General features: G+C 53.9%; 7 protein-coding genes across 21 annotated transcripts in view; 3 read left to right on the forward strand and 4 right to left on the reverse strand.

Moving 5' to 3' along the window:
- The window catches only part of HEXIM2 (HEXIM P-TEFb complex subunit 2), an 8,688-nt gene extending 8,196 nt beyond the window's left edge, over positions 1 to 492 (reverse strand). The window contains 1 exon segment of the mRNA XM_059997758.1: positions 1 to 492. This exon segment is cut by the window's left edge and continues 3,095 nt beyond it. The gene's annotated coding sequence lies outside the window, so the exon portion shown is untranslated.
- A 2,319-nt stretch (positions 493 to 2,811) lies between these two features.
- On the reverse strand, positions 2,812 to 5,516 carry HEXIM1 (HEXIM P-TEFb complex subunit 1). The gene has a single exon (XM_059998409.1). It carries the CDS (start codon positions 4,882 to 4,884, stop codon positions 3,841 to 3,843), a length of 1,044 nt encoding a protein of 347 aa, XP_059854392.1. The 5' UTR covers positions 4,885 to 5,516; the 3' UTR covers positions 2,812 to 3,840.
- A 3,043-nt stretch (positions 5,517 to 8,559) lies between these two features.
- On the reverse strand, positions 8,560 to 16,093 carry ACBD4 (acyl-CoA binding domain containing 4). 5 transcript variants are annotated; one of them, XM_059997762.1, is made up of 10 exons: positions 15,855 to 16,093; positions 15,331 to 15,460; positions 14,953 to 15,073; positions 14,797 to 14,881; positions 14,396 to 14,516; positions 14,087 to 14,173; positions 13,695 to 13,765; positions 13,526 to 13,604; positions 12,667 to 12,806; positions 8,560 to 8,640 (listed from the first exon to the last, which is right to left on the reverse strand). In XM_059997762.1, exons 2-10 carry the CDS (start codon positions 15,416 to 15,418, stop codon positions 8,602 to 8,604), a joined length of 831 nt encoding a protein of 276 aa, XP_059853745.1. In that variant the 5' UTR covers positions 15,419 to 15,460; positions 15,855 to 16,093; the 3' UTR covers positions 8,560 to 8,601. The 5 variants fall into 5 exon arrangements, with proteins under 5 accessions (XP_059853745.1, XP_069396207.1, XP_059853742.1 ...); XM_069540106.1 differs by lacking the exon at positions 8,560 to 8,640 and adding an exon at positions 9,585 to 10,270 and having other exon boundaries at positions 13,526 to 13,601; positions 15,855 to 16,092; XM_059997761.1 differs by lacking the exon at positions 8,560 to 8,640 and adding an exon at positions 12,003 to 12,241 and having other exon boundaries at positions 13,526 to 13,601.
- Positions 16,094 to 17,030: 937 nt separating this feature from the next.
- On the forward strand, positions 17,031 to 36,440 carry PLCD3 (phospholipase C delta 3). Of its 5 annotated transcripts, none has more exons than XR_009517061.1 (16): positions 17,031 to 17,782; positions 27,651 to 27,812; positions 27,911 to 28,139; positions 28,475 to 28,604; positions 29,535 to 29,763; positions 30,231 to 30,432; positions 30,604 to 30,748; positions 31,578 to 31,730; positions 32,888 to 33,031; positions 33,174 to 33,324; positions 34,168 to 34,284; positions 34,917 to 35,083; positions 35,256 to 35,391; positions 35,482 to 35,631; positions 35,774 to 36,168; positions 36,286 to 36,440. XR_009517061.1 is itself a non-coding variant. In XM_059997913.1 (16 exons), the coding sequence occupies exons 2-16, from the start codon at positions 21,780 to 21,782 to the stop codon at positions 35,860 to 35,862; spliced, it is 2,232 nt and encodes a 743-aa protein (XP_059853896.1). In that variant the 5' UTR covers positions 17,704 to 17,782; positions 21,623 to 21,779; the 3' UTR covers positions 35,863 to 36,440. The 5 variants fall into 5 exon arrangements, 3 of the variants coding, with proteins under 3 accessions (XP_059853894.1, XP_059853895.1, XP_059853896.1); XM_059997913.1 differs by adding an exon at positions 21,623 to 21,807 and having other exon boundaries at positions 17,704 to 17,782; positions 35,774 to 36,440; XM_059997911.1 differs by having other exon boundaries at positions 35,774 to 36,440.
- A 2,052-nt stretch (positions 36,441 to 38,492) lies between these two features.
- NMT1 (N-myristoyltransferase 1) lies at positions 38,493 to 72,278 on the reverse strand. Its single transcript, XM_059997967.1, has 12 exons — positions 72,135 to 72,278; positions 60,390 to 60,498; positions 57,779 to 57,923; positions 51,756 to 51,874; positions 51,103 to 51,194; positions 50,084 to 50,200; positions 49,113 to 49,283; positions 47,983 to 48,091; positions 44,530 to 44,700; positions 43,765 to 43,932; positions 42,620 to 42,757; positions 38,493 to 41,874 (listed from the first exon to the last, which is right to left on the reverse strand). Exons 1-12 carry the CDS (start codon positions 72,263 to 72,265, stop codon positions 41,854 to 41,856), a joined length of 1,491 nt encoding a protein of 496 aa, XP_059853950.1. The 5' UTR covers positions 72,266 to 72,278; the 3' UTR covers positions 38,493 to 41,853.
- A 1,775-nt stretch (positions 72,279 to 74,053) lies between these two features.
- On the forward strand, positions 74,054 to 94,136 carry DCAKD (dephospho-CoA kinase domain containing). Of its 7 annotated transcripts, XM_059998771.1 has the most exons (7): positions 76,761 to 76,872; positions 79,758 to 79,931; positions 84,903 to 85,037; positions 85,858 to 86,046; positions 86,411 to 86,614; positions 89,855 to 89,942; positions 92,891 to 94,136. In XM_059998771.1, the coding sequence occupies exons 4-7, from the start codon at positions 85,935 to 85,937 to the stop codon at positions 93,180 to 93,182; spliced, it is 696 nt and encodes a 231-aa protein (XP_059854754.1). In that variant the 5' UTR covers positions 76,761 to 76,872; positions 79,758 to 79,931; positions 84,903 to 85,037; positions 85,858 to 85,934; the 3' UTR covers positions 93,183 to 94,136. The 7 variants fall into 7 exon arrangements, with proteins under 7 accessions (XP_059854760.1, XP_059854757.1, XP_059854754.1 ...); XM_059998772.1 differs by lacking the exon at positions 84,903 to 85,037 and having other exon boundaries at positions 85,931 to 86,046; XM_059998773.1 differs by lacking the exon at positions 84,903 to 85,037 and having other exon boundaries at positions 85,935 to 86,046.
- A 42,666-nt stretch (positions 94,137 to 136,802) lies between these two features.
- The window catches only part of C1QL1 (complement C1q like 1), a 7,702-nt gene continuing 6,465 nt past the window's right edge, over positions 136,803 to 138,039 (forward strand). The window contains exon 1 of the mRNA XM_059998693.1: positions 136,803 to 137,712. Within this exon, the coding sequence (XP_059854676.1) occupies positions 137,116 to 137,712 (597 nt within the window). The 5' untranslated portion in view covers positions 136,803 to 137,115. The remainder of the gene's footprint in view (positions 137,713 to 138,039) is intronic.

Raw genomic sequence — 138,039 nt, forward strand, 5'->3', positions numbered from 1 at the left:
ACCAGCTCAACCATTTGAAAGAATTTTGTTGGTGTGCAGAAGTTTGTTAGTAAACTACTAGGATTATTCCTGCTGTTACCCATGTTACATCATTTGTCATAATTGGACTGCCTCTAAGTAAAGCCCAAGAAAAACTTCATTCAGGAGGATTTGTGAGAGCTGTGTTATTGATCTGTCTGAAACCAGCCTTTGTTTTTTCAACAAGAAATGAAATGAGGTTGTATGCTTTCCAGCATTCAAGGACAACTGGCAGAAATTGGCCAAATCGTGAATCTTTGCCACCTAGACCATATATTTTGTCTTACTTACAGAGTATGACTATTACCCTTTGGTAAGCAGATCCCACTCTTCAGGGCCTGAATTTGACATTTTCTTTTAAAAATTAGTTTTTATTTCTAGCAACAACCATTTACACTTTACACGAGAAAGGATAGTGGAATTTTATTCCAATAATCTTGCTTGAGAAATGTGAAAAATCATTTAAAAGAACTCACAAACTCAGGTGTGCTTAGGTACAAGTACAGTGCTATTTAACTCTAGCCAGCTTTTCTGTCACACTGTTGTGAATACTTGTTTCCTTTCTGGTGGTGTAAGTGGACAGGGGGACACCTGTAGTACATTACCTAATATTTGACTAAACATTGGTTTTCTGAAGGTAGACTATTTAGTTGTGGATTTTGTTTATTTCTGTAGAGTCCCTCTTTGATTTCTCTCACTTTTGAAGTCACTGGGTTAAAGTATATTTATTTATATTTCCCCAAGCAAAGGATTTTTATTTTATTCTGAACAAAGTGAAAATTAAAATACTGATCAAATGGGCAACTGCTCTGGTCTTAAAAAGAACCAATAATGATACCAATGGTACCTTACTTTTGGATAGCCTATTTTCATGCTGTCTCCTTTAATCCTTAACAGCAGTTATGTGAAGTAGGCACGGCCCCATTTTGCTGATGAAGAATTAGGCTTAGAGAGTTTAATAAGAGATGCGTCCAGGGTTGTACCGCTAGTATTTGTCAAAGGTATTAACTAGGAACCTGGTTTTTGACTCCTAGTCTGGTCTAATTTTATAATGTTTCCTCTCTTTAGATACCTAGTCCATTTTTCAGAACTAAACCAATCTGGAGCTCCTTGGCTTGTTCCCCTGCAAACTGAAATCTAAAGGGCTCTGTCTCTTGAGGGTCACTTTAGGTTATAGGCTGGCCCAAGAAAAGTTTTCCTTACTCAGAGGAGGATTAAGCAGTCCAGCCAGCTGTCTCCAAAATTTGGGAAGTGCTTTGCCCTGGCTGGATATCCAGGCCCCAGTATAAGAAAGAGAACTGAAATTGCTAATGTGTAAGCATGATCTTTGGAGCAGCTCATTTACAATGTTTAGCAGAAAAGCCTTTAGTGAAAGGCTAGAGTGGACTTGAGGATCAGTTGTCATGATCCTGTTAGTATAGGTAGTTCAGAGTCTTTTCTCTCTGCCCTTAGAGCAATATGTTAGGTGTTTCAATGTAGAAAGTGGTGATAGAAAACTGAAATTTTGCACAAATCTCATCATTCTAAGAGCATAAATGCAATAAATGCAGTAAAATGTCGGTGCCTTTGAAAGCAAACTTCAGACAAAGTTGCATATCTCAAGGTAAATCAAAGTAATTTATGACAGTTACTTAAAGCTAAATATTTATATATATTTTTAAGACTGGATTGAATGTCTCCTAAAACTTACACTTTTTTCCTGATGATAAATGCACTAAGAGTCTTTCTAAGACTAATAGTCGGGGAAACAAGATGGTTATATTTAAATCCATCTTGTTAAGTAAGAAGAGTTTCTGAAATCAGAGGTCATCACTGCTGCATCCTATATAGTTCAGTCAAAATGAGGCTTCTGCTGTGCACTGTAAAGGCAGAGGGCAGTGTTGCTGCTTCTGGGACTGCTGCATGACGTCATGGCAGAAGGAAAATTAAAAACACAAAAACTATTTCAAAATAGACTTTTAATGTAATTTTTAGGCCAAAGGAAAAGCTGATCATACATCGTCTCCAGTGGACCATCTGCCAGAATAGGGCCAGCTCAGTCCAGCTTTGAAGGCCCTGAGTCAGGCTTAACTGCCATAATTTCCCTTGATTCATGGATTTGTGTTGCTTCTCATGCATCATAAGGTGCATTTCACTCTTGACATACCCACCACCTCCACTACTTCATTTAGCTGCAAAAGCAAGCTTCCCAATGGGAGGTTTTTTCCCAAGGGTTCTTAACCTTCAGGGAGTTTGATAACTTCATGTTCTCTCGAACCCTCGCCCCAGAAAAATGTACACATAATACAAGTCTACATAAAATTGCATGGGGTTCATGGAGCCCAAGGCCCCCTATGGTTTCTAAGGCCCCATGTGAAGGAACCCCTGTGCTAGTGATTTGAACAATGCAGTTGCTCTAGGGAAACACTGACACAGGGCAGGTAAAGATGGGCTGGGTTAATCATGGTGACAGGAGGGAACAATCTTACAATTTCTTACTATTTTGATTTGGGGGCAGAAATTAATTCTCAGGGCCTCCCTGCATTTTCAAGAGCAGAACTACTCAAGGACTAAGCAGCTATCAGTAGTTTAGGAGATTGAGGAGAATAGCGGCTGTATAGGGAAGGTGCATGGTTCCCACTTGGCCCCTAAGGACTTAATTTAGCTCCTTAACCAGAAGCTTTACATTTGGTTTGCAGTGAGGGGGCATTTCTAATTTTAGTTTGACTCTCATGGAAAGGTGGACAGCTTCTATTCCTTTTTTTTTTTTTTTTTTTTGGTATAGGGAGCACCTAAGTATTGGACAATTAGGGTTAAGTCCTTGGAATGCCCCAAATGGCCATTTCCTCTATAAATATAATATTCTCTACCTCTGAATATTTTAACATAAAGAGCTGCCTCACAAGTCTATCCAACCATTGCTTGCACTAAGAAAGCAAGAGGTTTACGAAGAGCCTTTTCCAGGCATCCAAGAACAACTTCCAGCCTTATTGGGAGGAGAGGGGAATGACTAAAACCACACTTGTAGGAATGAAATGAGGCTGTCAGTTGTCGAACCTGACAAACTGCCAAATTAGGCTCACGTTTTTGTTAATAGACTTTTGAACGGCTATTGAGAAGCAGAATTAAAATTTTAAGCTGCTGATTGTAGTTACTTTCTACTCCCCAAACACCCAACACTGGTTTATTTCTCCAGCATCAAGAAAGAAAACCAAGGCACTAGAAAACAAGCACACTTAAGTACTGAAGATAATTAAATCTTTATATTTTGCCGGAACTGTATATTGTAGCACACTAAAACCCATTCAAGGGAAAACTGGGCAAATTGAAAATTCTCCCATTAAAGATTGTTTTTTGAAAATGGACAAATTAGATGATTCCTTTACCCCCCCCCAAAAACGCAATCACATAAATCAGTACTATTCTGAATTAGCTCTAGAAATCACACTGAAACTACATTACATTTACAAATATTAAATTTATTATAACTAGAATGAATTGAATGGTTGTCAGATTTGGCCACCTTATAGCTCCATTTAAGGAGGGGATTTTTAACAGAAAAATGCTTTATAACTTGGTCAAATTACACATTAAAAAAGAAAAAACCTCCTAAAAAGGAAAACAAGAAAAGCAACCCTTCAGTTTCACATAATTAAAGAACAGGAGAAAGCACACAAGCTACATCATAGCTAAATTTACCAAACCAACCAAAGCCAGGGGGGATTTCTTTTCCGATTATGTGTCATAAAAAGGTCCACTGTCTTATATACACATGTATATAATGTTACATTCCGTCACTGTAAAAAGTCCCCTTTGCCCCCCTCCCCCCCCAAAAGTTTCAGTCTAGTCTCCAAACTTGGACAGCGGTGCTCGCTCCTGCTGCCGGTGCAGTTCGTTCTCCGTCAGCAGCTGGAGGTTCTCGGCGCGCAGCCGGTCTAGCTCCAGCTCCAGCTCCCGGACCCGCGCGTCGTCGCCGCCCAGCCGCTTGCTTTCCAGCCGCAGCCGGTTATTCTCGTCCTCCATACGCGAGAGGCACTTCTCCAGCTCCAGGTACTCTTTGATGAGCTCCTGCTTGCTCATGTTCTGCAGGCTCTCCGCGTGGTACCGCTCGTAGGTCTCCGAGAAGTCCCGCTGCAGAAACTCGCTGCCGTCTCCTCCCATCCCGTCGCTGCCCCCATCCTCCTCGCCCGCTTCTTCCATAAAGTCCTCATCGCTGGTGTCGTCAGATTTGGCAGCGGCCCGTTTGGGATAGAGGCCGGTTTTAAGATCCGGCTCCTCCTGGTCGTGATCATCCATGAGGAACTGCGTGGTGTTATAGGGAGCCACTGGCTGGCCCTTGGCGAACATCTCGGCTCGAATCCTCGAAGCTCGCAGGCTCTGTTTCTCATCGAACTTTTTCTTCTCCTCCCAGGTCAGCGTGTAGTACGGTTTCCAATGCCGCTTCTTCTTCGAGGGGCGTCTCCTATGTTTTTTCTTGCCCAGCTGTCTCTGCTGCTGTCCCCACGCCTCCTCGCCCCCTGCGGTAGAAGCTCCCAACTTGTTGGCCTTCGGCCTCTGTTCCCCTCCCGCCGCCGGCTGGGGGGAACCGCCAGCGGACAAGTCGTCCCCATTCTGGCCCTTCTCACCCGCTTCCGGACAGCTGGATTCTGGGCAGACCTGGGTCTGCACGGGAGGCGGCTGGAGCTCCAGGCTCCCTTCCCCGCCCAGCCCCGGAGAGCCACCCGACTGGGGGGACGCTCTCGATTGCCACCTACTGTCCTCCTCGGGCACCCGCTCCTCCGCGCCTGGGGGGCGATCAGAGTTCGGCTCTTCATGGACAGCAGCAGCACCTGTACAGTTGCTAGTTTGAGGCTGGTGCTGATACTCTGACAAGAGTGGCTCGGCCATTGCTAATAGAATCCTCTTCTCGGAGTTTGAAGAATTTTGGCTGTAAGTCCTTAAGGAAAAAAGGGTTTTCTTTTCTTTCAAAAATGTGCAGCACAGTCCTCTTCGGTCTGTAATTCCTGCAGTGATGCCTTCAGCCAGTCCTTCTGTCAGCAAACTCCAGTTGCAATTTGGGGGCGCTCAAGTCAGTAAAGGGTTAAGGGCCCACAGCGCGGCCGGCTAGCGGGTCCAAGGGGGTGCAGCAGCAGGAACAGTAGGTGTTGTGCAGGGGGGGTGGGCCTCAAGCCTCCCCGCAGAGCGCCCCCGCGATCAAGGAGTTGGTGGGCAAGGAGATTAGGTTAAATCCAACGGGCTAAACCCAGCCCCGAAGGGGTTAAAACTACCCGATGACGCTGACTCCGAGGGGCCGGATCCACAAAGGGTTAAATCCCCTGCCGCAGAGCCCACAAGGGGTTAAAGTCCCAGAGCCTCCTCCTCCCACTTCCACGGGTGTCGCTCCAACCCGTGCTCCCACTTCCCTAGGCCCGGCCGGAGCCTCAGCCGAGGACAGACAAACTCATCTCCCCTTTGGCTCGATGCTCTGCTCAGCTCAGTTCTCCTCCGCCTCCTCCTCTTTTTCCTCCCTCCCTCCTCCCCCCTCCGACAGCTCCTCTTCCGCCTCCTCCCCCAACTTCCCCTCCCAACCTGCCTCTCCACCTGCCAACTTCCAACTGCTGCCTCCCAGCCCTCTGCGCCCCTTTTATATAGAAGACGGTCCGCCCCGCCCATGCGCATGCGTAACGGGGTCCCCATCGCAGGAAGCTGGGAGTCGTAGTTCCCATCTTTCAGGCCCGCCGTCCTCTCGCGCCGTGCGACGTAGCCAATCCCAGGGCGCGTCGGGGGCGTCTTCCAGGCCACCTCCTTCCATCGTTTAGCCCTCGCTAGAGAAACGTGAGCGCCCATTGGTCAAGAGGCACATGTCTCGCCGAGGAAGGAAGGCCGATCGCAGAGAAGATGGGGCGGGTTCTGGACCATACCATTCTGCTTCAGGAATACGAGAAGATTCGATGGCCTATGAGGGCCCGCACAGAATATTTTTATGAAAAGGTGCGTCCTAAAGGCTACTATTGTATTCTGTCCTCAGCGGAAAGGTTCTGAAGGTCATAAACACTTGTTAGCTAAAGCAAGAATGGTTTACTCCTAAAAAGTAGTCCCTAAAGTGTAAACGAGGATTTAATTCTGTAAAGAGAGATATTGGCCCATGGCTGATAATTCTCGATTCTTAAAATTATAGGAATGTCTTTAAGGTGTGTGGTTAGTGACTGGGATTGACGTTTGCGGAAGGATATTGTGAACACATTTTTGTTTAAAAAGGCGCATGAAGAAGTAAACAAATGAAGAATAAAAAGTGCCGCCTTAAAGGGACAGTGTGACTGCGTTAGGGCAGCAACCTCGGACTAGGCCTCGGAAAATGAGAAAGCAGGTTCGAGTCCCGGTTGATGTCCGCCTTCGGACTGGTCTCGGGACCCTTGGCCGAAAGTGGCCGAGTCCCAGCCCCAGCGTAGTCCTTCTGGGCCACCGCCGCCCCAGGGGCCAGTGCAAAATGGTGGGCCGTGACCGAGGCTCTCGCCTGGGCCGGGAAGCACCGGGTGTGCGCCCTGGGCTCCCCCGAGACCCGGCCTGTAAGGCCTCGCCCCCTCCTCCCCCTCCCCGGGCCTCAGCTTCTATCGAAGAAAATGGTCTTCTGGGGCCGTCTTGGTCTCTTCAGTTGGGAACCGACCAGGACATTTTCCTGAGCCCGGACAGGAGAGTCCAGGGCTGCTGCTGAGCCTCTTTGTTGGGGGAGGGGTTCGAAGTTAATGCTGAGTTGAAATAATCGAGCCTGGCTAGTCGAGAGAGAAGGGGGAATCAGCCACAGAGGCTCTTCCTTGTCAGTGGGCGCTGGGCAATACCGGGAGGGAAGCAGAGCCAGAGGCTTCCGCAAGGAGGAAGCCTTGCCCAGAAATGGAGGCAGGGGGATTCTGGCCCAGAACTGTGGGACAGATTCATGGCGGAGTGGAGGGGGGCGGCGACATAGTCTCCTTGTGAAAATTCTCCAGATTCCAAGCTCCCGCCCAAAGGACAGGGGCCGGGAGTAGCCCAAACCCTCCGCCCAATTCACTTAGGCCTAAAATCACCCCGAAATCTCAGTTTCTCCCACTTGCCATACGCACAGTGACCCGTTCTATTCTTACTGTTCTTACTATTTCTTCCTCAGCTGCCGTGTATTACATTGCAACGGCTTTCCACCGCACAACGTTCTTTTACACACAGAACCATTTGCCCCACCACAACAGCCCAGTGAGTTAGGCAAGGTAGGGATTATTGTCTCCATTTTAGAGATAAGAAATCTCAGAAATTGACTTGTCCAAGGTCACATGACAATTGAGTGGCAATTTCAGCTAAAGCGAAGGTCTTTGTGTGTGACCCCGTGCCATTTTTTTCTGTCACAAACACAGAATTCCTTTTTTTTCGTAAGAACGCTAGATTCGGTTCCTTTTCATCTCCAACAACTTCAGCCTAATTCAGGTCCTTATTTCTTTTTTCTCTCTCTCCTTTTTTACCCTCTCCCCCAACCTTTTTTTTTTTTTTTTTTTTTTCTGGCTGCACCACACAGCATAAGGGATCTCAGTTCCCCAACCAGGGAACGAACCTGGCCCCCTGCAGTGGAAGCGGGGAGTCTTAACCACTGGACCACCAGGGAAGTACCCCAGGCCCTTCTTCACTTAGCAAACATCGGATAGAAGGGCACAATGGTGAATAAAATGTCATCCTTGCTACTCAGGTAATGTGTAGCGAGGCCATCAAACCACAGTAAGCAAGTGAAGAAACTCCTGGTAGGAGCTTGTGAGCCAAGTTGCTTAGGAGTTGAGAATTGTGGACAGGTTTCATGCAGGAGGTGACTTCTTGGCTGTCTCTGAAAGACGAAGCATTTTCAGGCAGAGTAGCATGAAGTAGGGCATTCTATGAAGAGCAAGCATCTCATCCCAAGACAGGTCTTGTCTGGGGACTCAGGAGTGGTTCTGTGGGGAAGTGGTGATGGGTATGCCCAGAGGGAGAGGCAAGCAAGAGTGACCCTGAGGCACATCCAGGTGTTTTGAGGTTGAACATCCTAGCCTGTTTTCCCTGGGCTTCCAAGAACTCAGGTCTATCTGAAAAGCCTGCCCCTCCTCTGTGCTGCTTCATCAGTCACACAGGAGGCTTCCCGGGAGCAAGAGCTGCCCCTCACACTGGGAGCTCCCCGAGGAAAAGAGTCTTTGCAGAGAACTCGACCGAGAGTCAGAGACTTCCAAATTGTTCCATTTTCAGACGCCTGAGGACTCCTGGGTACCCTCAATCAGGGGATTTGGAAGGTAAACTGAGCCCAACCTCAGTCTACTGGACAGGGCTCAGCTATATGGACTCATTTGCCCTATTAGGGGAGGGGTGGCCAGACTGATAGTTCGTAACTCTAGAATTCTATGAAAGGAGGCCACGCACCTTGATATTAGCTGAGGTTTAACTCTTTGCTAGGCATTTACAGGTCCTGGTCATTTATTTTTAATTTTTTAAATTTTTTTATTTTTGGCTGCGTTGGATCTTTGTTGGATGTGCGCGGGCTTTCTCTGGTTGTGGCAAGCAGGGGCTACTCTTCGTTGCGGTGCGCGGGCTTATTGCAGTGTCTTCTGTTATTGCAGAGCATGGGCTCTAGGCGCGCGGGCTTCAGTAGTTGTGGCGCGCCAGGGCTCGAACCTCTGTCCCCTGCATTGGCAGGCGGATTCTTAACCACTGTGCCACCAGGGAAGCCCCTGTCCTGGTCACTTAAACCCCTGGAGTGCCTTATGATGAAGAGATCTTCATCGTTATCTCACAAAGATCTTCATCGTTATCTCACAACGGCTCAGAGCAGTTAAGAATCTTGCCCAGGTCACACAGCTAGTATGTGCAACTGGTGGAGCTGGCTTCCGCCCGACTCCTGCATCCCCAGCATCAATTTGGTCCCTCTTCCACTGCCCTCCAGTTGTCCATCCTTAACACACGGGTTAACTCAAAATTTCGGAGCCCCAGCAGTCTGCAGCAGCCAGCGACCCCCGGAGGTCTCTGCACGCTCCGGCACTGGGCCCACCCCGACCGGGGCTCCCGCGCAGGGCCCCGCCCCCACTCCTCTGGGAGGGGCGGGAACGAAGCTCCCGCCGGCCTTGGCCTTCCAGAAAGTTCCCTGGGAAAGCCCGAGCGCAGAGGTCACCGGGAGGGGGAACGGGGAGCGAGCAGCTGAGGAGGGGACAGGGGGCAGGGAGCACCTCTGGGGCCGGGATGTCGGCCCCGACCCTACGCCTGGCGCGCTGAGCAGGGAGTAGCCGCCCTCCCCTTCGGGCGTGGACGGAGCCTGTGCCCGGGCCCCGCCGCACTCCTCTCCTCCCGCCACCCCTAGCTCGCCGGTTCCCTCCCCCCGGCCACGACGGGGCGGGGGGCGGGGGGCGGGGCCGCGGCCTTGGCCCCGCCCCCACCACGGCGCATCTCCTCCGCCTCCGTTCCAGACCCTGGGCTGGTGCCTCCACTAGCCCGGGTAGCTGGGAAATGCTTCTGGGACGCCGCCCGCTGGCCTCTCGGGGCCGTCCACGGGCAGCGGGGGAGGGGGCAGGGAAGGGACTTGAGGCTCGCGCGCCCCGGACCCGCTTCCCGCCTCAATCCGTGGCAGCCCAGACGGCAGAAGATGAAGGTTTTATTTTATTTAGTGAAACACTCTTTTGTAAGTTAATGTTTAGTGAAGACGTCCTGAGTATATGTGGGGGTAGGGCGGCCAGGAAAACGGAGCAGACTCCCCTCCCCCGGGGTTAGCTCTCTCCGCCTTTCCCCAGCTCGGTCAGGCCTCCCAGGCAATCATTCTTCCAGGCCCCGGCCCAAGTCCCAACTTGCCCACGAGCTGAGCCTCCTCGGGGAGAGGCTAGGGTGGGAAAGGAGTCAGGTGACCCAGAGGCTGGGGAGGGCAGAGGCTGAGACCCGCAGCTCCGCCCCAGAATCAGCCGCCAACCCTGAACTGGGGACGTGCACCACACGTGCAGCCTCCCCAGGGAGCCTGAGGTGGTTGGGGGTGAGAGGAGGGGAGTTCTGTGGAGCTGCAGGAAGAGTGGAGTCCTATCCGGCTCCCCATTAGGGGAGAGGTGCCAAGGCAAACACTAATTGGGGCAGGAAGGGGGTGGGAGCGGGGTTTAACGCCGTTCTCCTAAACTCTAGGAAGGCTCAAAGTCTCCTCCGTTGGCTGCAGAGACTCCTCCATTGAGAGTCACCTCTTCTGGGTCCGAAACTGTCGGAAGAGCCACTGGACGATGAAGGGCCACAGGAGGAAGAAGAGCAGCGTGGGAACAGAGAGCCCAGTGCCGGGCCTTGGCCTCTGCCGCCAAGGGGAGAGAGTCAGGAGCCAGCCCGGGCCTCAGCACAGGCTGGGCCCTCCTTCGCAACCTGCTTGCAGAGCTCAGGTGGGAGCTTCTGCCTCCCTCTCCCCAGTCTGAGGACTGGGGCTCCCAGTTTGTCCCTGACACGTTGAGCCCTAACTCCCTCCCATATCCTCCTCCAAGGTGCCGAGAAGGCTGAAGGCTGGAGAGGCTGCTGAGTGGAGAGACTGGCTTCGAGGCGTCTCCTCTGGGCCACAAAGCAGTGACCCTGTTGGTGTGGCCCGAAGACCCCATATTGTAAAGGACATGCCACATATTTCAAATGAGGACCCTGGGTGCTCAGATTTTAGTTTCTAAATACCATTCTCTGCTGAATGGAGAAGTGGCAGATTTTAGGTCTGGAGCAGGGAAGGTAGAATTGAATGTGAGACGTCTTGTACCAGGAAGCAAGGAAGCTTTTAAAGATTAATGAGGTCAAATTACCAGAACATAGGACCCAGCTTGAAAGGGTCCCACCAAAGTTGTGACAGCCTGGGCATCAAAAAGAATGATGATTGCAGTTGACTGAAATACTGAGTCTTTAAAATCCATGAGTTCATGATGATACTCAAAGAGAAAGGGGAAATTTATCACCACTGAGGTGGCTGTTAAATCAACTCCTTACTCTAAAAATAGATAATTAAAGAGAAAGAATTAAGCACTTATTCTGCCTTCCATAAGGCACTGTATTTCAGGGAAATCCTAGATGATCAGGGAAACTCTACAGAAAAATGACAGCTAATAAATGTTAAAGGAATAATAGAATTTAAAAGTCAACATTGTTTTTTGTAACCAGTAAATAAATTATTGATCCAGGCAAGGAGTATCTATCAGTTGTCAAAAGCTGTATGTCAAATGGGCTTGATGGGGAACTGGACATTCCCTGGCTGCAAGTGGTGGGAACAGACTGTCACCCCTTCATCCCTGCTAGTGGTCCACGCTAAAATCATTCACGGTAGGACATCCAAATATGTGTCCCTTGATGTAAAGAAAGAACATCACTTCTGATGTAATCTGGTCATGTAAACTAGCCAGGAGGCTGTCATCAGACAGACCACAAGAGTGGAACATTCTACAGGACCACTATCCAGTCTCATCCGCAAGTCAGTAGCAGGGAAGAGGGACTAGTCTAGACTAACAGAGTCTTAAGAACAGAGGCTCCTGGCCTGGACAGACAGGGAAGGTGGAAAAGGGGATTTGAATGTGGATTGTGTATTTGATGATATGAAGGAATTACTGTGTGTGATAAAATTTTGTTTTTGCTAGGTAGTAGAATGTCCTATTTTTAGAGATGCAAATCCAAGTATCTCAGGGTGGAAACCTTTAAAATCTTCAGCATATAAAATTAGTAAAAGGTAAACAATAAATGAAACCCTGGGGGGTGAGTGTTGAAAGGTTAGCCACTGTGGATCTGAGGGAATTCCTGCCAACCTGGCTGACACCCACTGTGCCAAGGGGGTGAAGAGTCACGTGAGTGATTCCCCCGCATCCAGGAACTCAGCCGTCCCCTGCCCCCACCACTCCAGGCTTCGCAAGAACAGACTCACTCATAGTGAGTGGTGGATGCCAGCTTTGGTGGGAGACAGACCTAGGGCCACTCCCAGCTCCATTACTTAACGTTAATACTAACAATGAACCCCCTTTGAGAAGTCCCCCCCCCCCCCCGGGCACTGCGGAAGCACCTACATGCATTATGTCATCTAATCCTCAAAGCAGCTCTCAGGCTGTGTACCCTCAGGTAAGTTACTCAACATCTCAGAGCTGTAGTTTCCTCATCAGTAAAAGGGAAATGAAAAGAAAACCTATTTCACTGGTTTGTTTTGAGGATAAAATGAGATAGTGCAGGTAATGTGTTTGGCACACAGCTGGGGTTCCAGAAATGGCCGCTGTGATTTATTTTGCAGAAGCAGAGGTGTAAAGGGTAAGCAGACCTAGAAGTTGAGAGAAGGGAGTGAGGGATGCAAGGGCTGAATCTGGGTAGGGCGAGACAATAAATCTGGGAACAGAAGTCCTGACTGAGGGGCAATAGGGACACACCCCCCCAGCCCCAGTGCAAAGAGCAGACACATTCTGGCCCCTCCAACTGCTGGAATTCCATCTGTCCTCAGTTACTCTTCAGGCAGAGGGAGATAAGAGCAGGAAAGGAGGGCCTCTCCCAGTTCCAGGCTGGAAGCATTACTACAGACCCCCTGACTTCCTTGCCTGCGCCACGAGCCACAACATTCTCTGGAGAAGGCAGAGGTGTGAGCAGGCAGAGACGTGGGGACAAAGACGGAAGTGGCTGGATGAGGAGTCCAGAAAAGAGACCCTCAAAGTGCTGCCCCAGCCTTGCCCTGGGCCTTCGGACAGGGCTCACCTGCTTGCGGGGGACAGGCATGCTCTCCAGGCTCTGCAGTCTCCCCTGGACGTCCCGCATGCTCTCCTGCAGCGCCCGAACCGTCCCCACCAGCCATGTGTCCAATTCCTGGGGCCCCAGCAGGGTGCTTTCCAATCTCCCTGCAGTGCACAGACACACAGGGAAGGGGACTCAGGAGGCAGCTCAGCTAGGGGCAGGGTGGTGGCAGGCTGGGGCAGGTCCAGGGAGAATAAGAGTAGAGTGCGATCCCTTGTACCAAGTGTGAGTCTTGTGAAGCCCATCCATGTGGCTGAGTAATGGGCTGCCAGGGGTTTGAATCCCAGCAGGACTACCGCTTAGCTGTGTGACTTTGGGCAAGTCAGTAACTTCTCTAAGCCTCGTTGGTCAACTGAAAATTATGTCATCTCCCTCACAGGGCTGCTCGCTCTGAGGAATAAAGGAGATAATATTTATGAAAGTGCCCTTATGGGACGTGGCACACTGGAAGTTCTAGAAAGGGACAGGGCAGAACTCATTGTCCTAAGAGAGTCCCAAATGGGAGACCCAGAGAGAGAGGATGACTCTCAAGACCACGTAGGTATAGGTGAGAGAGCTGGTCTAGGAATTCTACCCCAGCTGCCCTTCCTCAGTGCCAGCCAAGAGTACAGACTCCTGGCGGCCCTCGGAGAGGAGGCCGGGCAGTGAGTTTGCCCATCCAGGCCAGTGTCTGGCTTTAACCCTTCCTGGGCAGAGGCTAGGCACTCTCTCCAGTGCCTAGCGTTGGATTTCACCTCTTCCCACGAGGGCAGCCAGGGGAAGGCCCAGGGCACCAGAACCATGGGAACGGCCAAAGGGGGTGAAGGGTCAGTCAGGGGCTCACCTTTCTTTGCAGGAGACTCGGTGCTGTTTCTGGTGTTGAGCTCTCCTCCCAGGGCGCCCCTCTGCTCTGCCCCAACCTGCTGAGAAGAGTCACAAAGTCCAAGGGGGGTGGTGGGAGCAGCTAAGGCCCAGTGGGGTAGGGAAGGGGAGGCAATGGGAGTGGGTCTCACCAGCTCAGGCTCCAGCTGCTCCATGGAATCACAGAAAACCTCAGAGTCCTGGTCCCTGGGTGGCTGGGACTCTGAGAAGGGGATGAGTAGGGTTAGTGACAAGAGGCAGGCCACGGAGGGAGGGGAGGGGGGTGCATCTAGGCAGAGGCATCTGTCCAGGGCACACTAGAGATACTGCCACAAGAGGCACAGATGGCTCCCTGAGTGGGGCTCTGGATCAGGAATCCCAGAACCTGCCCCTGGCCTCTGGGAACGCAGGCGGTCTCAGTGTCTGGGCACGAGGCGTGATAGGCACAGCGTGGCACCTAACCTGCTACCCTCCACCCTGCCTGGAGGTCCCCCCCACCTCCGGCCTGGGTTTTGCCCTCTGCCCCTCCTGCCCAGGCACTAACCTGGGCTTGGGGGTGCGGGTTCCTTGGGAAGGCAGGGAGGCTCTGGGGCAGGCTCAGCATCTCCATTCAGCACCTGCTCTTTCCAACCTGCGGAGACACAACACCCAGAGGTGGGGCTGGGAAGACATCAGGCCCCTGCTCCCCAATTAGCCATGGACTCTGCCTGAGACCCACCCCATCAGGGGCACTGGTTGCGGTCCTTACAGGGACATCACCTAGAGCCCTCTGCCCCCAGGCTCCCCTCCAACTGAGCAGCCCCCCGAGACAGTTCAGTCAGCACTAGTGGAGCTCCCAGCCTGGGGGCCTGACCTGTGACCCTTTTCAGGAAGGTCTCCGGGGGCCTCGGCATGTCAGGGATCACCTGGTACAGGGGCTCGAAGTAACCAAACATGTCCTCTGCCACCTCGCCCAGGGGCACCGTGTCGATCACCTGTGCAGGAGGGGGTCTAATGGAGAAGGGCTGGCCCCTCCCACCACTGCCCCCTTGAGCTGGGCCGCCTCCACCCTGCTTCTGCCCTGTCATACCTCTCCCCCTTGTGCCCAGTCAGGAACCAGAGACAGGCAGGGGTGGGGGAACAGCATGAAGGTGGTTAATTCCCATAGGGGTATCAACGTGCAGGAAACATAATGGGGGTCAGACTGGAAGGGTGGGGGGCAGGCCACCTGGCTGAGAGCTTGGTCACAGAGAGGAGTCTGCAGCCTCTCCCTACCCTCTGGGCCACCAGCTTCATCTCAGTGACGTAGGCGGACATGGCCTGCTCCCTGCTCATCTTGCCCAGGCTGTTCCAGGCATCCCTGGGGGACAGAAGGCTGTGAAATGCTGGTTGACAGCTGAGGCTTGTTTGCCCAGCCGATGGGGAGCTCACCATTTATAACGTCCAATAGGGTCCCAGAACCCAGGCTGGGGGACCAGGCAGGGCCCCATGGTAGCCTGCTTGTAGTAGCTGTAGAATCGCAGCATCTCTTTATAGGAGGGGCGGTAAGAGCCTGGGCAGGGGTTGGGAAGTGGGGGAGAAAGCATCACTCCCAGCTCCAAGAGGATGGAGGTGGGGGGAGAACCACCCTTGGGGAGGGCAGAGATGGCGAGGGGTCCCACCAGGGCAGCTGGACAGGGGCAGGTGGCAGAGGGGACCCCCAGGACAACTCAGGCAGGGACTTGTCTGTAAAAACTGCCAGGATCAAAGCCTCCTGGGAGGCGGACCCCAGTCGTCTTGACCCCCAAATGCGGGTCCCCATGCCCTCACCGTTCTTAGGCAGGTTCTGAATGACGCTTACTGCGGCCTGGAACTGTTTCTGGCAGTCCGGCTCTGGATTTTCATTTTCGGTACCCATACCCAGCTGCTCTGAGCCTTGGGGCCCTACTTTTGAGCGACTCTGCAAGAACAAACCTGTGTGTGAGCAGGCTCCAGCCCGCCCCACCTGCCCCCCGCCCCAACTCCTCCCTGGCACACGCCTCTGTAAGTCACTGGTCCATTTTCCAGGAGCAAACTAAGCTCTTTAGAGGCCTGAGTGAGACACCCTGGGAGGTCAGAAGCTGCGACTGAGGAGACACCTTTTCCTACCCCAAGGCAGCGTGGGTGGGGCCAGGATGGGTGGAGAGGACCTCGGTGTGTGGGTGGAGAGACAGGTGGCAAGTGCCTCTCTAGATGCACATCTCCAACTCCTAGACAGGAGAACCCGCAAGCCGAGAGGAGACAGGGCGGGGCAAACATCCTCCCACCCCGGCCCCCCATACCCCGGCTCAGCTGCCCAGCCGCCCGACACTCACCCTCAGCGCCCACTGCCCGGACACCTGGGTTCCCGCTCGCCACTAGCCGGAAGCTTCCGATTGACCTCCTGGCCGGGTCTGGCCCGGATGGGGTCGCGGAGCAAGGGGGAAAATTTAAGCCAATGAGAGAGCCCGTTTCAGATTTCTTCTCCACCTCGACCACTCAACGCGGCCCTTTCGAGATTATGCAAATAGTTTAGCCGTGCCTCTCCCAATCAGGCGGGGCAAATCCGCGGGTTGGTTCCTCAACCCTGGATCGCCAGAGGCAGGCGGAAGCGCCTCCTGGTGGACACCGTGAAATGACGCTGTCTCTTGCGCCCCCTCTGGTGGAAACCCGCTAGTCAGCTGAACCCAGGTCCCCCAGATTCGAGCCACGCAACTCAGCTCTCCAGACACTTAACAGGCGCTGGGGATAAAAGGGGGAATCATGTTCTGAGGTCAGGGGTTCTAAAGGAGGGACACCGGAGCTGAGTTTTGGAAGCCTTAAGAGTAAGCCACGAGAAGAATGAGGAAGGTCATTTCTGGAGGAAGGAATTGCAGGATCAAAAGTACAGAGGAGAAGACTAAATATTTAGAAAGAATATCCAGAGAGGTGTGGAGACGCCAGCCAGCACGGACGGAATCTCTGAGTCCGGGATATCTGAAAATGGAGTAGAGCAGTAGGTGGCAAATCTAGGTCCTGAGAAACTAAGCTTTATCTTTGGGATGACACACTCCCGGCCGCCGCCGAGTGGCGGTGTGCACCCAGCCCTCCACCCCCGACCCAGGGCACTTGCTGCAGAAGACGCACATATCCCACCCCTCGCGCACAAATACGCAGGTGGTTTCTTATGTAGTAAGTGTACGCATGACACGGTCACCGGAACCCGCACTCGACGCTCATCCACAAGTTGATGCCAAGGACATCTACGCAGCGTGCGGTGGCCGTCCGAGGACGATCAAAGGCCCGGCGGGGGTGCCAACCTGTCCAAGCCTCCAACCACAGATTCTGCCGGGGTCTCCAGGCTTCGCGCCACCCCATCCTCTCCAGACCAGTCAGCTTGGAGTCTTCTACCCCTTTGGGGACGGCAACTAGCCGGGCGAGGAGAGGGTTAATCCTATGACGTCATGGCCAGAGCCTTCCTCCCTCCCCACCTCCAGTCAGTTCCCACTCCCCCCCACCCCCCACTCCTCCGGTTCGGGCTGCCCTGCCGCCCGGCTAAGCTCCCGGGGCTTTCCGGGCCCGCGGACCCTAGGCCCAGGACGATCCGGCTCGCGGACCCTATCCCCTGTCTGGCTTCCTTCTGAGCCCTCAGGCGGGACGGGGAGGAGGAGGGTGGAGAGGGGTCCTGAGTCCACACTGAGTCAGGGTCCGGGGAAAGGAGAGGGTGTCTGTGCCAGAGGGCGGCCGTCGCTCCCTCCGATGCCTCCCCCCAGCACCATGGGGGCTCAGGACTCCGATAGGGCCGGGATCCCAGGAACGCTCGGAGAATGGGGAGGCGGACTCAGGAGCAGGGGCCTAACGCGGAGACTCGGGGTCGCGGGTCAGGCCCCCTCCCCACACTTCCTCTAGGGCACGGTTCCCCGCCTGGGTCACCGCCCCCTTCGCCGCCCCCTCGCGCCTCCCCACGCCATCCTTGGCCCCGCCCTCTCCCTCCGGGTCCCTCCTTCCCTAACCCTCGTCCCTCCCTCTTTCCCTCCTCCCGACACCTCCTCCTCCCGACTCCCTCACGGCGCCGGTAAGTTTCTTCGCTCGACACCGCGCACAGACCCCGGGCCCGGCCCCGGCCCCGCGACCATGCTGTGCGGCCGCTGGAGGAGCCGCCATCGGCGGCGCGAGGAGCCCCCGGTGCCGGCCCAGGTCGCAGCGCCCGTCGCGCTCCCGTCCCCGCCCGCACCCCAGGACGGCGGCAACAAGAGGCCCGGGCTGCGGGCGCTGAAGAAGATGGGTCAGTGAGCGGCTGGGGCGGCTCGGGGTGGGTGCGGACGGGCCCCGGGGGCGCAGCCTGGGAGGGTTGGGGTGTTCCGGCGAGCCGTTGGTGGGCTTCCCAATGGGGCTGTGGGGAGTCCGGCGAGGGATGGAAGACCAGCACCGTTCCAGCGGGGGAGGGGAGGTCGCACCTGGGGTCACCCGAGGTCCTGGGGTCCGAGCGAGGCTCCCAGGATGGCTTTTGTTTTCCACCAGGAGGCGCCCTACCTTCGGGTCAGAAAGCCAGAGTTGCCTTCTCAGATTTGAGGGAAGTCAGTGGGGGAAAGGAAAGTAACTATGGTTTATCAAGCATCTCCCAGACACTGGCCAGCACTGGGTGGTTACAGATGTGGTGCCCTTCAATCTTCTTCACCTTCCTGAGAGGCAGGTGGTATAATCCCCATTTCACAGATGAGGAAACTGACTCAGAGAAAGTCAGGAATTTGTCTATGGCCACACAGCTAATAGAGGGCAAAAGTTGGTATGTACCCCACACTGCCCCTGGCCCCGTCTCAGAACCAGGGCAAAGTGGGACTGACTGGGGGGTTGAGGGCTTGAACGAGGGGGTTTATGTGTGAGAGTTTTACATTTTATACAATGTAAAATACTGTAAAAGTGAAGTGGTGTAGTAGAACTGTGGTCGGTAGAATAGTTAATGAAGTGGGGCTGAGGGAACAGAGGGCAGGGCTGCCCGAAGACCTGTGTGAATCTTGGAGCAAAAATCAGAGGTCCCGATAGCCGGTCTTACCTTCTCTTTACCACTGTCCTCCACCCCTTGTTCTTTTTTTTAAGATTTTTAAATTTTAAAATTTATTTTATTTATTTATTTTTGGCTGCATTGGGTCTTCGTTGCTGTGCACAGGCTTCCTCTAGCTGCGGCGAGGGGAGCTTCTCTTTGTTGAGGTGCACGGGCTTCTCATTGCAGTGGCTCCTCTTGTTGCAGAGCATGGGCTTTAGGCGCAGAGGCTTCAGTAGTTGTGGCTCGTGGGCTCTAGAGCGCAGGCTCAGTAGTTGTAGTGCACGGATCCACGGCACGTGGGATTTTCCCAGACCAGGGCTCGAACCCGTGTCCCCAGCATCAGCAGGCGGATGCTCAACCACCGCGCCACCAGGGAAGCCCCACCCCCCTATTCTTACTTCTGCCTCCTCTCATTCATTTGACCTGAATTTATTGAGTGCTGTGTTCTGAGCGCCGTGCCTGGCACTCTCCTTATGGAGACAGAAGACGAGGTCTCTGCCCTACCTTTCATCAATCACACATGCATTCCACAAACATTTATTGAGTGCCTATATTATGCTCTGCCCTGGGGATTCAGCAACGAACAAGGCAGACACAGTCCTGGCCCTCAGAGAGCTGAAGTACCAGCAAGGATGTCAGACAATGAAGCAAAGAAATAAGGCTGTGAAGGAAGGACCAAGATGCTGGCGAGCCCTGGCTGCACCCTGGAGCTGGAGGGAGACTAGAGTGAGGCAGAAGGGGAGAGGCAGGTGGAGGCTGGGTCCTCAAGGCCCCTGCTTATAAGGTTATGGACTTTCTCTGGAGGGTGACAGGAGCCCGGGAAAGGTCTCAGGCCGGAGGAGAGAGGCAGGAATTGTGTAGAGTAGGGGTGGGTTGGACGAAGGCAGGGGTGAAACAAGGAGACCCACAGGAGGGAGGTTGAGGAGTCAGCTGGGCAGGCTGTGTGTGTGCGGGGGGGACGGGGAGCTCAGAAGTGGGCCGGTACAGCCGAGATGGATTCCAGAACTACAGGGAGATGCACCGGGCTGGACTTGGCAGTTGGTGGGATCTGGAAGGTGTCTCTAATGGGTGGCAGCGTCATCATCCTGTGGTCTAAGGGGCAGTGGTGGTTTGGGGAGAGGTCGATGGCCATGGGGAGTTGAGGTGCTGCTGAGATAGTCAAGGGCTGGTGTTGGGCCAGAGAAGCAGCCCCAGGAGTCAGCTGCCTGCGGGGGTTATGGGTACCCTGGGAGGGCTGAGGTGATGCTCCCGCACACCTGCCTGCCTCCTCATTCCATACATTTTTGCTAAGCCCCGTCCGCATGCCAGAGCGCAGTGTCAGGGCTGGGGCTACAGAGATGGAGGACACAGCACCTTGCCCTGGGGGAATGAACAGTCTAGTGCCAGGAGCCACTTGTAGACAAATAATTACAGCTGAGCCCAAGACTCATTCCCCTTTGGCTGAGTAATGTTGAACGGGAGCTCCGGGCACCCCGTGACAGTGACACTCTTGGGAACTATGTGGGTGTCAGAATGCCATCTGCGCCACCCTCCCTCCCCGCTGACTGCGGCACCGTCCTGTTGAGTGACTGCCTTCAGAGAGAGGAATGTCAAGTCTGTGGGGAATGTCCCTTCCCCAGGCCTCACTGAGTCCAGGTGGAGGTGGAGGTGAAACCCAGCTGTCCTGGGGCCCAACTGCCCTGGCCATAAAGGCCCAGTCCTAGGTCTACCAGCCAGGTAGCTTCCACGATGACCCCTGCAGCTGCTGCCTCTCCTGAAATGACCCTGAGGGCTGTGTCCTGTCACCGCCTTTGCCACACCCCTTAGTCTAACAGAGGACAGATTTTCTTTCCGATCAGGTCAAGAGACTAGAGCAGGGAGTGGCTCAGGGTCAAAGGTGAAGAGGAGCCCAAGGAAAAGAAAGGGGGGCCATACTGGGGGAAACCGAGATGAGGGGGGACGGACAGCAGCCCCCGCATTGAGTGGGAGTCATTTGTGGAGCCTAGGGTCCACTCTGCTCCCATCTCCCGCCCCCAGGCTGGGCTGCTGGCCTGGCCTGCGCCAGGGAAGCCAGGGAACAGTTGAAGAGCTAGAAGAGGAGCCCAGTGAGCACCAGGGCAGGGCTGAGCTCGCAGTAGCCCAGATCCTACTTAATCCTCGGCCACCCCAGGGGAAGGTGCTGTCACTGTCCTCACAGATAAGAAACTTGAGGTGGAGGGGGTGAAGTCACCGGCCCAAGGCCATGCGGTTAAGAGGCAGCGTCTGTCTGCCATCAAAGCCATCGTTTTCAATGAGGGCTCTTTTTAATAAGAAACAGCGTTTCTTTTCTTTTTTTTCTTTTTAATTAATTAATTTATTTATTTATTTTTGGCTGTGTTGGGTCTTCATTTCTGTGCGAGGGCTTTCTCCAGTTGCGGCGAGGGGGGGGCCACTCTTCATCGCGGTGCGCGGGCCTCTCACTATCGCGGCCTCTCTTGTTGGGAGCACAGGCTCCAGACGCGCAGGCTCAGTAGTTGTGGCTCACGGGCCTAGTTGCTCCGCGGCATGTGGGATCTTCCCAGACCAGGGCTCAAACCCATGTCCCCTGCATTGGCAGGCAGATTCTTAACCACTGCGCCACCAGGGAAGCCCTCAATGAGAGCTCATTATTGCTGGAATTAATGAATACTAATTACCACCTTTATAACACTGTGCGAGCGCTTTTCTTGTATTAGCTCGTTTAATGTCACAACCTTATGAGGTAGGTGGGACCATTAGCCTCATTTTACAAGTGAGGAAACTGAGGTTCAGAGAGGTTCAGTAACTTGCCCCGTATTCCAAGCTGGGAAGTAGCTAAGAGAGGATTTGAACCCAGGAAGTCTGGCCCAGTGTCCAAGCTCCTAACACAATGAATGAATGAGTGATTTAAGCCTGGTGGGGAGGGGCCTGCTACACCCCTCTCCCATAGTGGTTTTGCCAGCTGCCAGGGGTGTCCTCATAGGGCTGCCAAAAAATATATATCAGTATGTCCCAAATTATGTAAATATTTGATACTAAAATATTATTATTTTTTGTTCATCTGAAATTCACATTTAACTGGGCATCCTGAATTTTGTCTGGCAGCCCTATCTCCCCAGAGCCTGGAACTGTCCCTGTGCCCCGATGCTCCACCCTGCCGCTAATCCTCCTGTGAGCAGAGCACTAAGTGGGCAGAATCTGTTGCCTTCCCGCCCCCGTCGGCACACACCGCCAAGTGCCGCAGGGAAAGCGGGCTCTCCCGATGGCCTGCCCAGGGCATCTCCTGCAGGGTGAGTGGGGCTGCCAGGGGCGAGGTTGGCAGGTGGGGCGGTCTTCAGAGCAGCCCCCGGTCTGGGGAGGTGCCTGGCCTGGGTGGTGGGAGGGGTGGGCAGCCCTCCTGGTCGCGCCGGCGTGTGCCAGGCAGGTCTGGGGGGCTGGCTCTGCCCTGCATCCTGGCCCCCCTCACCTCTCCTCCTTCCTCAGCTCTGAGGAGCCCCGCTCCACGATCTCAGCCCCCAAACAGGCTTCACGCCTGGTCTGGCCCTGCGGAGAAGAGTGTTGCCACCTTTATCGCACTACGTCCACCCAGAGCAGGGGAAGCACCGCCTGCCTTTCTTGACTTTGTTGATGCTTCAAGGAATGTTATGGATTCTGGCACTGAGCTCCGCTAGGCTCTAGCCTTGGGTGTGGCAGCCAGTCAGGGCGAGGGGGACGCGTTTGGTACCCGAGGTGCTGAGGCTACCTGCTGGCTTGAGGATTCCGGTGGGAAGGAGTTTGAGACCCCTTGCCGTTGCCTGTCCCCTCCCAGAGCCTCATGGCCTCAGTCACCGGGAAAAGCTGCTCTTCCTCCCCTCCCCCCGTTGGCATGAAGCTGTCGGCTGTCGCTGTTCCCTGCATGTCTCACATTCCTACTGGAGTCCCGCGGGCCCTTCCTGAGTGTGCACTGGCGCACACACACACACACACACACACCTTAGTTTCCATGCCAAGCTGACCACCTCCCACCCACCAACCCCATACACACACACACACACACACACACACACACACACCCCTTAGTTTCCATGCCAAGCTGACCACCTCCCACCCACCAACCCCATACACACACACACACCTGATGTGCACACACCACCCTACACACACCTTCACTCCTTACACACCCTGCTCTGCATACACGCCCCGTGACCACACAGCACTCCCACCCCTGCCACCAGCCCACTCTGGCCTCTGCCCACCCCCTACATGGCCCCTGCATCCACCCCTGCCTTGGGCCACCCACACTGTTTTTAGCATACACAGCGAGTCCTCTCTAATCATCAGTGGCCCACCTGTGAGAAAGGTGGGATTGAAGGGCCAGGGATAAACTTGGCCTCCCCACAGCCCCTTGCAGCTCTGCCAGTGAGGCAGATTCCTGCCCGCAGCCTTGGCCCCAGACCACACGCAGCCCAACCCGCCCAGGCTGCAGGTCGTTACTGGGAAACTGTGGGGCTGCCCGTTCCTCACCACCTCCTGGCCCCTCTCTGGGGGCTGAGATAAGCGGCTCAGGGAAGGTGTCTGGGCCCCAGCTGATGACACTGGGCGGGAGAGGGGCCCAGCTGCAAGCCATGGGACTGAGGAGCAGGGATGGAGCAGAATACCCGGGTCCTTGCCCACCCCCCACCCCCGGCACTGCCTTGGTTTCCTTCTTTGTTATCATTTACTGTGCGCCTCCTGTGGGCGGGCCCCAGACAGAGAGCCCTGTGTGCTCCTTCAATCACACAGAGCCCTTTGGGTGAGGCCCCCCAACTCTGAACGCACCCCAGCTGCCCTGTGACCCTGGACAAGTTCGTTAGCTGCTCTGTGCCTCTTCAACAGCTTTATTGAGAATTAATTCACATCCCATACCATTCGGCCATGTAAAGTGTACAGCAGTTTCTGGCATATTACATTATCATTATTCTTATTCTTTGGCTGTGCTGTGTGGCATGCAGGATCTTAGTTCCTCCACCAGGGATCGAACCTGTGCCCCCTGCATTGAAAGCACGGAGTCTTAACCACTGCACCGCCAGCAAAGCCCCTTAATTTTTAAAAATTGTGGTAAAATATATATAACATAAAATTGGCCATGTGCACCATTCTGAAGTGGGTAATTCAGTGGCATTAATTATATTCACAATATTGTGCTATTTCTAAAACTTTTCCATCACCCTAAACAGAAACTCTGTAACCATTAGGACATAAGTCACCATTCTTCCCTTTCCCCAGCCCCCGGTAACCTCTAATTTACTTTCTGTCTCTGAGTTTTTTTAAATTGAGGTATAAGTGATATAAAATCTGTTTCTGTGAATTTGACTGTTCTAGTATCTCATGTAAATGGAATCGTACATCCTTTGTCCTTCTGGGTCTGGCTTATTTCCCTTAAAATAATGTTTTCATCTTTTTTTTTTTTTTTTTTTTTTTTTGCGGTACGCGGGCCTCTCACTGTTGTGGCCTCTCCCGTTCCGGACGCGCAGGCTCAGCGGCCATGGCTCACGGGCCCAGCCGCTCCGCGGCATGTGGGATCCTCCCAGACCGGGGCACGAACCCACGTCCCCTGCATCGGCAGGCGGACTCGCAACCACTGCGCCACCAGGGAAGCCCGCATAATGTTTTCACGGTTCATCCGTGTTGTAACAGAGATCAGATTTCACTCCTCTTTATGGCTGAATAATAACCCACTGTATGCATAGACCACATTTTGCTTATTCATTCATTTGTTGATGGACGCTTGGGTTGTTTCCACCTTTTGGTACTGTTTGTCCTCATTTTTACTACTGTTATTTCGTGATTGTTCCCCCACCTGCTCGGTTGAGGTGGCCATGGTGCTGGCCCAGCCCAGCTCCAGGTTCAAGGCAGAGATGGATAGATAGAGAATCCACGGAAACCACGGGAGGCAGGCAGCTTGCACTCCTGCTCCAAGCAGGTAGGAATGAGGTCGAGGAAACATCTGTGGGTTTGGATCTGGTGGGACCGATAAATGTTTACTGGGTGGCTAGGCAGAGGGCCAGGCCCCTCTCAGTATCACTGCCCAGGGCCTGGGCCTGCTTCCTGACCTCACGCCCTTACCTCCCTTGGTCCTGCCCCTCCCATCTGACAGCTCAGCCCCCTCACTACCCTAGGGTTCAGAAGCTCAAGCAGTGGAGAAATAGAGGCACCCACCCAGGGACTCGGCACCTGGCCCAGCCGGGCACTTCACCCTCGTTCTGTGTGGCTTTTCCTCTGGCAGTGTGGTTGGAGGACAGTGTGGTCCAAGGGGCAGTGTGATCCGGGGGGCCTGTGCTGGTTGGGTGGGCAGAATGGAATGTCACCCCTTCCCCCAGCAGGCTCCTGGGGAGCTGGGGGTGAGAGCCAGGAGTAGGGGCCTCCTCAGCGTGGGAACCTGTCCCGGTGGGGTGCTGGTCGGGAGCTCAGGCTGCCTTTCTCCATGTCCTGTTTGCAGCAGGCTCTGGACAAAAGAGGCCTTCAGTGACTCACCTCCATTTCCAGCCTTAGTCATGCACCAGCCCCCCTCCTCCACCTCCCCCCCCAGCCTCTGGCCTTGGCATCACAGGGCTGGCCCAGTCAGGGGAGGTGGGTGCAGCTGCAGGGCCTGGCTGTCATGGGGATGAGGAGTCCCCTTTCCCATAGCTGAGGGGGTGGTGGAGGGGCGGGCTCAGCCCTGATGGCGCTGCAGGTGCCCCTGAATGCCCTGCCCCCCACTCTGTTGTTCCTCAGGATGAGAGAATGTAGAGGTTGCCTGGGTGTGGGGAACCTGTGGGGATAGGGGCCTGAGGGTCTGGTGAGTCTCTTGGCCTGGCCCATGCCAAGTTCCAGCTCTTTACCTGGAAGAAGGAGGGTTCCACCTCCCCTTCCTGGCTAGGTGGCACTGAGTGGGCATTGACCCTTCCAGAAGGCCACAGTCTAAACCCTGAGAGACCCCTTGGAGCCATTAGGGTCACAAATTGGCCCCAAGGGGGACCATAGCCTCTTAAGGATGGCAGGTTTCTCCTCCTGCCCCTGAGTCCATGATTCTCCATTATAGTCACTCTCAAAGTCATAACGTAGCTTTTTTTTTTTTTCATAAGGTAGCTTTTTAAACATACAGATGTCCAACCCCCAACCTGTACCTGCTGGATGAGAATCTCTGGGTCATGGGTTTTGCAACCTCCACCAGGTGATTCTGATGCACAGCCGGAGTTGAGAAACCCTGACCCACAAGGCTGCTGCCCTGACATCTGGACAGATGGCTCGGGGCTGGGGCTAGAATACACTTAGTCCCCAGCTGTCTGTCCATCTGCCTCCCCTTTCAGAAAACACTGGCTGCAAGCCTGGCTCTGGGACAAGCACTGAGGTGTGGATATCCCAGCGCTTGGGCTTATTAAGGTCCACTGAAATTACAGTTTAGGTGGGGTGATTTAATTAAAGTAAAAAGTGTTGCTGGTGGTCAGGGAAGGAGAACTCCTATTTGAGGACAAATCAGGAAAGACTTCCTGGAGGAGGTGGTCCTTGAAGGACCCCAGTCTGAGGAAGAGATGGGAGAATGATCCTACAAAGGCTCCTAGAGAGAGTGAGAGGAAGCCCCAGGAATTTAGACTTGATTCCTCAGGTCAGGGTTTGCAGCTGGGCAAGCAGAGTCCTTGGGGCCACAAAGCCTAAAGCCAAACCCAGTATTGGGAGCTTGTTAAAATAAAGGGAGGAAGAGAGGCCCACTGTCTTGTTTCTTTTGGCCCAAACAGTGGTGTTTTGGGGTTTTTTGTTTCAATTTTGATTTAATTGCCAACATTGAAAAATCTGGAGGCGTCACATATAAATCCAGATTCGGTTCTCTGGGAACTCTGGGCCTTCATCCACTCCTGGCTGCCTCCGTCCTTCCGAAGGGTGTGGACCCTACAGTTTGTCTGGTTTCCACACGTTCTGTTGTCCCCTGGCTCATAAACCTTTGGTTCTGACCCCTGCTGAGGAAGATCTGAGCAGGGTGTGGCCCTACCAGGATGGGCAGCATCTTGACTGAATTTTGGATTTTGTAGCAGCTACTATTGTGGTCTCCATTTTATGAATGGCGAACATGAGGCTTAGAGCTGTCACAGGGTAGTGCCACCAAGGCCGTGTAACTGGGGAGTGACAGAGCTGGTATTTGACTCCTCGGACCCTGCTCTTTCCTAGGTCCTCAAGCCCAGGGTGGTTGCAGGGAGTTGGGGGAGGGAGGAGGATAGAAGGAGCAGAGGGGTCAGTGTAGTGGCCAAGGGCGAAGGTGCTGGAGCCTGACCTCCAGGGTCTGAAGCCTGCTTCTGCCACTCCCCAGCCATGGAATTCTGGCAAGTTGCTGAAGCATCTCTGCACTTGTTTTCTCGTGTGTTAACACGTGAGTGGGGTCTGGCATGTAGTAGGTACTTTGTAAGCATTTTGTCTTATTGAGAAGGATGGACGCTGTGACCGGAGAGCACATGTGGGCTCAGGGGTTACACGGGGTTGTGACAGTGGCTGGGCAAGGGGGATACCAAGTGTCACAGGAGATCATGCTTTCAGCTGGGCCCCACCAGGGCATCTGGAGATCAGCCCCAGGCTGGCCAAGGCAGGACTGGGCCTGGCATGCTTGGTCTGAGACCCTGGAGCCAGAGTGACCTCTGCTGTCCTCCCTTGTCTTCGGGAAAGCAGAGGTGAGGAGCTTGGGTTGCAGCAGGAAAGATTTAGGTTAGATAGTGAGACTACCCTCTTGATGGTCAGGTTTTCGTGTCAAGGGAAAAGGCTGTTGATGGCAGATCCCAGGCTTGAAGGCTGGAGGCCGTGATGGAGGGGAGTGGCAGAAAGAGTGACCTTTAGCGAGGCCTGAGTCCCAGGCGCCGCCTTGGGCTCTGCTCTGAGGGCCTCCAGACGAGGCTGCTTGACACGGGGGAGGGCAGGCCTGTTACTGGCACCCCTCCCAGGGTGGCCTGGGTGGGACACACCAAGCACAGGCCTTGGGGCCAAAGAGCCTACAGCCAAAGCCGGTATTGGGGCCTGTTACAGGGAGAGGAAGAGCCGCCTGGGAGAGTTTACGGAGGCTTGGGGAGGAGGCCGCACCTCCCTGCTGGGAGGAGGGTGGAGGGAACCTGCAAGCAGGGCCGGCCAGGATGCCCATCACCTCCCACCCCCGCAGGCCTGACGGAGGACGAGGACGTGCGCGCCATGCTGCGGGGCTCCCGGCTCTGCAAGATCCGCTCGCGGACATGGCAAAAGGAGCGGCTGTACCGGCTGCAGGAGGACGGCCTGAGCGTGTGGTTCCAGCGGCGCATCCCGCGCGCGCCTTCGCAGCACATCTGTGAGCTGGGGCCCGGGCGGGCGCGGGCAGGCTGGGGACAGTGGAGGCCCGGCCCCGCCGCCCTGACCCGGCCGCGCGCGTCCCGTCCCTCTCCGCAGTCTTCGTGCAGCACATCGAGGCCGTCCGCGAGGGCCACCAGTCCGAGGGCCTGCGGCGCTTCGGGGGCGCCTTCGAGCCGGCGCGCTGCCTAACCATCGCCTTCAAGGGGCGTCGCAAGAACTTGGACCTGGCGGCGCCCACGGCCGAGGAGGCGCAGCGCTGGGTGCGCGGTCTGGCCAAGCTGCGCGCGCGCCTCGATGCCATGAGCCAGCGCGAGCGCCTCGACCAATATCCTCCCGGGGAAGGCAGCGGACCGCGCGGGGAGGGGGGCCGGCCGTGTGCCGGGAGGACCCTCAGGCCCAGGGGAGGCGTGGCTCCGCCCTTAGGGACCCGCGGTTAGAGATAGAGCCCCTTGTCTTAAGAACCGAGGGTGGTGACGGGGAGCCCGTTCCCGTGGAGGACGTGCGGCTGGGGCAATCAGGGGGTCCACAGGCTGAGGGGAAACCACAGCCCCCAAACCTGGGAGCCCCCAGGGCGGGGTTGGGGGTATGCCATACCTGTCAGTTACCTGTCAGCAGGGGGCTGGGCCCAGCCTGTCTCTAGTATTTCTTGAGCACCCACACCTGGATCCACTTCTATCTGCATCGAGCGGACTCCAACCAGGACAGTAAGATGAGCTTCAAGGAGATCAAGAACCTGCTCCGCATGGTCAACGTGGACATGAACGACATGTACGCCTACGGCCTCTTCAAGGTGGGCATCTGCCACCATTCTGGCCTCTGCCCTCTGCCTTCCCCCAGCCATCTGGGTCACCAGTTCCCTCCCCCTTCCCACCTGCCCTCTGCCTTCCCCAGCCATCTGAGCCACCAGTTCCCTCCCCCTTCCCACCCGCCAGCTTTTGTGGAGAGTGGCCTCTCTCTGCAGAAAGGCCACATCTGGGCCTAGGTACACTTTCAACCCAGTGAAGCCACTGGGCCAGGATGGGAGTGCTGGCCCAGAGCTCCTTTCCTCACCCTCAGGCAGAGCCCAGGTAGGGAGGACCTCAGGCTCACGGGTACACACAGGAGCGCACCCCCTCCACTGTGGCATGTGTGGCACCTCCACACGTGACCATGTACACCCCCCATGTGGGAGCACAGCCAGGGGCCCACGGAGGTGGGCTGTGCATCCGTGGCCCAGTTGGATCACGTGGAGACACCTGTGTGGATGTTGACTGTGACCCCAAAAGACAGAAGGGGCCACGGCACCAGTGCACCTGGGCCGATAGCGCCACGTGAATTCTGTTATGTGTTGCTCACTGCCCCTGGGTGTGAACGTGTGAGGCTGAGAACGGTAGCGTATACACACGGGAGCGGGGATTCTGGCACTGGGTCTCAGCCCTGCCCGGGGCTCAGCCCTGCCCAGGGCTCACAGTTTTTCCTCCCACATCTTGATTCTTGGAGTAGGTCGTGGGGCAGAGGAACAGGCAATGAACCCCAGAGTCCTTTCTTAGAATCCCAGCCTGTGATTTAGCAGCTGTGTGAGTCTGAGTGAGACCCGGAGCCTGGCTAGCTTTCAGTTTCTCCACCTGTGAAACTGCGGACAGTGCCTCCTTCCCAGACGTGGTGGATGACGGGTGTGTCAGCGCAGGCCAGCTCTCCCAGGGTGTCCTCCTCCTCTGAATCTCTCCCTCCTGCTCTCCAGGAGTGTGACCGCTCCAACAATGAGTGGCTGGAGGGGCCTGAGATCGAGGAGTTTCTGCGACGGCTGCTGAAACGCCCCGAGCTGGAGGAGATCTTCCATCGGTACTCGGGCGAGGACCGGGTGTTGAGCGCCCCCGAGCTGCTGGAGTTCCTGGAGGACCAGGGTGAGGATGACGCCACACTGGCCCACGCCCAGCAGCTCATCCACACCTATGAGCTCAACGAGACAGGTGAGGGGTCTGACAGATGGGGCTGGGGCCAACACGGCCCAGGGCTCGGCATCTGACAGGTCCGGGTTCCCAGCTAAGTGGGCTCTGCTATTACAGGCTGTGGGCACCATCTTGGGCAGGTTACCTTGCCTCTCTGAGACTCAGCTGCCACATCTGTAAAATGGCATAGTAATGTACCGTCCTCACAGGGTTGGGTTGAAATTAAATGGCATAACTTGGGAGTCCCCTGGTGGCCTACTGGTTAGGATTCCAGCCTTTCACTGCCGTGGCCCGGGTTCAATCCCTGGTCGGGAAACAGATCCCGCAAGCTGCGAGGTGTAGCCAAAAAAAAAAAAAAAAAGGCGTAACTTACGTGGAGTCCAGTCAGTAGACAGGTGCTCACTATTACTAAGTTGAGTGAGCTTTGAGGCATTTTAGGGCCAGACAAAGGGGTCCCCCGTGATGCTCTCTTCTGCCCATTCCTTCAGCCAAGCAGCACGAGCTGATGACTCTGGATGGCTTCATGATGTACCTGTTGTCGCCTGAGGGGGCTGCCCTGAACCCGGCCCACACGTGTGTGTTCCAGGACATGAACCAGCCCCTGGCCCACTACTTCATCTCCTCCTCCCATAATACCTACCTGACCGACTCTCAGATCGGTGGGCCCAGCAGCACCGAGGCCTATGTTAGGTACCATAGTGGGGGGGATGGTGGGAGTGAACATGTCTGGGAGCCAGCTTGGGGATGGACATGGGGCTCAGCTCCCGCCATGGGCTTCCTGGGGCCTACCTGGGGGCCTGTCCATCGCCCTGCTCTGTGCCACCCATACGACACCTTGCCCATCCATCCATCTGTCCGCAGAGCCTTTGCCCAGGGATGCCGCTGTGTGGAGCTTGACTGCTGGGAGGGGCCAGGAGGGGAGCCGGTCATCTACCATGGCCACACCCTCACCTCCAAGATCCTCTTCCGAGACGTGATCCAGGCAGTGCGTGACCATGCCTTCACGGTGAGCCCTGGGACTCCCACGCCCAGCCCCAGAGCCTTCCCCATGACATCAGCTGGTCTCAGTCCTTCCAGAAGAAACCCCTGGGACTTCCCTGGTGGTCCAGTGGTTAAGACTCTGTGCTTCCACTGCAGGGGGCACGGGTTCGATCCCTGGTCAGGGAACTAAGATCCTGCATGCCGCGTGTGGTGCGGCCAAAAAAACCCCAAAACAAAAAACCCCCCGAAACAAAAGAAACCCCTGCCCAGGGACTCACTTTCACCAAGTGCTGCTGGGACAACTGCCCAATGGGGTAGAATAAAGCTGGGTGAGAGGCTCCCTTCTCCCACCCTTATATTTAGTAAATGTATTAAAATCGTAAAATTTCCAGAAGAAAACCTTGTGGGTAGGGAAGGACCTTTTAATCGTGACTCGCAAAGAGAAAATCGTGAGAGGCTCAGTGTTGCACCTACATAAAATTGCAACTTCTGTCGAGCTATACAAACCTTACCGTCAGCAAATGATGGGCTGGGACCAAAAGTGTGCAACCTAAACGACATGGTCAGTGTCATTAACAGATAAAGAACATTCATAAAAAAAAAACATGCCTGCAGCCACCCTCAGCTCCCCAGACACTCTACCCCTTCCCCGAGGCCCCAGATCTGACCTCTGCCCCTCCACGTGCACACTGACCCCAGTGTGTCCCACATCCACGCACTCAGTCTCCCCCAGAGTGGGTTCTGCAGAGCCCTGCCTTTGCCTGCTTGGCCTGAAAGGGGTTGGGGGCCGGGCATAGCAGGGGTCCTGGTGGGGGAGGGGTGAGTGACTGAGCTGCTGACCCTCCCTCCCACAGCTGTCTCCGTACCCCGTCATCCTGTCCCTCGAGAACCACTGTGGGCTGGAGCAGCAGGCTGCCATGGCCCGTCACCTCCACACCATCCTGGGGGACATGCTGGTGACGCAGCTGCTGGACTCCCAGAACCCTGAAGAGCTGCCGTCCCCAGAGGTGATGCTCCCGGACCCCCAGCCTGGGTGGGAGGAGGGTCTGGCTCCGAGGTCCACATCCACCTCCCTTGTTCAGGGCCCCTCCCCTCTCTGTCTTAACCTTCCTCCGCTTCTCCGTTCATCTGACATCTGCCACCCTGTGGTCTAGTCACTTGTCTGCCTTCCATTTTGACTAGACACACCTCACCCTGTCACCTGGCATCGAAGGCCCTCTACGACCTGGCCCTGACCTCCCCGCTCTGCCTCCTGCCCACGGAGTCCCTGCAGGCTTGGCCATTCCCATCTCAAAGGCCTTGGTTGACACTGTCTCTTCCATCTGAAGCTCCCTTCCTAGCCATCTGTGCTCGCCAAGCGCCACCTGCTTAGAGCTCTAGCTCAGCGTAAAGGGCCTCTTCCTGTGGCCTTAACAACTTCCTCAGCTCTCTGGCCAGAAGTGGTCCTTCCTCCTTTCCTCCCAACCCCCAGAGCATTTCATCTGCCCCTTCAGGACACTCATCCTTTTGGGGCTCTTTGAGAAAACTCTCCTCCTCCTCCCAATCCCAAATTATGCAAGGAATGTAGGTTCACCTTTGTGTGTGATTTTTTTGTCGGTATGAAAATAACATACATATGGTAAAAGAAAAGATGGAGCCGCAGAAAAGCATACACAATGGAACACGGATTTTCCTCCACTCAGGCTCCCCCCGTCCTATTTCTGGAGAAGTGAGCATCTTCAACAGTGTCTTGTGTATCCTTCCAGAACTTTCCCACGCATATATATAGCTATGTACACAGCTATCTTCTCTTTCAAATGGTGCACGAAGATCACGTGAACACGTATTCTACATGCGCTTCTTTCACGAGATCTTTTTTTTTTTTTTTTTTTTAACATGAGATCTTTTTTGAAGAGAGCACCGTCTCTCTCAACCCTGAGCCGCCTCATTCATTTTACTGGCTGCTGTGTAGGATGCTGATGCTTAGAGGGACCCCATTAGCCAGTCCCCTGTGGATGGGGCTGTTTCCCTCATAGGTTTCTTCCTATTAGAAACATCACTCATCTGTGTCTCCTTCGCTGCTCGCCACCCTGGGCCAGCCCCTCACACAGTGGTGGCTGAGTGATAGACTGACCGGCCGACACAGGGGCAAAAGGGCTTAATTTTTCCGTGTTGGTCTCTACAGCAGCTGAAAGGCCGGGTCCTGGTGAAGGGGAAGAGGCTGCCAGCTGCTCGGAATGAGGACGGTCGAATTCTGTCAGACCGGGAGGAGGACAACGAAGACGAGGACGAAGAAGAGGAGGCGGGGGCCCCAGAGCAGAGGCGGCGGGTGAGTGGGCCTGGCTGGGCCAGCCCGGGCTGGGCAGGGGCTTGAGGCCACTGTGGAGCTTGGGGGCAGGTGGCAGAGGGAAGGAAGGTGGGAGGACCAGGGGTCTGGAGTGGGCAGACCCCCGCTGAGGCTCGTCTCCCAGGCCAAGCAGATCTCCCCGGAGCTGTCGGCCCTGGCCGTGTACTGCTGTGCCAGCCGCCTGCGGACCCTGCGCCCTGCCCCAGCCCCGCCCCAGCCCTGCCAGGTCAGCTCCCTCGGCGAGCGCAAGGCCAAGAAGCTCATCCGAGAGGCAGGTAGGAGCCGGGACGTCGGGCCTCTGGGGGACCTGCAGGCTGCTGGTGGGTGGTAGATGCTGAAGTTGATCTGGAAAGGAGTGCGAAAGGGCTTCGGGGGGCAGTGAAAAGAGGGGCTCAGGGAATGAGTGCCCAGCACACGCCCGGCACCCGGCCAGGCGTACGTAGAGGGAAAAGGGCACAGGAAGGGGAGGCTGCTGGCTGCCTTCACCAGCTCACAGCCTAGTGGTGGGGCCAGACACAGATGGATAATTACGGTGCCGGGTGATCAGTCGGGCAGGACAGGCACGACGGAGCCTGGGGAAGCCCAGCAGGAGGGGGTGAGACCAGAGAAGGGTTCCCGAGCAAGTGGTGGCTGAGAAGACACCTGACTGAAGGATGAGGCGGAAGTAGCCAGGTGAAGAGGGGGAGGGGACTTCAGACAGGAGGAGCAGGTTGGCCCAAGGCCTGGAGGCTTAAGGTACAGGAAGGGTTCCTGGAACCAGAGGCGTGGCTGGAGGAGTGCTTGTGGGATGAGCCATGAAAGACAGGGGATGCCAGCCTGGGGCCAAGTGCTCCACCCACCAAGTTGGGAACGTGGGGACTTGGGGTGGGAGGCAGTGTCAGGCGGCGGGAGCCGGGGGGGGGGGTCCCTGCCCCTCTCTGGACTTCAGCAGCCTCCTTGTGAGGACCCCCGTCCCCTCATCAGAGAGAACAAGGAGCCGGGGCGGGGGAGCTGGGGATGGGAGTTCAGCCTCTGTTCCCAGCTTGTCTCTGGAGGTGGGGGAGGGGAGGGGACAGGCCCTGGCACCCGGTGAGCCACAGCCCAGGGGCTGTCACAGTCCTGCCCCAACTCTCTCTCAGGGAACAGCTTCATCAGGCACAATGCCTGCCAACTGACCCGTGTCTACCCACTGGGGCTGCGGATGAACTCCGCCAACTACAACCCCCAGGAGATGTGGAACTCGGGCTGTCAGCTGGGTGAGTGGGAGCGCCGGGGAGAGGGGGTGGGCAGGGGGCCACGGCGGCCCCAGCGGTGATGAGGCCGCACAGCTTTCCAGAAGGTGGAGAAATGAGTCCTATAGATGCCAGTGATTAAAAGATTGATCAACAAGGAAGGTGGGGAAACACAGAGCAGGCTCGTTTGTGTAAACGAGCCAGTGCACAATCTCAAAACTTTTCATGCAGGTGGAAATTCAAAACCTCCGCTCCCATGTGCCCCATACACACACGCACACAGTCCGGCAGTCCCCACTAAGCAACGCTGACGAGCGCGTGTTCTGGAGGGAGGCCGAGCAGAGCCGAAGGAGAGGAGCCTGGTCCCCTTGGGGGCAGGGAGGGAAACATGGGGCTTCCTTGGATCCTGCCTCTGGCCCGGCCCCAGGCCCAGCCCTACCCTCCGGCTCCAGCTGTGGAGGCTGCCGTGAAACCCCCCAGCCATGGTAGGGGTGGGATATCACTACCCAGGCAGTGGGACCCTGGGTCCTCTCTAGAGAGAGCTGAGTCCTCGCCCCATGAGGTGTGTCCGGTGGGGAGGGCAGTGAGACTCCTGAAACTGAGCAGTGAAGAGAGGGCCACTGAGAGCCCCTGCCCTGCCCCCGCTGTGTCCACAGTGGCCCTGAACTTCCAGACGCCAGGTTATGAGATGGACCTCAATGCCGGGCGCTTCCTTATCAATGGGCAGTGCGGCTATGTCCTGAAACCTGCCTGTCTGCGGCAGCCTGACACAACCTTTGACCCTGAGTGTCCTGGACCCCCCAGAACGACTTTCACCATCCAGGTCAGCAGCCTGGACCACACCCTGCCTGGGGTCCCTGTCTGCGGGGTGCCAGCCTGAGGATAGCAGAGGCCTGGGGACAGCTCGTGGGAGGGTGGTCCGCCTCCAGGTCCTGAGCGGGAGGGCCGGTGTGAGCCCCTCGGGCTAGGCTGCAGCTCCCCTCGCTCCCGCGCAGGTGCTGACCGCGCAGCAGCTGCCCAAGCTGAATGCCGAGAAGCCAAACTCCATCGTGGACCCGCTGGTGCGCATTGAGATCCACGGGGTGCCCGCAGACTGTGCTTGCAAGGAGACCAACTACGTGCTCAACAACGGTGGGGGCCCTGCTGGGGCGAGCTGGGGGCAGATAGCGGGGAGCGGGGCAGGTGCAGGGCGGGCTCTTGACGGTCAGGCCTGCGCCCTAGGCTTCAACCCCCGCTGGGGGCAGACCCTGCAGTTCCAGCTGCGGGCTCCGGAGCTGGTGCTGGTCCGGTTCGTGGTAGAAGATTATGACGCCACGTCCCCCAATGACTTTGTGGGCCAGTTTACACTGCCTCTCAGCAGCCTGAAGCAAGGTTGGTGGGGTTGACAGGGGTGGAAAGAGAAGGGGCGCCGGGCCTCCAAGACCCTGTTCACCCGGGCTGCCCACTCCCTCCGAGAGCCTGGCCCCGCAGGGCGGTGGGCAGAGAAGCTGACACCGGGCTACCCTCCCGGCAGGATACCGCCACATCCACCTGCTTTCCAAGGACGGGGCCTCACTGTCACCAGCCACCCTCTTTGTCCACATCTGCATCCAGCGCTCCTGACGGCACAGCTGAGCCACCCTGGGTTCTGCAGGTGCCAGTCTGCATCCCTCAGCGGAGGCCGTCTCCTCCTCTGGAGAGGAGGGGTGACGGAGGGCCAGCCCTCCAGCCTCCCACTTAGCCTGCCCGCCAGGCTCTGTTCTCAACTGGGTGCTGAGGGCCGCCTCAGCCCCTCCTGAAGAACAGGCAGTTGACCTTTTCCCTGGGCTGTGAGATGCCCCCAGCTCCTCGGGTGCTCAGCCCACCTGGTCGTCGTGGCTTCTGAAGAGCCAGGCCCGTTGCTGCCAGGAGACTTGGGGAGCAGGACATGTAAGCCCTCAGCCACTCTCTGCCCCGTCCCAGCCTCCTTCCCACAAGGAGCCCAGCCACCCCCTTGCCCCCTCCCCAGGCGTTAGCCACCCCGTAAGGCCCTCCTTCCCCCTCCAGGCTTTCTGGGCTCCTCCCTCCAGCTCTGGAACCTGAGCGCCACTCCCTTGTTAAAGCAAGCAGGGAGAGGGAGGCTCAGCCCTGGGTAAACCTAGGAGGAGATTTTTAACTTGTCTTAGAAGAGCCCTGGAGAGGACAGCAGAACAAAATAAAGAAGCAAGTTTACTTTACCACTGCCACGCCCTGAGCACCTCTGAGGCCACACCCACAGGCCTATGAGGAGGGACGGGGCAGAGGGAGCGTCCCCTGGGCCTCTTGCTGCATCTGGGCTCCCTGTCTAAGACAGCCAGGGGTGCTGGAGGAGCTGCCGCAGCTCAAAATAGCCCTGACCCTTCCTCTTGGCTCAAAGCTGCTGCCAGCATCACAAGACTGTGAGGACAGCAGCTCACAAAGCCACCCCCACAGCACGTACACCAGGGGCCTTGGACGGGGAGCGGGGCAGGTAGGTGGGCTTCTGCCAGAGCAGGATTGTGATGGCCCTCAAGGGGGCGGGGACAGGCCTCTGAGGGACTCCAGACAGAGTCCCCCTTTCCAGGCTCAGCTGGGTTCGAGGCCCCTGTCTGCTCAGTAGACGAATCCCAGAGACCTGGAACTCTCCTTCCACCAGCCAACCAGCCTTCTAGACAAAGGCCTGGAAAGCAGCGGGCCGCCCCAGGCCCCCCTAGAGATGCTGGGAGAGGTGCCCAGACACCAGAAGGCAGAATCCAGAGGAGACCTATCAGAAAGGTGACTTTCTGGGATTAAATGTGGAGCCCTGGCATCTGGGGTTCCCTCAAGCAACAAGGGCTGAGCTTGACGGCAGTTCCCAGAGGGTGGGCTGGGGCAGGGCTGGGCTGGGCTGGGGCTGGAAGCTGCTCCCATAGAACCCAGGGCTGGGCTGTCTCCACCTTCCTGCCTGATGCAGAAGTGACAGCCTCACCCTGCTCTCGGTTTACACCAAGAGGGGCATTCGGTTCTGAGGAATTAGTGTGTCTGAAAGAAGACAATCAGACTCTGAAGGGGCCCAGATGCCCCCCTGTCCAGGAACCGTGAAGGAATGGGCTGGGCGGCCTTGGTACACAACACTCACGGCTGTCAGGAGAGGCAGGCGGCCAAACTGCAGCCCCACGGTTGGGGGCACGGTGAGGCCAGGTCCAGTGTTGGCATATGAAGGGCAACTGAGAGTTGTCCGGTCCCCGCAGGGCCTGGGCTGGGGCTCCTGTCAGGTGAACACGGGCGCCCCGGCTGAGCCCCCCGTCCTGCTTCTCGTCTCTGGCGTGGTGCAGCAGAGGAAGGGTTTACTGCTAGGAGAAGAGCCCGAAGGCTGGGAAGATGGCCTTCAAAGGGCGAGAGTCTTTAAGGCAAAAAAGCTGGCAGGAACTGATTATGGGAGCTGGGGGCAAAGAAGAAACACAGCTCGTAATTCTGGAGACCCCTGGGTGGAGACCACCCACAGGGCTGTGTTCTCCCAGCCCAAACCTAAGACGGGCGCGAAGGCCCGCAGGCCCGCTGTCAGGAGCTGGAGTCAGCTGCTCTGGGGCTGGGGAGAGACGTAGGGTGGGGGTCTAGGAGGACTGGGAAAGGCCTCACGGATGATCCCAGGGGCAGATCCTGTGTCCTCTCAGGGTGCCGCTCAGGGCCCAGGTTCCCTGGGAAGGGGCTCGGAAGCACCAGCCATGGGGGGAATGGATGAAAAGGTCCAGAGGAAGAGAAGAGGGGGTGGGCGGGGGGACACACACGACACACAGGAAGTCTAGATGCGGTTTCTCAGGCCCTTCCTGGGAACCTTTCTGGTTCAGTGGGACCTGCCGGCCTGCAGCATTAAAAGCACCCCCGGTGTCTCAACAGAACCACCCGGCCCCTGGCCTGCAAGGGGAGGTGTGACATCTGGACAAGGGGGAGGGGCGGTGCCTGCGCCCTCCGTCAGAGGAGCCACGCTGACCCGGACCGAGGGTGCTGGCGCTGAGCCTGGTTGCTCCTCTTACACAGAGGAACCTGAGTCAGTACCGGCTCCTTGCTGGCGGGTGGGAGAGGTTAGGGGCAAAGAGCCAAGCTGGCCCTGAAAGGGCAGCCTTGTCAAAGGAAGGTGTTCAGAAGTTGCCCGGTGCTGTGGTCACGAGGGCCTTCCCTGCAGAGCGAGAGGGCTCCAGCCCAGGCCGGGGGCTGCATCGGTTCCACGGCCACCTGCTGACCAGAGGAATACAGGAGGGCGGGAGGGTTTTGTTCAGCTGCTTCCTTTATTAGAAACAAGTGAGATGTACCAAGCAGAACAACAATGCATTTGGCATTTCTCCCCCCACCCCGGAAATGGATGCCCCTCCCACAGCCCGGAGAAAAGCCAAGACAGAAAGGTGAAGCTTCCCACTTCCCTGTTCCCCGATGTGGCACCCTGCCGGCCGGCAGTCAATAGTTTTGCACTGAATTGAGTGAAATTTCCCCCACGGCATCCCTAGGGACGGTCTGTTTGCAGGCCTGCCGTCACCTTGCAGTAGTAAACCACAGCCCCAGCTCTCCTCTGGTTCTGGGGCAGGCGGGCCAGGCCTCAGGAAGGCTGCCCCTGGGTGAGGAGGCACCGGCCAGAAATACGCTCCTGCCCTACACCCCACCCCGGCCTGCCACCACCCTCTCCCTGGCTGTAGCTCTGTGAAGCTATCCAGGCCTTTGGGCCATCTTTGGACAAAGAATTCAAGACACCCACCCCGGGCTTCAGCAAGTATGTGACGGCAGTTAGAAGGGAGCTGCAGCAAGGCCTGAAATTTTCCATAAACCGAGGTGTTGAAGTGGCTTGGTGTGGGCCGGCCTTCAAACCAGATGTCCGCATCTTCGGAAGTGGGCACGCGTGGGGGAAACGAGCCCTATGTAGTTGACCTCAGTCCAGAGCTGAGGCCTCCTTTCTCCCCAGCTCTCTCCTTACAGAGTGAGGAGGCCGTGGGAATGTGCCACAGGGTCAGGGGTCAAATGCAGAGTCAATCCAAAGGCAGGAGTGAACATCTGGAACATGGAGTCCGAGAGCCCAGCGCTGGAGGCAGAGGTTAAGGGCCACACCCGGGAAGCCCACCAAGAGGAGCTGCCCAAGGCAGGTCCCCACGGATGAGTATGGAGGCCCCGGGCCTTTCCCTCGTTGGGTTCAAGCCAGCCACGGGTCCACCATCCTGCAAGGCCCCAAACCCCAAGCACTGGTTCTCTCTGAGCTCTCTGACCTGAAGTCCTGGAACGAGTCGCGTGAAGAACCCAGGGGCTGTTTGGGCAAAAAGGAGACTAACAGCAACCACCGAGCCGACTCCCGCAGACCTGGGCGGCGGCGGCGCTGAAGGCGGCAGGGTCCCTACCAGGAGACAACAGCAGAGTCCAAGGAGCAGTCGCAGGGTTTTGGAGGGAGACACTGGGGCCTCTCCAGGAAATCTGTTTCTTCCAGAACAGGCACGGGCCTCACAGTTTCCATTCCGTGACTTCAGTCACCAAGGCAAAGCTCACTCCCGGCGCTGTCGTGCACCTCAAATTTCAGAGGCAGCTCGGGCTGGGACCTGGCCCCGAGCTGACCAAGCCTGTGACAGGGAGCTTTTCCAAGTTCCAGGTCCTGCCCAAGGTAGGAGAGTCGGGCACTCTGTTCTTTGACATCCTTAGAAGCCTGCACAGGGCGGGCTGCTCTGGGCCTTGGGGTGTGTCCGATGGCTGTGGGGCGAGCCCTGCCTCTCCGACTCCCACCGTCCGTGGAATGCAGTGCACACCTTGCTAAGAACAGCAGCTTCTTTGGTCTGGGCATCTCGGAGTCAAGGAGTCAAAGGTCAGCCATGATCAGTGCCTGCAGTTTGCAGCACGGGGACGACAAGGAGAAGGGAGGCCCCTAGAGGCCTCTGATGAAAAGCCAATCAGTGGAGTTGCTGGCTCCAGCAGCCATCTGCGGGAAGCTGGCAGCACCCCTGCGTGTGCAGGGGCAGAACAGCCCCATCCCAGGCACACGATTCCCTCCAGCTCTGGGGACCCTGCAGAATCAGCCTCTGGCATAGCTCACCAAAACCCACAGCCTGCAACACGGCCCTACAGGCCTGCGAGCTAAGGCTTCCTCCCCTCTACAAGTAGCTGAGAGGTGAAAGCAGCCAGGTGGAAGCACCCCACCCCACACCATTTACCTCCTCCTAGAGCAAAACTTACATACAAGCCTGGACATGGGTTGCTGCCGACAGTTCACAGCCCGATCCTCCCCAAGCCACTGGGCTGAGCACAACTGAGGGATGCCTACACGACAGCCGTGCGACCAGAAGCTCCATTATTCCGGGGGCCACCAGCAGCATCAGCAACCATCACCACCACCACAAAAATCCACCAAACACCATCAGTGAAAATCAGACTCAGACAACGACAACAGGAAATCATTTCTGTCGCCAAGTCCAGATCAGCGTCTAGCCACCACTCCTTGCCGCTACTCGCAGGCTGTGTGTCTCGGAAAGGAGCATGAGAGATGGCTAATGGGTTGGAAGGCACAGGCCAAGGGCTGGTGGCTGGAGGTCTGGGTATCGTCGGCCCCACGCCATCCTTGCCCAACCACCCTGGGGGCATCAGGGTCCTCCTGGCTCTTTGCTCTAAGATGAGCTAAGCAGGATTTGCACTGATGTGGTCTCCACAACGATCCAGATGCTACAAGGAGGTCAAAGGTCCCCTTCAAACTGCCAGTCACCCCAGGCAGTGGAAAAACATCATCTCACAGGGGACTGATCCCCGTAACATACGGTTGGCAACAGCTGGCTAATGAGCCCTGATTTAAAACTCAGTTGGCAGGATGACTTCCTACAGGGAGCAGGCCAAGAGGATTGCAAGAGGGACTTGATTCATGAAACCCGCTTCCACAGCTCATCCCCGCTGCCCAGGTTCAGGATGCAGAAAAGGCGCGGCCCCTGCAGGAAAAGCTCCGAGTTGAGTCAGCCCCAGCCAGGACTCCCCCTGCCGTTCTAAGAGAGCCGAGCTCTCCCCAAAGCTTGCACAGCCCTTCCACCCCAGCCCGCCTTCTCGAAGCCAGTATTCCAGCTGATTCAGAGGGGAACTGGATAATATTCCCCACATCCTCTTTCTCCTGCTCCCCCAAGAAAAGTCAATGCCTGCTTTCAGAAGGAAACAATTCACTGCACCAACGTGTTTGTCTGGCACTGGCCTGAGATTCTAATTTTGAGGAATGATCTGGATTCAGTTTTTCATTAGAGACCAAACATCCTTGTACATTTGGAACATGAAAGATATTTAAAATATTTATATATATATATATAATATATATATACTTTTATTATTCACCCGTTAATTCCATAATATGCCAATCACGAGCTAGTTTTCAGCAGTTACATTCCCTTGACCATGGCTGCATAATGATGTGATTAATTGGAAAACAGGGAGACCAGAGACACGGCCAGAGGTGACATCACGCAGCCTACGCCATTGCAATACAATCATCGAGTTCAGTGGCGGTTTGTAAAACCAGTTCAGTTCTGGTCCCTTTGCCAGGGATTCTCACGTTTGTGAAAACTGGACCAACAAGTGGTGGGGCTCCATTTCCTGGTTTGAATTCTCAGTGGCTTTATCCAGAATCTCACTGGCAACTGGTTACTGTAACACCAGCCCAACCTAGGAGAGCCAAGGGGGGAGAGGCAGAGTTGAGGTGACAGCTGTCCAAAGCCTCTCCCACTCCCCCGCCCAGTCCTGCAGTCCCAATGACTGGTGGAGCCCGCAGAGCGCCACCGTGCTCAGTGAGCAGGCTCACAGCGAGCCCGGGGCTCTCACCCAACCTCCTCTGATGCTTTATACACCAGATCTTTTAATGAAAGCAGCTGCGGCAGCCTGAGGACTACTGGGCACAAGGGTGCCCTCACCTGTCAGTCATACCGTAAACGCCAGCTACCCCCATGGCCCTGAGCCACCTTTTGGAGCTGGCAGGGGAGGGAGGGCCACACTGGGATAAGGGCAGTAGCCCAGCAGAGGAAAACCCCCTCAGGGCCTCAGACTCTCCCTTCCTGCCTGACTGGGGGCACGCGACTCGCACAGTGTCCTGAGACGGTCCTGAAGCCCTGCCCCCAGTTGGATGCGGCAGCTCACCGGGTGGGAGGAGAGGCTGGAGACTACCTTCCTGCTTCTGCGCGGCTCTAGGGCCCATGCCCTCCGCCACCCTCACATCAGCCACTGAAAGGAGAATACGGACCCTCCTAGTCTGGTCACCAGAGGGAGGGACTTTTCAAGGGTCCAGATTGATGCTGGATCCCAGACCCGAGGTCCTGGTTCCGTTGGAGACGCCAATTCCCTGACCCACACAGGCCCAGCCGAGGGCCTGACCGCGAGGGAGCTCGGTGGGAGGCGGCACCTAGCGCGTACGTACCTTCTCTGCCCCCATGCTGGGGCACTTCCAATTGTAAAGGTAATACTGTAGGTTGCCGTCCCCTATGCCAAACTTGAGCTTCTCCAGGAAGGTTTTGTTCTCCATGAGATCCAGTGCATTGAATACGTCAAACCCTTTCTGCATGGCAGCAGGGAGAGACAAGAACAGGTGAAGACAGGTGAAAGCTACCTCACCTTCCTGCCCTTTTCTATCATATCAAAACCATCCACAGGCGGCCAGGGGAGCAATCTTCCTTCAGAAGCTCCTGCTGCTTCCATGTTACATCCAGACTGCGGCCAGCACCCCGCTCCCTGGGGGTGGTTCTTATGATGCTCTGAGCACCCTGCCCGGCCTCTCCTTGGCGTGCGCCTCAGTACACACTTGTGTACTCAGTGTCCAGGCCACCGCTCCCACTGTTCCTTGTTACACTTCCCTGAAACACTCTCGTAATTTCCACAGCCCTCTCTGGAGACCAAGCCCTGAACCTTTTCCTCTGAAAAGCTGACTCCCATGAGCCACTGGGCATTTGCACTGCTCCCTCACTCCCTGACATTCCAACTCCGAGGCCTCTGTGCACCGAGGGATTTTACGACATTTGATACGCTGCTTTGAGGCTGCAACAGACACTTCCTAAATCTCACCAGCTTGATCAGAAGCTCTCCCAGGGCAGCGACTGGCCTGTCATTGTTCAGCTGGCGCACAGTGGGCTGGGCCAGGCGCAGGCAGAACCCATGGGGCAGGACTGCCTGGAGACCTCTCCAGTGTAAGAGAAGCCCGGGCCCCTCCCCCCATGCTCTACTGTCAGCCGCTCCAATGACTCACCGCAACAGACACCGATCTCCCCATTCCCACCCTGGGGAGGTCGTAAGGAGAACACCTCTACTCCCCGAGCAGGCCTGGCTATTCGGGCTCCTTGGCAGTGCCTACCGTGAGAACAAAACTCACTGAAATAAATCAGGAGTTCAATGCCTTCACTTAGTGTGGGCGCTCCTTGCTCCCTCCTAGTTTTGAGCTGCTGGCTGAAAAGTGCTAGGCTGGTGGAGCACGAGGGGGAGGAGGCCTCAAAGCTCCCAGCCTGTGGGCAGCTACCTGCGAGCCGTGCTCACCACCGCCCCACGGCCCCTTCCCTCTGATCTGCTGCTTACCATTTTGGCGAGAACGAGGGCGTCGCTCATGAGGTCTAGAAGAGGGGTCTGGGTGTGAACGTTGTAGAAAGAATAAGCAGCCTTTAGACTCTTGTGGGTCGGGTGATTCATGATGGTGGACGGAAGTGTATAAAAGCTCAGGAAATCGGTCACCTCACCGTTTGCATTCTGAAGGGCAGACAATAGGAAGAAGGCAGTGTCACATGGGCACAGGGTTCCTGCAACCTGGGAATAAAATGTTTTCTACTGCACTCCACCACCCTCAGGCAGCTCTGCCGCTCTAGATGAATGGGTGGAAACTGAAACAGGATATGCACGGAGGAGAAAACACATGGCCGGGGGAACTTGAGGACAGAACTGGAAGGAAAATCCAGGGGGGGCTATGGGCTGAACCTGCCATGATCCTTCCCCGCCTGTGGTGCCAGGGCCTTCTCACAGCTCCCAGGACCCAGCACACCCGGCCGGCACCAGACCAAGCGGGGACAGACAGGGAGTTGAAGGCTCACCTGACCGAGAGGGGCTCAGCTCTCTCTACTGGGAGTCACCAGTGGGGGTGGGGAGGGGGAGAGGAAGGGCTCATCTTAGCCAACGCAAGCTACAACTTCCTGTCTTTAGTGGGGACCAAGCACGGATGGTCAAGGAAGTCTAGGGTGCCAACACTCCTATCAATCGCTCTTCAGTCACCGAGGCTGGGGACTCCAGCCACTTAGGGAGGACGCCTCCCCGCCAACGGGGCAGAGGCCCAGAACACCCCTCCCCACTCACCTCCACCACAAAAGTGTCGATGATATTCTCCTGGGGGTAGAACCAGTGTTCCACCTCCTCTTGGCTCATGACTGGCGTGAGGTGAAACTGCTTCAGGTACTGGGTGAGGAGCTTGTGCACTACTGCAATGTCCTTTTTTTCCATTGGTCGCAGCCCAGCTGTCTTGGGAGTCTGGAAGAAAGAACCAGAGAGCATCAGGTGTGCTGACCATGAGCACCTTGGCTCCCTCTCAAGTCCTACATGAACCAAAAACCTCACACTGTCTCCCTTCCTACCCCGACCCTGAGTCTATCCACCCAGGCCCTCGAGAGAGACTCCTCAGTTATCCCAGGCAGCTCCCTCTCACCCACTGTCCACATCCACTCCGGCACAAGTCCTGCCCCTGCAGTGTCTTTGGCCCTTTCCCTCGTGGTTAAGGCTGCCATCCTTGACTAAGGCTGTGTCAATCTCTTATCCACATGGCCCAGGCCGGCTTCCTAAGAAAACACAGCCCGTCACACCCCTCCCTGTTCCAAACTCCCTAACACAGAACACAAGACCTTCCACCCTCGGGACCAGTGGCTGTTCTGGCTGTGATCTTCTGTCTCTCTAGCCCAGTGGCTCTCAGCAGGAGCAATTTTGTCCCCAGGGGACATCTGACAATATTCAGAGACATTTTTGGTTGTCACAACTAGAGGGAGGGGTGCGATGGCATCTAGTGGGTAGAAGCCAGGGATGCTGCTAAACATCCTACAACGCACAGGACGGTCTCCGTGATGAAGAATTACCCAACCCAGGGACTTCCCTGGTGGCGCAGTGGTTAAGAATCCGCCTACCAATGCAGGGGACACGGGTTCGAGCCCTGGTGCGGGAAGATCCCACATGCTGCAAAGCAGCTGAGCCCGTGCGCCACGACTACTGAGCCTGCGCTCTGGAGCCCGTGAGCCACAACTACTGAAGCCCACACACCTAGAGCCCGTGCGTCACAACAAGAGAAGCCACCGCAATGGAAGCCTGCGCACCGCAATGAAGAGTAGCCCCTGCTCGCTGCAACTAAAGAAAGCCCGCATGCAGCAACGAAAACCCAATGCAGCCAAAAATAAATAAATAAATTTATTTATTTATTAAAAAAAAAAAGAATTACCCAACCCAAAATGTCAATGGTACCATGGTGGAGAAACCCTGACCACCCCATGGATGTGCTGGGGTAGGCCCAGCCCGGTGCTACTCCTGGGCCTCAGTAAAGCCTTTCTTGGCCCCTCTCCTCCGAGCCTCACAACCTTTTCCCACTGAACTGCAGCTCATCTCTTCCTACACTGCTCACTCTCCTATAGACTTAGAGCACTTCACAGACAGCCTCCCAGCCACAGGCACCATGGAAGCCCGGGCCTGGTAGAGCCTACACTGGATGCCCGCCTTGCCTATCCACTTGGACACCACTACCCCAGTACTGCCCCTGGCAGGACACTGCTGCAAGTAAAATTCAGAAGAAAAGCACAGAACTCCCAGGATTTAATCTCATGCCAGAATCCCACCCCACAGCTGCTTCTCCTTAGAAAATGCTTCAGTGGAATGAACCCATGTGATGCTCTGGAGTAAATACTGGGGCTGAGGGAACATTCCCAAAGGCTTAATACACAAAGGTGGGGTCAGCCGAGTCTGAAATCAGGGTAGAGTTAGTTTATATACCTCAGTCACTGCCTGACACAACTGCTTCCTAATGCAGGAATTGCTTCTTCTTCTTTTTTTTTTAATTTTATATCAGAGTATAGTTGATTAACAATGTTGTGTTAGTTTCAGGTGTACAGGAATTGCTGCTTTTTTTTTTTTTTTTTAAACATCTTTACTGGGGACAGGAATTGCTTTTAAAACTGCAGTTCCGGGCTTCCCTGGTGGTGCAGTGGTTGAGAGTCCGCCTGCCAATGCAGGGGACATGGGTTCGTGCCCCGGTCCGGGAAGATCCCACATGCCGCGGAGCGGCTAGGCACGTGAGCCATGGCCGCTGAGCCTGAGCGTCCGGAGCCTGTGCTCCACAACGGGAGAGGCCACAACAGTGAGAGGCCCGCATACCGCAAAAAAACCAAAAAAAACCCTGCAGTTCCAGGGGACTTCCCTGGTGGCACAGTGGTTAAGAATCCGCCTGCCAATGCAGGGGACATGAGTTCGAGCCCTGGTCCGGAAAGATCCCACATGCCACGGAGCAACTAAGCCCGTGCGCCACAACTACTGAGCCCTGGCACCACAACTACTGAAGCCTGTGCACCTAGAGCCCGTGCTCCGCAACAGGAGAAGCCACTGCAATGAGAAGCCCGCGCACTGCAACGAACAGTAGCCCCAGCTGGCCACAACTAAAGAAAGCCTGAGCACAGCAACAAAGACCCAAAGCAGCCAAAAATAAATAAGTAAATAAATAAATTTAAAACTGCAGTTCCAGGACCTCTAGCTGCCATAATTCCTTGCTAATCCTGATGTCTCTAGGGAACACTTAGTGACCTTGTTTCTACATGGTAGCTCCCCAAATGACACCTCAAATCCTGGACTGAAAAAGCAGCCATGCTGGGGTTCTCACCCACAGGCGGGGAGATCCAAAGACATTCTTCCAGCTGCTACACTTTAAGAACACTCTCCAGTGGCCCAAGGGGACACTCATCATGGCTCCCTAAGCTGGTTTCCTGGGCAGTGCCTAACTATGCTGCAGCGGGCTCTCAAAGCAGGGCACTAATGACCCCAATCCAGGGGTGGATCAGCCCAATCCCAGGGCGATTAATCCAGTTTGGTGGCTGATGAGTCCAGGCGGGCAGCCCTCTGATCAGCAGGCATCCAATAACTGTGCTGACACTGCCCGGAAGAGCTCTGAGGGAAGAGAAGGGATTTTAAGATCCATTAGGCTCCTGAAGACAGGCACAACAGGAGAACAAGGAGCGTCTGTCTCACTGGCAAACTAGGCAAACCGAGGCCCAGAGGAGAAAACCAGCTCACTGCAGGCTGCCTAGTCCTTCGGCGGCAAAATCTGGGCGGGAGGATTGGGACTGGAAATCTGGGCTCCCCTCACAACCTCAAGCCACCTCTCCTCCACCTGACTCGGCAGAGGGAGCAGCAGATGCTCTGTGGCTCATTTCCGCTGGGTCCTGGGATGTGCTGCGTACCAGTGAGTGGATTCCTCTCTCCATTATGCTTCACTTAGGCTAAAATTACACGGAATAGGTGTTCTCTGAGTCTGCCAACAGATGGCAGAGAAACTAGCCCAGGTGTAGGCTCAGGAGAACAGAGGAAGTCCAACTAAAATAAAAACCTTGCTACAGATAACAGAACGACAGGATGGAAAGGCTAGGAACCCAGAAACTACGGGTTGAGTTGCTTTTCTGGTAAGAGCCCCCTCCACCCCCCCCCCAGGCCCCGCTCCTTTCCTGCTGAGGGCAAGGCTCTCCTTGGCCTCCCTCCTGCCCCTGCCCAGGGCCCCGAAGCACCACTGGCCTCTGGAAGTCGGTAGAGCTTCATGGTGCGTTGCATGGTCATATTTCTGCTCAAGTGGGAGAACTTCACTTCAATCAGCTTCCGTGGGTTTAGGGACCGATGCCAGTACCTGTGGGGACACAATGTCCTGTCCTCAGACGACTATGGCAAGTCTCATTAAAAGGACAACAGCGGAACTTCCCTGGTGGCACAGTGGTTAAGACTCCGCGCTCCCAATGCAGGGGGCCTGGGTTTGATCCCTGGTCAGGGAACTAGATCCCACATGCACGCCGCAACTAACAGTTCGCATGCCGCAACTAAGGAGCCCACGTGCCGCAACTAAGAACCAGCACAACCAAATAAATAAATATTAAAAAAAAAAAAGGACAATTGCACAGGGATCTCAAGATGGCCGGCAGGTGGCGTAAGAGACCCGTCGGGCCCCACTTGAGCCAGTGGCGTCGCCCCAGATCGCCAACCTCCCCACAGTGAGTGCAGAGTGGCCACAGCGCTTCCTATATTTTCTTTGTCAAGTTCACAAGCCACTCCTCTGTAACAGTATTTGTCTGGGAACAGCGATCACCACTCCTGGAATCAAGTCAATGGAAAAGACTTCTAGTTCTCTGAATGTTTAGCCTCTGCCTCCTCCTTTCCAGCATTTGTCTGGTGTTTTCACTTTTGAAGTTCTTAAGGCAGAGTATTCAATTGTTTCAAAGAACTTTCGAAGGCAGAGGTTGTGCTTGGTGCACACAGGGATGCTCTTTCGGCCCACATAATATTCAAAACAAAATTGAGCCAACCATTTAAAACTTTAGGACATTTACCATAAAGATCCAGATTTGGCCTCATCCTTAAAAATGAGAACAAAACCCCAGCAGACTGACCCCCACCATTTCCAAATGGAAGGAATCGGGGGGACCTAAGAAAGCCTAACCCCTTTGGGCAGGGCACGCTCTGTGCACACTGCTGTTCCTACAGCCTCCCACCCGGCTCCTGTGGGGACCACCGCCCACCTCATCAGACACCAGAGCAGGAGACGCTCTAGGGCACACGCGGAGGGGCAGAACTGTGACTCACAGTGACACAAGCTCCTCAAACTAGAGCAGGCATGTCGCCGTTTCTAGGACCTTGCAAAGAAGAGATTTTTTTACCTGCAGGTGCCAACAGGCTTTGGTAATACGACCCCGGCAGTGTAAACAGCTTGGAAGATGCCCTCCAGGTGCACCCGCCGGGTTATCTCACGGATCAGGACTGGAGCCACCCTCTTGGAACGCAGCTTCTTGTGGACACACAAGAAGTTGATCTCTACCATCTTCTTCTCTCTGAAGAGGAAGGAAAAAACCCAGGGACAAGGCTTTTAACAGGCAAGGTAATCCTGTCCAGCACATGGAGCGCCCTGCAGAGACCGGGGCCCTCAGCACAGGCTTGTGTCCTGCCTCTGCCTGCACTCAGCAGTCGGGACTCGGACGCCCTCCCACTGCCCTGCTCTGCTGCACCAGGCAAGGGGCCCACTCTCTAAGGACTCTGCCTCCAAAGGTAAGTGGCACTCAAGCAAACTCCTTTATTTAAGGCACCACAGCATCTCCCTGGTGAAGCCCCAATAGTAGGCTGGCGGGGTCCCACCTTTAGCCGTCAGGAACCCCACAGAGTAAGTCAAGGGTTATTCTAGGATTGCAGGGGTTCTGACTCCCCCAAGAACCCACAGCCTCTAAGCCCAGAAGGCTGTGGTAGATGGTTCTGACATTTCCAGGGAAAGCAAAGAGCAGAGCTTGAAGGCCCCGTGACCGTGTGGTGGTGAGTCACACCCGCCACTTCTGAAGCGGCGGCTTGAGTGTGTCAATCCGTGAGTGGCACAAATGCAAATGCTGAACTGCTGGTCAGGGAGTGCACCGGCCCTCAGGGTGGGCTCCTTCCAGCCCAGGCCACAGGCAAGAGCACCAGCAACAATTCAGAGCCAGACAGGTGGTTCCTATGATGAATTTCTTCCCATGACCCAAGTTCCCTCCCTTCGTGGGAACTTCCCTCTTTCTTCTACGGTAAGTATGTGCGTGTTTCCCCCCCACCTTCCCAGACCAAGCAGGATGGTGAGGATGCGGGGGGCAGGAGTGGCGCTGGTGCTTACGTGTCATAGATATGGATGTTTGCCGGGATGGCGCTGATGAACCCAACCAGTTTCCGACTCGAGACCACTCGAACCCCACAGTGCCACTGGGGGAGCCAGCCAGGCGGCCGGAGAGCCCTAGAGGAGAGACGGGGGTGTAGCCGTGGTGCTGCTCGCCAGCGGCCTTGGGGGACTGTCTGGGCTCCGCCGCCGAGTCTGGTTCTAAGCTCGTGCTACCACCTCCCTGAGTGGGGGTGAACAGCTCAATTCTCCTAATTCTCTTTAGGGCCAAACCCTCCTGGACACCAATGGGATGGAGCCACAGCTCGCTCTTTCTGCTCAGTCCACTTGGCCTACTTGCTCATCCAACCCAGGGCTGTCACAGTGAAGATTTCATCCTGATCCGGTTTCTTTGTGCTCACTTACTCTGACAGCCCGAGCCGGAGCACCGGCCTCCCTGGCTTTGAGTCCAGTGGGTCCCATGGTCGGGAGCTGGCTGTGGAGCCTCTGGAGCTCTGGGCTCCACCTCCCCAAAGCACCATCACCTCCTCTCTTTCCGCTTGGCCAGTCTTCCTTTCCCTCCCATTTCAGGCAGGCCCCCACCGTGCTGGCCTCATGCCTCTACCTTCCCGGATATTAAACGAGGCCCGGGAGGGTGGGTGGCCCAGCCAGGCGAGGTCATTTTCATACTACTGAGCATGCTCAGGACATGGATAGAAAACGACCTCTTTTCTTTCAAATCTTAGCAGGTCTCATCCCTCCCTCCCTTCTTACATAAAGTCACTATACAGTAGACGATCTTTTCTTCTGGGTACCAATTCCATAAAGGAATCCCTCACCCAGTCATTCTGTCTTAAATAAGGTTTTGATTCTAAGCTCCACGAGAAGCAAGTCTCCTTCAGATGCAGAAACTCAAAAATCGCATACTAATTTGTCATTAAAAGGATGGCTCTTAGCAGGGATGAAAAATCTGGTGCCCTGTCGTTGTTCTGCTCTATGCCTGGCTCTGGAACCTTAATAAGAAAGCCCTTACAACTCACCACAAAAGAAATTCGGGAGAATAATCAAATCGGAACATGTTGTCATCATCTTCCACGTAATTCTCATTCAGGAGGGTGTAGAGTTCTTTCAGCTGCAGGGAGGAGGAGCTGCCTTAGAGGTATTCTGCCAGGGGTGGGGACGAACTCCAGTACCCTGGGGCTCCAAGCCTTTCAGGACAAGGCAAACTACCAACAATTATGTTTCATCTCCCAAATCCTTTTCATGGCAGGGACTCCTGGAACAAGCACCCTAGTGCTTAATAGGAAACTGAGCCACCAAGGGTAGAGTGGCAGACTTAAGTACATGAAGGGGCAGACCAAGAATGTCATCCAACTAACCAACCACTCCATCGTTAAGACAAGGGACTGAATAAATGGATGAACAAGAAAAATGAAAGCATGAAGGAAAGGTATCTGCCTCGGGGAGTGGCAGGGGTTAACTCTCAACCTGCCAGAGAAGCCAAGAGCTATTTATGTGGAGTCGTGGGCAGGCCCCAGGGGCAACAGATGGGGGCTCTGCTCAGACCTGCTTGGCTCAGCTCTTAAGACAGCCCTTGAGGAAGGCCTGAGTAGAAGCCGTCTCGATGTGACTGCAGGCCTGTTAGTGAAAGTGGCAGCCGGTCCACACTCCTGGCCCACCCAGGCCTACTCACCACACCACGGTCCCCCAGGTCCAAGGCATCCCAGGCGAAGTCCTGGGGCAGCGTGTAGGGCTCCTGGCGGATGCTGTCTTTGTCAGGTTCCACGGGACCATGTGTGTTCACGACTTCCCCTGGAAGAAGAGCACAGCCATAAGCCTCACCCTCGGCTTCCTAGGGAAGGAAGGGGCTCAGCTCAAAGACTGACCTCAGCAAATTCCTCCTATCCCTAGGAGCCCTCCATCTCAAGGACACTCTGTTCCTGGCAACTGCAGACCATCTCTCCAGCTGCCCTTGGCCCCTAGCTGAGGGCCAATTCATGGCCAAGCTTAAGAACAATCAGCGGGATCCAAGGTGGTTGGTTTCTTGGACATTCTTTTAAATCTCCCTTTGGTTCCTGAATGACAAACATTTATCTTGACTAGTTTGGCTCCCTGCCTCCTGGTTGGTGTAGAGTGCTGTCATGGCCCTGGCCCAGGCCCATCGACCTGGATGGATTTGTAAGGAGTTGCAACAAGGCCACTTTTGTGTCAACAGCAACAACAACGTACTGGGCCTATTCCTGAGCTAGACAATGGCGTCCAGGCGCCAGGCTCACTATGGGCCCCGCCAGCCTTGGCTTTGAACAACGTGGGCCAGTTAACTGCTGCTGCCAGCTCAGGCCCTCGGTGTTTACAGAGCCCTGTGAGCGCCTTCAGGCTGAATCACTGAGTCTACACCACGCTGCTGGGAAGTTACCCCCCGATGGGACATCTCCACCCGGGACGGACACCCTTCCCCTGTGGAGTACATAAGAAGTGAGGGGGGTACTGAGAAGACAGAGCCCTGATTCCCAACCCCTGCCAAATCAGACCTATCTGATAAACTCAGACAAATCAGCCACTTAACTTTGGCCCCTGGAATTATTTGGCCCTGGCAGATTCTACAATTCAGAGCTCATTCATATTCACAACTTAGAAGAATGAAATGTTTAGTACATTTTGAAAACAGTCTTTCCAGGGGACCACTCAGTACACGGCTCCCAGCACAAGGCTCTAGGCACTCAGTTCATGCTTTTACTGACATTCGGACTCCTGGCCCAAACACACCATTCTAACGCGTAACAGGAAGCTGTGGACCCTCCCAGTGACGGATCTGTGGGGCAGGTGTAGTGGAAACGGCTGCATCCAGCCGTGAGCTGAGCACAACACCATCAGGACTGACCGTCTAACTCTCGCCCGGCACATTTACTGAACACCAGTCAGACATGGCATACCAGGACAGAGCTGAGAAAAGACAAGGTCCCTGGCCTCACAAGATACACCATCTTCTGGGGAAATATTCAAGAAATGAGTCATTACCAACGTGCTAAGGGTCACAAATTGCAAAGTACAGGCAACAATGGGGACACAGCAGGGAAGAATTCAGCTAACTCTTATTTATAAGCTGCTCCCAAATACGTTTCCTTGGGAAAGCGGTTATATATTTTTTCCCTGGTTTAGAAATTGGCCTTTTGATTAATTCATAAAGCAGCCCTTGTGACTTGGTTTAATATAAGTCAATCCACTTTCAATTCCCTGCCACGTATAACTTTTTGAGCCTACCAAGCCAAGGGCTGGACCCTTGGAAGGTACCAAGGATTTCTACTCTAGTCTAGGTGCTAATCAATTTTCCCTATCTTGTTTTGAACTTATACCCTTTGCAAAAGACGTTTTCACTTATCTATCTTTGGTAGTGTTGGGTCTTCATTGCTGCACACGAGCTTTCTCTAGTTGCGGCGAGCAGGGGCTACTCTTCATTGCGGTGCGTGGGCTTCTCGTTGCAGTGGCTTCTCTTGTTGCAGAGCACAGGCTCTAGGTGCGCGGGCTTCAGTAGTTGTGGCACGCGGGCTCAGCAGTTGTGGCTCGTGGGATCTACAGCACAAGCTCAGCAGCTGTGGCGCACAGGCTTAGGTTGCTTCGCGGCATGTGGGATCTCCCTGGACCAGGGTTCGAACCCATGTCCCCTGCATGGGCAGGTGGATTCTTAACCACTGCACCACCAGGGAAGCCCTCCAAAAGACATTTTTAAACTTCAGAACTTTTTTATCAATTTTTTCCCCCTAAATGATTTCATGGACAAGACACTGGTGGTCTTTGCCACTACATGACCATAGTCTCAAGGCCAAATCATTTCATTTAGGCTGGTTACTAGGTCCTGCATGCACCAAGCATTTCCATTTGCGCCTTCACCATGTGTTCACAGAATCCTAGAATGCTCCAGCTCTGGGGCAGGAACTGGCGAATGAAATGGACGTAGGTCCTCATCATCATGGGTACCAAAGAGACAAGCAAGCAGGCACCTGTCACTCAGTATAATGAGAGTCCACGACAATGAAGTATGGTAGGAGGGGGAGGGGTCAGGAAAGACCTCTCAGAAGAAATATCTAAAGATGTGATCTCAAGGATAATTAGGAATTAGGCAGGAGTGGACTGGGTGGGGCAGGGAGGGTGGGTACACTGAGGGAACAGCACAGTCAAGGCCTGGAGATGAAGTGGGGGGAAGGAAGGAAACTAGGAGAGGAGGCTGAAGAGGAGAGCGGGGACCGATCGTGGAGGACCCTGCGAGCTACTACCGAGGCTGGACTTCATCCTCAAGGCTGTGGGACATCCTGAACGGGTCTTTAAGGGGGAGGGGAGGGAGGAGTGACATCCTGAGATTTGAATTTTACAAAGAGCACTCAATAAGTGCTCGTCAAGTGACATTACTGAGTGAACTTTTATACAATATTCAATTGGTAAGTCTTCATCTACGTGTTGACAAACCAGCTCTCACAGGTTATCTCAAGGCTGTGTGCCATCTGCGAGACATAGCTGGCGAGGCAGAGTCAGAGCAAACACCGCGAAAAGCAGCACTCTGAGCAGACTCGCGGCTCGGGGCGCCAGTAAGGCTGAGAGCGGCCCAGGGCTCCTGCCTGCCACCTTCCAATGGCTCCTGAGCGCCTCTGGCTGAGTCGGTGCGGGCTGCTCTGCAGAGCACGGCAGGAATGCAGCCAACTGTCTCTAGGCCACCATGAGCCAGCGAGCAGCTGAGGAGGACACTGGGAACTCTGAAAGAAAACCCTGGACCTTCAACAGGTTTCTTTCTGTACACTCTACCCCCAAATGCTCTCTCTGCCTTCCGACACCGAGATCCAAAACCAAGCGCCACGGTGCACCTGTGAAGGACTTGGGAGAAAAGAATGTGAGATCTGGGAGACCTTAAGCCTAACGAGCAGGACAAGGGACAAAGTGGGGAAGCTTCTCTCTCAGGGCCCGGGGCAACCAAGTACGCATCCGCCTTCTCCCTTTCTTCGGGAGAGTTACTTTTTAAACTAATCTAACAGTGGCCAGATTCCACCCCACTAAGGTCAGGCAAAGTAAAAGGATTCCTCACCACCCCCCGACTAGCGCAGGAAAAGGGGTGACTGAAAAAGGAGAAGGACATGGTCTGAAAAGGGAGATCAAAAGTTGATCTGGGAGCACAAAGAATTGTTATACAGCTGAAGACACTGGCTGTTTACAGGCCTTTCAATGGTGAACTTAGGATGATTTTTTTAAAAAAAATACATTTATTTATTTATCTGTGGCTGCGTTGGGTCTTCGTTGCTACGTGCAGGCATTCTCCAGTTGCAGAGAGCAGGGGCTACTCTTCGTTGCAGTGCGCAGGCTTCTCATTGCGGTGGCTTCTCTTGTTGCAGAGCATGGGCTCTAGGCGCGCGGGCTTCAGTAGCTGTGGCACGCGGGCTCAGTAGTTGTGGCTCATGAGCTCTGGAGCACAGGCTCAGTAGTTGTGGCACACGGGCTTAGCTGCTCCGCGGCATGTGGGATCTTCCCGGACCAGGGCTTGAACCCGTGTTCCCTGCATTGGCAGGAGGATTCTTAACCACTGCGCCACCAGGGAAGTCCCAGATGATTTTAAACTCCTAAAGAATTCTAAGTCTTTTGAGTGAAATGCAATCTAACTCTCACCACAAGTTGGGGAGTGCTGCAAACACAGTACACTTGATATGCTTGAGTCTCACAATTATCAGCCCCCAGTTAAGTGGAAAAAATTAAAGCAAGAAGCTGTAAATCACTCTACCCTAAGGACAGTCAGAAGCAGAACTGGGGTGACACCTCAGCCACGTGGACCAACTGATGCCTATAATGTGGTACTTTCTATGTGCTGACTCACAGACACAAAGGAATCCTTTATTTGGACCTGACTGACCGCGGACCTGAAAGGCAGACTGGCCAGAAGCTTGGAGTGATCACTCTTCCCCAGAGCCCCACACCACACACTGCCCAGAAGGCACATCGAGGAGAAACAAAACAGCCCCATTCCACCTTCCCGAGGCCATCTAGGTCCCTGTGAGCAATAGTGTGGCTTTGTCACGAGCTTTCTGAGAACAAAACGGGAGTACTGTCTACATACAGGTGGAGAAACTGAGGCAAACATCAAAGAGTAAATGAGCTAAAGCAGAAGAGAAGCCCATTAATCCCAACTGGCCTCTTCACCAGGTTCCATGTCTATGAAGAATGGAGCAAAGTCACCCATTTGCAAATTCTTAATGAAAAATAAAACCAAACCAAGACCCCATCTGAAAACAGCCAAGGTGCACAGCAGCCCCCCACCCCGGATGCCTCTTCGTGCAATTCACTCAGAGGTGGAGCGTGTGGCTCTCGATTCTTCCTGCTGCTTCGTGGGGGAGTGGTCGCCGGTGCCCGTTACCTGTAATACCCTACGAATAGTATTGCTGTGACCCAAAGCCTTGTTGGAGGGCTTAGCCAGTGGCCTGGGACCTGGCTGACCGGGACAGCTCAACAGACCTGGTGGATGGGTGAGGGCAGGGTTCTAGAACAGTGCCTGCTGCTGATTCACGACTCACAACCATCCAGGCACTGCCTTGCTTTGCACCCTCTGGGGGGCACGTCTCAGCTTGCTTCTGGATTGGGACTAAGCTGTCTACAAACTGCATCTGCTCCAGAGCAGAGCTTCTCAAACTTGCAGAGTGGACACAAATCCCCTGCACGTTCTGATTCTGCAGGTCTGGGGCTCGAGATTCTGCATTTCTACAAGCTCTTAAGCAATGTCCATCCTGCTGGCCGGAGGGGCACACTCTGGAGTAGACGACTCTCCTTGGGCACAGCTGCCCCTCTCCCCTCACCAGGCTTTCATTCTGCCCTCACCCCGCTCTTCCCCACCAAACACACTGTCAAACCTCACTGTGTCACTGGAGGGGAGCAGCAACATGGACAGCCTGAAGGTCACTCATGTTTGTTGTTAACACACGTTTTTCTCAACATACCTACTTTCCCAGTCACACAGAAAATAGGAACTGGGCTATCAATGGGTCTAGGGGCATGATGCAACCCACTGCAAAAACGTTCTGTCAGTAACACCCTCTGAAGTCAGCCGTCAAGGTGAGCTGTGGCTCAGTCTCAGCAGGCATCTCTAACTCTGCTACGACCAGTCTCTTCCAGAATCCTTTTATTTTCTGCCTGCCCCGCTCCTTTGAGAGTTCATCATAGCTTTCCAAAGAGGTGCCGACCAAACCTGCATGCGGTATTCCAGGTGGAACTAAACTATCACTGGGAAGCAAAATGTCAAATTATTTCGCATCTATGAAGCACGCACTGTCTGAGAGACAAGGGGAAGAGGCTGGGGACTGGCCCACTCCAGATTAAACACTGCCCAGATAAACAAGTCTCCCCATAAAACCTATGTGGGAAGACAGGTCCATGAGCGCACATCCCCACTCACCATGTGCCAACGCCCTGTTTTTCTTTGTAGATTTATACTGGATGATGATGCACTACAAGGACCATTACTTGTTCTCAATATGTGTTACTGTGAAATGATAAGGTCCCTGGACAACAGCCTTTTCTGAACTGCACTGTAAAGACTATCCTCTAAAAACCACCACCAAGGAACAACAGAACTCTCTCGTACTCCCTCACAAATCCAGCACAGAACCCTCAGCATGGCTGAGGCACATCCCTCGCCCCTGCCCTTGCCCTTGCCTTTGCCTTCGTCTGGGGAAGAAAGCGAATACATACCCAGTTTGGGGACGGGCTGCGTGTCCCAGAACTGGTAGCTTCGTTTGCTAGCCTCCTCCATGGTTTTCGCAGGTCCCTGACCTACTGAAAAGAGTTCAATGGCCTTCTGTATTTCCTGGATCCTCTCTGCTGGCAAAGAGTTCATCTGAACAAGACAAAGTTGGGGAGAGAAAAGGCCCATTATATTAATAAAGACTTTTGATTCATTCAAGTCCAAGAGTTAAGGGGGTACAACTCAAAGAAGCGGTGTGGTTCCTGAGAGATCAGCTGTTGAAGTACAAGTGGAGAAGGAGTGGTCGACGACGAGCAGTATGATAGGGAGGTGCTTCCTACAGGGTTTCTCCTCTTCTTAGTCTTACGGTGGTTGACGGCAAAACGTGGCTTAGCGTAAAATTTCAAACAATGCAGAAATGTAAAAACACACAGAAGATAAAAAACCCAACAGTCCCATCCCTCAAATATAATCCTTGTCATCAACAGTCTTAAATTTGGGAGGTAGGGTGAGAAGAGGCAAATATAATTTCAGACTTTTTTGCATGCAAGTTCCAAACACACACACAATTTTCAAAGACTCAAATTGGATCGTACAGTATTATTTTACTGACTGTTCTTCTTCAAACACTATGTCTTAGAGACCATTCCACGCAGTCACATGGACCTGCCCATTCCAACAACTGAGTCCCCTGCGTGCACAGACTACAATATATCTGGCCAACCCCCTACCAACGGCATTTTGGTGATTTGAGTCTTCAGTTTTACAGACAATGCTGCAATGAACTTTCTTCTACATCTATTTTTGCTCACTGAATACGTATTTCTACAGGATAAAGTCTAAGAAAGGAGGCTTGCTGGGTAAAAGGAGATGCATGTTTGAGATTATATATATTGTCAACTTACTCTCTAAAAAGAGAATATCAATCAACCCAGTGAACAGTGTATGGGCGTGTGTTTCTCAAGACCCTCATCATCAGATTTACCAAATCTTAATCTCTGCCAATCTAGGGGAAAAAAAATGTTGCTTTAATTTTCATTTCAAATTTAACCATCTTTTCATATAAAAACCTTGATTTTTTTCTTTGTGAATGGCCTACTCATTTCATTCTCTTAAATTTACTGATTCATGTATTGCAAGTATTTGCCTAGTTTGTTGTTTACCTCTTGACTTTTACAGAGAAGTTTGAAATTTGTCACTTTTTCTTTTATGGCTTCTGGATCTTATGTCCAACTTAAGATTATACAAATACCCATAACTTCTAACACTTCTACTTTCCGACATCTTTTTTTCATCTAAATTGTGACGGAAAGAGAGAATATAAACCAATATATTTACATTGCTTATTCCTGGGAGGTAGAACTGGAAATGATTTTCATTTTCTTCCTCTTGCTATGTTTTTTTCTAATTTCTTTACTATGTATTCCAACACTCTCATAAAGAGAAAAACAGAACGGCTATATAAATGGTGTTTTGTTGAGATTTTCTAATCTCAAAGTGAACCATTTTGATAAAGGTTTCAGTTCAAACCCCCCTGGAGTCATCCAAACACCCACCGCCAGACAAACAAAGAAACCAACAAGAATCCCTAAAGCCAAAGCATGGGCTTGGGCTAGGATTCCTGACTGAAAGACCTGGGTAAACCACCGCCTCTCGTCTTTAAAATGGGAAGACCCCCACCTACCCTGTAGAGAAATTGAAGGTTGGGGTTAATTTAAACCATGTGCCTGGCAAGAACCTAGCTGGCCAGCATGGTGGTCAATAACGGTAGGATTTTTTTTTTCACAGTGGGTTTGGTATTGAAAATATCAAAAAAATGACTTGAAGCCATATCTCAGTAAGGTAGGAGATTCAAGTTGGAGTATGACTTTGGAGGCAAGAAGCAAGGGGCGGGTACACTGGAATGATGAGACTGGACTTCTCGTGAGGCCTGTAAACTGAGGCAATTCTGAAAGAATTATGGGTAAGTTTCGAGCTTCCTCCAGGGCCTACTTGGAAGAGGACAGCACTTACCTGAAATAAAAGCTTTTCTTTTTTTAATGTGGCTTTATTTAAGAAACAAAACAATCCTTACCCATACTTCTGGGTTTTGTGTCGGTGTGTCAGTCTCAGAGGTAAGCTCTAGGCCAATGGTTCTCAACTATGGAACTCAGAAATGGGCTCTGTGGGAGTCTCAGTTCTCATTACAATAACTGTAGCATCAACAGAATGCTTGCAATATATAAAGGTCCGCCTTAATAGGAACAGGCCTTTCATTCTCATAGTGGTGGGGACTGAAGACAGAAAAGGCCGAGAACCACTGCTCTAGGCCACAGGGGCGGTCACAAGGGAATCGCTCTGTGGCACGTGGCACAACACCCCATGCAGGTACGCACCTATAAATTCTGAGGGGGCACCAGGCTTGGGAGTCAATGTCTAACGTGCTGTGCCTTTTAAGGTAGGATAGCAGTTTCATCACCTAGGTCGAGGGCAGCAGAGGGCAGCAGAGGGATCCAACTCCTCCCTCTCGAAGTAATACCAGTGGGGACTGTCAATCCACACTGTTCCTATACATTTACCCCAACACCCTCTCATCTGAAAAAGCGACTCTGTCACCAGAAAACAGAGACTCCTTGTTACCTTCACAGGCTGATCCTGGGCTGAATCTGTCTCACTGCCTTTCTCTTTCTTCTTTTTTTGTTTCTTTTTCTTCTTTTTGGCTCCAGTGTCATTGGCTGGACTCAAACCACTGTAAGACAAAGTAAATACTGATGCAGGGTTTTTAAAAAATCATCTGTTTTGAGCTACCCTGACAAAGAGCTTTCTGTAGAGCCAGACCCTCCTTAATCAAGCCCGTTGGCTTCAGAAGCAGACCAGAGAGTCCAGGGCCCAGAAGGGGCACTTGGAGGACACCCGCAGACACAGCTCTCCTCTCCACTCCCACCAGAGCCCAGGGAGGGAGCAATGTGCAAAGGATGGCCTATTTGTTTGAAAGGACCTTTTCTGTTCTTGCTTTTATTTTATGCGGTTTATTTTCTTTCATTTTTGGCCGTACCACGTGGCTTGCGGGATCCTAGTTCCCCGCAGGGATCAAACCCGGGCCCACAACAGTGACAGCGTGGAGTCCCAACCACTGGACAGTCAGGGAATTCCAATGGTTATTTTCTTTAGATTGCCAGGTTGCTGGCAGCAAAGGCAAATGATAATTGTTAACAGGGCATTCATACCACCAACACTTCCTTAGAGCCTGGAATTTAAAGGGATGACAGCCCAAAGTGGTCTTCTGGAAACTCTCCCTCGCTTCTGCTCCCACCCTCCTGACGCATTAGGTTTTCTGAGTTGCCCCATCTGGACCTAAAGCACAAAGCAGTACTGGAAAGGGACGAAGGAACAAGAAAAAAGGTAGTTTAATGTGGCTGTGATCTGTGTCCAAAATAGTCAAACGCTCATGAGAAATGCCTAAATCAGGCCTGTAGGACTGAGAACAACCACCAGCCGGCTCAGACTGGGTGATCACCACCAGCAAAACACGGCACTAGGAATCTTGGGAAAACAACAGCAATGAACAACCAGCCACCCCTGCTAAGAGGAGATTTACATGAAACGTGTGTGTCTGTGAACCACAGTAATGGGGATTTCTCATGCTGCTTTCCCTCTGCATGAGTCACCCAATGAAGGCAGCAAAAACAGTTTCTTAGCCACATTTAACAGTTTCCTACAGGCTTTCATTATCGTTTTCTGTATTGTCTCCCAATATTTTTGAGACACAAATCATTATCGTTTTCTGTATTGTCTCCCAATATTTTTGAGACACAAATCATATATTGATTTGAGACACAAATCAAAACACATTATACTGTGTTTTGCTAACATTTTCCATTCATTTGCTCCCAAATGTTTTTTCCCAATTCCTGTTGATTTTAGGATAATAGTTTTGATTCTGGGTTTCCTTCATTTTATTGATGAATTTTAAGGTTCAGCTTGCAGGCTGCTTTCCTAATTACTGGTTTTTTAATAGATTTATGTATGTATGTATGTATGTACTTATGGCTGTGTTGGGTCTCCATTGCTACGTGTGGGCTTTCTCTAGTTGCGGCCAGTGGGGACTACTCTTCATTGAGGTGCGCGTGCTTCTCATTGCGGTGGCTTCTCTTGTTGCAGAGCACGGGCTCTAGGTGCACGGGCTTCAGTAGTTGTGGCTCACAGGCTCTAGAGGGCAGGCTCAGTAGTTGTGGCGCATGGGCTCTAGAGCACAGGCTCAGTAGTTGTGGCGCATGGGATTAGTTGCTCTGCGGCATGTGGGATCTTCCTGGACCAGGGCTTGAACCCGTGTCCCCTGCATTGGCAGGCAGATTCTTAACCACTGCGCCACCAGGGAAGCCCCCTAATTTACTGTTGTAGTTGGTTTTTGCCATGTCTAAATTGATTTGGGCATTGTCAGACTGGGAGTAATGCCGGACTATTACTCTGCCATCCTCCCTTGAAATCTTCCATTAAAAAGTCTAAATTAGGAGTCGAACACAAGGGTACAGTGAACCCTAATCTGCAGAATCAGCTAAGTGCAGGGTTTTATTTTAGCTGTACAGTCTAGATAATCAATTTTTCAAAGAATTCAAACAGTATAAAATACATTTTACATACCATATGATAAGTATCATTTAAGCTTTATTTTATAATTCAGAAAGGCTTCATGGTCTTAAAGTGCCTTGGAGTTATTATGAATATTAATTATCATCTCATAGCACGTGGTACTGTATAGGGAAAAGGTAGCGTGCTGCTATTTCCCGTTGCAGAATGTCCTAAGATTTCTCTTGTCCTAGTCTGGTTAGGAGTGCTTGCATCCAGACTTCACAACCTTGCACTTGGACTAAAGTTATCTCCAGCCTTTCCTGGATCTCCCTGACATCACAACTTCTCTGCCTCCTCCTAAACGCTACATAACAGTGGGACTCACCTCTGTGAAAATGGCTTTCCATGAGTCCCTCCCACGCTTGAAAGCCTACAGTGACAGCAGCTTCTTATTCTGGAAGGTATCAAGCCCCGCTTTCCCCTCGGCCCATCACATTCAGTTCCCATCTAGCTCATCCATCCTTACTTCCCCTGCTCGGGAATAACTGTGCCTGCACCCGTGGGGCCAGGCCTCTCACCAGGCCCCTGTTGCAGAAAGACTAAAGCCAGGGAGAGCAAGTAAGGTCCTGACTTTAGTCGAAGTGTAAGGTTCTGACATCCAGATGCAAGTGCACCTCCTAGATACCATATTAATGGGACACACAAGGCATAACACGGAAGGAAGACCGGTAACATTCAGAGGGGGAATAAGGTAAATACCTTAAAACCAGATGCTCAGCAAAACCCCCAAGGCCATGGCAAAGAATAGGAACCATAAAGCCATTTACAGACTGAAGATAAAGCTTTCCTCTTATTATCTCAATTTTGTTATTATGCACAGGCCTGTTCGCAGCCTATGACAAGCCTGTGTGGTTTTCTGATTCCAGAGACAGTCTCACTTCAGTCTCCGGATTGTATGCAGCATTATAAGGTTTAAAAGCTGGTTGATGGGGACTTCCATGGTGGCTCAGTGGTTAAGAATCCACCTACCAATACAGGGGACACGGGTTCGATCCCTGGTCTAGAAAGATCTCACATGCCACAGAGCAACTAAGCCCGTGTGCCACAACTTCTGAGCCTGCGTGCTGCAACTACTGAAGCCCGCATGCCTAGAGCCCGTGCTCCACAACAAGAGAAGCCACCGCAATGAGAAGCCCACGCACCACAACGAAGAGTAGCCCCCACTCACCGCAACCAGAGAAAGCCTGTGTGCAGCAATGAAGACCCAAAGCAGCCAAAAATAAATAAATTTAAAAAAACAAAAAGCTGGTTGATGGTAGGAGACAAAGCAGCATTCCACTGTTGATACAATTTATAAGTCCTTATTCATTTCAGCTTATGGAATGAATTATCTGGTCCCTGTATATGAATTACCATAAGAACTGTTTTTATGGAAAGAAGAATCAAAAAGGTTAAAGTGAAGAACTGCTGCATATTAACTAACTGAATACTTACTAAACACAATTTCACATAAGGAAAACAGAAGAAATTACTTCCTCCGACTGTAGACATCTTCACAAATAGGCAAAATCGCTAAAAACTCCCTTCCTGCCTTTGCTCTTGCAATTCAGTGGAGCCACTTCCGTGTAGCCATCTCTTTCTGGACCCCATTTTTGTGGACAGACCCTGGGTAGAACTCTTGTTCTGTTTTATGCATTATTAATAAAAGTGCCCAGCAAACTCCAAGACCCAAACTAAAACCAAAGAGCTACTTTCATTTTCCTTGGATTGGCTTGAATTTGCACATGCAGCTACTGAGCAACGATCCTGTCTCAATTTGTACATCAAGAATACGGAGACACCTGAAGAACAAAGGAAAGTTTAAAAAAAGTCACTGTCACTGAGCTACCAGGTATTGAGCCATATTCATGAGAACACTATGAGCTCAACATGGTTTGACAGTCAACAACCCAAACAGGAAGACAACTGACTCGGAGAAGAGACTTCCAAGGAGCACAGTAGGGTTAGCTCTCCAGGTGATTATAATACCGTTAATTATCCATAAGAAACCAAGCTCAGAGGCCTTGAGAGCAGGTCTTTAGGAAGCCAATACCATTTCACAGGATGGCTTCAATCTGGATTTGGGAAGAACCAAACCAAACGACCCCATGGAAGCTAGGCTGGTCCTTCTCAAAAGAATTTGGCTTCATTTTTAAAGGGACCTGGAGTCCATACCCACTGGGTGAGTATCCCTGGGCATGCTGGGACTCCGCAAATTAAAACAGAAATCTCTCAGAGATCTCTCTAAACCTGCCAGTCACCTTAACATACTTCAAAGGGACTGGCCAAAACCTTGGAATACAGCAAATCAAAGTCTAACTTTGGTTCATTTGGTTCCAAAATAATGAGCAGAGAATTAGTGAAACTTGCCCCCTTTTCGGGGGGGGAGGGGTTGCCTGCAGTGGAAAGGGAGATGGGAATTCACATAAAAATTTTGAAATGTACATTCTAAAGTTGATCAACTCAAGTCACTAACGACCAACCTAGTGAATATGGGATGAATGAGCAGAATGACAAACCAGGAACAGAGAAGTAAAGTAATCAAGAAATGTCATTTTTAAATGAAGGTCAAAATATTCTAAGTTCAAACATATAAGAAATCCTATGGATGCTCTGGTATAAAGTCAGGGCTGGGGACTTCCCTGGTGGCGGAGTGGTTAAGAATCTGCCTGCCAGTGCAGGGACACGGGTTCGAGCCCTGGTCCAGGAAGATCCCACATGCCGCAGAGTAACTAAGCCCGTGTGCCACAACTACTGAGCCTGCGCTCTAGAGACCGCGAGCCACAACTACTGAGCCTGCGTGCCACAACTACTGAAGCCCGCACGCCTGGGCCCGTGCTCTGCAACAAGAGAAGCCACCGCGATGAGAAGCCTGCGCACCGCAACGAACAGCAGCGCCCCGCTCGCCGCAACTAGAGAAAGCCTGTGTGCAGCGATGAAGACGCAACGCTGCCAAAAATAAAATGTAAATAAATAAATAATAAAATAAAGTCAGGGCTGGGGGAGGAGATGGAAAATGAACTTCAGTACTTATTTCTAGAAATAGAATGCAGCACCAGAGTGTGTGCTGGTGGGAGGGAAGGGCAAGCTGATAGAGAGCAGCTCGAGCTGCCAACCTCCAGATAACAGCAGCAGCGCAGGTCCATGACACAGGCCTCCTCTTAATCCTACTGATAACAAAATCCACTCAAAGGTGCGTGGCTGAGGGACAGAAGTTGTTTTCCTGGGAGCTAAACCACCAGAGCTGGAAGGAATCTCAGGGCCATCTGGCTTAACCTGTTGTTTACAGAAGAGGAAACCAAGGCCCAGGGACGTGAGGCATCAACTAACCAACTAGTACCCAGGGACAAGTCACCAATCTAACCACTTGGCCCATTCCTCCCCAAACACTGAAGTCTCATTCCCTGTGAGAATTTATCTGAGAACCTTCGAAAGCCCTAAAACAAATTGTTGCGTATCAGAGGAGCAGACAGTAAAGGCAGTGAGGAGAGGGAGCCATGTTTTATCCAGAAAGCCTCCCTGACTCCTCCAGCTCTCATTCTCATTGATGTCTATCTGTTTTAAGATTATGATCTCCCACACAATTTAATACTTCATATATATAATGTGTTGCTGCCTGGCTTCCCAATGAGATAAAAATTTTCCTGGTATAGGGACCATATCTTTCACAGCTGTTTCCCACAGCATCCCTAGTTATGCTGAGCACACAGTTGACAGTTCAACAAATATGTGCCTGACTGATGCTTTCCAGGCATAATAGACTAAAATAAAACCCTGAAAAGCTAGAACCCAAAAGAGGGTCAGCAAAACATCTTTAGCAATGTTTCCATAGGACAGCTGTGTTAACATTCTATGAAAGCAGTGGCGATGCTGTGCTCTTTTGAGCCACTGTTTGAGATTTTAAATTATCAAATTTCTTATGAAATTATCAACTTTCTTATTCATTGTCTTCTCCCTCCTTAGGACCTGTTCTATCTCTATAAGAGTTAAAACAGAAAAGCTCCACTTTAACGACTTCAAACGGTTCCAATGTCTTAAACACAGACCATGGTTTAGTTTTTTGTTTGTTTGTTTGTGGTACGTGGGCCTCTCACTGTTGTGGCCTCTCCTGTTGCGGAGTCCCGATGCGCAAGCTCAGTGGCCATGGCTCACGGGCCCAGCCGCTCCGCGGCATGTGGGATCTTCCCGGATCGGGGCACGAACCCGTGTCCCCTGCATCGGCAGGCAGACTCTCAACCACTGCGCCACCAGGGAAGCCCCATGGTTTACTTTTGATTATGAGATCAAAAGAAAAAAAGAGTTCAGAAAATAAAATTCACGACTTTTGGTTACCTGTTTTCTACCCCTAAAATCTGGAAGTTAACTTTTTAGGCTAAAATTCAAAATTTCCAGAGAAACTTAATAAATCCTAGCCTCTAACATCCTTTTGATTCTACTTGTAGACATCAGGAAATCCTTCTGCAAATCAATTTTTTTTTTTTTTTTTGGCCATGCCAGTGGCTTGCAGGATCTTAGTTCCTGGACCAGGGACTGAACCCGGGGTCACAGCAGTGAAAGCACCAAGTCCGAACCACTGGACCGCCAGGGAACTCCCCTTCTGCAAATCAATTTATTCATGAGGTATGATTTACCAGCAATCTTATCGGTACAGTATTCAGAAGGCCCAAAGCCAGGTGAATGCAATGGCATTTACAAGGGGGCCCAGGTAGAAACTACATGGCATGAATCTGTATCAGCTGCCGGTCCTCGTGCTGAGACTGCAGGATCCCTTAATGCAATCCCCCAAACTTTGCAAACTCCCACCAATCAGTTATTCTTATAAAAAGCTGCTAGTGAGTCCTAAATTACTGTAAAAATAAAAACACTCTACTACTGCCATCAAGGTACCCAGGAGGCCTGTGAAAAGAACGGCAGTTTGTGGCAAGGATTACTGCTTTTACTGCCACCCTCTGCCCTCCCGGGGATGGTTAGCCAGAATGTTGAGCACGCACAAGCCAATTCCTGTCATGAAGGAAAATTGGTTTTTACGGGTCACAAAAGCTCTGATACACTAAGTAGTTTACAGTGGGAATGAGACAGAAATGTAAATTCTACATACTCTGGGTTGGTTTGGTGAGCTAGACTGTAACCTGGCAACTCCTAGGTCAAGTCAAATGCGGTTCAGAGACCATTTTCAGTAATTTTCAGAGCAGTGACTCAATGCTGGCAGCCATTTCACACACTGGAATGAACTCTGAAAAAGATATCAGTCTATCAAGGACGGTTTAAAGGGGCCAGTCACCTCCATCGCCAACGGGCTCCCTAGTTTGGGAAAGTCCGTGGGTTATTGAATGCATCCAAAGACAGGACTCACACTGCTGGCAGAGTGAGGAGGAAGGAGTCAATGTAGGAGGGAAAAGAAATCCAGCAAGTTCAGAATGGATCCTCCTGGGTGTCAAAGGGAGAGGTGGATTTGCAAATCCCAAGCCTCATTACAAAAGCTAAATCAGTCTTTATAAGGGAAGTCTACATGAGATAATCCATGTAAAGGGCTTAGCACAGTGCCCAGCACATAGTAATGCTAGCAACAGAGAACATTTATTGAACACTTAACAACAGTGAATCCTCCTTAGCTCCCTCTCGAAGAAAGCAGCAGTAGAAAAAATTCTGAAGCAAGTACCGACCCTGTTGAAGAATATTAGTTTCGTTTTGTTTTGTGCTCTCAAGAGAGAACATAGTGTTTGTGTGCCTTAAATGCAACAATCACAAGAGCGCCGTCCTTGGGGAACTGGAAGAGAGGCTTGCAGGGCAGAGATTTCAGATAAAAGGTTAAAAGGAAGAGCTAAAGCAGCATCCTCCTAAAGTTACTAAATTTATGGTCCCAAAACTTATGGACTCTGCGGGGAAAGGGTTAATGGCAGACTTAGTAAAGCTGGGAAATTTTAGAGCGAGCACATTAAACAATGTGAAAAATCAGCAAAACTGGTTTGCCATGAACAGCAGTCTCCCTGAAATAGGCTCTCATTTACTTTTCATTTCTTCTGCTCTCCAGTCCCTTCTCTCTGAAGCAGCTCTTGATTAGTTTCTTTTTAATTGCCACTTAATTGGGAAATAAAATTAGAACACTTATTTGATATCAGTGATGAGGTCTCTCTTTTCATTTCTGCTTTGATCTAGTTTTGAAAAACCAAAAGCTGAAGAGAGAAATTAAGAAAAAGGAACTAAAAAGATTTCTTCTTCTAAGAGCCAGATACAGCTATAAGCCGTCAAATAAATGTGGAAAGAGCCACTCTTGGAGAATCTGAAGAATAAAACAGAAGCAAGTAAGGAGAGCTTTATGGAATTCCATTCAAAAAGACCTTTCTTTTCTCTTAAGTTTCTTCATAAAGGATAATATCTCATGATTAGGAAGTGAAGAAAACTTTTAAGAACCCATATTAACCTGTCCCCATGGAGTAAGAGAACAGAATGGGAAACAGACATCCCTTATCAAAGCATTCTTGATCCATGGCTTCCCAGCATCTCAGTGCTATCGATGACACTGCAGAATAAATTCTAGGAACGAATCCTACAAACAAAATAGTCTAAAAGTTTTCCCTTTCCAAAACACCCAGATAAACTTTACTTGGTTGTTATCGCACAATTAAAATCTACTGCCAGCTGATAAGATTTATTCTTTAGCGATAAGTTTCTCACTAAAAACAAACAAGAAGCAGAAACTAACACAACACTGTAAAGCAACTATACTCCAATAAAAAAAAATTTTTTTTTTTAATTTTAAAAAGGGGAAAAACCAAACAAGCAAATTAAACCCATAGGTGAATCATCACCTGCAGGGAGATACAGCATAAAGATGATCTTAGTCTGACTCTCCACTCAATTGCTCACGGTAACTTATGCCAGGCAAGTTACTGGGGAGGGGGGAGGGGTGGAACGCTACCCCTCTTTCTTTCCTCTGTTGAGTGGATTTAAAAAAAAAATAGCAGATAGAAAGACTGCAGGCAGATACATACACACACACCTATATACTATATGTGCACACATGTGCACATGTATGCTTATACGTATACATAAAATTTATACTCACCAAATATTTAATTATGGAAGAAACACATGACTAAAAAAATCAAGAACTAAACTTCTACACAAAGAAGGGATGTAAGAACTAGCAGAACTGTATTTCCTATTATTCCAGTACATGAACGCATTTCACTTCATTAGTGTAAAGCACTGAGCCCATCCTGAAAGGCCCAAGAGAACCAGGGTTAGTTTGAACTATCATTAACTTTTATTGCATACTGTCTTTTAGAACTGTTAGCATGAAAAGGAGATATTCCCCTTCAATTCTTTTATCACTTTTGAAAACATTTAAACTAATATTAAGTAAAGGCAAGAAAAATTTCAAGAAGCCAAAAAACAGTGGAAAACTACCACGAAAAATTGAAGGATCCTTGATATCTGTGGATTATTTCACTAAAACTGTAGTAAGGCTTACGAGACTTATTTGCGAAAAGGAAGTGTACATGTAAGAAAATATGACATCCTTCCTTCCCCTCAGTGAGGAGAAATGAAGCTCCACTAACACTGGGCTACGAACTTCAACATTTGTCATTCATTCATCCAGCAAACACTCATTAACACCCACTAACTGCCAGGCATCTCAAAGACAGGATCCCTGTGCTGAGACCTCACAGTAGGTAAGACATGGACTGGACATGAATGTTATTTAACTACTGTCATGATAAAAGCTACAAAAAAAATACAGTATGTGATGGGGGGGGCAAGCTGGGGGAAGGAGAACAGGGAAGATTTGAAGAATAAAAGGAAAGGGGAAGGCTGCTTCAGATATTATGTCATTTAATCTTTACAACTGGAGGCTAACTAACTTTCCCAAGGTCACAGGACTATTAAGTGTCAGAACCAGGCTTTGAACTCAGGTTTGAATGATTCCAAAGTCTATGCTTTTCCCATCATACCACACAGCTTCTTCCCAAAACTGTCTCCTCTGACAACTGATGGAAAAATGTTGACTCCATCCCAGATTCTAAGTGTCAGAACTAGACCCTGTCCTCCAGGCTGGGTCCTCTGTTTTTCACCTGCCACCTCCAAACTTATTTATACAGATATCTAGATTCGGGTTGCTAAAAAACTGAATTTGTTCACCCAGACCATAACCATGTACAACAACAACACACCTCCAAAGGTTTTTTTTTAGGTTACCACTTTGTTGTACTTTAAATAAAACACAGAACTTTCCGCCAAACAGTCTTGCAAAGTGATTCATAGACTATAAACCAATTAACGAGCTACAGACACTGGTTAAGGCGACAGTTTAGCATTGAAAACTAAAAGCAACTACACACACAGCAAAGATGAAGCCATACTTTCACTTCTGAAACGAATTTCAAATTCAAGAACTCTCACGTGACTGGAATCTCTACTCAGAAGGGCTGCACTTTCCCTCCTTCCTGTTCCTACTTCCTCTTTCTCAGCTCTTCCTTTCTCAGGAATCTCACACTTCCAAACAAGGCGTTCATTACATGAGATCTGTGTGCAAAAGAACACAGTCCTATAAAAACCAAATTTGACAAGCTTCCTTTTCCCCTACATTCTTCTTGTGGTTTTTAAAGCTGATTGAAGAACATAAAGCTAGATCTTTTAACCTAAGATTTCATCACAAGCCACTTATAAACCACTTAAATAATCCTTTGTTCTCCCGCTGCCTTAAGGTAGCAGAATTTCTCTTTAAAGTTTATCCAAAGGTCTCAACCTTCTACTTTTTCCTCCAGAACTACCACCAACCGATACAGCAAACGACAGGATGGCTATGAAAATCAGACTACCAAAGACTCAGCCAAAGTTATACATCCAAAACAGCCTCTCATGACTTTCCGTTAGAAAACACATATGTAAATATAGACAGGGAGAGCAAGCGTCAGCGCCAGCCACTGTTAACAATATGGAGAAAGAGAAATGATAGGGTGTGGCTTGCAAGACTGAACACTGATTTGAAAGCTCAACACTCAAACGCCTGATGCATTTATTCTACCCGAGGAACAGTTACCAGTAGGCAAGACCCTCAAGTACAGGAGATGCAGTATTAAACCCACTTCCAAACACTGTCCAAGGAAGCACCATCACTCAATTTCTAGAAGCGCCAGGCTACTTCGCAAAGTTAACAGAGCAAAGATACTGGAAGACCTAATTATGTGCTGTTCAGGAAACTTATGGATTATTTGGAGCAACAGACACGGTATACATCCAAACATTATCATACAGTAATTACGCAGGGTTTATAAGGTGAGTTTATATCCTGGGATTCTCCAGTAGTGATATTTTACAACATAATTATGGTTGGTATAGCCTGATGAATTTCCTCATTGAAAGTGAACTGCAGTGAAACGTTTTATTATTCGTTTACTGCTAATCACGTTGTTCACACACCTTATAAGAAACGTTCCTTTCGAACTGCACTGTTAGATTGACCTGTGTTGTGCCACTGAAGACCATCGTCCAACATGCTCTTTTCCTCGGACGCGCCTGAGCCACACGAGTGGAACATTACACAGAAGAACTTTTATATAATAAAAGTATTGAATGTCTCTGGGTCTTAATATACTAACCACCCACCCCTGATAAATGACAAAGACAGCAACGAATCGCCAGGCAGGATTCCAATGTCTCAGCCAATAAGAAGCTGGGGGTGGGGATACACTAAGCTCCCGATGACTTCCCCGCACCCCAGAGACCCAGGTTGTGGGGGACTGGATAGGAATTGGACTCCGAGGATCTTGTTACCCCCGGTTGTAGCTGTTGTCCTCCTCGTTCTCGCAATCGCTGCAATGCTCATGGCCGTTTCCGTTCCCTTCCATCATCTGCGGCAGCGGAGGTACCGGCGGCTTCACTGCTGTATCACTCTCGTCCGCCATCTTGAGTTGCGAGAGCCGGCCTCCGCGCCTCACTACATGGGGGGTTCCTATTGGACGAGGGGAACTCGCGCGACACTCTGGGTTTTGTAGTTTTTGTGGCGAAGGTATCCGTAGCTAGGAGAAGGTCATTCCCAGGAAACCGGAACAAGATGGACTACAATACCCAGAAATCAAGAGGGGAGGCTGTCGTGGGTGGGAAGACAGCACTACCCGGAAGTTCTGGGAGTTCGGCCGCGCGGGAAGAAAGAACGGCCCAAGGTTGGCGAGGCCCACGCTCTGCCACCCGGGCGGCCGCGTGGCATGCTGGGAATTGTAGTTCAATGCAGGTCTAGGGTTTGGGGCGTGGGCTCCAAAATCCAAGGTTTGACCTCATCCCGCCCTTGCTAGTGTCTGGGCCGCAGGTGAGCCGTTATTGGCTGCCGTTAAGGACTGTTACCATTCCCGGGTAAGTAAGAGGCCTTGAAGCCCGCGGCAGTGCCGCACTGGGAGCCCAAATGCATAGGGCCTTCTTGAAGAGCCCTTACTGCAAGAAGCCAGGTTGGCTCCTGGTCGCGTTTCCTCACTCGGGACTCTGGGCAGCCCCTGGTCGTTGGTAGCTCGAGGCCTCTTGAGAGGCGGTGAATTGTGATGTGCGGAACAGTGATCCTCAGCAAGGACATCTGACTGCTCTGTCAGGCCTTGCTGCTTAATTGGCCGGAAGATACTGAAGCTCTTCCACACCCACAGTCCCTTTCATTCTCCGCAGCAACCCTTCACAATTAATCTTAATGAGCACTTACATGCCAGGCTCTGTGGTAAGGCTTTTAGTACATCTCATTTAATCCTGTCAACAAGCCTAGAATGTGGGCACTGTTCCCGTTATTCACAGACAAGAAATGTGGCCCAGATTGGTCGGTAAATTGCACAATCACATAGCTAATAAGTGGCAAAATCAGTGTACAAATATGGATCTGTCTTAGGCCCTCTGAATTTTCACCACCACAAAAGTCCCATTGTCTGATACATCTACCCAAGGAAATCAGTTATTAGAAGGTAATTTTGACATCTTAAGCTATTTTTACCCTTGACTGAGTGGTCCACTCCCTTGGGTCTCACTCCTGTGACTGAATAATCGCACCTGATTCTTGAAGCAAAGCCCAGAGACAAGGGTCGCATTCCTAGAGATTTCCCATTCAGGTTGGGTTATGGTGGGTGGTGAGGGAAGGACAAATTCTTATCATCAGAGAGCTCCAATGGCCAAAAAGGGAAATAATCTTTGCCTTTGGGAAACTCTCAACGTGGGAAGAGGAATAGAGTAGGAAGAAATAGTTCCCATCTGACTCAGGGAAACAAAACAAATAAAACAGCTAAATATAGTTAACTTTTGGTTTTTATATCAGTGGCAAGAGCAGAAGTAAATATGATCCAAAGCAGCAGATAGCCCCCAATCATTTATATTTAACTTTGGGAGGCAAAGACACCCACTCAGGCTGAGAGCTGTTACCCACACTCATCTCTCCAGGGCCAAGACGGCTGCGATGCCTTATATGCAGTGAAGGCAAAGGGAGGAGGTCAGAGATAATAATAAAGCCTTACATGTGTCAGATGGATTTAACTTTTCTAAGTGTTTCACCTATTATACCTCATGCGACTTTGTGAAGGAAACTTGAAGAAAATCGTGCTTGCAAAAAACAAAAAAATCACAGTGATACCTAGTTGCAGACCTTGGGTCAGAACCCACTTCTGTTATTCTAATTCCCAGCCCTATATTTTCTTTTCCCACAGATTCATAGAGGTTAAACAAAGGCTAATGAAACATGACTGATGAAGAGTGATTGTAGAGGATGATGGTGCTGGTGTCTGTGGCCCCTGCCATTCTTGCAATTCGAAGCTTAAGTAAGACACTCTGCATTGTATTTCACTGCAAACTGAGCAGTTTTTGCTCAGTGGAGAGCCTTTCTGGGAGGTAGGCAGGCAATGTGACTGTTGTGACCAAAAGGGCTCTAGAGTGCAGACTCAGTAGTTTTGGCGCACGGGCTTAGGTGCTCCATGGCATGTGGGATCTTCCTGGACCAGGTCTCGAACCCATCCCCTGCATTGGCAGGTGGATTCTTAACCGCTGCACCACCAGGGAAGCCCCAGCAGGGCTGGTTTTATTCCTGTTTTACAGTCAGAAAACAAGAAGTGCAATGATTTGTCCAAAGTTTCACTGCTACCTAGGATGAGTTTGGACTTGAACCTGGTGTTTTAACACAAAGTCTGGTGTAGTAACTAAATTGCCTTCCTCCTTTGCCTTTCCCAGGGGGGGAACATATGGTGAGACATATGGTGAGACATATGTCTGGAGAGGTGATCAGGGGCCAGGTTACAGAAGGCCTTAAGTTTCAGGCTTATCTTCAGAGTTTGGACTTTATCTCCCAGCTGGGAAAGTTTTCTTAAGCTGTTTAATAAAGGATAAATATTAATGATATTTGTGAGGGATGGTATAAATTTAATTGCATATTAATATTTATTTAAAATAAACATATGGAAAGTAAGTTTAGTTTTAAGAAGCTAGTCAAAGACCCAGGAGTCAAAGGAGTCATCTCTATTGGACTCATAAGGTTGTTCACCAAACACAACTTGATGCAACTCTGTAGTCCAGCCACTACGCTAGATGCTAAGGACACAGGGGTGACTGAGATGCAGGTCATTGTCAGGATGAAGTGAGATTGTGTAAGCAGCCAGAGCCAGCTCAAAGTTTATTATTGCCATCCCGAATAACAGAGGATATGTGTTTGAGCCAAAAAAGCCCTTGATGGCAACACCTCAAAACTGCGAAGTTGGGGGCTCCCCTGGTGGCACAGTGGTTGAGAGTCCGCCTGCCGATGCAGGGGACGTGGGTTCGTGCCCCAGTCCGGGAAGATCCCACATGCCGCGGAGCAGCTAGGCCCTTGAGCCATGGCTGCTGAGCCTGCGCGTCTGGAGCCTGTGCTCCGCAACGGGAGAGGCCACAACAGTGAGAGACCACGTACCGCCAAAAAAAAAAAAAAACTGCAAAGGTGGAGCTTCAGTTCAGAGGAGGTTCTTGGGTTGAAGCCCCTGCAGCAGCCCTTCAGCCTTTCTTCCCGGATCATCCCAGAGCAGAGAGGCATCTGCTGTTGGCAGATTGGACCACAAGGATGCTTACTTAGAAAACAGAGCCCCCACTTGTACATCAGTAGCTCACAATACTGTAAGGCAGAATCCGGGAAAAACAGGATCATCTTGCAGGGGTTTCCTAACAATGTACCCCAGGAAGAGCTTTATACCTTGGGGGAGAGGCAGGCATCTTCCTATTCCTATCACTGCCATGGCCAGCCATGGTTACTGATGGGAGTCTGAGTACCCCTCTGATGTGTCAGGAGTAGGGAAAAGGTGGAGAACCACAAATCGAGGTTATCTGAAAGTTGTTTGGTCCAGGAAGGGAACTGGGCCATTAGATCTGGCGCTATGGAATAGGAATTAGAAATGTTTTAGTATGACCCTATGGATTAGAATTAGGAGAGATATTACTTAAGGAAAAACTTTCTAACTGCCAGGACTGGACTTCAAAGATAGCATGAAGGTGTCTCGAAAGACAGTGAGTTTGCTGACTCTGGACATGTGCAAGTAGAGGTAGCAGAGATGATCTAGACAGGTGTTTGGACCAAATGGTCCCTTTGATCATGAGATGCAATCCTATTTATTGGGTGATGTCAGCCAGTGCTGTTGATATCAAGGAGAAAGGTTTCAGGGACTGGAGGGATCAGAGAAAGATGTTGGATTACTTCATCCTTCAGTGTATTGGATCCCTACTATGATGGGCACTGTTCTAGGCACTGAGGATACTAGTGGTGAAGATAGACAAGATTCCTACCTTAAAGGAAGCGGAAAGCAGAAGTACAGTTAAGGGAGAGGGAAAGGAGGTAGAGTAGGAGTTAATTAAGGACCACCTACTATATGTGAGGCACCATTAGATGCTTTTATGTATTTCCAATTCTTTCAACAAGCAGCACAGTAGCGATTATTTGCACTTTGATTGAGGAGAGAGAGTGAGAGGTAAAGTGACTTACTAGGCTTGTATGGACATAATGAGCTCTGCGGCCAACGTACATTTTAAGAGACGGCAAACGGATTAACCTTTAAATGTCAGTTTCCTTTTGTGTAAAATGAGGATGACGGTGTCTACCTCAAGGACTGTGAGGATTCAATGAGATAATTAATGCCTACAGAGTGCTCTTAAGACCTGGCAGGTACAATGTGCTTAGAGGCTGCACAGCTAGTGATGGCCAGTCCTGAATTCGAAGCTAGGACTCTCCGGATTGTCTCCCCCAGCTTGGAAAGGCTTTGGTTCGGAGAGAGGAGTAACCCTGCGGTCCCCAGCGGCCCAGCGCTCTAGGGCTGCGCGTTTTCCCGATTCTCCTCTCCCCGGTCCCGCCCCGCCTCCCCGGTCCCGCCCCGCCTCCCCGGTCCCGCCCCGCCTCCCCGGTCCCGCCCCCTTCCGCTGGCCGGACGTCCGGTCCGTGTGCGCGCGCTCCTGAGGCCTCGACTGCCCTCCGGGAGCCACCCAGTGAACGCCTGTGGGACTGGGCGAAAGGCGGCTTCCGAGGTCGGGTCAGAGGCCCCGGGTACGTAGAGCGCCGCACGGGCAAGTGGGAGCTGCCGGGCCCGGGGAGGGGCGGGCCGGGCGGCGGCTCCCGGCGGCGGCTCCCGGGGTTGCATTGCTCTCTTGGGCGCTCAGGCCACCCCGGAGAGCTGGGTCCACCCCGGAGGTATTGTGTCCCGGTGCCGGGCTCTGGGCGCACCAGTCGTGCTGCGTGGTGTAGCGTAGAGTACGCGCCTTTCTTTCAAGCCTTGGTTACAGTTTATTGAGCACATACTATTTTGCCTCCATGGCTCATTGCCTTGACAGCAGCCCTACTAAGTAAGGTGATGTTTTACCTGTTTTACAGCTGTGGAAACCGAGAAAGGTTTACAGCTAGAAGGCGGTGGAAATTGAATTCAGACTCTGGTTCAGTCCAAAGCTACTGCACTTCAGACCTTTGTGGTCAGATACAAGTTTGATTTTTGAATCCAGCGTCTGCCACTTATAGTTGTGTGATCTTGGGTACCTTTCCGACTCTGCTCATGTGAAAAATTGGAGGCATGGAGTTCCCACTTATGCATTGATGAAGAGGGCAGCCTGACCCCCTGCTTTTCTCCGCCTCCCAGCTTCGCAAACGGAGGCTTTGGCGCTTCTGGAGCTGAGTTTGTTTACGAAGTTTTCAAAGATGTTTCTCTCCCAGTTATGCAGAAATTGTCACCCGAATGAACTTTGACGTTAAGTCCTAGTTTTAAAGTTGAGGAAATGGAAGCCTTTGCATATGGTGTCTTTGGGGGCCAGCTGTGCAGATTTTGCCTAAATGAAGCAGATGGATTTGGCAGGATGCAGACAGGCCTGGGGACACGATGAAATGCTAGAGATCTGGCTGATGACGGAAAGTGGACAGGCCAGTTGGGGTGGTTCTTCCTTCGAGCCCTAAATTCCCACCAGATCCTCTTCTGTCTTTCGAACAAGGTCTGAATGTGTCCTCCTGGGTAATCTGGTTAAAGGGTTCAGAACCTCACTTAGTACCTGTGCCTTTAGGGCTGAAGGCAGGCCAGCAGTAGCAGTGAGCTTAGCTTTGTTTTGAAAACTACCCACTCTCCCATTTTTAGATTTCAAAAATTTTTCTCTGAAAGTTTCAAAGGATATGATTTTTGGTTAATTGTAAATATGGACATTTAAAAAATAAAACTGTTACATTAGGCACTTAAATCTGCAGTGGAATCTAAATACCATAGTGATTTGATTTCCCTCATTCTTTGAAAAGAATACATGAACCAGTTTTTTTTAATATATAGGGGTTTTTTTAATATATAAATTTACTTATTTATTTATTTACTTACTTTTGGCTGCGTTGGCTCTTCGTTGCTGCACGGGGGGCTTTCTCTAGTTGTGGCGAGAGGGGGGGGCTACTCTTCATTGCAGTGCGCGGGCTTCTCATCGTGGTGCGCGCACTTCATTAGTTGTGGCTCATGGGCTCTAGAGCTCAGCCTCAGTAGTTGCGGCGCACGAGCTTGCTCCGCGGCATGTGGGATCTTCCCGGACCAGGGACCAGGGCTTGAACCCGTGTACCCAGCATGGGCAGGCGGATTCTTTTTTTTTTTTTTAATTTATTTATTTATTTATTTTTGGCTGTGTTAGGTCTTTGTTGCTGTGCGCGGGCTTTCTCTAGTTGTCGTGAGCCGGGGCTACTCTTCGTTGCGGTGCGTGGGTTTCTCATTGTCATGGCTTCTCTTGTTGCGGAGCACGGGCTCTAGGCGCGCAGGCTTCAGTAGTTGTGGCACGTGGGCTCAGTAGTTGTGGCTCACAGGCTCTAGAGAGCAGGCTCAGTAGTTGTGGCGCACGGGGCTTAGTTGCTCCGCGGCATGTGGGATCTTCCTGGGCCAGGGCTTGAACCTGTGTCCCTTGCATTGTCAGGCAGATTCTTAACCACTGCACCACCAGGGAATTCCACCAGTTTTTATTTAACGGTTGAAATTTTACATTGTTCCTTTTTCCTCCTTGAACTCGTATTTCCACTATATTTCCTCCACAGAATTTTTTTCTAGTAAAATCAATTTTATGCTCGAAGTCTTTGGTTTGCTGTCCTACTTCTCTGCAACAAAAATACGTACAAAAATTAAAACACTTTTGAAAATTGTATTGTCATAATATTAAACATTTTCTTTTGGATTGAGTTCAAAAATTGTAAAATACCCAATTGACCACAACAACTAGTTTTGATCATTGTTAAACATAAGTTTTATTTAAAATGCTTCTCTTAATAAGCCAAATGGAACTTTTTAAAAAATTCATATACGTATCCATGTATATTTGCTAGAAAGAGCAGAGCTTTTTTTTCTTTCATGCCCGTAAGCATTGAAAAAGTTGGTTCTTGTAAATAAATACAGAGGAGTTGAAGACATTTCGTTGTGGCAGTAATACTCAACTCTTTGAACATCTTTTGAGTTATGGGCCAAAAAATCACTGTGATGTCAATTACTAATGACTTGTCAGCTGACAGTTCTTTTAGGTCCTCCTTTAACTTTACTGAAGGCAAAGGTTTAGAAAGCACCGGACTCAGCAGGAGAATTTGTTACGTGGTCACTATAAACAATCACATTCTTGGCATGAATACTTATATTTTGAATTACCCCTTTGGGGTGCCAGGGGTATTTTGCACCGTGGAACAATGCACCTTAGTAAAATTTGGCATGGGTGGGTAGTTACACCTTTCTGGGAACCTGGGAAAAGATAGCCCGCAGCATGTTCCAAGTCTGATCTGTTCTCATAGGGAGACACTTGGCAAACTGAGTTGAAATTTATTCCTCTTAAACCATGTTTTTGTGTCCCTTGGAAAATCTTCGTGCCTCCTCCAGTACGAAGACCACTTGGAACTACGGTGGGCAAATACCTAACTTCTTTTACCTTCCATTTCCTCACCTTTAGAATGGGAATAAGTAAGAACTGACTTCTTTGGGTCGTTGTGCTGATCAGATGGGATCCACGACGTCCAGGCACACAGGGAGCAGCTCAGACGGTGGATGGCAGCTCTTACACTCCAGTCCCTGCCTGCTGGGACACTCGGCTTCCTAGGCACTCCTTGCCTCGGTTTCCTCATTTGTGAGCCCAAGATATCTCAGCCCAGGAATGTGGGGGTGGGAAGTGATGTGGAAGAGGTTTTGTGATTGTCACAGTACGTTTTCTGGAACAGATATGTTCTTATTTTAAAATAGTTACTGTTGAGTTCCTGCTGACCCATGAGCTGGACATTTTGCTGTGAGCTTTATGTACAGTATTCAGCCGATATTGTCTGAGGCCCTGCTGCTCATCGGGCCCTGTTTTAAGCACCTTGAATTCAATAGTGCTCAGATTCTAGGGAGAGAGGAAGATTACAATAAATAATCACATAGACATAATATTTGAGGGGTGATAAGTGCAGTGAAGAAAAGTGAAACACGAGGGAAACGGTGCTATTTTACATATTCACGGCAGTCTCTGATAGGGTGACAACTGACCGGAGAAGGGGGTGAGCCGTGAGACCCTTGGGGGAAAGGACCTTGTGTGTGGAGGGAACAGCGTGTCCACAGGCCCGAGGTGGGAGTGCTCAGCACGGTCAAGGAGCAGCAAGGCACTCAGGGTGGCTGGAGGGTCTCATTCAAGCGGGGGAGTGGTGGGTGCCTGGAGAGGATGGAGCTGTGTCTGTCAGGAGGCCCCTACGGGACTCTAAGGACTGGGCTTGAAGTGAGACGGGGACCTTGGAGGGTTTTGGCAGAGGGATGACACTATCCAACCACACTAGCTGCTGTTATGACGAACAGACTGTCGGGGAGCAAAGGTGGCAGCAGATCACTGGGAGGCTGCTGCAGTAATCCAGGAGCAAGACGGTCGGCGGGGTTGGCGGGGCTGTGGGGGGGGCGGCGGGCGTGTCTGTCTAGGTGGTGAAGCTGGAAGGTAGAGCTGGCAGGGGGCGCGGGGTGAGTTGGATGAAGATTGTGAGAGAGAAGCCAGGAGGGTGCCGAGGGTTTTGGCCTGAGCAGCTGAAAGGACGGAGGTGCCCTTCAGGGAAAGGGAGTAGACAGCAGTCACCGACGTGTCACACGTTGAGTTGGGGAAGATGAGGTGATGGGGGCATATGGTACCTCATTCAGTCCTGACGAAACCCCTGTGAGTAGTCATTATTAATCCCGTTTTATATGCAAGGAAATAGAAGCCCACAGCTCTGAAGTAAATTGCCCTAGGCCACGTGGCTGCGTTCACAGACCCTGAGATTTGGCATTCCCCGTGATCCTTTTTTCTGCATCAACACCAGTGTTGTAGTCCCGTCCAAACGACCTCCCTGTCCACCCATGAAAGCTCCCTGGAGTGATGGTGTGTGCCTGGAGAGGGCTCTAGAAGAAAGACCTGCTCCCTCCCTCCCTCCCTCCCTCCCTCCCCTTGGTGTTGGTGAGGGCCGAGGGAGAGGGAGGCTGACCGCCAGCACCTGCTCTGGGGCCTCCCTCCAGGTCATTGGCAGCCTGGAGAAGGAGGTGGTGACTTAATAGGCCCAGCAGACAAAGAGAAGAGAACTTGGACCCAGGTTTGAACAGCAACCTCTCACCAATAATGAAAGATCAGGAGCCAGGAAACTGTAGATAAAAATAGCACTTATCAGTTAATTGGAAAACAATATATTTTTGCAACCACTGCTTCCACAAGAAAATAATTGGGTCCCAAGGCAGGGAACAACTCGTTTTCATGAATGATTATATTGATCATTGGAGCAACGTGGATACATCCCCTTTGGAAAGCAATTCAGAGGAGAAGCGTGTGGCTGGTCAGACATGCCCAGGGTGAAATCCTGAGAGGCTGCAGAAGGAGGAGGAAAGAGGCTGGAAGTTCATGAGGGAGCGGGCCCTGGCTGGGCAGGCCGGTGTGGGGCTGTTGACTGGGAGATGCAAAACAAGAGAACTCGCCTCCAACCCAAGTCCCGAGCTCTCCCGAGGGAGGAAAGAAAGTGTGTCCATTCACATATCAGTTCCTTATTCTTTTTTGTTAAAAAACCCACATTATTTACTTATTTATTTATTTTTGGCTGCATCGGGTCTTAGTTGCAGCACGCAGGCTTCTCTCTAGTTGTGGCGTGCCATGTGGGATCTTAGTTCCCTGACCAGGGATCGAACCCACATCCCCTGCACTGGAAGGCAGATTCTTAATCACTGGAGCACCAGGGAAGTCCCTCAGTTCCTTATTCTGCTTGAACCCATTGGGTGTTTTGTTTGTTTGCACTTTTCTCCTGGAGGGATTTACTGGCAGTGAGCAGCATGTTCTTATGGAAAGAGGAGCAGGCTGGGAGCCTCTCCTTTGCCACTGAGGGGAGAATGTGACCCCCAAGTATTTCCCATTCCCTTTCCTGCTTCTGGAGTCATTCAGTCATTCATTCTACGCATAGTTATCAAACACTGTCAGAACAAGAAGGGAACATTGGTTGAGGGTCCTTGTGTGCTAAGTACTGTTCTAAGTGCTTTGCATGTATGAACACATTTACTTTGCATGGCAACCCAGAGTAGGTGTCCTCAGCTCCATTTTACAGGTGAAGAAACTAAGTCAAAGAAAGCTTAAATAACCGTGACCAATATCACTCACCTGGTGAGCGACTGACAGTCACTAGACACCGGGCTAGATGCTAGAGACAAAAGGGTCCAAACTGGACACAGCTTGTGACCTTGTGGAGCTTATTTTATCTAACACGTAGTCACACAAAAGTACAAAGCACAGTGGGCACAAGGGAAGGAGAGGAAATGAAGTGGTGAGAGATGTCAGAGGCCTGATTTGGGTTTGGGGGGTGGACGAGGCTGCACCAGGAGAGGTGGCCTGCTTCCTCGCTGCTTTCAGGTCCTCACTCAGAGTGACTGCTTTGGTCCCTCGTTTAAAACAATGACCCCCGTCACTCTGGATGCCCTCTCCCACTCAGCACCGCCACACATATCGTGAGCTTTTCGATGATTTTTGAGCCAGATCAAGAAGAGGATATCAAAGGTGGTCACTCTTCTGGTAGGTGCCTGCAGAGGAGCTACGGGACAGGTCTGCGTGGATCTGGGTGCCTGACTTTGAGGCAGCTGGGAACCTAAACCTTCGTTACCTCCCTGCTGAGCCTTAAGGGGACAGTGGGCTCTCGGTCAGTGCAGCTCTTGGGCAGACCCATCCCCCACCCTCCCCAGGCCCAGGGTGAGTACCACGTGATCGCTCTCGCTCACCTGTCAGTGCTCTGTTATTGGTTGGTTCCATTTGTTACTGTCTGTCTCTCAGAATTTTCCTGTGGGGCAAGACCTGTGTTTTCCTTTGGTTGCTGCAAAGCCCAGAGGAACTCGTTCAGCGGTTCATGAAGGAGTGAGCGATGGAGGGGCTTGTCAAATGGGAACAGCTGTTATTTGTCCAGCCCCTTTAAGCCAGGGGCCCACAGCTTCCCTGGGCATGTGCTCCTCCATCCCCTCGGCCTTCCTGGCAGAGGCCAAGCAGCTGTTAGTCTGTTTCTACAGATGGTCATCCAAGGCCCCGAGAAGGGAAGCTCTTCACTGGGTTACCCAAGGAGGCTGGGGCAGAATTGAGCCTGGAATTTATCTCTGTGCCCTGGTGGTTGTCCGTAAGATCCGGCCCCCTATTCTGCAGAGGGAAAACACCAGTGTGATCATCAAGAAATAATTTTTCTTTGGCCCCAAATTGATTTGCCTACAGACGGATGCGCCATCCTTATTTTGTCTTAATCTAAATGTAAATTAAGTTTCCATTCCCGGGGTACATTAAGGCAGGGGTCTAGACTTGGAGTTAGGAGCCCTGAATTCCATCCAGGCTCTGCTTTTAGTTGTGGTCCTGGGCAAGTCCCTTCTTCTCTGGTCCTCAGTCTTTACCATCGTAAACAAAGAGCCCATCCCAAGCCCTGTTGCACAGCAGAACTGCCTGGGTACCTCCACCCGCCAACACCAAGATCTGACTCAGTAGGTCTCGAGGCGGATCCTGGTCCTGTGTACAGGAAGGAGGTGAGGTCTGTTCGGCCACATGGTCTTACAGGCCCCCTTACCCAACTCGGCAAACCTGGGTGACCAGGTGACAGTGGCTTGCTTTCATCGATGAGGGGTCAGGGCCTTGTGGAGAACCAGCCCTTGCCCGTTCCCTCAGCTGCGGCCTGTTTTCAAGATGGGTCTTCCGCAGAAGAGGACCCAGTGCTTTAGGGACAATAGGACAGAGTTTGGATTTAAAACGCTGGTGCTGAATATCCCATTTCAAAGCTTCACCAAAAATAAATAAATAAGGAATTCCCTGGTGGTCCAGTGGATAAGACTCCACGATCTCACTGCTGAGGGCCTAGGTTCAATCCCTGGTCAGGGAACTAAGATCCCACAAGTCGTGCAGCCCAGCCAAAAAAAAATTTTTTTAATTTTTTAATTAAAAAAATTTTTAAAAGCTTCAGCTGAGTGGATGAATTTTTTTTTCCCCCCGCAAGTGAACCCTATCCTTAATTCCTCTTTTGTAAGCTGGAGGGAGACCTACCTGGGGGCAACTCCAGTCTCAGAGAGATTGTAGAGAAATGCCTTGTAAACGGTTTAATAATTTAGTTAGATCTCTCCATGTGGATGATGATTCTGGTGGATATTTTCCTCTCTCCTCCCTGGCTTCCCTGGGTGAGAATGAGCGCGGGCAGATTTAAACATCTAGGTTGGTCCCCCACTGCCCCAAGCCACCCATCCACTCAGCCCACACCCGAGCGGCTGCCTCCCCCTGTCGTTTAGTGTGTCCTCAGGGGAAGCAGACTCATTTCAGTATAAGCTCAAGCAAACTGTAATTAGGACAGTAAATCTGCTGTTTAACCAAAAAAAAAAAAAAAGTCCTAGGACAGGTTTCAGGGTCCTGGACATCCTTCCTTTGATGCTGAAGGAAGGATGGGAGAGACCTGGCCTTTGATTTAATTTCTCCCAGTTTGGGAACAGAGTCCAGGACATGGTAACCATGTTTACTGAAAATGCAACACGGCTTAAAATCTACTGTGAGATCGTCTGAGGCTGCAGGAATGGGGACCTGACCTCATGAAAGTCTTTTTTTTCTTTCCATGCCTTGCAGTATGACTGACCACAGCATCCGTCCTGCACCAGCACCCTCACCTCCTTTCCAGGGCATTTACCACATCAGTGGCAGTGCACCAAGGGCTGTAGATGTGTTTTCTCAGTCAGTCTGCGCAACAGCCTTAGGAGGCAGGTTCTGTCATCTGCATTTTACCCCCATTTTATGGATGAAAAAAACTGAGGTTGAGAGAGGCAAGTGACTTTCCCCGGGTTGCACAGCATGCAAGTGGAGCAACTGGATTTGAAGGGTGTGTGCTCCTAGCCTCTGTGCTGTATTGCAACTGCTCAGTCTGAGAACCACAGATCACCACGCCAGGCTGAAGGCTACCTCCCCACCAAGCCTGTTTTCCTTCCCTCGTTCCTTCTTGGCATGATCCACACTTCTGTAAACCTCAGGCTTAGTGGCCACTCAGCCACTGCCTCTCACTGAGCTCCCCACCTGGGCTGCTTCCTAGATGAGAAGGAGGGATTATTACTCTCAGTGTACACCAGTCACCAGGCCTCCTGGTGCCGGTGCTAGGGTGTGGCAGGCAGGCCATTTCCTCCCCATGAGCCTCAGTGTCCCAGACTAGAAAGCGGAGGCTGGGGCCATCTGGAGAGCCCCTTGGGTTCACCCCAGAGGGACAGGTGTCCCTTTCCTATGGGAGCTTGCCCGCAGTGGGGTACGGCAGCCTCCAGAAAGCTCTCTTTGCTTAATAGCACCCGACCTTGCTCTGCCTGCTCAGCGTTTTGATTGCTAAATTTATAGTGTTAGTTTGCCTTCTTCATGAGTGTCTTTAAAAGAACACCGGAGGCCTCTCCTGAAAGAGTTTTCTGTCTCGGGTGGACCCTGAGCCTCCCGAGCACAGGGGAGGCTCTGCCTGGCCAGCTGTGTCTCCCTCCCCCGCCTTTGCCTTGCTGTCCCCCAGCCATTTGGCTCCACACTGACCAGGCCTGCTCTGTGCCACAGGCAGGTCCTTCCAGCTTTCCTGTGCGGGACCATCGCAACCGGGGAGCTTGGCCTCCGGTGACCTCCCTCTTTCCTAGGAAGATGTTCCTGGTGGGCCTGACAGGGGGCATTGCCTCAGGCAAGAGCTCGGTGATCCAGGTGTTCCAGCAGCTGGGTTGTGCGGTGATTGATGTGGACGTCATCGCCCGGCATGGTGAGTTGGGGGGGCGGGTTGTACACAGCAGATGCCCTGGGCTCCCTTCCTTCCATGAGGCCTCACCTTTTTATAAGGCTCTTCAAGCCCTCAGAGGAGGGGGGGGGCCTTCCCATCAGCCCTGGTCTCCTGCCCCTTACTGCCCCACCCCCACTCTTCCCTCCAGCTCCCCTCACCCTATGACCAACACCAGGGATTCTGTGCACTCTGCTCTCCTCTCTGCTTTCCCTCCCATCATCTTGTTTTTGCTGCAACTGAAAGAGGAACCCCTGGGTTCCGCCATCATTTTGCCTCTGGTCACTCAGAGTCCCCTGGCTGGGCTGGAGGCTCCAGCGAGTGACCCAGGCTCCTCTTCATGCCACAGTCGTCCAGCCAGGGTACCCCGCCCACCGGCGCATCGTGGAGGCCTTCGGCACTGAGGTCTTGCTGGAGAATGGCGACATCGATCGAAAGGTCCTGGGGGACCTGATCTTTAACCAGCCCGACCGGCGGCACCTGCTCAACTCCATCACCCACCCTGAGATCTGCAAGGAAATGATGAAGGAGACCTTCAAGTTCTTCCTCCGGGGTAAGACCCGGGGCCTGGGACGGGGTGGGGCCCAGGCCCTTCTCCTCTGCAGAAAGGTTGGCGGGGGTGGGGGTGGGAGCAGGGGGAGGAGCTGGTTATCATCCAGGCTGTTGAGTTCACTCTGCTCATCGGCATCCTCCGTGCAGCCCTGTACCAGCCCCAGAGAGAAGTGATGTCCCTCAGCTCTTAAGGGGGCTGACAGTTTAATGAGAAGAGACACTTGAGGCTTTTGAGCCATGAACCCCAGGAAGCTGATTTTTCTAATAGGGTGGGAGTCATAGTAGCTGGCGAATAATGGAGTCATAAGACCTGAGTTTAAGTCCTGGCCCTCACGGTTTCCAGCGGTGTGACTGTTGAGTGCACACACACACACACACACACCCGCGCCTGTTTCCTCCTCTGCATAGTAAGGCTGATAATGCCAACCCAGGCAAGTTCTTAGGGAGACTAAAAGTCTACGCTGTGACTGTCAAACACCACGACAGTGTAAACCGTAGTCAGTCAGGTTTGGTGCTGGTTGAGCCACCTGGGAAAGTAAGTTTGCAGAGTGTAAGGTGGGGAGGCTCCGGGATGGCCAGGGCCGGCGGGGGTGGGTTCTAAGTGGAGGATGATCCTTGGGGGCTGGGCCTCAGTGGAGAGAGCTAGCCTGGCGTGCTCAGGGACGGCCAAGTGATGCGGCAGGACTGAAGGAAGGGGAGAGTGTTTGAAAAGCAGGGGTCTGTGGCAGCCTTTCCCAAGCCGTACGCTACAGTCCAAGCATGGTTCTTCAGGATGGCGTTGGGCAGGGGTGACCTGATCTTTACTGTCCAGGATGGGGTCAGTCCCCAGGAGAAGGGGGAGAGCTGAGAGCAATGGTTTAGGATCAGGCGAGAGGCTGGCCCAGGGCCCCTACAGAGCGGCCTGTCAGCCGCTGGGCCCTGGAGCCTCCAGCCCAGGCTCCGGGTTGAAGGCCTGGCTGATTGTCTCCCATCAGTCACGAGGCTGAGGCTTTGCTTCCTGGAGGGTATGGGGGAGGCGTCTTGCTTTTCTTCGGGCTTTTGCACTGTGATCATGGCCAAATTCTCCCATGCGTCAAGTTCTCATGTACAGAGTGGGGACCCTCTCCCCACTCCTGTCCCCTCTGGCCAGTACCTCCCTCCAGAAGGAAAGGGATGACTTGACAGACATCCTTGATGTTGACCCTCCCTTCCCCGCCCCCCAGCTCTGGCCAGGCAGGAGCTGGCTCCCAGCATCCTCCCTGCTGGACCAGCTTTTGCTCCCCATCTCAGTACCTTGCCGCAGGCCTCCTCCCTCCTCCCTCAAGGGCAGTCTCAGGACTCTTGCTACCTTTGTCCTGCCTCTTGTATCTGTGCCAAGACCCCTCCCGTCACTGCCCACCCCCGCCAGGAGCGAGGCCTTCTGCCTTTCATTCCTGCCCTTTCGCGTTCGCTCCCAGGCCAGGCGCGAGTACATCTATCTGCACGGCTTTGAGGCAGCAGTGGCTCTCCCCTTCTGAAATTAAGCATCGGATAATGTCACCCGCTCCAAAGTTCTCCCGCTGTGTCATCCACCCAACTTCCCCTCTCCCCAGCCACCACCACTTAAATAAAAGCTAGAAAGCTCTTTTCAGCTCGATAAGGTGAAAAATGGGGACGACAGCTGTGGCTTCCACAGTCCCAGTTTTCCCCTGATGAGTATAACAAATACAACTGTCAGAGTTGGTATAATCAAACGTCAGATAAGATCACCAGCTGTTGGGAGGTCTCCGCGTAGGCAGACGGATGTCTTAATAGAGTCAGGGTGGTTTGCAGAGCTTATCAAGCAGGAGGGATGTGACAGCTGAATAGCCCTTTGCCAGCGAAGCATAGAGCTGTCCGCGAGCTCCCGAGAGGGGCCGAGGAGAAAGGGCCGAGGAAGGGACGGGAGTGGAGCAGAAAAGGGAGGTAAGAGGCCCAGTGAGGACCTGGTCTCGGCCCCTGTTCTGGGCTGGACAGGAGTTGGGGAGCCAGCACTGCCAGCCTCCTTCCTCCAGGGAGCTGTAGTAATAACAGCCAGCCATCATCTGTGGAGCAGTGAGTGAGGGTCTGGGTGAGGGGCTGCTGAGGGGTTTACAGGCATTTGCTCATGTAATCCTTACCGTCTTCCTGTGAAGCGGGCCATCTGTTCACTCATTCACACAGGTGAGGTTTGGTAAGGGGCCCAAAGGGAGACAGTGGTGGCGACAAACCAAGGCGTGTCATCTGAGCCCATCTCATGACAGACAGACACACACACACACACACACACACACACACACACACACACACACACGCTTCTCACTGCTCCTGGATCCCTGCCAGCTCTTCTACACTTACACAGCGGTCACATGCCTAAGAGAACTGGGAGCCCCAGGTGTTCCTGGGCGAGTAACCCAGGGACATGCCCGCGCACAGTGGGTGAGGTTGCACCCACTTGGCCGGCCTTGGCTTGCAGTGGGAGGGCTAGTCGGTGCCTTTTACCCCACGGGAGTTACTTCTGTAGTATGAGTCATAACCACTCCCACCCCCCAGAGTCGTACCTGTAATCCTTGGCTGGGGGCGGCCTCTGACGCCGAGAAGCAGCTGCTTTCCCTCTGGGGCTGCTGCGGCCACCACCCCATAGGAGTTTCTCGTGGAGAGTCGGCAGAGAGCGCCGTGCAGGACCTGGCTCCTGGTGGAGAACCTATCATTTTTTTTTTCTCTTTTTTTGAGGAAAAGTGGGTGAAGTAGGGCAGAATAGGCCCACTTATTCCTGGAAACTCTCTCCAGTCTCCTACAGCTCTGGCTGTGTCACCTCCCTGTTCAGAAATAACAACTCTTTGGGTTGAAGATCAAGTGAACCCAGCCCTTTGTGACTGCCCCGACCACCTTGTCAGCTCCGCCTCACTCTGCTCGAGGCCTCCACTTCCGCCAGAGCTCTTCCCCTTCCTGGAACCCTCACCTCCACCTGCTCGTTTTCAAGTATCAGAAGTCCTACCCGCTCTTCAAGGCCAATACAGATGCCATCCCTTCTGTAAGGTCTTCTTGGATCATCCACCCCAAAATGACTTTCTGCAGCTTTGTGTTCTGAATGGCATTGGAACTGGCTAGCATTCAGGTTATGCCTCTCCTCGGAAGGTCTCCCCCTCTGCCGGGCAGCTCCTGATGGTAGGGGGCGGTGGCTTGGACGCTGTTCCCACACTGAGCACATAGTCCTGTGTGTGCTTGCAGAATTGAACTTGTGGGTTTCCTGGCCTCCCCCCAGGATACCGCTACGTGATTCTGGATATCCCCCTGCTGTTTGAGACCAAGAAGCTGCTCAAGTACATGAAGCACACGGTGGTGGTATACTGGTGAGTGTGTGGCACGGCCTGGCCTGGCCGAGGCTGGAAGGGAGGACCCCTGGGGGAAGGCGTGTACCTGCAAAATGGCCCCCTGCATTTCGCCCTTTCCCCACAGGGTGGCCAGGAGGCCCAGAGGTTTTGGGGAGCAGGGCCCAGAGCCTATAGAAACTGACCTCTGTGCCTGACCCAGATGTGCCTGGGAGTAGATGTGGGGGAGTGATGGCCCCCAGGTCTCTCTAGTGCTTGGGAAGGGCTCCCCCTGCTGGCTATTGGAGGCACTTCAGCCCAGATGCCGGGCCCTCCCCTGGGCGACCGTGTTCTTATTCATTGGTTCCCTTTTCCCTCCTGCAGCACTTCTCAACTTTGCAAACATTTATTACTTCCCTCAGTTTACCTCTCAACGTAAGGTAGTCAGGACAGGAGTCGATATTTCTGAGTTATAGAAAACTCAAGGCAGGGAGTTACAGAATTTGTCCAGGGTCACCCATCGGCAAAATCTATGAACAGAAAGTTGCCGAGAAGGAGTTGTCAGAACCCAGCTAAGGAAGGAGCTTTATTCATGTCCCCCAGGACATGAAGCAAACCAGAATCCAGGTTTGGCAAACAGAGGAGGATCAAGCTGTCAGAGAAAATGAGTCGTAGTCCCAGCGGAGTGAGAGTGCAGATGAGGCTTCAGGGTGTGTCTGCCTTCCAGAAACTTCCTGGATGCCACCCATAAGTACAGCAGACACAGAGGTGGACACTTGGCTCTGCAGGTACTTTGGGCACAGGGTTGCTCTCAACAGACTAATGGTGGGGGAGTCTCCGAGCATACTGGAGGCGGGGCCTGGAGCGCTCAGTGCCCTAAGCATCACCCTGCCCTCTGCCCCAGTGCCCTGCTGTGGGTTGGCATTTAAAGGCAGCCTGAATCTGCTGAGCCTGGTGCAGGGACTCAGGCATCCTCTTCGCTCCCCCACTGGCCCGTGTCTCGCCCTGTAATCCTGCAGCCTCTCTGGGTTCTTTGTTCTCCGTTTGTGAAGTACTGTCAACTGAGGCCAAGCCAACTCCAGGAGGACAGAGTTCTCTTTGCCTTGGAATTTTAATACAATTGAAACTTTGTACCAAGGGATTCAAAAAAAAAAGTCTTATTAGAGTGTAGGTGAGTAAACAAGACAGGGGCTGGTTGCGTCTGCAGTCACCAGGTGACTCCACGCTTTCCCTGCCACCTTCCTCATCCTATGCTTTCCTTTTGCTAAGAGCAGAGATAGCTGTGGCTCCTGGCACATAATTGCAGCTTTGTAGATTCTGCCTGCTCCCCAGGAGATCCTCCAGCCCCACTCACCAGCCAGAGCAGCCTTTCCCAGGGTCTCGGGTACCATACATGCCCCACTTTTACCACATGTGGTTGTATGGCTCTTGAGAGATGCCCAAGAGATGAATGAGTGATTATTTGCTTTTCATAAAAGGGATCCACGCTTTACAAAAATAAGGACCCCCTCATGGACTCCTTTAATTGGCATTTGAAATAATATGGGCGTTTACCAAAGTGTGATTATACCAAAATGTGATTATTCACTTTTTCAAGGAGCTTGCCAATTGTGGGATAAATGTTTGGGCAAAAGTTCCCTTACCACAAACAACGTCAGTCTTTTAACCTTCTGGGACTATCCCTGAGCTCCAGGAAGGGCTGTCAGAGAGTTCTGCCTTCACACCCCAGGAGGCCCCCGGTCACGGCCTCACCGTCTGAAGGGTGTGCGCTCACTGGTGGCCCCAGGCCATCTCCATTCTCTCACCCAGACTTTCCCAGCCACAGATCTGCAGTGTCCCTGACTAGGGTTGGCTATAGTCCTTGTTCTTAGCCAGGCAGGGATTGGCCCCATGACCTTGACAGTATGCTGTCCTCCTAACAAAGGAAATCAGAAGTCCTACCTACTTTCCAAGGCTAGTGCAAATGCCATCCTTCTACAGGGTCTTCCCTGATCAGTCAGCCAGAAATGACTTCCTGCCACGTTCAGTTTTGAATGGCGTTAGGATTGGCTAGTGTTCAGTTATGTCTGTCCTTGGAAAGTCTGCCTTCACATCCCAGGAGGCCCTTGGGTCTAGGCCACAAGTAGGAGGGGACTAAACTGTAGTCATCAAATCCTCCCATCTTATAACCAGGAAAATTCAGGCCTAGTGGCAAAGCAGAGAGACCCCAGATGGCAGAAAACAGCTGCTGCAGCCCTTTCCCGCCTTGTTCCTATTGAGGGCTTAGGCATTCACAGAGATGACCCCATTCCAGAGGACAGCTGGGCAGTTCCTGTGTAGCCAAAAGCAGGACAGGGAGTTTGCCGAGGAAGGACCCAGGTGGTAACATCAGAGCGCGCGAGAGGCATCCTTTGTGGCGTTGGGAGACTGGGCGTTGCCTGGCTTACTGTGCAGTGCTCAGTCCTGTCCCAAGGACCGAGGGGATCCAGTTCTCAAGTCCTTGCTCCTCTTGGGCTCTGTGCATCCCACTTCATCGGTGGCATCAAGCCCAGTGGCCACCGTCTCAGCCCAGTCCTTTTGCTCTGAATGTGCGGGACTAGGTGTGGGGAGACAAGGAGAGGGCTCTTTGTGGTGGACCGGGAAGCTGTTTTTGAGGCCGCAGGGCCAGGCCCCCAGGGGAGCTGAAGGGAGTGTTCAGCTTGCAGACACAGGTCTTTCAGTAAAGCTTATCCATCCAGGGATGCAGGATGTAGCTGATTCCAGGTGATCAAATCCTCCCATCTTAGAACTGGGGAGTCTCGGGCCTGGTGGCAGGAAACAGCAGCTGCCCCTTTCCCTCCACATTTACACTAAGGGGCTCAGGTAGCCCACAGTGCTACCAGGGTGCTCACAAAGAGTGGGGTGTGGTGGGGGAGCCCAGGAGCTTCCAGGGCTGTCCACCCCTGTCACGCACCATTGGGAGGGAGGCCAGGACCTGCGATGTCTGAGCAGCCCTTCTGCCCGGTCCCTAGTGACCGAGACACGCAGCTGGCCCGGCTGATGCAGCGGAACAACCTGAACCGCGACGACGCAGAGGCCCGGATCAAGGCCCAGCTGCCCCTGAAGGACAAGGCCCGCATGGCCCGCCACGTTCTAGACAACTCGGGCGAGTGGAGCGTCACCAAACGCCAGGTGGTCCTCCTGCACGCCGAGCTGGAGCGCTCCCTGGAGTACCTGCCACTGCGGCTCGGGGTCCTCACGGGGCTGGCCGGTATCGCCAGTCTCCTCTACCTGCTCACCCACTACCTCCTGCCTTCCCCCTAGCGGGACCCTGCAAGGCAGGAATTCCTGGGTCTCCATCTCCTCAGAGGCTGAAACCAGGTAATGAATGCATCCGGTTTCCTCCCAACCCCTCAGCACACACACTCTGGATCTGGGCTGGAGCCCTGCACTGGGCCGACCCTTCCTCGGAGCACATCCTGTCCAAGGCAGAGAAGCAGCCCTCTGTCAGCAGATGCTCCTTCCCACCTCCCCCAGTGCCCCTCCCTCTGGAACAGTGACCATCACGGGCTGTGGAAGCAACAGTGGTAGACTCTTGTAACTTTCTTGTGGGCGGGGGTGAGGAGCACCTTCAGTGAACGTCACCAGTGTTTAAAGCTGGGAGGGTCCCTGGGCTTGAACCCTTTCCTAGCACGTGCCCCGTCACGGCCAAAACCCCCTGTGTGGACCATGGGAAATCAGTTTAGACCAAGGGCTGCCTTCAAGCAGGATTCCCCTGTAGATTGAAGCCCTTGGCCAGGAGGCAGTAACAATCCCCTTGTCGTGATGCTGTAGTGAGGCAGAGGCCAGGCCTCTTCTGGGATGACCCACTGTCCCACCGTGGCATTTCCCTAGCACTCTCCGCACCCTGCTCCCCGCCTCCTACCACTCTACCTCCCTGAGCTCTTGCTAGGCTGCACGCGGTGCACCAGGCTGTTTCTGGCCTCTTTGCCTTCACCTTGCTGCTCCCCAATCTGGAAAACCTTTTTTTTTTTCCCTACAACTGGCAACCTTCCAGCTCAGGCACCATCTGAAGCCCCAGGCTGGGTTAGGTGCTCTGGGTTACCCCCTGCCCCACATTTTACCTGAATCCACAGTATAATAATCAGCCAAAAACTGGTTAGTCTCTCCTACTAGACTGTAAGCCCTTTGAGGGCAGGAACTGTGTCTTATTCATCCGTGTTCCTGGTGCAGAGCCTGACTCGCCATTGGTGCTGAATAAAGTGTGTTGATCTGAAATGCCCTGTGCTGCCGTTGTTCCCCCAGCATCACCGACTGACCGAGGTTCCCAGACTTGGCTGGTACCATTGGGGTTAGACTTGGCCTCCTCCCACACTAAGACCTGTGCTCCTCACTTCCCTGGGCCCAGAAGGTACAGTTGCCTTCTGACTTCTTCTGGGGTCCCAGGAGGATTCCAGCCAGGTCCAGATGTACCTGTGTGGGAGGTGGGTGGAGGTGCTGGGGCAGCCTCACACCCACATACTCCATCTTCTTTCCCCAACCCAATTAGACCAATGTAGACATCAGCTTCCCCTTGCCAGAGCCGGCAGATCTGCTGATGTGTTGATCCTGTGGCCAGCAGCCTATTAAGACCAGAAATGAGTGTGACAAATGCGATTGCTGTGGTGGCCATACTCAGTGCCCCCTTTCCCAGAGCTGCTCATACTTCAGAGCAGCTCATTAACTCACTGCAAACCCGTGAGGGGCCAAGGGGTGGTAAGGTGGTGTCAGGCTGTGGGGTGAGGGCCAGGGCAGGATGAGAATGGCAGAGGGCAGCCGCTTCTCCGGTTTGAGACCTGGCAAGAGCGGGTAAGGGAGGACAGGTACGGACTCCTCCCAGTGCCCTGTTACCCTGGTCACTGAGAAGACGGTGCTTCCTGAAGGCGTGGCATGCCAGCTGCTGGATGTGTGACACCCGGAGGTAACATAGCATGGATTATTCTGATTCCAGGCCCAGAGGGATGATCTTATTCGTGTCAGAGCCAGGCTTCAGAGCTCTGCCTGCTGTGTCCCTGGGCCTGCCTGGAAGGGGCAGCAGACCTGGCATCGCTCTGGCCCACCGGGCTTTGTCTCCTACTTACGTGACCTCTTGACTTCATGATGCTTATGTCAGAGAACAGCGAAAGCCCTTTGCAAACTATAGAGTTCCAGAGTTATTTTCCTCCCTGGCCTAGTCTACTGAGTTGGATGTCAGAATGTCAGAGGATGGCCAGCCTGTTAAGGTGTGGAGAAAATGCCATCCGGTCCTCCCCTTGCCCAGGTCCTCCTACAGCTCCCACTCACCTCCTCTTGCCTCCCTCCCCACGGCCTCCCTTTCCCAGGCTTGGTGGCCCAAGACGGCCTTACAAGAATCCTACTTCCCCTGGGGCGTCGCTTCATGTCTAGGTCGCTCGGGAGCCCCTTGGAGACAGCAGGAGCCAGGACCCCGGGAGCCCCGGCCCCGCGCCCGGCCGGGCGGTCTCCCCTCCGGCCGGCAGGTGGCAGCACCCACCCAGGTTGGGGTCGGGCCTCGGCGGCAGGTGCTCGCCGAGCGGTTACTAACTTTCTCCCGGTGGCGTTTCCGCCTCTCCTACGGTGCCGCGGCGGCGTCAGATCCCCCCGCCAGCCGCGGAGGCGCGGGCGCTAGGCCCCGGCCCGGGCGCTAATTAACAAGCCGTGCGGCTCGCTGCGTCCTCTTTGCTGGCGCCGCCGGGCGGACGGATGTGTCCCCATTCCACCCCGTGCGAGGGCGACCGGCACGCTCTCCAGGCCTCCCACCGTGCAACCGCGCGCTCGGGCCCTGCCCTCCGTTCACCCACTCTGGGCCTCACCGCCCCGGCGCGGAGCAGTAAAGACGCCAGCGAGGGCTGCAGGCGCACCGGCCTCCCGGCGGCGGGGAGGATGAAGGGGACAGGCGGGCCCCTAAAACCATCCCTATCCCCAGGCCCAGGCTGGCCATAGGGTACCTAGCAGAGCCTTACAGATTCCAAAGCACATCCCGCAGCTATCTCCTTGAAGTCCCTCAACTCTGAGAAGGAGTGCAGGAGCCTCAGAGGTTGAGCCACGGGGGCCCAAGTAACCAATAGGCATAATCCCACGCTCTGGACTCCCAGTACAATGCCCCTCCCACTACCTGCACTGTCCCCATTAATGACGCCTCTGGTCTTTAGCTAGGAGTTATTGTCAACTCTTCTTCAGATGTTCAGTCTCTCTCTGTCTTGGGAGGGTGAAGGGAGGGGCAGGGGAAGGTTTGGGACACTCCATAACAGGCCACCATGGCTAGAAATTGGATGGGAGAGGGACAGCCAGGGCTGCTGTCACAAAGGCACTCCAGGTCAGGAGGAACCAGTCCCAGGAGCAGGAGAGGCAGTAGGGTGGCAGTGATGACCCGAGGCCTCGGGGCCACATGGGGTGGCCAGGGGAGACCCCAGAGATGGCAGATGAAAAGGAGCAAAGTGCAGGAGATGCTGAGGCTCTGTGGGCTGCTCTCCTGCTCCTTCCCCGGGAAGGGGAGATGTGGCTGGTGGCTCCTCTGTCCCACCCGCAGAGCTGCGGCTGCACCCAGCTGGGGCCCAAAGAGCCTCCTCCCTTTGCTCCCCACCCTCCCCTCCCCATCGCTCAGATTCCAATACAATTTCCAGCTAACCAGCATGTCGATAGAACAAGTCGGGCAGCCGGATTGCTGGCCAATTACAGGAAATCATTCTTCTCCACAGCTCAGGGCCCAGGGAGAGGGAGGGAGGGAGGGAATGTGAGGGAGCAAGCACCCAGCTTGCAGGCTGGAAAGGGGCTCTGGCTTTTCGTGGGGCCTGCTGCAGCCCCAGGGAGGGCCTGGGGTGGGAGAGCAGGGGTAGATGGGGAGGTTTCTGGTGGTGGCCCAGCAGGGGTTCTTCCTCATCCTCAAACATGGCCCAAGCCACAAAGAGAGAGAATGGGACTGATGGCTGATGAGGAGGGCCCAGGAGGTGAGGCCTCTCCTTGGAGTAGAAGGGGGTGGAAAGGGGGGATGGTGAGACCAACCTCCCCCAGAGCCCTGTGTTTGGGAACGGGGTTGGTACCCAGGCCTCCCTGGTCCAGAGGATCCTGCAGGGCCATCTGAGTACCTGGAAGCTGGGGCCCACACGGGCAGGACCCTGCTTCCACACCCAGCCGCAGACCAAGGGAATCCTGGGGGGACAGGGAGAAGGGGCTTAAAGAGGAGGAGGGGAGGAAAGGGGCTGCAGCCTGCAGCTGCGTGGTCCAGCAGCAGCCTCACTTGGTGAAGGGGTAAGTCTGGTAGCATCCTTCCACCCCAGAAGGTGGGGCACAGATATGTGGGAGGGGACAAGGGCTTCCTCACTTACCTTCCCAGCCCCTCTGCCTTACTTCCCAGCTCTGGCCCTTAAGAAACCTTCACTCAGATGAAAAGATCCCAATCCCCACTCCCTCACTTTCCATCTATCTGAATCTACCCCCACCTTCCATTCTGACCTGGATGCCTGTTTGTCACCCCCACCCTCATCCAGAAGCCTCATCATATCTTTACCAGAACTGCCTTAACTACTTCCAGGCTGCCCCACCCAACAGACCCTGAGGTCCCGCTGCTTCCCAGCACCAATGATTAGCTCCCTTTACCAGTGCTGGAGTCTCTCCTCCAAAGTAGTGAAAGATCCTTGACAGACAGGAATTTCCACAGGGACTAACTGCACACAGTGACTTCCCTGGTGATGCAGTGGTTAAGAATCCACCTGCTAATGCAGGGGATTTTTTTTCTTTTTTTCTTTTCTTCTTTTTTTTTTTTTTGCTTATTACACCTGTTTAATTAACAATACAGCAATTTTAACAGGGTACTATGTTTATCTGGAACCCCGATATGAAGCAGCTGTGACCCAGTGATCCATTTCCCTGCTCCAGGCTGTAGCCACCTCCCCAGGACCCCTCCCCAATTTCTCAGCATCTTGCCCTGTCTCCTTCAGACCCCCACCCTTGGAGGGGCTTGGGTTGGATTTACCCCTGGCGCTTTGGCCAACCCAAGGGTACACAGGTGGGCAGACACCAGAGAGGAGACAGACCTCTGCGCCCAGTGCCCCCAGGCACCCAGCGGCTCTCAGGAAAGAGGCTGAGCAAATGCTCTTGACTGCCAAGGTCGGCCTCAAAGTGGTGGGTGCATGGGGAGAGGGGGTCAGCGACCTGGGGCCCCTCCTTCCCCGGGATCCCTGCCCGAGGACACAGGCTTGGACGTCCGCAATGGGGCTGTCAGGCCTGGCCCTGTTTGGCACAAAGCGGGCGGCTTCGGCTCTGCGAGGCTGAGACCTAGCCGCGGCTCCAGGCTGGTGGAGCCGCTTTCGCGGGCCCTCCCTCGGGCGCTGCCTCTCGCGGGCGGCCCGCTGCCCGGTGCTCGGCGATCCGGAAGAGGGCGCCCGGCCCGCCCTCGTCCACGGTGCCCCGCGGCCGGCGCGCCGCTCTCCGCAGCCCGCAGGCTCCGCGCCATTGATCGGGCCGCGAAGACCCGGGCGCGCAGCCCCCCACCCCCTCGCTTTTCGCTTTTAATTGAAGTTTGAGCAGAGTGCGAAGCGGGCAGAGGCAGAAACCAAATATTTAGTTGCTGCAAATTGGCACCTCCAGATCAATTACCCGACCCGTGTCAGGGCCTGCGCCGCCCCCCGCGCCCCGCGGAATTTCAATGCGTTGCCCCAGCCTCGGCCGCCCGCGCCGCCCGCGCCGCCCGCCTCCATTCCGCCGCACACTTCTCATCAGCTCCAGCCCTACATCACCCGTGGCCGCGAGGGGGACAGATTTTCAATGGGAAAAGTTCCCTGGGAGGGTCCTCGTTGCTGACTCCCGCCGCGCCCTGTGCTGTCTGCCCCCCACACGCCCGCCCCGGCCGTCATCCAGCCTGTCAGATGGGGACAGCCCGGGAGGAGCAGTGAGATAGAGGGAGCTCCAGAGCAAGGACTTCGGGTCACATGGACTTGACCCAACCCTAGTATCTCCACTTATCCTCTGGATGACCTAGGAGAAGTTGCTTATGCTCCCTGAGCCTCGGTTTCCCCATCTGTACTATGGGGCTCAACATTCACGTTGCAGGGTTATGGGGTTAACACGGCAGAGGGACCCTGCCCTGCCCTGGGCTGGCGTATCGTGGCTTTACTTCTCAGCCCTGCAAGAGGGGTAAAATAACTTCCAGAATGAAGTGAGGGACACTGGGTTTGTAAGCACTTCAGCCAAGATCCTGGAGACCAGCAAAGGGAAGGCAGGGGGCAGCCAGCCCCCCGGAGTCCCTGGCAGAAGCCGGGCGGGGGGGGGGGCACCTGGGTCAGCCTCCATCACGGAATGTTTTGACCTCCAGCCTAGGTACATCTGGGCACAATCAGAAGAGGAACTGCTTCTCCAGTACCAAGGATGGAGAGTTAGCTGGGCCTGGAGGTGAGCCATGCCCTCAAGTCTGGGCCGGGGAAGGAGGCTGGAGGGATCTGAAGGTCACCAGTGGCTGCGCCCATGGCAGGGGCCCAGGTGAGCTCTGTGGAGGAATCAGGAATTGGGCTGTAGTCGAGGCTTGCCTTTCCCCTGCTCTAGGACCCTGCGCAAATTCTTTAACCTCCGTTTTCCAATGTGTAAAATGGGGCTGACACCCTCTCCCTCCCAGAGTTATTTGTGAAGTATAAAGGAGATGATGTATTTATGTGAGAGGGAAGGAAACTCGCTGACAGACATGGACAGAGTGGTGCTGAGTCCATGTGAGTTCCCACGCTCAGCACTGCTTCCATTCCAAGAGCTTCCTTGGGGGAACTGGAGTCAAATGGTTTGGCTTTTTTTTTTTCCCCCTCCCCGGTACGCGGGCCTCTCACTGTTGTGGCCTCTCCCGTTGCGGAGCACAGGCTCCGGACGCGCAGGCTCAGCGGCCATGGCTCACGGGCCCAGCCGCTCCGCGACACGTGGGATCTTCCCGGACCGGGGCACGAACCCGTGTCCCCTGCATCGGCAGGCAGACTCTCAACCACTGCGCCACCAGGGAAGCCCAGTTTGGCATTTTTAAATGGCTGCCCCACCAAAAGGAGCGACTCGCACTCTGGGTGGGAGGGGAGGTGTGGCGGGAGGCTGTGGTTGCCAGGCTTAGGGCTCTGAGAGCCCCTCCTTACCCCATCTCACATTAAAGAATCAGAATCTCCAGACTGTCTGTCCTCCTTCCTGCCTCCACCTCCCCCCAGCCAGAGACCTATGCCCCCAGGGCAGGAGTCACCTCAGGGTAGGAGTCACCCATGCCTGGAGGAAAGTTTTTTCCCATCAAACTCAGGGTCCAGATGGAAGGCAAGCCTGAAGCCTTGGGAAGTAAACTCACTCCTCACCTTATTGAATTTCCCAGCTATTAAATGGGGCCATAACTTGTGAGCCACTAATCACAAGGTGCCTTTTGGACTGGTGGGTGACTTCTAGAAGTTACTGAATCCATTGCCCCACTGTCCACACACATCCTACCCATCCCTTTCGCACACCTGCCACAAGATTATCTCCGCTGGCAAGACAACCCCACCACCTCCGTGGGGACGGCAGCCATCATTTGTCACGTCAGGAAGTCCATCTGACAGTCTACCTCAAATGTCTCACTGCTTCCTTCAGGGAAAAGTTAAAGAATGAACAACAAAAGGTAAATGCTTATGGATAGGCAATGCCACACTATTTTTTAAAAAGACCCCCAAAGAGGGTGTGGGGTGGGAATTACCTTCGGAGACAGTGCTCTTTGCACTAAACATCTTGGCGATAAATAGAGCTGTGTAATTCTTTTTTCTCCTTGGCAGAGAGAAAGGCTGAGGCTGGGCAGCAAGGCAGAGGGACCCGAAAACATAAATCAATATGTGACTTTAATATATGTGCTCTCGGTGTCTGTGTGTGCTGGGGGATTATTAGTAACCTTGATTCCAGCTCAGTGTCCATGTGAGGCTGGGAGACGCACGGCCCCCAGGGAGGAGAAGAGAAATTAGGAAGCCAAATTCTTCTCCTGATTGACACCTGGGTAAACATTATCCCCGGCAGAAGGGGAAGAAAAAAATCAATGCTGGGTATTTTTATCACATTCCAGGGACAGACGTGGGGCGGGGGGCGTAAATTAAAGAAACAGTTCCCCCAACAGAGCCTCATTGAATATGCTCATCTCCAAGGAGGTGGCAGAAGGGGTGGAAGCCAGGTGGGGAGGGCAAGGGGAAGATCGCGAGTGGGAGGGACAGTGGGTGCGTCCCAGGGGGCGTGGCCATTGCTTCTCATGTGCTGGAGCGCTTATGTGAGTGGCAGCAGGTACAAAGGAGCCCACTGTTAACGACAGGGCAAATGCACCAGCTTTGATGGGGGAATCATAGGCCAGAGTCTAATGTCAGACTCTGGCTTCAGTGGAGGACCAAGAGGCATTAGACTTTTTATTTTTATTTTTTGGCTGCATTGGGTCTTCGTTGCTGCACGTGGGCTTTCTCTAGTTGCAGCGAGTGGGGGCTACTCTTTGTTGCAGTGCGCGGGCTTCTCATTGTGGAACACGGGCTCCAGGTGCGCGGGCTTCAGTAGTTGTGGCTTGAAGGCTCAGTAGTTGTGGCGCACGGGGCTTAGTTGCTCCTAGGCATGTGGGATCTTCCCAGACCAGGGATTGAACCCGTGTCCCCTGCATTGGCAGGAGGATTCTTAACCACTGCGCCACCAGGGAAGTCCCAAGGGGTATTAGTCTTAATGCAGTTGTCAGGGGGATGTTTCTAGCAGGAGCTTTCCAGAGCATGGGGAGGGGAGAGTGGCTTCAGTGGGGGCTGGGAGGAGTGAGTGGCCTAGGGAGGTGGGGCGGGGCATCCCCCCCTGGCATCCCCCAGGCCTTGGAGCAGCCTGGTGTGGAGGGAAGAGCCTGCCAGCTGGACTTGGACACTCTTTTCATTCCTGGAGCTTTTGCTTCCTGGCTGTGGGATCTGAGGCACAGACCCTCTCTGAGCTCCACTGTCGATCAAAAGGGCATGGTCATGATCAACACCATTTCAACAGGGGTAGAAAGGCTTCTTACACAAAGAATGTATGCTTCCGAAGCCGTGAGCATGGGCGACGGAAAGAGAAAATGAGGAGGGAGGGCAGGGGAGCCCCTTCCAAGGCCGTCCCATCCTGGGTGGCTTTTGCTGGGTGTGTTCTCAGGGTCTGCTGGGGCCACCCTACTCCTGGGGGAGGCTGGCTTCCGCCGCAGGAAGAGGGCAGGAGCAGAGGTCCAGGAAGGGTGTGATTCCCCAGGAGTGACACAGCAAACCCAGAAACAGCTTTGCTGGAGCTCCCTTCTTGGGGGCCAGGACACCTGGGTCCCGCTTCTCAGCTGCTCTCAGCACTAGGATTTGTGAAAAGGAGTGAACAGGGCTACTTCAGGGCAACTCAAAGGGCGTTCAGTGCTGGCAGGGAGGCAGCTCTCCTGGGTCTAGCCAGACATTTTTTGCTGATGCTGGGAACCAGGGAAGGGCACCTGGCAGCCTGGAGCTCTCACACCCGGGCTGGCTGATCCTGTGCCCAAGTGGCCCCGAAGCCCCTATGACCCACTGGTCCTCCCTGTCCTGGCTGCAGAATTGTCTTGCCAGAGGAAGGGTATGGGGAGAGGCTCCAGGCTGCCCAGGACCAAGACCGTGGTGAGCCTTCAGTTACAGCTTTTTGCAGACTCTGCAACGAAACAGGAGAGTTGGGATTTTAAGGTGATCTGAACCCTAGGAGGTCCAGCAAATGGGCTTCAGGAGATCCGTGAACACGTCTCCTGTCCCCATCACTGAAGTCAAAATTTTGAGTCCGTGCATTTTTCTAAGCTAAGGGTCTAAGCTTTCGTCAAGGCTTAAAGAGATCTATGACTCCTAAGAGTAAGAACCACTGCTCTAGACACACACACACACTCACATATACATGCAAATATGTATATACATGACCACACGTACACACATGTACACACATAGCCCCTCCCCCCATACACACACACACACACACACACACACACTTTCTCTCTTCCTGTTTCAGGTCTCTTCCATCTTGGTTCCATCCCCCACAGGGCTGCCCCCACAGACATACTGTCTCCAAAAAATGCTGTAAGCCCATTCTTTCCAGTTAGAGACTGGCAGTGATTCCCAGTGCCTACCAAATTCAACTGTGGACCCCTGGGTTTGGCATTCAAAGAGCCCCCCTAGCATAGAGCCCTCTCTTCCCGCCACAAGCAGGAGCCTTGTCTTCAGCCCAGCTTGTGGGGTCAGCTAACCTGCTGCACTCAGTCCACTCTCCTTGCCTTTGCCCCGGCCATTTTCTCCTCCTGCGACACCCTTCCTCTCCACACCCCCTCCTACTTATTGGAATCCCAAGGCCTGCAGGACCTGGCTCACATGCTGCCTCCTCTGTGAAGCCTTCCTCAACCTCATCAGAAGTGCCTGCCTTCCTCTAGTCTGTCTCCCACAGTCCTTTGCATGGCCCAGGCCCTGAACCCTTATCTCTCACGGCCTCAGACTCTGGGTCACCAGAGACGGCACTTAGCTTGTCGCCCAGTGGAAACTGTAAGCCCCTGGCAGGCAGGGCCTAAGGGGAGGGGGTGTCTGTGAATCCTCTCTGAATCCGTCTCCCACCACCACCCTTCCCATCCTGCTCACCTTCCCCCAGCACCAGGTAATACCAAGGTCAGATGTGAGAAAAAATAGATGAAACATCATTTTGCAAATCACAGTGTAAACTCTGCTCAGATGCTCCCCTCCCAATATTCTTCCTGGACTCCTGCCAGCCCTTGGCTCTGATCCCTCTGGCCCCTCCCCATCCCCCCAAGTCCAGATGTCCAGAGCCTGAGCAGCTCGACTGGAGAGACGTGTGTCTCTCTATCTCTGAGTCCTGATCTCTGTCTGTGTTCCCAGGAGACATCTGGCCTCCCTCATCAGACTGGGATCTCTGGGAATGTGAGGACCTACCTTTTTTGTCTTTCTGTTTTTCTTTCTTTCCTTTGCCCATTCCATTCAAATAAGGATTTCAAAGCTTTCAGAGACACACGTGACAAGATAAAAAATGAGAGAGGAAGCTGGGGTGAAAGAGTCCTGCTTTCTCTTTCCCCAGGTGCTGTCTCTGGCACCCAGCAAATGGCACGTTTCAGAGCGGCCCATCCTGGGCCTTTGCTGAGCCCATTGATCCTCCTTCCCTGGGACTCAGGTGCGGACTTGGCCAGCGCCACCCGCCAGGCTCCGCTGCCAGCCCCGGCCCTGCCAGTCCAGCTCGCCTGACCCGGTCCTTCATGCTCTGACTCTTTCTCTCCCGCTCCCATCTGCAACCACAGTGCATCTCAGCTGTCTGATTAACTCAATTGATTAATTAAGCTCTAATGAGATCTGTGACTCACCCCTGCAGCTGCTGACCGGGAGGCCAGCCGTGCCAGGAAGGGCGCGGGGGGGGGGGGGGGGGGGGGGGCGGCACAGGCATGGGCTTAGGAGGGCCCAGGGGGCAGGAAGCTCAGTGGTTGGTGCCACTGATAAGGGAAGCACAAACCTTGCCCAGGGCTAGGTCTCCTCCTGAGCCCTCATGGGGGAGGGGCGTTCTGTGGGCTCTCCGGGCCAGCCAGTCAGTTCCAGAACGACACAGCTAGCACCAACCCTGCCGATGGCAGGGGAGCAGGGCAGGTATTGATTGGCTGAGAGGTGCAGGAAGGGGACTAGACATCACCCTCCCCTCCCCCCACCCCGCCCCGCCCAGAGTCTCACTTTGACTCCCTGGGCCTGGAGTGCCCGAGGCCCAGCAGGTACTAGTATTGTGGAAGCTGGACCCTGACCATAGGAGCCAGGCTTAGCCCTCCCAGCAGCCGCCAACTCCGAGGTTTCTCCCACCCCAACTCCCAGCCACGCGGTCAAGGCACTTTCTTCCCTGCCCCCGCTCAGCTGACTCCCGATACCAAATAACCACAAGGGCTCCCCGGAGCAAGTCCTGAATTCCAGTTCCCTGCCCCGCCGTCCTCTCCCACCAGCCCTGACCATTGATTCACACCTCCCCCAGACTCTATCCCCTCGTCTGCGCTGGGGGACCAGTGCCCTCCATTAACGACAATAATCAGTGGAATGGAATTTTCCATCTCACAAAGTACGTCCAGAATCCTGAGAGGCAGAGCAGGGAGTCCATTCTAGAAATGAGGAAACTGAGACCTCAGCTTGCCCAAGGTGACACCTGTTTTCTTTGCTTGTGTCCCGGCCATTGCGTCCATCTCGGGAAAACACTCCTCTCAGCTTTGACACCTCGGCTTAGCGGGCTCTTCGTCCAGGAAGCCCCGCCCCCGCCCCGCCCGATCTCTCCAGCTGCAGGTAAGGGCCCTCCTATCGTGTTATAGTTGTTAATTTGTTCATATCTGCCCTTGGGCCATGAGGGCAGTTGCTGCCGTGTCAATCCTTGATCATCCCCGCATCCTGTTCAGGGTTTCACGTGCAGCAAGAACAAATGAACATTCAGAGAAGGAAGGAAAGAAGGAAGAAATGAATGAACCGCGACAAGTGGCAGATATTCTGATCCCCGGCCTCAGCCTCGTGCTGGGAGGGACAGGGCAAGGCAGCCCAGTGTGGGCGTTTCAGCTGTGGGTGCGCAGGGAATCAGCTGTGTGCATGGTCCATTAGACCAGAGAGCGAGCAGGTAAGGCCTTCCCCTCCCCTCTGCAGGGAGAATATGGTGGGACTGACCCAGGGACTCATGCAAGATGGGGGTAGGCAGGGCAGGAGAGGGTGGGGAGAGTGTAGCTCTGGGGTATTGGGGCTCCTTCAGGGGAGACAGGAAACCTAGAGTGGAGACAGAGCGCTAGCTGGAGAGTAAGCCCTGGTTGGAGTCCTAGCTTTGTTGGACCCCTTGGTAGACGTTGGCCTCCCCATTTAGGCCTGTGAACTGAGAAAGTCTGATGACATAATCTCTGGACCTGCTGTCCTCCTGATGTGGGCTGGGAGCCCTGCGACCTCAAGAGACATTGTGACCAGAGGAAGTGAGTGAGATGGTGACGGGCAACAGGAGTGGGGTTCGTGATGCCCCTACTGCTGCAGTGGGAGGGGTGGTCTGATCCCCGGGAAGAGCCCCTCCCACCCCAGCGCCTCTGCTATTGCCACTCCTCAGGTTCAATTACCAGATCAGCTTTCAAATCGGGCTCCAGCCAGTAACTTCACAGGAGAAAATGATTATGTGATTATTTCAACCTTGCTCCAAACAACGTTTGAATTGGATCTGGGAAAAGGCGATTTGGGCACCGGAGGGTCCATGCGAGGGCAGGCGCGGGAGTGGCAGCAGCCTCGGAGTGTCAGGCGGCGCCTGCCGGCCCCGGAACTTTGCATGGTGGTACATGCTTCCCAGCCACTCCCCAGACCCTCACCCTCTCCCTGACGTTCAGGCTGCATCCAGGGTTAGCCTCGGCAGGAAAGAAAACGTTGGTGGTGGTGCTGGTAAGGGGCATTTCCCAGGCAAGCAGGTTGGGGGAGCAGACAGGATCCAGCAGCCGTGTTTCCTGCCCAGAGCACCCCGTCAGTCACTTGGAAAACTGCTTTTCTGCCAATCTCCTTTCTCTGCCTTCAGGTCCAGCCCACCCGGGGGTAAACTTTTGCTCAAACAAGTTTAGCCCTGAGGAAGCAGAATTGGGAAGAACGTCTGCTTTTCCAGAACCCAGCAGAGCCTTCTAGAGGGATTTGGGATTACCTGCTCCAGGGATCACTCAGCCAGTTTTCTCCCTATTAGATAGTCGAGACTTTCTGAGCCTCAGTTTCCCCAGCTGTCAAAGAGAGAGTTGGTCCTAGGTGACTCCTGAGGTCCCTCCCAGCTCTGAAGGAAGCCGTTTCAGCTCATTCCCTGCGTGTCCTCTGTGAGGCTGGGGAAGTCCAACCCTAGATCCTCGGTGGCCGGTTCCGTGGAGACGTGTGGGCTCCAAGCCTTGCAGGGCCCTTCTGCCTGGCAGCTGAGGAGGTTCCGCCTCATCCCTGAGCCAGCGCTCAGCCAGGTGCCAGGTGGGGAGACTAAGCCTGGAGTTGGGGCAGAAGGGCAGGGGCGGGTGTGCCCCAGAGGTTGAGGGGTCTGGAGGAGGGACAAGGGATGGTCCACCTCGGACTCCATCTCCGTGTGTCTCGAGGCCTGGCTTTCTCAGGACTCCCTCTAAAGACTTACCTGTTACCTTAACAAACACCATGTCATCACTTTTTTTTTTAATAAATTTATTCTATTTATTTTTGGCTGCATCGGGTCTTTGTTGCTGCACGCAGGCTTTATCTAGTTGCGGCGAGCGGGGGCTACTCTTCGTTGCAGTGCGCGGGCTTCTCATTGCAGTGGCTTCTCTTGTTGCGGAGCGTGGGCTCTAGGCATGCGGGATTCAGAGTTGTAGCACAGGGCTCAGTCGTTGTGGCTCGCGGGCTCTAGAGCGCAGCCTCAGTAGTTGTGGCGCACAGGCTTAGTTGCTCCGCGGCATGTGGGATCTTCCTGGACCAGGGCTCGAACCCGTGTCCCCTGCCTTGGCAGGCGGATTCTTAACCACTGCGCCACCAGGGAAGTCCATCACTTTTTAAAAATTGCTTACAAGCTGCCATTTTGGAGACTGTGCTCTGGGGAGCTACTCGCAGCAGGAGTGAATGTGCCCCCCACACACACCTCGCCCCCAAGACGTGGACACTGGGCCTGCAGGGAGGACTGGCCGGGCCCTGGTGGACCTCAACATCTGCCGGTCATCACCAAGGGTTTACCGGGCACTTGGTGGGCATGGGTGGAGGGACAGTGAGGCAGGTGCAAAGGGAATAGAAAGCGCTGGTTAAACTCATACACCAGTTGTTAAGCGCCTACTGGGTGCCGGGCACAGGACCAGTTCTGTCAGGGGGAAGCTGACAACCTTCTGGGAGACAGGACACACCCCTTCCCAGAATAACCTGAAACTTTGAGACTTCACAGAAAAGACGGTGAAGAAAGAAGGCCTCAAGCACTTAGAAGCCATCAGTCTCAATAGGGCGAAGCCAGGTGGACTTCCCGCAGGAAACGGGTCTGGGCCCGGTTTGGCCGTGGGGAGGTTGGCGGGCTTTCTGAAGAACCACACAGCTGAGATGCACAGGGAGAAGAGGCAGGGAGGGAAAGAAGGTAACCTTCGTGTTCCTGTTCGCATCTTGTGCCTCACAACACCCCCTGGGGTGGGGTGCACGTACGATCTCCATTGTACAGGCTAGGATCCTGGCCGGCAGCGCACACGGTCAGGAGGGACAGGAAGCAAGGTCTGCCTGTGCCTCACAGCCTGTCCTTCTGGCATTCCCTGGGCTGGCCCCTCGCTGAGAACACCAGCAGGCAGAAGCCCAGGGCTCTGTCGGGAATTAGGGGGCCGGTTCCAGGGAACTTCTGGGATGCAAGAGGATTTGGGAATAGGATCTGAGACAAACAGGACCCCACCTTCCTTGTGAGTGCCTGCTTAGGGATGGGGTTTCAGAGGCGCAGATCACAGGGGAAAATTATATCGTCAAAGAGGAAAATCGGCACTGCCGTCTCTCCTTCACTCATTAATTTCTGGGGAAGTATGAGCTGTCAGCAAGCAGCGGCCTTCAATTCAAATTACAGAATCTGAATTCTTAATTTCTCCTAATCCATCAGTGAGCTGCCTTCCTGGGCTAATATTAGCAGCGCTGGCGAGTCTTGTCGCGGACTCACTGATGTCTCCCTCCCCCTGAAGAAAGCCCTAATCGATATAGCCGGCCCTGGGGTGGACCCCTCGGAGGCAGGCACCCCCCCTCCCCACTCCCCAGCTGCCTCCAGTTCCAGGAAAAGAGTGTGGAGTTTGGGGGGAGTCCCTGGAGAGACGGGAGAGCAGAGGAGAGGTAGGGAAGATGGAATCAGAGCCTGAGAGAGACTTGGAACAAGGGAGGGAGGGACGGGGAGACAGGAGGAAAGACAAAATTAGCGAGACTCAGAGAGGCAGAGGCAGAGAGTGATGGAGAGACGGAGCCAGAGGTCCCAAGAGATGGATGGAGACCGATGTGCGGAGGAGAGAGAGAGCCCTCCGGAACCTAGGGCCAAAGTACACACTGACTTTCTTCAGGGAGAAAACACAGCAAAGCGAAAGCGAAGCCCCATAGACCTCCCACGGCACCATGGGGAGTGTCGTGTCCCACGGAGAAAGTGGCCCCCAGAACACTGGGCCCACGTGTCCCCTTTGCCTAGAGGTTTTCTGGAGTCAGGCGCCTCTAATCAAATCATAGCACAAAGGCCTCCTCTGCCAGGAAGCCCTCTTGCTTTCTATCTGGCAGCACTACCTCTTTACCCTTGGGCAGTAGCGCCCTCTCCTGGTCAGCTCTCTGGGTCCTGGAGGCACTCTGTACCGCTGTCTCTCTGCACAGGTGGGGAAATCACGGTAGATGAAAGAGTGGGGATGGCCGCTAGGCTGAGCGCCATCTGTGCGTCTCTGATTTCTCTCTTCAGCAAGGCCAAGAGGTAGGGACTGTTATTACCCCCATGTCGCAGGTGAGGAAACAAGCACAGTTATGCCCCTTGCCCAAGGTCATGGAGCAGTAAAGTAGCCATGTCAGGATTTGAACCCAAGTAGGCTGACTCCAAGCAAAGTGGTTACATGTGACAGGACCTTGGGCACAAATTCCACGGGATTGTGTATGGTGTGGTCCCTGTCCTTGCTGAGCTATGGAAGGGTGAAGGACACACCAGGCCAGTCCCATGACCTCCTCACATGACCCCGGTTCCATCAGCCAGTCTTCTTATTACCTTCCAAGCAGCCTTGTACCTTCTAGTCCCCTCATCCAGCTCGAACCAGCTCCCCGAATCTGACCCTTCATCCAGGAGGCCTGCTTCAAGTCATGACGGCCTTCAGCTGGTCACATTCCTGTAGTCCCTGTCCCTGACCCTGGTGGTCTGTCCCTCCCTGGCCGGTCCTTGTTCTTTCTGCGAATGTCCTACCTTCTCAGCAAGTGGCGAGCCTCTCTGTGCACAGCACGTGTGCCTCCAATGTCCTAGGCCCAGCCTTGCCCGCTCGAGGGCTCAGTAAATATTTGTGGACTTATCAGCGGATTGATTGGTGCAGTGAAGACAGGAGACCTGGACAAAGATGCCTAAGAACTAAGCAGCGTCCCTGTCACCGCGGGCCCTGGGGAAGTGTCGGGGGCTGGAGACAGGCAGGTGGGGACTCCAGGCCCCAGCAGGTGTGAATGACCCGACATGGGCAGTGCAGCTCTCCGCTGGCCCTCAGGGGACCCTGTCTCCCCAGGTTGGAGGATTTGGGGATGCGAACGGGGAAGGGAGAAAAGGGGCCCCCTCAACTTGGGAAGGTAGCCCTACAGGCTGCCCAGGCACCCAGAGCAGGAGCAGACTCTTCCTCCGGGTCATCGTCTCCACCCCTGCCACTCCTACCCTCCCAGCCAAGAGGCTGGGCCCGAATAGAACTATTTTGAGCCAAACCTGTGAATTATACATGGTCTGGCCAGTGAGCCCTCCACTCCCGACCAGTGGCAGTGGGAGCTGGGAGTAGGCGATCCCCGCCTTTCACTCTTGGTGTGTCTGAGTCGGTGCTGGTGCCAGATGGAGTGCAATGGGGTTGCACGCATGCGTGCATGTGGATTTGGTGACTAAGGGGTTGGGGATGTGCACGAACAATTATGGGTAGGAGCTGTGGGTTCCCAGAGACATTTTCCCTCTCTCTGAAGCTCCAGGATGGTGGACCCCTGGGCCCAGAGCCCTGTGGACCCCAACTCTGTGTATCTGGGCAACAACCAGGATGGATGGAGGCCCAGCTTCACACAGGTTGATGACACAAATCATCCTGCCCTCATCCCACCCCTGCCTTGGCTGCCAGTGGCATCTTCAGGAGTCAGATGGACAGAAAAGAGATCGTCCCATCGGGGCCAGATCCAGGAGAGGTGAAGGAGAGGCCATCAGTAAAGCCACGAGGAGCTGAGGACCTCCTCTGGGTTCTGGCACTACGCACACATGAACTGAGTTAAATGTCACAACACGTCTGTACCATACATCCTATTATCCCCATTTTACTGATGAGAAAACTAAGGGTCAGAAAGATTAAGTTACTTGCTCAATATTGCACACATGGAACTAGCAGAATCAAGATGTAGACAGCTAAGAAAATAATCAGGCAAGTCACAGCTTGGGAGAAAATATTTGCAATACATGTATCTGACAAAGGACACGTATCCGGAGAATGCTCACAACTCAATAATAAGAAGACAAACTATCTAATTTTTTTTTTTCTTTTTGGCCGTGCCACGAGGCACACAGGATCTCAGTTCCCCAAGCAGGGATGGAACCCAGGCCCCGCGAGTGAAAGCACCCAGTCCTAACCACTGGACCGCCAGGGAATTCCCCACAAACAATCTAATTTTAAAATGGTTAAAAGAAGATACAGGGCTTCCCTGGTGGCGCAGTGGTTGAGAGTCCGCCTGCCGATGCAGGGGACACGTGTTCGTGCCCCAGTCCGGGAAGATCCCACATGCCGCGGAGCGGCTGGGCCCGTGAGCCATGGCCGCTGAGCCTGTGCGTCCGGAGCCTGTGCTCCGCAACGGGAGAGGCCACAACAGTGAGAGGCCCGCGTACTGCAAAAAGAAAAAAAAAAAAGAAGATACAGAATGGCCAATATGCACGTGAAAAAGATGTTCAACCTCACTCATCATCACGGAAATGCAAATTAAAACCGCAACAAATACCACTACACGCCCATTAGAAGACTAACCGTGCTACATGTTGGTGAGGTTGTAGAGTGACTGGAACTCCCAAGGGTAGAAATGTATGACGGTCCAACTACTTCAGCAAACAGTGGATCAGTTTCTTAAAAGGTGAAACATACAATTACTGTAGGACCCAGTCATTCCACTCTTAGCTATTTACCCAAGAAACAAGAAAACATCTGTTCACACACAAGTTCAGAGCAGCTTAATTCACAACAGCCCGAACCTGGAAACAACACAAATGTCCGTCAACAAGTGGCCAAATTGTCACATATTTGTACAGTGGGATGGTACTCAGCAATAAAAAGCTATAAACTACAGGCAAAACAACATGGATGAATCTCATGGACATTATGAAAAGTGAAAAGCGGCCAGCTACCAGGAGCACATATTACGTAATTCCATTTATATGAAACTCTAGGAAAGACAAATCTAATCTATTGTGACAGGAAGCAGATCAGTAGTTGCCTGGGGCTGGAGGGAGGGTGGGGATCAACTGGGAAGGGGCACGAGGGAGCTTTTGGGGATGATGAAAATGTTCTATATCCTGATTGCAGTGGTGGTTATATCTGCACATAAATTTGTCAAAGCTCATCACATTGAACACTTCAAATGTGGGCATTTTATTGTACGTAAATGATGCTTCCATAAAGTTGAAAAAAGAAACCAGGTAAGCTGAGCTAAAACCTACACCTGTAACTATTATATCCTGTGTCTCTCGAGGTAATGGCAGCTGAGTAGTGGGTACCCCGGGCCCCTCTGAGCAAGAGAAAGGGCTGTGGTTCGAGAATTGATTACCTGCCTCCACAGGAAGGAAGCGTCCAGCTTTCCTCTGCTTTACTGCCCCTCCCCCAGCCCCACATCCCAGGCTCCCCGTGGCTTTCTCTGTAACCTTAGGAACTGACCACCTGCGAGTGTCTAGTCTCCCGTTGGGTCCCCTCCCCTAACCCCTTCAATAGGAAACATCTTTAAAGCTTCCTAAAGCAGCGCCCTGCTTAGTGGGTCAGGAACCCCCAGGGGAGTCAAAGTTGTTTTTCTTTCCATAGCTAGAGGTCAAGTCCACCTCTGCACATTCCCTCTCCCACCCACCACCCAGGGACTGGGAGTGGGCCTTCAGTGTGGTGGGAGGGGGCATGGGTACTCTGCTCCGGGGCAGGTACCAGGCTTACCCACTCAGGGATCCCCAAGGAAGGCCAGTGTGCTGGTGCTCGGAGCCCTCAGACTTGCTTGCTGTGATCATCAATCATCTACTGAACGCCTGTTAAGTGCTGGGCTTTGAGTTAAGCCCTATGCCTGCATTTTCTCTGTTAATCCTCTGGATAACCCTAGGAGGCTGGAGCTATTATTGACCTCATTTTACAGATGAGGACGCTGAGACACAGAGAAGGTCAGCGAGGCCACACAGCTAGCAGGTGGAAGGGAGAGTGACAACGGCCAATGCTGTTAATTTCCCAGCAATACCTGGACCAGCCCCATCTGAATCCCTTGGAGGGGGTTAAAAATACAGATTCCCGGGCTGGCCGATGCTTTGCTTTGTCCTTATCTCCTCTAGATTCTCACGAGTTTACTCAGGTAGGCAATCAGCTCTGACCGCCTCGGGGGCCTCCAGACAGTGAGCCACTCCCATCTCCCACCCCATCCCCATCCCCCCACCAGTTGCCAGGCTCCATGTGGCTGGGCACAGTGCCAGTCCATCTGACCAAAGAGAGGGGCAGGGCTGAACTTGGTCAGGACCGGCCGAGTTTGGGGGCCGGCAGGAGGAGATCTACAAATTGATTTCTGTCCTGTTTAGGGGGAGCCCTGGCACCAGCAGGAATGGGATTGGGTTTTTTTTTTTTTTTTTTTTGCTGTACGCGGGCCTCTCACTGTTGTGGCCTCCCCTGTTGCGGAGCACAGGCTCCGGACGCGCAGGCTCAGCGGCCATGGCTCACGGGCCCAGCCGCTCCGCGGCACGTGGGATCTTCCCGGACCGGGGCACGAACCCGTGTCCCCTGCATCGGCAGGCGGACCCTCAACCACTGCGCCACCAGGGAAGCCCGGGATTGGGTTTTAACTAGAGAAGTGGAAAGGGCAGCTCGACCTAGGGTAGGCGGGCCAAGCCAGGAGGCACGACCCCCGGACCCCCGTGCCTCGGAGGTACCAGGACCTTGACTGTGTTCCTGGCGGAGTGATACCTCCACTTCTGTCTGCCCCTGGGGATGCAGGGTCCTGGAAGATAGGCCCCAGAATCTAACTGGTATGACCTGCACCTGGGAAAAGAGTGAAAAAAATCATTCCACAGCCCAAAATGCCTGTTTTTCCAAAATGACCCGTATTTCAAACATGCTGCCCCGTCAGACCTTGCTTAAGCACACGCAGCCAGTCACACCAAATGCTCTGACTTGGGGATCAGAAAATAACATTCAGGGAGTTCCCTGGCGGCCTAATGGTTAGGATTGCAGGCTTTCACTGCCATGGCCCACGTTCTGTCCCTGGTTGGGCCACAAGCTGCATGGTGCAGCTGAAAGGAAGATAGAAAGAGAGAAAGAGAGGAAGGAAGGAAGGAAGAAAGAAAGAAAGAGAGAGAGAGAAAGAAAGAAAGAGAAAAAATAACATTCATGCCTTGAAAGAGTATTCAGGATGTCCCCCAATCACCCCCTTCTGTTTCGCCTGCACTCCAGGCGTCTCAGAGCTGGTTCCATGTTCCCCCCAGGCCCCCACCTTCCCCTCCATGTCTGCACAGGCTGTTCCCTCTTCCTGGAGTGCCCTTTCCATCAACCCTCTGGAAATCCATGTCCTGTGCAATCCTGAAGACCCAGACTAACTCCTGCCACCTGCTGAAACCTTCCTAGCTGTTGGCAGCCTCCTGGGGTTCTTCCTTCCTTGACCTCCTGTGGTCAGTCCCACACAGCAACCTCACTACTACCATCTCCCTTGAGTGTGTGTGAGTGTGAATGTTTATACGGGGAGGCTCAGTGAATGCTGCACTCCTGTGGTTTCTTGGGCAAGAGTCTGGAAAGGTGAGGGCCTGGCCGTGGGGTCCCAGTTCTTTTTTTTTTTTTTTTGGCCACACCGCCGGGCTTGTGGGATCTTTGTTCCCCGAGCAGGGATCAAACCCTCACCCTCAGCAGTGAGAGCACGGAGTCCTAACCACTGGACCGCTAGGGAATCCCCAGGGGCCACGTCTCCACCATCCCAATCATCCCCACCTCCACAGCAGACAGCACAGCACGTGGTTGCTCCCTGGTCAGCCTTAGACACATGGCCTCAGACAGTCATGAAGCTAAAAGGTACCACAGCAGCATTTTGTCTCCTTCCCACCTGCTCAGAAAGTTCTAGTGATGAAAGCAGTCCTTGCATCACCCTAGGAGTTTCTGCCCCACCATCTGGGGGTGACGGGTATCTTGACTTCTGCTCAGCCTTCTGTCTCCTCCAGCTCCAATTCCTTCAGCTCCCAAAGGCCCCTGTGCTTCCCCTGATCCGTCCTCTGTTCTGAGGACGCTGAGCCAGCTGGCCCTGGGCAGCTTTCCAGCCCCTGAGTCCACCCTCCCTTCATGCCATGGTTGAGGGTCATCCCTTCCCACCCCCCACGCCCACACCCCATCCACCACCTGGGCAGATGGTGACTCTCCCTGGATCCCCAAGGTGGGGCTAGAGAGCAGAAAAAGGATCCAGGATCCAGGAGAAGTCATTGCCACCAGGCTCAGCCTTGTTTCAGCTCGGGACAAGTTACAGGGGGCCCGTGGCGGTGCCCAGGAGAGGAACAGAGGAGCCTCGGGGCAGCTGAGGCAGCAACATTCCTAGAGGGAGGAACTGAGCCTCCTCATCGGAACAATGGGGAAACTGAGGGACGTGACTTGACCATGGACGCACAGCATGTCAGAGCCAAATCCAGGAGCCAGTTTCCCATCTGGGGTAGGGAGTCTCCAGGGCCCTGGTCCCTAGGATGGTGACAGACAGGGCATCACAGCTGGCTCGCACAGGTCCCTGGAAGGGCCCCACAGAGGATGAGGGTGGACAGCCAGCCTCCCAACCCTGAGGCCAGGGCTGCGCCAGAGCTTCCAGGGACAGAGTGATTTCCTGTCACTTGGCCCCGGAGCAGCTGCTCCCTCATCTAATTAATGGCCCCGCTTCTGAGCCTTTGATGAAGGGGAATCACGAGCAGTGGCTCTGTACGAGCCTCCGTGGAGCCTTCCGTTAAGCAGGGGCAGGCAGGAGGGGCGGCGGCAGCCGGGCAGCGCACAGGCCCCCGAGCTGAGAGCTGTGCCCACTGCCAACCTCTCGTCCCCCTTTCTGTCCTCACCATTTCTTAGCTCCTTGCTTCCTCCTCCCCTTGCCCAGGCCAGCGCCCGTCCCCTGCCCTTACAGCCTTCCTCTGGGTCCTCTCTCACTTCCAGTCTGTCCTATCCTCTGCCCCCTCTCAGAGCCTGACTCCTTTGCCTTGACACACATGCACACACACACACACACACACACACACACACACACACACACACGCTTGTCTGGCTCTGGGAGGAGGTGGGCAGGGAAGGCCCCTCTTTCCACCTACAGCCCACATCAAGGCGGCAACCTTGGGGCTTTCCCTGTGAGATCGGCTCAGCCCAGGGCTGTGACCCTCCACAGACGGTCGCTCCTAGCGACTAACATCCTGTCTTGGGAGCTGGGGAGGTGATGGAGGTGTCCAACAAGCAGCAGCCGGACTTCTCTGAGGACGGCTCAGGGATCATGAGAAAATCCCTTCCCAACCAAAGTCTGTGCAGTGCTAGCTGGGAGGAGACATTAGGGCTGGGTCAGATGGAGAGGAACAGGACTGGAGACCCAAAGGCTCCCCTGCTGGCTGACCGGATGGGTCCCGGGAGCCGGAGGAAGTTCAGATCAGTGCCAGTCAGGGTTAGGGCAATCTAGCTGTGACCCGCAGACATCTAAAGGGTTGCAAAGGCACATGGTCCAGCAGAAAGCAACAGGAGATAGCGATGGGGGTGGGGACCTTATTAGGCAGAATCTTACATGATCATTGGAGAGTGGTTAATCTGGGGCGGTCAGTGTGGGGAGATCTGTACAGAGGGTCCTTACTGGATGTTGGGGTAGAGATGTTGGTGATGGGTGGCCAGTGTCGAAAGGACGTATTAGCACATTGATGTCGGGCCACCAGGAGTGGTTGATATTGGATAGTTGGTTGGGCCATCCGGGATGGGAGGCTGGGCTGGGTCGATGGGCGGTCAGTATTGCTGGGGACAGTCACTTGGTTAGTCAGTGTTAAGAGAGAGATGTTGAGTAGTCAGTATTTGGAGGCTGGGGCAAAGTGGTCAGTTCCCACACTCTGAAGGCATGGTACCCTCTGTGTTACTATGCATGGTACCTGATATAGCAACCTAAGGCGAGCCCCTGATTCCCTGCCCCAGGGCTTCATCCAGCCCCAGGCTATGCTCCTGGCTTAGTCAAAACAAAGCTGTCCTCAGGCTAAGGCGGGGCGGGGGGTGGGGGTCTTAGTCTCTTGGGATTGTGGCAGGTGGGAAGGTCCCTAGAAGGGATGCCTGGGGCATGCGGAATGGCGTGGGCAGGGAGCTGAAGTGCTCAGGGATGCAGCAGAGCTCCACGGAGGCTGTAGACCTCAAAGCCAGGTTGCTTATCGATGAATCGATTCCCATTATTGATGCTCCTGGGAGAAGTTCCAAAAGATGGAGCTGGGGGAGAGGATGGGGTTCTCACGGAGAAAACTACGGCAGAGCCTGGCCACTCAGAATATAAATGAGACCATCTGCTCACCTGGCCCTTCACAGCTGCCCCCTGCAGTGCTGAGCAGAGGTGGGGACATGTACCCCAGCATGTAATGAGCTGCAGATGTGGGTGTTGGGGAAGCCGTGGTAGGCAGTGAGATGCAATTCTTGAATGGAGCGTCCCAGCTCCGGGCAAGCCGCAGACTTGCAGGCAGACGTGCAGGGAACATCGGGTTTGCATGGGGCAGTCACAAGGAGATGGATTTTGGCTTCCATTGGTGACAAATTCTCCAGAAAACAGGTTGTTCTCCACAAGAGGAAGCTTCCCTGCTTCCAGAGGCACTGAGTGCCGTGGACTGGAGGTGTCCAAGCAGAATTTGGAAGATTCCCTCTCAAGAAAGATGGTCTCTGAGGCACCCACCTCCCACCAACCCTGCCCCCGTATTGTCATCAGGGTCCCATTAGTGATATGAACGGTGGGAAATGGCCATAACCAGCCAGGGGTGTTTAGCTGCTTCCCAGGAAGGGCAAGGGGAGTAGTTGCTGTGTTGACCATCACTAAGGGGCCAGGATGAAGGAAGAGTGACAACTTGGGAGAGCTGCATCCATTGGTAGCAGGTCACTGCAAGGAAAATCTGGTGGGTACCCGGGCAGAAGCCAGGAAGGGACAGGATAACTCAGTGCTGTGAGGTGGGGCCGGGGGCGGATCAGGATAGAGCCAATGCTAAAGCTGCTGTAACCGGCAGACCACAGGGGCAGAGGCTGAAGGGGGAGGAATCTGATGAGGGAGGCGCGATCTCTGCCTTAGGTGAAGGTTAGTCTGTTGGGGGAGACTCAGTCCCTGTCCTGGGAGCCCAATTTGACGAGAGAGATACAGTCCCTGCCTTCGGGAGCCACCAAGTGTAAAGGGGGAGACAGTGCTTACGCCAAGGGTATCCATCTCTTGGGAGGAAAACAAGAGGCAGGTTGTCCTGATTGGGGTAGACGTGCAGTGTCCCAGATCTGAGAGCAGAGGCTGGATTGTGGAGGCCAGCGTGGCCCCAAGTCTGCAGCCGAGAGGGCTCAGGCTGAGCAAAAGTCACGCTGACTTCCTGTGTCCGAGTTTCCAATGCTGGCCTAAATTCAGCGCCATTGGCTGTGACACTCCCCACCCCATCTTCTGCTCACTGCTCTGTCCCCAGTGAATTATTGAAGATGCTCAAAACGGCAGGAGGCCAGGGCCTCCGCTCCCTGGCAGAGAGGTGGCATTCTCCAGGTGTGCCTCCTTCACCAAGCACACGTGCCCACACCATGCTCGTTCGGGCTCCACACTCTCCTCCCAGGGAGGCCTGTGGGTCTCCTTCATCCCCCCACAAACCTGTGCACCCCAGACACAAGAAATCTCGGTGGGACAGGCTCAGATGTGGAGCAACGCCCTCTGCATCAGACCCGAATCCTCAGCCCAGCTGGGGCAACAACTTGCTCTGTGACTTTGGACAAGTCCCTTTCCCTGTGTCCCTCTGGACAATGGGTGGGTTGAACCCAGTGGCTTCCCGGGTCCTGGGAAGTGCTGACCCTCTCTAGGCAGAAGGAACGATGAAGAGCAGTCTCTGTTTGAGGCTCTGCCATTAAGCAACGTGTGACCTTGGGCAACGATTTTTACCTCCTGGAGCCTCAGTTTTCTGTAAAATGGGTACAAGAGAAAAAAAGGATACAAGAGCTGAACTGCCTCCTGGGGTTGTTGCGAAGATCAGGGAGATAAAGCCAGTAAAGTGCTTGGGACGGGACCTGGCACGCGGGGCGTGCTTGGTAAACGTTACTCATGACTCTTGTTACTGTCATTATTTCCCTCCCAGGAGCAGCAAGGTCTCTGACACTCTTCTCTGGACCCCATTCTCCCTTCTCCAGGCAGCAGGGCCTTCTGCCCAATCCTTGCCCCGTATGATCAACTCCCACACAGTTCACTATCCCGCCTCTGCAAGTACCACCTGCCCGCAGCCCCCCTGCCCAGGGACAAAGCAACACAGCCCCTCCCCCACACCCGCTACCACTCAGAGCGCCTGGGCCCCCTCCCAGTGCCCCCCTCCTGCAATTATGTAGAGCAAACAAGCGCAGCTGATGGGAAAGGAGCTGCTATTAGCTTAACCTTTCGGGGCTGGAGCTGCTGGGACGATGGGGAGGCTCATGGGGAGGGGGCTCCGTAAGCAGGTGGGGCTGTGAGATGGAAGAGAGGAGAGGGGAAGGGAGGGCACTAGCTCTGAGCTCCTAATGGGTAGGATGCAGGCCCCAAAAAAGCAGAAAAAAAAAAAAAGGACAGAGAACAAAAGGAAGATGTGGAAGTGGAATTAAAAAGACTGGAGCAAAGAAATCAGTGTGGAAGAAGTGGGAGGCAGAGGAAAGGTGGGAAATAAAGCCCAGAGAACTGTGCCGAGGGCCCCCTGCATGCCCATCACAGCCCCCTGTCCCCTCGCGCACAGGAGGATGGGACCTCAGAGTCTGTAGACAGGATTATTCCATCTGACACTATGGAGAATCATAGAATGAGGATTGCCAGAGTCGCACGAGACCTCAGACACTGCATAGTCCCGCTCTCCCACTTTACAGATAGAGAAACTGAAGCTCAGAGAGGGCTTCTGCCTTTCCCAAAGTCACGGTGAATGTTCAGAGAAAACGGGTGAGCATTCAGGCCCCTGAGCTCCTCCCTTTATATCACCTCTAATCTGTCCATCCGTCCGTCCATCCATCTCAACAGGCAAGCCCGCTTCCCAGCCTGAAGGGGCTTAGATACAGTGAGAGTGACCGAGGGAAATAAGGAAAGAAAACACAAGTAGAGAAAGTCCCACAGGGAGACAAAGTTCCCACCGAGCACAACATGTGACGGCGTTTAATATTATTAAATTATGTACAGTATGTACAATGAACAAATAGCTCCTTCCGCGTGAATCAGGGAGGCTTCAGGGAGGAGGTGACTTTGGTCTGGGGCTTGAAGGATGAACTGGAGGATGCTGTGACTATTGCAATTTTCCCAGCAGGGCCAGCTCAGGTGCAGGTAGCAGCTGGGAGTTCAGGGAGGCCCTTCCTCCTTTCTCCTCTGAGTTCTGGGAGGGAGAGTGAAGCAGGTATGCTACGAGGTGGAGAAGGGACCTCGGCTACATGCAGGCCTCTCCCTCGGATGTGGGAGAGATGATGGTGAGGGTTCCTGTGAAATTGGTCCAGAGGTGGGGAGGGGGTTGCCAAGGGTGGTCAGGTATCAGAGGATGGCTTCTGCCTTTCTTCCTGCTCCCACCCTTGTCTCCCCTGCCTCTCTCCAGCTCAGGTGGGCTAGCCAGGATGGGGAGGGGCGGGAGTCACAGATTTGCAGAGGCCTGGGTGTGGGGGGGTGAGAGCCCTTCTGCCTGACCTTGGCTTGGCCAGGCCCTGAGACTAGTCTCGACCCTTCGCCCTGCAGCCCACTCAGGGGGCCCGAGGGAAGGGCCGGGGGTGGGGAGTGGGGATGGGGTAGGGAGGCTTGACTCACACTTAGCCCACAGCTTCGGCGAGACAGCAAGGAATATTTTTAGGAGCTCGTTAAACAGGGAAGAAAGAAAGGGAAGGGAAGGAAGGAAGATGAGGATTATGCATTATTTTTCATCCAAGTGACAGCTCTGAGCATCTCCACTGGAACTGTCACACAAAAGAAATGGCATGTCTAATATTATTACGGAACGGGTGTGCGCACACGTGTGTGCACGTGAGCGTGTGTGCCGCCAGTGTGCACCTCTGCAGGGTGGGGGCCCTGCAGGTGAGCCCGCAGGTGACACGTGTGTGCGAGCAGCGGAGGGGAGGGCGGTGTGTGCAGCTGCAAGAGAGGAAGCTGTGACGGAAACTGTGGGAGAAACTCTGAAACTGTGTGTGATGGGGGGTGCAGACTGTACAACTCTGTGTAATTGGCTATGTATAACTCTGGGTGTGTGAGACATCGCTGGAAAACTTGTATCCCCGGAGATGTGTGGGGTGAGCACGGGGGCGAGAGGGGCTCATCCTCACAGGTGAGGCTGCATAGGTACGAGGGGGAGAGTGGGCTCGGTGGGGACTCAGAGTCGAGCCTCCAGAAGGTGGTGGGGAAACGGGAGGGTGAGGGCAGCCCTGAGCCCACCTACCCTGTCCTGAAGGGAAGGCGAGACATGGCGAGACACCCCTCACCACCCCAACACTCACACTGTCCCTTCTCTGACCCTGCTGACTTCCCGGCCGGAGGGACGCTGCCCCGCGGGTGTGCGTGCAAAGTTCTCTCTCTGACCTTCAACTCTGGTAAGTGCTTCAGATGGTCTCATAGAGTTATCGTCCCCTCTGGTGAGGTAGGTACTCTTATTATTCGCATTTCATGAGTGAGGTGCTCGCGGGGTGACTCAGACTCAGCAGGGCCAAGCAGCTTCCCTGACCTCGCCGAAGGTGGCAGGAGGAGAAACGCAGATTTGAACAGGCCTCCCGGGAGCCTCCACGTCTCAGGGCTGAAGAGCTGAGCGCAGGGGGTCGGGGTTAGTGGGAAGGGGTCAGCCTGGGAGGCTGTGACTGTGACCTTGGGCTTCCAGGAGCCTTCCCAGGACTTCTTTGGGGTTCCTGGGGGCCTGTCTGGACCACAGGTGTCCAGCGTGGGAAGGGGGCCCCGGAGAGCTGGTGGGATGCTCCCGAGTGGCCGGCCGGGTGGGGTGTAAGGAGATTCGCTCCTGTCAGCCACTGAGCGGTGGCGCGGGCCCTGCCGACTTGGTAACTAAAGCCAGCCTCGTAAGTGGCTAATTGATTTCTGTTCCCAGATTAAACGTGCAGCACTTTACATGGCAGCAGAAGGAGGTCAGCGCTCCCCCCACTTCTCCAGCGCCGCGTTCAGAGAGACAAAGAAATTGATTTTCCAATCGATGCTCTGAGCAATGATTAAATGTTCTCTGCACAGCGGGCCTAATGAGTCCCTGAGGGGCGTGCCGGTCTTTTAATTAGAGACTCCCATGGGGGCCAGGGGTAGGGGCTGCCCTAGAGAGAGGGGTCCGGCCAGGGAGCAGTCCTCACCCCCAGGGATCGGTGGGCGGCACCTCTGGGGGAGCACCGTGGCCTAAGAGATGCTGTCTAGGGGTCCCTGAGCATAGACACCCTGTGGAGGGGTCCCTGGTTGCTCAGGCCCATGCCAAGACCTCCCTGCCTCCGCCCTCCCTCAGCATCCAGGTAGCCAGGGTTCTTCTTTCGGTCAGTTCAGCTCCTCCATCCTGGTGGAGACAGGGCGAGACAGGAAATGAATCCCCCTGTAAGCAGCTGCATTTTCATTACCCAGCTGCCCCATTGGAGGACCGGCTAAAGACTTTAGAAATTCAAATGAGGCTCTCGGGGGAGAGCGGGTCTTAAACATTCCCCTGCGCAGGCGGCTTTATTGAAGGAATAAACTATTTGCAAAGTAAGATATTGAGGCTGTCAGTTTCTCTTAGGGATATAATGAGATCCTGGGAGGGAATGAGGCCGGCAGGATGGAGCCCCCGAGGGCAGGAGCCCCAGCCAGAAGCTGGGGTGAGCTGCCTGCCATGGGCCAGGCAGAGTTCCTCCCCCCCCCAGAAATTCTGTGACCACTACCCGGTAGAACCTATCCCCTCCCACACACCCACCATCCTCACCTCCCTTGTCGGCGCTCCCGAGAGAGGTGAAGGCAGGAAGGTAGTCAGAATGGCACTGCTGGCCATGGACACCCCAAGAGAGCGGAGCCCCCTGAAGTCCCAAACACACACACACATACTTCCCCACCAGCTCTCTTCCCCTGTATAGAGCTCCGCTCTCCTGGGGCGGAAGTAGAGGGCAGGAGGCAAGACTTGCCGGGGGGGTGGGGGGGGGTGGGGGGGTGGGGGGGGGTGGCTGGGGCGGAGTCTAGGCTCTGCTATTCGCTAGCTGTTGACCTCGGGCAAGTTGCTTAACCTCACTGTGCCTCAGCTGTCTCATCTCTAGAATATTAGTAGCTGCCTCATAGGGTTGTTGGGAGAATTAAATGAATTATTTCATATAAAATACTGAGCATGCATCTGTTTTGTGAATGACACTCAATAAATAGTAGCTATTACTAAAGAGGTGGGGGAAGATGTAGAGGAAGGTAGTGACCAGTCAACCTCTTTCCCTCCAGGAGGTCCTACCTTACTCTGATCATCACCACCACTGTCACCACCACCTCCACCGCCACTTCCATCATAACCACCACCAACATCACCACCGGCAGCATCACCGTGACTCAGACAGAGTCAGACACATAGCTGTGAGAGTGAAGGGACAGTCAGAGGGAGTCAGAGAGAGCAGAACTATGTGGGGTGAGTCCCGGCAGGCTTCCTGGGGGAGGAAGCCTGTGGACAACGTACAGTCTGGGCACAATTCTTTCTCTCCTCTTCCCTTCTTCACTAGCTCCTGGGGGTCAAGATGGAGCTACCCATTTTTTTGAGCAAGAGACTAAGGACTCAGGTGCAGGACCAGAAAAGGACGAGGACCAGACCCCCGAGCTCACCACCTCGGAACTCAAACAGGGCTGAGGGCTGAGGGTGACATTCCCTGGCCCTCCAGCTCAATGCCAGTCAGAGCGGCTGTAGCACGGTGTGCAGGCCAAAGGAGGCCCACGGTCAGATCTGGGGGAGGGGTGTCAAGTGTAATGGGTCAGGCAGCAGCTGGGCGTCTGTCACTCTCACTCTGAGCCTGGAGAAGGAGACTGAAGTTGACAGTGTAGACGGTCAGGAGGACAGCAGATACAGCAGCTCCCCCAGGGGCCTGAAGAGGTCTGTGCTCTGTGCCTCTGTCAGGGCTGCGGGGGGGATACACTGGTGGTCCGTCCATCCTCCTCAGTAAGACCTCAGCCCCAGCTGAGATCTAGAAGTCCAGAGAAAACAGCCAGGCTCTGCTTCTCACTACTGCATGACCTTGGGTAAATCAATCAACCTCTCTGGGTCTCCATTTTCCCTACTGTGACATGTGGGTGGCTTCATGATGGCAGAAGAAGGAACATGGGGCTAGGAGTCAAAGGACCCAGGGCTTAAGTACCTCTCCATGTCTTACTAGCTGTGAGCAGGTAGCCGGGTCACTTGTTCTCTGTGGCCTCAATGTCCTTATCCGTAAAAGGAAACAGCAATCTTCATGCGTTGCTGTAGAAATGAAGTGAGCCCCACAAGGGCCTGGCACATAGTAGGCCCTCAACGGATCATCTGGAACTGAGCTCTCTTCCAGCTCTTAAAATCTGAGCATAAGATTCTGAAATGAGCTCCTATCACCACTATCACCACCTATACCACCAAAACCATCATCACCTCCACCATCACCTCCACCATCACCACCATCACGTCCATCACCACCTTCACCATCACCACTAATATCGTCACCTCCACCATAAACTCCACCATCACTTCCATCACCACCTTCACCATCACCACCACCACCACTAATATCATCACCTCCACCATCACCTGCATGACCACCACTGTCACCACTACCCCCACAAATACCATCATCACCTCCACCATCACTTGCATCACCAGGTTCACCATCACTACCTCCACCACCACCATTCCACAACCACCACACACACAAGAATGCTTTTTTTTTTTTTTTTTAAGTGGCACGGGGGCCTCTCACTGTTGTGGCCTCTCCCGTTGCGGAGCACAGGCTCCGGATGCACAGGCTCAGTGGCCATGGCTCACGGGCCCAGCCGCTCCACGGCATGTGGGATCCTCCTGGACTGGGGCACGAACCCGTATCCCTTGCATCGGCAGGCGGACTCTCAACCACTGTGCCACCAGGGAAGCCCCAAGAATGCATTTTTATAATTGAGAGCCAGAGAGGGGAAAGTGAGATGAAGAAAGGGGCTGTTTTTCTGGAATATGCAGGTGGTCCAGGAGGCAAAGCCAGGTCTCTCCACCCTCTTACTTGCAAATAAAGAGGCTTGCCTCAGAGCAGAACCGGACTCCCTGGGAGGACTGCATGAAGTACAGATTCATGGTGCATGGATTGCCGGGACTTCCCACACCCCTAAACCTCCCCCAAGTTTCCTCCCCCTGCCAGTGCGGAGAGATGCAGTGCATACTTCTGGCAAAGGGGCAGGGGAAGGGGCTGGCATGAGTCGAGGCCCCCACTCTCTGCCAGGCACCATCTTCGGTGCTTTATGTACTTAATCTCATTTGATGCTGATAGTACCCCTGTGATGGGTACCAGTCACTGCGTTTTAACAGAGAAGGAAACTGTGACTCAGAGAGACGACTGATTTGCCTGAGATCACCCAGGCAGTGTGTGTCCAAGCTGAGGTTCAGTCTCACATTCACGCTTTTCCCACCATTCTTAGAGGGTTTGGCTGCCCAGGAAAGCAGACCTGCAGAGGCAGGAGAGGGGTGAGAAGGAGATGTGATCCTGGGATGAGAGAGGGATTCTGCGTCATTTTCACAACATTCAGCTGCAAGACCAGGACATCTGGGTCCCCATGTGTGGCACCTGAATACTGCTCCCTGGCCTCCTGGGGGCACCAGGCTTTGTCGTGCATTTGTTTTTCTTCTTTGATCAACTCTAAACAGTGTGCAGGCCAGAACTGGCTGGCGTTTGCACTGGCTCCCAGGACGCAGCACAGGGACTGGCACCTGCGTGAGTAATCGTTGTTGAGCAGTTACGTGAAGGAACCTGTGAAAGCATGAATCAATCAGGACGTCAACACCTGATGGAAAGCTACACTGACGATTAAAACACAGGAAAACTGCAGTCAGCACAACCTTCCCTGCTTTTCATTATTATTATTTGTTTGCCTTTCTGATTTTATAGAAATGGTTGCTCCCAGATTGCAGAGCACACGCTGACCAATTGATACCCCGGAACTAATACCCTGAGACAGACCCAAGGCGAGAAGATGATTATTTAACGCAGCACACAGGGGCACCGGGTGTGGGGACATCATTCCGTGTGCGGTAGAACAAATGGAATACAAAGTTTATGCCCAAAACATGTTTCGTTCCTCCTAGTGACCTTCTTCCCCAGCCCCCTCCTCAAGCCCCTGCCTCAGGCACCGGTTCCTGCCCACGTCTGGTGGGTGCCTGGGTGCCCAGGAGCAGAGAGTTGGCCCTGCTTCCCAAGCCCAGCTTCAGGGTCCGGGGACCTGGACAAGGTCTGGTTTCACTGCCTGCTTTTTGGAGAAGGAGATCCAATTGCCTCCCTCCCCCAACTTTGGCCCTGCAAGGTAAGGACAGCCATGCAGGTCACTGGTCTCATCTGGGTCCCTGTGGGTGATGAGATGGGCACTGATGGGTGAGTTGGCAGCCAGGCTGGAGTGGCACAGCTCGCTGCCCTGGGCACTGCCTTCCCTGCTTGTCACCACTCCTGGCTGCCCAAGCAGCAAAGAAAACCCACAGTCACAAGATCCAGAGGGGGAGAGGCTCCAGCTGGGGGTTGCTGGTCTCACAGGCCACTGGAACAACAATGTGACAGTTTCTCATGGGGGGGGGAGGGGGGGATCCCTCTGTCCCCAGCTCTTGCCCCATCTGCCTTGACCCTTGTCAGTCTCCATTTCCTTGGCCTGCCTTTGCCTCTCTTTTTTTTTTCTTTATTTTTATATATTTTATTTTTTGGGGGGCTGTGTTGGGTTTTCGTTGCTGCCCATGGGCTTTCTCTAGTTGCATCGAGCAGGGGCTACTCTTCGTCGCGGTACGCGGGCTTCTCATTGCAGTGGCTTCTCTTGTTGCGAGCCACGGGCTCTAGGCGCCTGGGCTTCAGCAGTTGTGGCTCGCGGGCTCAGTAGTCGCAGCACGCAGGCTCAGTAGTTGTGGCTTGTGGGCTCAGTAGTTGTGGTGCCCGGGCTTAATTGCTCCACAGCGTGTGGGATCTTCCCGGACCAGGGCTCGAACCCGTGTCCCCTGCACTGGCCACCAGGGAAGCCCTCCCTCTGTCTTACTTCAGTTATGGGCTGCTATCAGCTCTGAAGGGCTCTTGGTCCACACCTCCTCCCTCTCCCTCGTCCCCTGACCTCAGGGCCTATTCCCTCCTGCTACACACACACACACACACACATACACACACACGGACACACGGACACAGACACACGTGCACGCGCACACACACCTCAGGCAAAAAACAGAAGGCTCTCTCCCAGGACCTGTGATTAAGACCTGTGAGGAGTAACTGGGATCTGGGGCTCCAGTGGGTTTGTGAGTGTGAAGTGGTGTATGTGCAAAGGTGTGAGCAGGTGTGCGTGAGAGTGAGCATCAATGTGGATGTGGGAGTTGGAAAGCGTGTTGAGGGCGGAGTCGGAGTGGCGATGGGTGTGTGAGTGCACGAGTGGGTGGGGGTGAGGGTGGCAGGATGGGAGTGACTCTGAGTGTGGAAGCAGAGCCCAGGGGCAGATGGACAGATGCATCCTCTGAGCTGGTGTTTCTCAGTGTAGAGGCTGCCGGGACCACGTCCTACTTGATCACCCCCATCTCTGCCATCCTGGGCTCCCTCAAATCAGGTCAGGGGGTGGGGAAGGGGGGTGAAGCCGCTGAGCTCCAGGCAGGGCCCCTGCCCGCTCCTTGGGCCTGTCAGCCACTGATCTGTTCCATGTTCCTATAAATATTTACAAATCCCAGCTGCTGAGGAGCAAGACATCCTCCGCCAGCTGGGGCTCCCAGCCTGGGAGCTGATGGGGAGGGAACATGGGGGAGGGGGAGGGGGCTGCAATGGAGAGACAGGCGCCCAGGACCCCCGGGTTCAGCTCCTAGTTTCGACTCAGGTTAGCCCGTGCACCTCTGTGTCTTCCTCAGGGACTGTGGAGCCAGAAATCTCCTCCTCCAGACCTCGGCCTCAGGAAGCCTGCACCCCTACCCGATGGAGAGGGGGGCCCCCTGTACAGCCAGCCTCCTGCATCCTATTCATGTCTCTCAATTTGAGGTAAGGGGAAGGGTCTTACTTTTTTAAAAACACAGAGGATTCTCCCCGAGTCCCTGGAAGGTATTTTTTTCTCTCCACTCAAAATCTTCCCCAGGACACTTTGATAAATCCATCTGGATCTTTCTAAGTTAGAGGCTGGAGGAGCTGTGGTTCAGGCACCCCCATCGCAAGATCCCCCTCCGTAGACCCTGAGGAGAGCTGAAGCATTTTCAGCTGGTCTCACACGCTACCCCCAGGCCGCCCAGTCACTTCCAGAGCTGGCCTGGCTGTGGGAACCGGGGGAAAGGGGAGCTGGGTGGGGAGGGCTCCCTTGCCCCAGTCTGTCAGCACCATGGCCCAGGCTGGTGGTCAGACACCCTGGCGAACCAGCCCAAGACAGTAGCCCTTCTCAGGCAGAGACTGATTACCGATTATTGATCGACTCTACCTGGCGCCCGGCACAGGCCCTTGGGCATTTGCATGGATTCATCGGCCATGTGCCTGGATCTCCAGGGCAGGTTTTCCCGGTAGGACTTGGCGGCAACTTCCGACTGCTAGTCCCACAAGGCATGTGCCTGACAGATGGCACCAGAGTCCTGGGTGTCCTGGGTCTCCCAGCTCAGGCAGGCCCAGCACAGACACAGGACACCCTGAGCTCTTCCCCTGTCTTGGCTAAAATTTCAGATTTATAAATGCCGGACCTTCCTGGCCCCCTGTGGGACACCCCTTGGCCTTGCCCAGGTAATACGTACATCCTGGTGTAGGTTTGTCCAGGAAGCCAGACACTGGAGTGGGAGAAAAAGAGGGACAGGGAACCCCATGATACGCTCGGCTGCGTGCGTGGAAGCAGCTGGAAACTCAGCCCAAATGCGGCATTGAAGTCGGGTCGGTGGCTGGCTGCTGCTCTGCCGGAAGGTGGACGCCAGGACTGTGGCTTCCCATCTTCCTCTCTGGGGCCCAGATCAGCTGTTTTCACTAGGGTGGGGGAGCCTAACTACCCCAATTTCATAAGATGAGAAGAAGGGGCTGGATGATGCTGAAAACGGCCAATCTCCTTAGCGCAGAGCTGTGATGAGGGGGAGGGGGAGGAGGTGCAGGGCTCAGAGGCCAGAGACAGCCACTCTCCTCGCGAAAGGCAACTGGCCCCACCCCCGAGAAAACTGTGTCCTTCTCAGCCGCCAGCGAGGAAGAGCAGGGGCCGGGAAGGAGGGATCAGGAGAAAGACAGTCTGGCGCTGGCACGTGCTCAGGAAGAGAAGGCCAGTTATGGCAGTGGCTCGGGAAGAGTTAAGAATGTTCCTAAAATAGCCCAGCCAGAGCCTAAGCCAGCCGGCTAGGGCCTCTCCCGGAGAGCCGATCTATAGCGGGAAAAGTCAGCCTGCTCTGTGCCCACCGCCTGCTGCCTGGCTGGGGGTGCTAATTAAGCCTCCCCGCCTCCACCAGCCCCTCCTGGTCCTGTGGGGTGGGGGCGGGACTAAGCAGAGGGGCCACATCTTCCCAAGAGACAGCTGGGACCAGGAGTCTTGTGGCAGGGCATCCCCCTGCCACACATCCTGGCCTGGGTCAGTGATGGGCAATTGAGTGAGTGATGGGTCAGCGAGTGGGTCAGTCTTTGGAGGGTGGGGACCGCCAAGAAGCTCATTGAACGCCAGCTTCTCCCAGCTCTGTGCTCCGCTCCACTTGGGGCATCTAGGGGTGAAATTGGGGCAGGGAGGGGCCAGAGGAGCCCCTCCGAGAACAAACCATGTCTCTGTTTCAGGGGCAGGACCAGCTACATAATTTACAGGCCTGTACGAAATGCAACTGTGGAGTCCCTTTGTTCAAAGATTGTTAAGAACTTCAAGATGGTGACAGCAGAGCCTTAAACCAAGTGCAGGTCCCTTCTGAGCGCAGGGCTTTTGTCAGTGAACAAGTTGTACATCCATGAAGCTGGCACGGTCAGGGTCTGTTTAACTAACGTTTACTAAACAGGCACTGCTCTGTTCCACCGCTCTTCCGGCTCTGCCACCTCAGAGATCCCCTCTCACTCACTCCTGTCCTCAAATGTATGGATAAGGTGCTCAAAGACCGCTCTGAACTCGGAAGGGAGGCTGGGCCACCTCCGCCCCTGGCTGACTTGGACTCTCCAGGAATATTGCTGCAGCCAGGGTTCCAGCCTTCACACCCAGCTGCCAGAAGTCTTTGAGCCGAACCCTCCACTAACACCCTGAGGGTCTTTGGGGACCACCTAGGACAGGGATGAGCAATCAGCCCCTCTTCCTCTTGCCCCCTGACCCCCACCAGTGGGGTCCTGAAAAGAGCCCCTGGGGGTCCCATCTGGCTGTGCCTCAGATGGGCCTCTGACCTAGGGCAAGCCAAGTCCCCTCTCTGGGCCTCGGTGTCCCCCTCTGTCAAAGGAGAAGTATCTAAGATATTTCCGGACCCTAAGTTCTAGGTCTCCTGGGGTGAGAATGGAAGGGAAGGTTTTTTCCTAGAAGAGACAGAGCTTCCAAAGAAAATGCCCTCCCCAGTCATCCTGGGGATCACGAGCCTTTCTCCCTTATACCCCCATCCTCAGACCCGGGGATGTCTTCCCCAGAAGCCAGGAAAACCAATGCCCCACTGCAGCCCGGTCCCTCCTCCACCGCCCTCTCCCCACTACTTCTCCTCCTCCCTGCCTTCCCCCAGTTTGCCTGGGAGCTGGGGCTGGGGTGCTGGTGGGTCTGGAAGAGTCAAGGCCTGAGGGAGCGGGTGGGTAGCCTGGGGACCGAGCTGGCCAGGCCGGGCGCTCCCTCTGCTGCCTTTGCAGGAGGCTCAGCACAATTGCACTGCCTGTCACTCCCACTTCCCACTATCTGTCTCTCAGGCTGACCCCGTACACCGGCCATTATATTGGTTCCTGCTGGGGCTGCGGAACCTCATTACTTATACATGCAGCTGGGAGATGCAGGCTGGGCTGAGGGTAGACGGTCCCTCCGGTTAGGTCTCCCCCCCCACAGCAGGGGCCTTTTCAGAGCTGCCTCCCTGGAGCTGGATTGGGCTGGGCTGCCTCCCTGGAACCGTCAGGCATGAGGCCCAGAGTTCTCTGGCGAAGGGGCATCGGAAAACCTACCTGTGACCTGGGTACTTGGGCTCTGCCCCCTTCATCCCGCTCTCTCCTCCTAGGATATGGGGCTGGGGGAGGGGCTCCTGAAGGAGGTTCCTCACCAACCTGAGTCCCAGCCTGGTGTGTCCTGGCTCCCCCACCCCAAATCACGACACAGCTTCCATGCTCCCAAATGCCCCTTCTCCAAAGAGGGGCTGCGATTACGGAGGCTTTTCCCATGGAGGATCTGCAAGTGTCTGAGTTAAAATGTCATGAAGGGATTTTAAATATTTTAACAGACGACAATGAGGAGTTTTCTTTCACATGAGAATCACAGCCTCTCTGAGCTGCCCTAGACAATTCTCCAGCCCACAGAAAGAAATGGGAGGCTCTAAAATGTGATCAGAATCCCCAACACCGTGGCAAGTTGGTGGCCTAACTGAGCCTCGAGAGCCAGTCTCTGCCTCTAGATGCCTGGCTCCCCACCCTTGCCCAAGACAGGGCTATAGACCAGTGGCTTCAACCAAAACCCAAAAATATGCCTTTTATGTAATTGAGCCTTAACCCAAGCTTTTCTTTCTCTCTAAAGGACCTAGCTTTGCTTTATCTACCGGGTATGCACCTGCTGGGCCGAGTGGTGAAGAGCCCCCATCCAGGGTCAAACAGACCCAAGTTCTCTCTCCTACTAGCTGTGTGATCCCAGGCAAGTTACTTCACCTCTCTGAGCCTCAGCATCCTCATCTCCAATGTAAAGATGATAATGATTATTCCTTAGACTTCCAGTGAGTATTAAGTGAAATAGAGTATATAAAATGTCTGGCACATATTGGTGCATAGGTAATGGCAAAAACACTCATCCACCCTTCATTAATTTCATAAACATTTCAAGATCTTTCCAGAAAGCTGGAAGTCTCCTGCTCCTCATCCCACCCCCATCCCATCCAGATCAGGTCACTATCAGCTCTCGCCTGGACCACTGCAACCTCCTGCTACCTAATCTCCCTATGACACTCTTACTCTATTTTAATCCCTCCTGCCCAAAGGATACCTGAAAAAATCTGATTATTGGGCTTCCCTGGTGGCGCAGTCATTAAGAATCCGCCTGCCAATGCAGGGGACATGGGTTCAAGCCCTGGTCCGGGAAGATCCCACACGCCAAGGAGCAACTAAGCCCGTGCACCACAACTACTGAGCCCCCGTGCCACAGCTACTGAGCCCCTGCACCTAGAGCCCATGCTCTGCAACAAGAGAAGCCACTGCAATGAGAAGCCCGTACACCTCAATGAAGAGTAGCCCCCGCTCGCCGCAACTGGAGAAAGCCCACGCGCAGCAACGAAGACCCAACGCAGCTAAAAATAAATAAATTAATTAATTTTTAAAAATCTGGTATCGCTCACTCAACACTCTTCTGTAGTTTCTCATTGCCCTTAGGATAAATTATACACTCCTTGCCACAGCCCACTGAGGCCCTGCAGTCTTGTCCTTAGCACAGGCTGCTCCCTTTGCCTGGAATAAGCTTCCCTCCCTCCCTCTCTCCTCCATTTCTGGCAGTCATCCTCTTCACCTTGCTATCCTTTAATCAGGGCTTAACTAAAATACCACCTCCTCCAGGAAGCTTCCCATGATTCCCTGCCTCCAGATGAATTTAGGCAACACTGCTGAGTGTTTCTATAGCATCCCACATATTCCCAGGCAGTTTGTCAAGTTGGATAGAAGTTGCTTGTTTAATTGTCCAGGTTTCTACCATATGCTGTAACTACATAAGGTCAGAAGACTTTTCACGCTCATCACTGTATCTTGTGATAATAAGTCATCAATTAATATGGGCTTATAGAATGGATGGAGGATGGATAAGTGGATGGATAAATAGATGGGAAAAAAATGATACCTCCCCTCTGTAGAGTCTTCCTACAGTCCTCTGGGAAGGGGGTTTTCCGTCTGTGCTTCATAATACCTAGTGCAAACCTCTACCCAAGCCTTAGTCTCCTCAGCTATAAAATGGGGGAAATAATAGTATCTACCTGGTGGGGTTATTGAAACGAAATTATATAAGCCATGTAATAGTTTTAAATCAATGATAATAGGTTGTTACATTTAAATGAGGTAATCCATGCAAAATGCTTAGAGCAAGTTCTTGTACTACTAAGCGCTCAGAAAATATTCATAATTATCATAGCACTTATCATTTCTTCCTGCCTGTGTCCCCTGCCAAAGAGTGAGCTCCTTAGAGGTGATGCTTAGGTCTTCATCATTTTTGGACACACCACCTCTACGGCCTCACAGTGCCCAGCTCGGTGCTTTCAGTAAATGTTTACTGAGTGAACAAGTGAACAAATGAACACAGATTTGCCAGCCGATGAGTCAGGGCACTGCACGCTTTTTCATCACTCACAAACCCAGACACACACTAATGCAAACAGTCTCTTACAATTCACACCCACTCACATTCATTCAAAGAACCTCAAAATACCACAGAACAGCCACCCAGCTTTCTAAAGTCAGCCATGCATCAAAGAAGAGACTCACCCACTTTCTTACACCCACCATACAGCACCTCAATGCCCAGTACCCCCTCCTCACCTCTGGAATGATGGGGGCTGTAGGAGGGAGGGAGCTCTCACTCACAGTAAGGAAGGCAAAGCTGGACCTTCAGCCCCCAGCACTGGCAGTACCACAGCTACAGATAGCACTGCCCTCCCTCCCTTACCTGGGCTCACCTCTTTCCTTTTCTGAAAACCTGGGTCCCTGGGCTTGGCAGGTGGTTGAGGAAGAGGCCTGGGAGCCAGAACTCCTGGGTTCCTTTCTCATTCATCTAGTCTTGTCTCTGAACCCGGAAGCATAGGCCATTGTCCTCCTCTCCTAGCGCCAAGCACAGCAATTTGTAGGAAAAAAGGCAGGATGAGGAGATCCCATGCCCCGGGGTGGTGGAAGGGTCTTGCTGTGAAATAATTATATTAGCCATCCTTTACTTGGCGCCTAATAAGGGTCAGATACTGAGGCCAGCGCTTTGCTACCTTCATTATTACTCATTTAATCCTTCTAACAACCCCTTTTCCAGAGGAGAACACCTGAGACGCTGCTGGTTAGTCTGTAGCCTAAAATCACCACCTGGGACTGGCATGCAGGTCTCTAATCCCGGAATCATCAGCGGCCAGGCTTTAGAGAACTCGGGGTGGATGGGGTAGGAGGGCTGGAGGTCCTCAGGTATTAAGCTGGGGAGACGCGCCCCCGTCCCAGACAGTACCCGCCCCCCAATCAGCCAGGCCCTCTTGTCCCGGGGAAGAGGGGCTCGGAGCGCCGCGGCGGAGGACCCTTTCCTGCGGGGACCTGGGCGGGGCCGGGGCGGGGCCGGTGAGCCTGGGGGAGGCGCGGAGCCGGTGGCCCAGGCTCACAGGCCAAGATGGCTGTTAATTAAAGTGCTGGCACCGGCTCCTCTCTGCAAAGTTTGAAGCCGTTATTTTCCACTCCAGCGAAGCGGGGAGAATCCGGCTGGTCTGACAGCGACGCCACACCGCGCTAGGGGAGCGGGCGCTCTTTCGGGTCGGGGGGCGGGCCGCCTTGCAGCGCCGAGCGCGCCCCTGGACGCCCCGGCGAGCGCCGGGGGTGCGTGCTCCCGCCCCTCCGCGGCCTCGGGCGACCAGCCGCAGTTTCCCCGGCGGATTCGGGAAGGACTCCGGGTGACAGACGAGCCCCAGCGGCACAGCAGAGGAGAGAGCCGTGTGCGCGCGAACTAGGGGGCGCGGGATTGTACAAATCATACGCCGACGACCGCGCACTTGTCCCTCGGGTCACCAGCCTTGTCGCTCTTGGGGGAGTCATACTGGGGAGACCGCCGTGGGGGACGGGAGGCCGGACTGACAGCCGAGAGTCGGGACTACTCTTCCCGAGCCTGGGGGTGGGGGGTCTAGCTGTCCTCCTCCGCCTGCACTTAACGCCTTCCTCCCTCTAGGAAGTAAACGGTACCTAGAGACCCAACTGGGTGGCGGTTAGAAGAGCTTGGAGCCAGGCTGGCGGTTTGAATCCCGGCTCTATCGCTTATTAGTTGTGTGGCTTTGGGCAAATCTCTTAACTTCCCAGAGCCTCAGTTCTCCCGCTGTAAAATGAAAGTAATGATGGGCTTTACCTCCTTGGATTGCTGTGGAGATCTGGTGTGATGGCCTCTGTAAAGCAGTCAACACAGGGCCTGGCACACAGAAAACCCTGAATAAATGCTATTGATTGAATTTTTAGCTCCTTCCTTGGCGAGGGGATCACTCTAACACGGGCTCGGCGGTGCTTGAAAGGTCCTCTCTCACAGCCTCCACCCCCCGCCCCCGACATCCTCCTGTTCTTGTCCTCCTCCCAGCTCAGGTGGGGTTAATCAATCTCAGCTTTGGGAGGGGTCCTCTCAGGAGAAAGGAGAAAGGCTGGAGGGTCATCCTTTAGCAGCAGCTCGTGGCCTCTGCATGGCAGAGCCCTCCCGGGTAGGCTGGATAAAGGAGGGTGAGAAGGAGCAGCGGAGCAGCACAAACTGGGCCTCAAATAACGTGACCAATATTTTGATGGAAGCAGACGCCTTCTCGTTTATGCAGCCTAAACACTTTACTGCACTTGAGGAAGAGGAGTGCCTTATACAGCCTGATGGGGAAAAGAGTTAGGAGCTCAGGAGGCTCGAGCTTGGGTAGGAGTGGAGAGCTGAGGGACAGGGAGAGATCAACCCCTCCTCTTGGAGCCTGGGAGAGGGGGTCACCACCCAGGGATGTGTTTGTACTGTCAGAACGGAGAAATTACCTGGGGTGCCCACTTTCTTAGGGCCCCGATTTCTGCCTTGCCTAAAAGCAGGGAGAAGGGAAGTGACCAGAGTAAGATGGAGGGGCCCCCGGCCCCACGCCCATCCCCAGGAAAAAGCAGCCTGACCTGGCCTGGAGCGCAGGCAGGAAGGAGCAGAGGTAAGGAGGTGTGGGTAGAAGTTCCTGCTCCTCCTGGGAGAAGGCGGTCCCGGGAACATCCAGGAGCCAAAAAGAGAGGAGGGAGCGGCAGATGTTAGCACTCGGGATTCTGCTGGGCACCCTGACAGGCATCCCACCACCACCCCCGTCTCCCGGACAGGTTGTCTGCGAGGCCCGAGGGCGGATTGGCCCCCTCCCCATCCTCCTGCCTTCCCCTCTTCTCCCCCCTCATAACCCTCTTCCTTGTCCTTCCTTCTTGCTCCCCGCTCCTTCCTCCTCTCAATCGCTCTTTGTCCCCTGAAGACCGGGGTGCCCTACCCCAGCCTCCAGCCCCTGCGGGCCGTGGCCCCTCGGGCCTCCCTCTGTCTCTCTCGGCTTTCCTCGTAAGCGACCCTCGAGTCCTCTCCCTCCCAATCCCCCTCGGCGCTTTCTAGCTCTCCCTATGACCCTCTCTTCTATTCGCTTTTTCGTCCCTAGTCTTCCCTTCTCTATGCGAGCCTCTCCTATGTCTGAGACTCTAGCATCCTCTGCATTTCCGAGGCCCTGTCTCCCTCAGTCAGTCTCCCCTTTCCTCTCCCGGCTCCAGCCCTCTACTCCGCGGCCCCGCCCCACGGCCCCGCCCCCCTTGGTGGGCGGAGCCCTACCGTCCGCGGCCCAATTAGGCGCCGGCCCAGCCCTCAGCCCCACCCCTCACGGGCGCACAGCTGCGCTGAGCGGGTGGGGCTGGATAGGGCGGAGGGGGCGGTGGCTCGAGCGCGGGGAGGCTGGAGGAATCAGGCAGGAGGCGGCGGCCGCCGCGCTTAGTTCTGCCGCGCCGCGGGAGGGAAGCGCGAGGTGGGAGCCGGCGGCTGGGCTCGGCAGCGCATCCAGCGCAGCGCGGCGCCCCAGGCCCGGCCCCATGCCCTCAGCCCCGCCGGACCGCCCTTGAGCACGGGCGCCCTGCCCGCGCCCCCCGCCCGCCGGCACCATTGCCCCGACGGCGCGGCCTGGCGGCCCGGCGCTCCCCAGGCTCCGCGCCGGCCGGAAGACGCTCCTGGCAGCCGCCGCGGGCGTGGTGATGCTGCTGGTGCTGGTGGTGCTCATCCCCGTGCTGGTGAGCTCGGGCGGCCCGGATGGCCACTACGAGATGCTGGGCACCTGCCGCATGGTGTGCGACCCCTACCCCGCGCGGGGCCCCGGCGCCGGCGCGCGGCCCGACGGCGGCGACGCCCTGAGCGAGCAGAGCGGCGCGCCCCCGCCCTCCACGCTGGTGCAGGGCCCCCAGGGGAAGCCGGGACGCACAGGCAAGCCGGGCCCTCCCGGGCCCCCGGGGGACCCGGGTCCTCCGGGTCCTGTGGGGCCACCCGGGGAGAAGGGTGAGCCGGGCAAGACCGGCCCTCCCGGGCTGCCGGGCGCGGTGGGCAGCGGCGCCATCAGCACGGCCACCTATACCACGGTGCCGCGCGTGGCCTTCTACGCCGGCCTCAAGAACCCTCACGAGGGTTACGAGGTGCTCAAATTCGACGACGTGGTCACCAACCTAGGCAACAACTACGACGCGACCAGCGGCAAGTTTACATGCAACATTCCCGGCACCTACTTTTTCACCTACCACGTCCTCATGCGCGGAGGCGACGGCACCAGTATGTGGGCGGACCTCTGCAAGAACGGCCAGGTGGGCCCGGCGGGGGCATGGGGCTGGCCTGGGGGCAGGGCATCCAGGGAGCCCGGGGCCGAAGGGTACGGAAGGGCGCAGATGGAGCCCCTGGAGCGGCTTAGGCATTACAGGCGGGGATGGTCCAGGCTGTCTGGCACCCCTAACTCCTCGGTTCCTGGGCGCCAGCTCCAAGGCAAATGCCGCTGGGCACCTGCGGTATGGAAATGAGGGAGATAAATCCAACTAATAATCAGAGCGCAGGGCTCCCGGGCGCGCGGACTGGCCCTTGGGGGCTTGGCCCTTGGGAAACAGCATCTGAGAGCTGGGATTCTGGTTGATACCAGC

The sequence above is a fragment of the Delphinus delphis genome, chromosome 19 (assembly GCF_949987515.2).
Source record: "Delphinus delphis chromosome 19, mDelDel1.2, whole genome shotgun sequence".
In the NCBI taxonomy this organism is placed as follows: domain Eukaryota; kingdom Metazoa; phylum Chordata; class Mammalia; order Artiodactyla; family Delphinidae; genus Delphinus; species Delphinus delphis.

Excerpts from the sequence above, each read along its gene's own strand:
- ACBD4 (XM_059997759.1), bottom strand. The coding sequence starts at position 15,418 with ATGGGTACCGAAAATGAAAATCCAGAGCCGGACTGCCAGAAACAGTTC. Across the intron at positions 14,882-14,952 it reads CCTATTGGACGTTATAAATG|GGATGCCTGGAACAGCCTGG; the intron begins GTGAGCTCCCCA and ends TCTGTCCCCCAG. Across the intron at positions 14,174-14,395 it reads CTTCCTGAAAAGGGTCACAG|GTTGGAAAGAGCAGGTGCTG; the intron begins GTCAGGCCCCCA and ends GTGTCTCCGCAG.
- HEXIM1 (XM_059998409.1), bottom strand. The coding sequence starts at position 4,884 with ATGGCCGAGCCACTCTTGTCAGAGTATCAGCACCAGCCTCAAACTAGC.
- DCAKD (XM_059998777.1), top strand. The coding sequence starts at position 85,935 with ATGTTCCTGGTGGGCCTGACAGGGGGCATTGCCTCAGGCAAGAGCTCG. Across the intron at positions 86,615-89,854 it reads CTTCAAGTTCTTCCTCCGGG|GATACCGCTACGTGATTCTG; the intron begins GTAAGACCCGGG and ends GCCTCCCCCCAG. Across the intron at positions 89,943-92,890 it reads CACACGGTGGTGGTATACTG|TGACCGAGACACGCAGCTGG; the intron begins GTGAGTGTGTGG and ends CCCGGTCCCTAG.
- NMT1 (XM_059997967.1), bottom strand. The coding sequence starts at position 72,265 with ATGGCGGACGAGAGTGATACAGCAGTGAAGCCGCCGGTACCTCCGCTG. Across the intron at positions 50,201-51,102 it reads TCTCCCGAATTTCTTTTGTG|GGCTCTCCGGCCGCCTGGCT; the intron begins GTGAGTTGTAAG and ends TCTCTCCTCTAG. Across the intron at positions 48,092-49,112 it reads AAGCCTGTTGGCACCTGCAG|GTACTGGCATCGGTCCCTAA; the intron begins GTAAAAAAATCT and ends GTGTCCCCACAG.
- PLCD3 (XM_059997911.1), top strand. The coding sequence starts at position 17,632 with ATGCTGTGCGGCCGCTGGAGGAGCCGCCATCGGCGGCGCGAGGAGCCC. Across the intron at positions 28,140-28,474 it reads CAGCGCGAGCGCCTCGACCA|CTGGATCCACTTCTATCTGC; the intron begins ATATCCTCCCGG and ends GAGCACCCACAC. Across the intron at positions 33,325-34,167 it reads GAAGCTCATCCGAGAGGCAG|GGAACAGCTTCATCAGGCAC; the intron begins GTAGGAGCCGGG and ends ACTCTCTCTCAG.